General features: G+C 45.3%; 1 protein-coding gene across 1 annotated transcript; it reads right to left on the bottom strand.

The window, feature by feature from the left end:
* Positions 1 to 82,734: 82,734 nt before the first annotated feature.
* SFXN1 (sideroflexin 1) lies at positions 82,735 to 138,480 on the bottom strand. The gene is made up of 11 exons (XM_068966639.1): positions 138,416 to 138,480; positions 120,460 to 120,632; positions 104,770 to 104,940; positions 103,751 to 103,849; positions 102,110 to 102,185; positions 101,446 to 101,531; positions 100,093 to 100,220; positions 96,663 to 96,712; positions 89,112 to 89,161; positions 88,653 to 88,700; positions 82,735 to 85,143 (listed from the first exon to the last, which is right to left on the bottom strand). Exons 2-11 carry the CDS (start codon positions 120,621 to 120,623, stop codon positions 85,047 to 85,049), a joined length of 969 nt encoding a protein of 322 aa, XP_068822740.1. The 5' UTR covers positions 120,624 to 120,632; positions 138,416 to 138,480; the 3' UTR covers positions 82,735 to 85,046.
* Positions 138,481 to 144,179: the final 5,699 nt, after the last annotated feature.

Genomic DNA, 144,179 nt, shown 5'->3' with positions numbered 1-144,179 from the left:
CTCCTTTAGGATGGACTGGTTGGATCTCCTTGCAGTCCAAGGGACTCTCAAGAGTCTTCTCCAACACCACAGTTCAAAAGCATCAGTTCTTCGGTGCTCAGCTTTCTTTCTAGTCCAACTCTCACATCCATACATGACTACTGGAAAAACCATAGCCTTAACTAGATGGACCTTTGTTGGCAAAGTAATGTCTCTGCTTTTTAATATGCTGTCTAGGTTGGTCTTAACTTTCCTTCCAAGGAGTAAGCATCTTTTAATTTCATGACTGCAATCACCATCTGCAGTGATTTTGGAGCCTCCCGAAATAAAGTCTGACACTGTTTCCCCTGTTTCCCCATCTATTTGCCATGAAGTGATGGGACCAGGTGCCATGATCTTAGCTTTTTGAATGTTGAGCTTTAAGCCAACTTTTCCCACTCTCTTCTTTTACTTTCTTCAAGAGGTTCTTTAGTTCTTCACTTCTGCCCTAAGGGTGGTGTCATCTGTATATCTGAGGTTATTGATATTTCTCCCAGCAATCTTGATTCCAGCTTGTGCTTCCTCCAGCCCAGCATTTCTCATGATGTACTCTGCATATAAGTTAAATAAGCAGGGTGACAGTATACAGCCTTGATGTACTCCTTTTCCTATTTGGAACCAGTCTGTTGTTCCATGTCCAGTTCTAACTGTTGCTTCCTGACCTGCATAGAGGTTTCTCAAGAGGCAGGTCAGGTGGTCTGGTATTCCCATCTCTTTCAGAATTTTCCACAGTTTCTTGTGATCCACACAGTCAAGGGCTTTGGTATAGTCAATAAAGCAGAAATAGATGTTTTTCTGCAACTCTCTTGCTTTTTCGATAATACAGCAGATGTTGGCAACTTAATCTCTGGCTCCTCTGCCTTTTCTAAATCCAGCTTCAACATCTGGAAGTTCACATTCATGTATTGCTGAAGCCTGGCTTGGTGAATTTTGAGCATTACTTTACTAGCGTGAGGGATGAGTGCAATTCTGTGGTAGTTTGAGCATTCTTTGGCATTGCCTTTCTTTGGGATTGGAATGAAAACTGACTTTTTCCAGTCCTGTGGCCACTGCTGAGTTTTCCAAATTTGCTGGCATATTGAGTGTAGCACTTTCACAGCATCATCTTTGAGGATTTGAAATAGCTCAACTGGAATTCCATCACCTCCACTAGCTTTGTTTGTAGTGATGCTTCCTAAGGCCCATTTGACTTCACATTTCAGGATGTCTGGCTCTAGGTGAGTGATCACATCATCCTGATTATCTGGGTCATGAAGATCTTTTTGGTACAGTTCTTCTCTATATTCTTGCCACCTCTTCTTAATATCTTCTGCTTCTGTTAGGTCCATACCATTTCTGTCCTATATTGAGCCCATCTTTGCAAAAATGTTCCCTTGGTATCTTTAATTTTCTTGAAGAGATATCTAGGTTTTCCCATTCTTTGTTTTCCCCTGTTTCTTTGCACTGATCACTGAGGAAGGTTTTCTTACCTCTCCTTGCTATTCTTTGGAACTCTGCATTCAAATGTGTATATCTTTCCTTTTCTCCTTTGTTTTTCACTTCTCTTCTTTTCATAGCTATTTGTAAGGCCTCCTCAGACAGCCATTTTACTTTCTTGCATTTCCTTTTCTTGGGGATGATCTTGATCCCTGTCTCCTGTGCAATGTCACAAACTTCCGTCCATAGTTCATCAGGCACTCTGTCTATCAGATCTAGTCCCTTAAATCTATTTCTCACTTCCACTGTATAATCATAAGGGATTTGATTTAGGTCATACCTGAATAGTCTAGTGGTTTTTCCCTACTTTCTTCAATTTAAGTCTGAATTTGGCAATAAAGGAGTTCATGATCTGAGCCACAGTCCACTCCCAGTCTTGTTTTTGCTGACTGTATAGAGCTTCTCCATCTTTGGCTGCAAAGAATATAACCAATCTGATTTCAGTGTTGACCATCTGGTGATGTCCATGTGTACAGTCTTCTCTTGTGTTGTTGGAAGAGGGTGTTTGCTATGACCAGTGCATTCTCTTGGCAAAACTCTATTAGACTTTGCCCTGCTTCATTCCGCATTCCAAGGACAAATTTGCCTGTTACTCCAGGGGTTTCTTGACTTCCTACTTTTGCATTCCAGTCCCCTATAATGAAAAGGACACCTTTCTTGTGTGTTAGTTCTAAAAGGTCTTGTAGGTCTTCACAGAACTGTTCAACTTCAGCTTCTTTGTCAGAATGATCTCTGTTCGTTTCCAAGGCAAACCATTCAATATCACGGTAAACCTATCGTTCAGTTCAGTTCAGTTTAGTTCAGTCGCTCAGTTGTGTCCAACTCTTTGCGACCGAGGTTGGAACTTCGGGCCAGCCTGACTTCAAAGGAGGGGAGGGGTTGCAGATTGAGTTCAATTATGTGGCCAATGATTCACTCAGTCATGCCTACCTAATGAAACCCAATAGAAACTCTGACACCATGGCATGGTGGAGCTTCCTGATTGGTGAATATATTGGCGTGCTGGGAGGGCGATGTGTTTCTGTTCCACAGAGGATGAAAAAGCTCTGCATCCTTCTCTTCAGACCTCATCCTATGTGTCTCTTCACTTGGCTGGTGCTGGTCTGTATCCTTTAAAATAAAACCGTAATCATAAGTATAGCACTTTCAGTGCATTCTGTGAGTCATTCTAGAGAATTACCAAGCCTCTGGGAGCCATGGGAACCTGGAAATTTATAGTCAGCCAGTGAGAAGTGTGGGTGGCTCCCGAGACTGGTGGCTGGCATCTCAAGTGGAGGCAGTCTTACAGAAGAGATCTTAGACCTGTAGGCATGACACTAGCTGCGAAACATCCAGCTGATCTCAGAGAATTGGTGTCAGGGTGTAAATGGGGCCACAAGTATTAGTTCAACTGGATGAAGAGTTTGAACAGAAAGGTTGTGTGCAAGGAGCCCAGAGAAAGGGATTCAGTGCGTCTGAGTCCCCACCCAGGAATGCTAGGATCCGGTCTTCCTTGCATTGGTGATGGCAAGGATTTATGCTCAGCTGAAAATTCCCAGCCACTGCGGCCATCCAATCACTCTGTTCTGTTTTTTTTTTTTTAATAAGATGAGCCTTATCAACATCATCACCACTATGTTCATATGCATCCATTCACCTTCACTACAAACAGCATCACCACCATCGCAGGGCATGGAGTAACTCAACTGACGGATGTAAAGTGGGAGGTGGCCATTTTTTTTCTGCAAAGGACCAGGTAATAAGTTTCTCAGCTTTGTGAGCCATACAGTCCCGGTTACAGCTTCTCAACAGCTTCTGTAGTACACAAGTCATCATAGACAATACATATTTACAAAAACAGGGAGAAGGCTGACTTGGCCTGTGGACCATGGTTTGCTGACCTCCAATACACAGCACCTAGTCAGGACCAGGCACACACGTGACTTCTGCGGGCCCTAGGAACTTGCGCCTTTATGGGTCTCTTCCTGGTGGCTCAGACAGTAATGAATAGGCTTGCAATGCAGGAGACCTGAGCTTGATCCCTGGGTTGGGAAGATCCCCTGGAGAAGAGAACAGCTACCCACTCCACTATTCTGACCTGGAAAATCCCCATGGACAGAGGAGCCTGGCGGGCTACAGTCCATGGGGTCCAAAAGACTCGGACATGACTGAGTGATTTTCGTTTCACTTTCTAACATAGTAGAATACTGCAGACCCTAGAAATGTTCTTTTCTCAATATGAAATTTGTGTGTTTGTGTGTGTATGTGTGTGTGTTATGATTTTAAAGTAAATTAAACTATTGTCATGGGACACTGAAAGTATTGTGGGCCCCATGTGCTGTGCCTGATGAATGGGTCAGCACTTGGCTCACTGTCACTAACATTGATTGTGTGCTTACCAAGTGTGAGTCTCTGTTGAATGCTTGCTACATATCCCACAATGGCCCAATGACATAGAAATTATCCCCATTTTGTAGAAGAAGAACTTGGGGACAGAAAAAGTAAAATGATTTCTCTGATAAATGCCAGGGAGGGTCCACCAGGATCTAACACCCAGTTGACCTTACTGCAAAGCCTGAGCTCATAAAAGCTGTCCTTCCCTCTTGTCCAATTTCAGGCTGTTAAGGACTAAACATTTGTCTCCCCACTCCCATTTGTATGTTGAAACTCTAACCAAGAGTGTGGGTGTATTTGAAGATTCAGCCACTAAGGAACTAATTAAGGTTAAACCAGGTAATCAGGGTGGGGCCCTGATCTGATAAGGTTAGTTTCCTTATAAGGAGAGACATCAGAGAGCTCCTTCTCTCTCTCTCCCCAGCCCTTCTCCTTCATACTAAAAAAAGGTCATGTGAGCACACAGTGAGACGGTGGCTGTCTGTAGCCAGGAAGAAAAGCCTCACTGACATCTTACCATGCTGACTCCTTGATCTCGCATGTCTAGCCTCCAGAACCAGGAGAAAATAAATTTGTGTGATTTAAGCCACCCAGTCTCTGACATTTTCTTGTGCACTTCTAGACAACAAAGATACAGTCCCAATCAGCAAAGAAAAGAGGGTGGGAGGGGAGGTCCCAGTTGCTAAGTGCTTGCTGCCTGCCAACTGCTGACTCATCCATTAGGCACATAAGCACAATGCCTAGGGCCCACAGTAATAATTTTGGTATCCTATCCTATGAAAATAGTTTATTTTAAAGTCATAAGGAAAAAAAATTCACATTAAAAAGAAAATTTCCAGTCCTCACAAAATTTTATTATGGTGGAAGAGATCCAGAAAGGCACAAGTTCCTGGGGCCCATGAAAGCCATACCCAGCTCCGTGTGAGCCCCGTCTTGGCTGGGCGCTTCGTATCAGGAGACCATGGCCTGCGGGCCAATCAGCCTGCTGCCTGTCTTTGTGAGTAGGTGCTGTTCATGACTTCTTTTGCACCACCAAAGCAATGAAGAAGCTGTGACAGAGACTCTATGGCCCACAAAGCTGAGAACATTTATTACCGGGCCCTTTGCAGAAAAAAGTGGCCACATCCTACTCTATGCCCATCAGTTGAGTTAGTCCATGCTCTGTGAGGCTGTGAATTGTATCCTAATTTTTCTAGATAAGGAAACGGATGCTGAGTGTGTCTAAACGACTTGCTGAAGATCCCACAGATGAGCAGTCTGTGACTTCTCAGAAAGCCCATGCGCTTTCTACTACGACCACTAACTGGGCTTGTTCCATCTGCCTCCTTCCTGAGATGTCTTTCTCTTGCCCCTGTATGTACTGAATGAATCTGCAACAGTTAGGCAAAATTTGTTCAACCGGTATTTTCGGTGCCATCAATATAAAAAGGCATATGACAGCCCCTTTGGAGGACAGTGACCGGCAGTGACTGCAGCGTGAGAGTGAGTGAGCTGGGGTGGCTGTGGGCAAGGGGTTTCCCCGCTCTGAGCCTTCATTTGGTAGTGCAGTTGGTAAGCCTGGGGCCCTGCTCCTATACTGTTGGTGGGAATGTAAATTGGCACAGCCACTATGGAGAACAGTATGGAGAGTCCTCACAAAACTAAAGATAGAGCTACTATATGATCCAGCAATCCCACTCCTGAGTAATTTTCTGGAAAAAAGGAAAACTCAAATTTGGAAAGATACATGCATCCCAATGTTCATAGCAGTGCTGTTTACGATAGCTAAGATATGGAAGCAACCTAAGCGCCCATCGGTAGATGAATAGATAAAGAAGATGCGATATACACACAAACATACAGACACACCGTGTGATAGAACATTAGCCACAAAGAAGAAGAAATTCTGCAGTCTGCAGCAGCATGGATGGAGCTGGAGATTGTCATACTGAGTGGAGTCAGACAGAGACAACTACCATGTGATATCAATGACATGCGGAGTCTTAAAGAATAATACAAATGAGTCTATATACAACATAGAAATAGACTCATAGACATAGAAAACAAACGATGGTTATCAAAGGGAAAGGAGCGGGGAGGGATACATTAGGAGCTTGGGATTAACAGATATAATAGATAAACAATGAGGACCTATTGCATAGCACAGGGAATTAACATTCAATATCTTAAAATACTCTATAGTGGAAAAGAATCTGAAAAAGAACATATATATATAATATATATTGATAATTGAATCACTTTGGTGTATACTGGAAACTAACAGAACTTTATAAATCAACTATACTTCTGCAAAAAGAAAGACTGGGGTTCTGGAGGCAACAGGTGTGAGTCTGAAGCCGACCCAGCGGCTAAATCTCTTTGTCTCTGTCCATTGTGTATCTAGTAGCTCCTGCCTCGTAGTGTTGCTGCGAAAAGCATAAAAGTTGAACATGTAAATGCCTTCAGCCAGTGTCTGGCTGAGAGCTTAATGATTATCACCAATAGCTATACTGCAGTCATTATTGTCATTATTATTATTGCTATGCACCAGGACCATCAGATTACCGGGTGTGGTGGAAGAACGTTCTGCAGGAGTTAACTTGCTGTACAACCTGAATCTAATTCAGTTGCTTTTTCTCTCCAGGCCGAGGTTTCCCCAGACACTCTCCAGGTTCTACTTAGCAATGGATTTCCCCCTTTTCTGGAGCCTCCTCACTGATCTCTGACTTTTAGCCTTTTCGGCCCAGAGTAGCGCTCAGCCCTGGCTGCACTGCTCAGACGGTGACGGTCACCCTTGCCTGCCCACTAGAGGCCCAGACAGGGAGCTCCTGGGAAAGGTGAACATCGGGGCTGGGAAACGCAAACAGGGAAGGAAATGAGAGGAGCGGCCATCGCTGCTTAGCTCCGAGGTGTGTCCGTTTGTCCAGAGAATCAGGACAGACCTGAAGGGAGAAAAAGAGCCCCTGGGAGACGGACCCTTCCCGTGGCACAGAAGGGGACCCGGAAGAGTGAGGGTGTCCCAGCTCACAAGGGCACAGCCCTCTGGAGTCCACAGCGCACACCAGGGCCAGGCTGCTCTTCTCTTCTTGTCGCTGCCTCAAGACACTCCTTCTCACCGGAACGGAATCCGAACCCTGCTCCCTGGCTTCCCGCCCTCGCACCTGCCTCCTGCCTCCCGCCCCACCCGTCTCCCACCCGCCCGCCTCTTGCTCACCACCCTCCAGCCATGCTGGCCTCCTCGCCGTTTTCCTGAGAAAGGGCACGTTTATTCCCACCACTTTTGCACTATTTAGGCCTGGAGTGTTCTCTGCTGCTCTTTAACGGCTGGCTCCTTTTGAGTTTCTAATTTTCAACTGGAATGCCACTTTTTTCTAGGAGGCCTGTTTGCTCTGCTGTTATTGTTTTGCTGTAGCCGTGCCTTCCGGGAAACAAACTCACTCAGAAGGACAATGCAGATAGTGGCGTGCAGCTTATTACACCGGCCGGCCCAAGGCAGAGTCTCCTCTTAGCCAAGGACCCCGACCAGTTTTTCTGAAAACCTTATATACCCTAAGTGTACTTGCTCAAACCCACCTCCCCAAATTCCTTGAAACTAGTCTGGACAACGTAAAAGAGAGATCCGATCAAAGTTAGCCCATGATTCATGTGTCACAGGACTAGATGAACAGTGGCTATTTGTCAATAGGCCTGTGGTCATATTCCGATCAACGTAATGGAATTTACGGCTTTGTTCTGTTACGGAGATAATTAGCATATTCTTTTAGGCAACGGAGAGTCCAAGTGCTGAGGCTCTTTTATCTGGGGGTCTGGTTTTCCATTGGTATGCCATTTCTATAGACACTGGGCACAAAGTTCAGAGTCCACTGGGAGGGTAACCATGCGGGTAGCCTAATGTTCGCAGCCTGGCCTAAGACGGAATCCAGCGCTGTCTGTTTCCTCCTTCAGTTTATTCTCAGGCAAGGATACTGGAGTGGGTAGCCATTTCCGTCTTCAGGGGATCTTCCAGACCCAGGGATGGAACCCGGGTCTCCTTCATTGCAGGCAGATTTTTACCAGCCAGTGGAGGCTTCCCGCTGAGCCGCTAGGGGCTTCCCTGGTGGCTCAGGTGGTAAAGAATCTGCCTGCAATGCAGGAGACCCAGGTTCCATCCCACTCCAGTACTCTTGCCTGGAAAATCCCATGGACAGAGGAGTCTGGTGGGCTGCAGTCCATGGGGTCGCGAAGAGTGGGACACGACTGAGCGACTTCACGTTCACTTTTCACTTTCACGCATTGGAGAAGGAAACGGTAACCCACTCCAGTGTTCTTGCCTGGAGAATCCCAGGGACGGGGGAGCCTGGTGGGCTGCTGTCTATGGGGTTGCACAGAGTTGGACACGACTGAAGCGACTTAGCAGTAGCAGTAGCAGCAGGTTCCATCCCTGGGTTGGGAAGATCCCCTGGAGAAAGTGAAAGTGAAAGTGAAATTTGCTCAGTCATGTCCTCCTCTTTGCCACCCCTTGGGTTATACAGTCCACAGAATTCTCCAGGCCAGGATACTGGAGTGGGTAGTCTATCCCTTCTCTAGCAGATCTTCCAGACCCAGGAATCGAACCGGGATCTCCCACATTGCAGGCGAATTCTTTACCAACTGAGCTGTGAGGGAAGCCCTCCCCTGGAGAAGGAAATGGCAACTCACTCCAGTATTCTGGCCTGGAGAATCCCATGGACAGAGGAGCCTGGTAAGGCTATAGGCCATGGGGTCACACACACACACACACATGAGGGAAGCCGCCCTGCTTTCTCCCGCTGCCCTTAAATGCAGTCTTCCCCAGATACCCTTGGCCTTGTCTTTTGGGGCACTTGTACTCTAGGGGTCTTGCATTTGTTTACATGCTTTACCCTTGGCCTTGTCTTTTGGGTCTCGCATTTGTTTAGATGCTTGTCTGTGAGCTGCATGAAGCCAGGAGCCTGATCCACCTGATTCCTGCTGCATCCTCAGGGCCAGGGAAGTCCCCAGAGTGCAGAATGCTGTCACTGCTACCTGCTGAAGGACTGAATGAGTGACATGCACAGACATTTTAACCCTGGAACTTTCATTTTCTGTAAGAGAAGGATGAAGGCCTGGGAGGAGAAATTATATTGAGAGCTTTTTTGAGAGAGCTGGTAGCATCACTCAGGCTCTGGGGCACGTTGCTGAGAGGTTGAGGAAAGAGCACAGGCTTGGAAAAGGAGTGTGGGCTTGAGGACTTACTCTACGGCTTACTAGCTGTGTGGCCTTGAACAAGCCTCTTTACTTATCTGTTAAACTGTCACCTAAGCAGCATTTTGCAAAGTGAATCTGATGAGTGAGTGTGAGTGCTTTGTGTGCTAATGGAGGTGTGAGGACCCTCCTATTGTCCCTAGCCCTGTGCCGCCTTCCCAGGCCTGGGCCAAAGGGTGTTAGGTATAGCAGACTCTGTACCTGCCTAAGAACAATGTGCGGTGTGCTTAGTCATGTCTGACTCTTTGTGATCCCATGGATTGTAGCCCGCCAGCCTCCTCTGTCCATGGGATTCTCCAGGCAAGAATACGGGAGTGGGTTGCCGTACCCTCTTCCATGGGATCTTCCCAACCCAGGGATCGAGCATCGCAGGTGGATTCTTTACCGTCTGAGCCACCAGGGAAGCCCAAGAATACTGGAGTGGGTAGCCTTTCCCTTTTCCAGGAGAACTTCCCGACCCAGGAATCGAACCAGGGTCTCCCGCATTGCAGGTGGATTCTTTACCAACTGAGCTATCAGGGAAGCCTGATTTCATAAAAGATCTAGCATATTAACCATGTTTCAAGCTGACATTTGGGGGTTTCCCTGATAGCTCAGTTGGTTGGTTCCTGGGTCTGGAAGATCCGCTGGAGAAGGGATAGTCTACCCACTCCAGTATTCTTGGGCTTCCCTGGTGGCTCAGCTGGTAAAGAATCCGCCTGTAATATGGGAGACCCAGGTTCAGTCCCTGGGTTGATGAGATTGCTGTAGAAGGGAAAGGCTACCCACTGCAGTATTCTGGCCTGGAGAATTCCATGGGCTGTATAGTCCTTGGGGTAGCAAAGAGTCGGACATGATTGAGTGACTTTCACTTCACTACCCCAAAAACCAACTTACCAGCCTAAAACTTTTCCTGCCTAAAAACAACTTTCCCTCCACCAGGGGACGGGAGGGACTCCTTCTCCCCAGCTGGGAACCCATTTGGGTCTTCTTGGAGTTTGCAGGACTGTGGCCTTCGGGAAATTTGGAAGACTCTGGGCTCTTTTCACTCATTCGTTTATTCGTTCACGCACTTCTGCTTTTAATTGTGGTTAAAATACACATAGCATGAAACTGAACATCTTACCGTTTTAAAGTGTACAGTTCGGCAGGATTAAGCACATTCACACGGTTGTGAAAAACAAACTTTGTACCCGTCAACAGCTCCCCACTTCTCCCTTCTCCAGCCCCTGGAAACCATCATTCTATTTTCTGTCTTAGGACTCTGACTACTCTTCTTCATGTAAGCGGAATCAGGCAGTATTTGTCTGTTTGTAACTGACTTATTTCAATTAGTGGAATGTTTTCAGGGCTCATCTGTGTTGTAGCAGGTGTCAGAATTTCCTTCCCTGGTGGCTCAGAGGGTAAAGCGTCGCCTGCAGTGCGGGAGACCTGGGTTCAATCCCTATGTCGGGAAGATCCCCTGGAGAAGGAAATGGCAACCCACCCCAGTACTCTTGCCTGGAAAATTCCATGGACAGAGGAGCCTGGTAGGATATAGTCCATGGGGTCGCGAAGAGTCAGACATGACTGAGCGACGTCACTTTCACGTTCTCTCCCTTTCTAAGGCTTGAACTCCCTGTATGTGTACACCACATTTTCCTTGTCTATCTATCCATCAGTAAACATCTGGGTGTCTCCCACCTTTTGGCTACTGTCAATATTGCTGCTATGATCTTGGCTGTATTAATATCTGTTTGAGGTCCTGCTCTCAGTTCCTGTGGGTACACACTCAAAAGTGAAATTGCTAGATCATATGGTAATTCTATTTTTAGTGCTCTAAGGCACCCCCCCCACCACTGCTTGCCACAGCCATTGTACCATTTTACATCCCTACCAACAGTGCACAAAGGTTCCAGTTCCTCCACATCTTTGCTAATACCTATTTGCTTATTTTTGATAGTAGTCATCACAATGGATGTGACGTGTTATCGTGGTTTCGATTTGCATTTTAGTGATGTTGAGCATCTTTTCATATGCTTGCTGGCCATTTGTATATCTCCTTTTAAAAAGTTATTCTTTTACCTTTTCTTTGCTCGGAATCCTACTTTTGTATTAATACAACACATCCCCGTGACTTTTTAATGTTATAACGGGAGGAAGCTTATGCCTACTGGCCCTCTGCCTCTCCCCATATCACCCCTGCCCCCGGCGACTGTCATTCTGTTTTCCGTATCTAGGAGTTTTGTTTTCCTCTGTTCTTTTGTTTCGTCTTTTAGAGAAACAATATAATATTTGTCTTTGGCTTGTTTCATGTAGAACAATATTCTCAAGGTGCATTCATACTGTAGCAGATGGCAAGATATCATTCTAAATTGTATCCTTTGGAGGAATACCTGTTCAAATCCTTTGCCCATTTTTTAAACTGGGCTGAGTTTGTTGTTGTTGTGGAGTTCTATTAGCTCTCCATGCATTCTGATATTAAGCCCTTATCCAATACAGGACGTGTAACAGTTTTCTCCTTCTATGTTGTCCTTTCACTCTGTGCAGTTTTAAATTTTGATCTAGTCCCATGTAACTATTTTTACATTTGTTGTGGGTTCCTTTCGTGTCATAACCCAAGAAATCATTCCAAACCCAACGCCGCTGAACTTTCTCCTGTTTTATTTTAAGAGTTTTATAGTCCTGGGCTGTTTAAAAATACCAATAAAAGCCCAGTAAAGACATTAGCATATAAAATGTCTCAGTGTGGTTTGGAATCCTGGCCCAGAGGTCCAGAGCCCAGAGTCCGGGGCCTAGGAGGTTTTGTAGATGAGTCTGCTTGAGCATCATCTGGGGACTCTGGAGATGCTGCCTGCTGCAGTCAGAGTACTACGAAGTAGGCAAGCAGGGAGCATCCTTTCTAGGAATTCCTTGCATCCTCACTTAGGGAGTCTCTGTTTTCCCATCAGCAAGATATCCCAAGCCCATCATAGGTTTGCTACGAGGACTGAATGAGAAAGGATGGAAAATAATGGCCTTTAGTATCCATGTGGGCTGATAGGGTTAACATTGATTTCTAGAAACGAAAGTGGCATGTGAAAAAGTCCAGATTGATAATTAAAAAAAAATTCTCCACATGACAGGGATGCATCCTGAAAGCATTAATATAAGGAAATGAACCAGTCATAAAAGGCAGGATTCATTTCTGTGAATAGGCAAACCCACAGAGACACAAAGTAGCCTAGTAGTAGCCAGGAGATCCAGGTGGATTGGTCTTGATGGCTAAGGAGGGAAGGGTTGCTTTTTGATGTAATGTTTTGATGAAGATGTTCTAAAATTGATTGTGGTGATGGATATGAAGCTCTCTGAATACCCTTGAAGCCACTGAATGGTATACCTTAAGGGCAAATTCTATGGTATGTGAATTATATGTCAATAAAGTTGTTAAAAAAAAATCCTTTCACATCCCAAAGATGCAAGATGGAAGGTGAATGTGTTGACCCACGGTTGCACACCAGTGAGAGACAAGGGTGGGATCCAAGACTGGTCTGCATGGCCCCAAAGGCTCTTTCATGCTTTTGCCTCTGCTTCCTTCCTCAGGACGGGGTGAGGAAGGTGAGAGGTAGCACTTGTCTCATGGAAAGTTGAACATCTCTGCAGAAGAGTGTTCAGTTCAGTTCAGTCCCACAGTCGTGTCAGGCTCTTTGTGATCCCATGGACTGCAGCACTCCAGGCCTCCCTGTCCATCACCAACTCCTGGAGTTTAATCAGACTCATCTTCTTTAAGTCAGTGATGCCATTCAACCATCTCATCCTCTGTCGTCCACTTCTCCTCCCGCCTTCAATCTTTCCCAGCCTCAGGGTCTTTTCAAATGAGTCAGTTCTTCACATCAGGTGGCCAAAGTGTTGGAGTTTCAGCTTCAGCATCAGTCCTTCCAATGAATATTCAGGACTGATTTCCTTTAGAATGGAATGGTTGCAGTCCAAGGGACTCTCAAGAGTCTTCTCCAACACCCCAGTTCATAAGCATCAATTCTTTGGTGCTCAGCTTTCTTTACAGTCCAACTCTCACATCCATATTTGACTACTATAAACACCACAGCTTTGACTATATGGACCTTTGTTGGCAAAGTAATGTCTCTGCTTTTTTAATATGCTGCCTAGGTTGGTCATAACTTTTCTTCTTAATTTCATGGCTGCAATCACCATCTGCAGTGATTTCGGAGCCCCCAAAAATAAAGTCTCATGCTGTTTCCACTGTTTCCCCATCTATTTGCCATGAAGTGATGGGACCAGATGCCATGATCTTCGTTTTCTGAATGTTGAGTTTTAAGCCAACTTTTTCACTCTCTTCTTTCACTTTCATCAAGAGTCTCTTTAGTTCCTCTTCACTTTCTGCCATATGGGTGGTGTCATCTGCATATCTGAGGTTATTGATATTTCTCCCGGCAATCTTGATTCCAGCTTGTGCTTCATCCAGCCCAGCATTTCACATGATGTACTCTGCATATACGTTAAAAAGCAGGGTGACAATATACGGCCTTGACCTACTCCTTTACCGATTTGGAACCAGTCTGTTGTTCCATGTCCATTTCTAACTGTTGCTTCTTGACCTGCATACAGATTTCTCAGGAGGCAGGTGAGGTGGTCTGGTGTTGACATTTCTTGAAGTATTTTCCACAATTTGTTGTGATCCACACAGTCAAAGGCTTTGGCATAGTCAATAAAGCAGAAATAGATGTTTTTCTGGAACTCTCTTGCTTTTTCCATGATCCAGCAGATGTTGGCAATCTGAACTCTTGTTCCTTTGCCTTTTCTAAATCCAGCTTGAACATCTGGAAGTTCACATATTGTTGAAGCCTGGCTTGGAGAATTTTGAGCATTGCTTTGCTAGCGTGTGAGAGGAGTGCAATTGTGTGGTAGTTTGAGCATTCTTTGGCATTGCCTTTCTTTGATATCAAAATGAAAACTGACCTTTTCCAGTCCTGTGGCCACTGCTGAGTTTCCAAATTTGCTGACATATTGAGTGCAGCACTTTCACAATATCATCTTTGAAGATTTGACATAACTCAACTGGAATTCCATCACCTCCACTAGCTTTGTTCATTGTGATGCTTCTTAAGGCCCACTTGACCTCACATTCCAGGATGTCTGGCTCTAGGTGAGTGATCACACCATCATGATTATCTGGGTCATGAAGATCTTTGCTGTATAGTTCCGTGTATTCTTGCCACCTCTTCTTAATATCTTCTGCTTCTGTTAGGTCCCTACATTTCTGTCCTTTATTGTGCCCATCTTTGCATGAGATGTTCCTTTGGGATCTCTAATTTTCTTGAAGAGATCTCTAGTCTTTCCCATTCTATTGTTATGCTTTATTTCTTTGGACCGATCACTGAGGAAAGCTTTCTCATCTCTCCTTGCTATTCTTTGGAACTCTGCATTCAGATGCTTGTATCTTTCCTTTTCTCCTTTGCTTTTGCTTCTCTTCTTTCTCAGCTATTTGTAAGGCCTCCTCAGACAACCATTTTGCCTTTTTGCATTTTTTTTTCTTGGGGAAGGTCTTGATCACTGCCTCCTGTACAATGTCATGAACCTCCATCCATAGTTCTTCAGGCAATCTGTCTATCAGATCTAATCCCTTGAATCTATTTCTCACTTCCACAGTATAATCACAAGGGATTTGATTTAGGTCATACTTGAATGGTCTAGTGGTTTTCCCTGCTTTCTTCAATTTAAGTCCGAATTTGGCAATAAGGAGTTCATGATCTGAGCCACAGTCAGCTCCCGGTCTTGTTTTTGCTGACTGTATAGAACTTCTCCATCTTTGGCTGCAAAGAATATAATCAATCTGACTTCAGTGTTGGCCATTTGGCAATGTCCACGTGTAGAGTCTTCTCTTGTGTTGTTGGAAGAGGGTGTTTGCTATGACCAGTGCATTTTCTTGGCAAAACTCTATTAGCCTTTGCCCTGCTTCATTCTATATTCCAAGGCCAAATTTTCCTGTTACTCTAGGTATTTCTTGACTTCCTACTTTTGCATTCCAGTCCCCTATAATGAAAAAGACATCTTTTTTGGCTATTGGTTCTAGAAGGTTTTGTAGGTCTTCATAGAACCATTCAACTTCAGCTTCTTCAGCATTACTGGTCGGGGCATATGCTTGGATTACTGTGATAATGAATGGTTTGCCTTGGAAATGAACAGAGATCATTCTGTCGTTTTGAGATTGCATCCAAGTATTGCATTTTTGACTCTGTTGTTGAGCATGATGGCTACTCCATTTCTTCTAAGGGATTCCTGCCCACAGTAGTAGATATAACAGTCATCTGAGTTAAATTCACCCATTCCAGTTCATCTTAGTTCGCTGATTCCTAGAATGTTGATGTTCACTCTTGCCATATCCTGTTTGACCACTTCCAATTTGCCTTGATTCATGGACCTAACATTCCAGGTTCCTATGCAATATTGCTCTTTACAGCATTGGACTTTACTTCCATCACCAATCACATCCACAACTGGGTATTGTTTTGCTTTGGTTCCATCTCTTCATTCTTTCTGGAGTTATTTATCCAGTGATCTCCAGTAGCATATTGGGCAACTACTGACCTGACTGAGTGCTTTTTATGCACTGCGCTAAGTGTGTATGGTGCATATTACTGCTTTTATAAGGTAGAGGCAAGTATTGTCCTCATTACACAGATGAGATCATTGAGGTTCCAAGAATGAAGTGGTGTGTTCAAGATGACACAGCAGGTCTGGGATTTGCCCCTGGGTCTGTCCAGCTTGAGTCTGCTTCTAACCAGGTAGCTCCCAGGAAGGAATTGTCTCAGTTCAGTTCAGTTCAGTCGCTCAGTCATGTCTGACTCTTTGCGACCCCATGAATCGAAGCACGCCAGGCCTCCCTGTCCATCACCATCTCCCGGAGTTCGCTCAGACTCAAGTCCATCAAGTCCGTGATGCCATCAAGCCATCTCATCCTGGGTCGTCCCCTTCTCCTCCTGTCCCCAATCCCTCCCAGCATCGAAGTCTTTTCCAATGAGTCAACTCTTCACATGAGGTGGCCAAACTACTGGAGCTTCAGCTTTAGCATCATTCCTTCCAAAGAAATCCCTGGGTTCATCTCCTTCAGAATGGACTGGTTGGATCTCCTTGCAGTCCAAAGGACTCTCAAGAGTCTTCTCCAACACCACAGTTCAAAAGCATCAATTCTTCGGTGCTCAGCCTTCTTCACAGTCCAACTCTCACATCCATACATGACCACTGGAAAAACCATAGCCTTGACTAGATGGACCTTAGTTGGCAAAGTAATGTCTGTGCTTTTGAATATGCTTTCTAGGTTGGTCATAACTTTTCTTCCAAGGAGTAAGCGTCTTTTGATTTCATGGCTGCAGTCACTATCTGCAGTGATTTTGGAGCCCCCCAAAATAAAGTCTGACACTGTTTCCACTGTTTCCCCATCTATTTCCCATGAAGTGATGGGACCAGATGCCATGATCTTCGTTTTCTGAATGTTGAGCTTTTAGCCAACTTTTTCGCTCTCCTCTTTCACTTTCATCAAGACGCTTTTTAGCTCCTCTTCACTTTCTGCCATAAGGGTGGTATCATCTGCATATCTGGGGTTATTGATATTTCTCCCAACAATCTTGATTCCAGCTTGTGTTTCTTCTAGTCCAGCATTTCTCATGATGTACTAGAGCCAGACATCTTGGAATGTGAAGTCAAGTGGGCCTTAGAAAGCATCACTATGAACAAAGCTAGTGGAGGAATTCCAGTTGAGCTATTTCAAATCCTGAAAGATGATGCTGTGAAAGTGCTGCACTCAATATGCCAGCAAATTTGGAAAACTCAGCAGTGGCCACAGGACTGGAAAAGGTCAGTTTTCATTCCAATCCCAAAGAAACATAATGCCAAAGAATGCTCAAACTACCGCACAATTGCACTCATCTCACATGCTAGTAAAGTAATGCTCAAAATTCACCAAGCCAGGCTTCAGCAATACGTGAACCGTGAACTCCCTGATGCTCAAGCTGGCTTTAGAAAAGGCAGACGAACCAGAGATCAAATTGCCAACATCCACTGGATCATGGAAAAAGCAAGAGAGTTCCAGAAAAACATCTATTTCTGTTTTATTGACTATGCCAAAGCCTTTGACTGTGTGGATCACAATAAACTGTGGAAAATTCTGAAAGAGATGGGAATACCAGACCATCTAACCTGCCTTTGAGAAATCTATATGCAGGTCAGGAAGCAACAGTTAGAAACGGACATGGAACAACAGACTGGTTCCAAACAGGAAAAGGAGTACGTCAAGGCTGTATATTGACACACTGCTTATTTAACTTATATGCAGAGTACATCATGAGAAATGCTGGACTGGAAGAAACACAAGCTGGAATCAAGATTGCTGGGAGAAATATCAATAACCTCAGGAACTGTCTAGACCAATAGAAACGAGGGCCTGGCCAACTGGCTACCGTGCAGTGGTCAGTTCCAGTCTCTGCATTTGTGGAAGACAGCTGGCAAGGCAAGCAGATAGGGAGGGGAAGGTACAGGGGACCTTGTTGTGCAGGAACAGTGGGAGGTCTAAGGAGGTGGGGGGTGGGGCTGCAACACCATACTGCTTCTGGCTCTGCCACACAGTCTCTGCTGTACCGGGGTGGTCTTGCTTTGTGAGGCCAGGAAGGAAGAACAGAAGGAGCTAGGACTAACAGGTGAACTCAAGTGGTGGAGGTGGGTTGGGATCTGACTATCGAGAGATGGGTTTAAGCAGCCTTGTAAGGTAGTGAGCTCCCCACCACTGGAGGTACGTAAACAGGCTTGTTTTCCAAGTGGTAGAACTAGGCATTGGGGCAGAGGTTGAACTAGATGTCCATGTTAGTTAGTGAGTACTGGGAACAAACAACCTCCCCCAAACTCAGTGGCTTGCAGTCAATAAATGGTTATGTTTCACTCCACGATCTTTAGGTCAGCTGTGACTCAGCTGGGTTTGGATTCAAATCTGCTCCATGTGTTTCCAATTCTTGATCTTCCCAGAATGAGTTCTTCTCATAGCCAGCACTGAAAGCGTGAGAGCAAGAACACAAACAGGCAACACATCGTAAATCCTCGGCTTAGGACAGCCACGCTGTCCACTCCACTCAGGTTCCATTGGTCAAAGCAAGTCACATGGCCAAGTCCAAGTCCAATTCCATGGGTTAAGGATGTATATTCTGTTCATGCGGTGCAGGACAGGGTTGAATACAGTTGACCACAATGACCATTTAGATGATCTGATCCATACCAGAGAGACAGGTGCTTTTTCACATGACTGGACCCTTCCAGAAATGTGTGGTTATCAGTAAATTCACAGCCAACTCCAACTCCAAAGTGTTCCCTTGCTCCCTCCTGCCCTTCTCTTGATTTGTGTGCTGTGTCATCATCCATCCATTCATTTCTTCTCTTTTTCATCATCCACCCTGGGTTCTGGGAAAATGAGACTGGTGAGATGAACCGGAAAGAAAAATAGCAATATACAAGCCCTGAGATTTCCTTTATTCCTAGATGAGGCCCCTGACCTGGAATTTGGTCCCAGGGAGAGGAACGGTTCATTCTCTCCTTGCAGCTCAAGGACGGTGCCCAGGCACGGAAGGCCCTTGGATGGCCTGTGAGTGTTCCTTGAGCCTCTAGTAGATTAGGGAGTAGAGAGCTGAAGTCTCCTAGTTGAGGGGAGATTTAAAATGGAAAATGAGGGCCTGAGGGGCTGCCTTGGAAGGCAAAGACCTGGAAAATATTAAGAAGCAAGCACCTAGTACCAAAGGGTCCAAGTGGCCAGTGAAAGACTCCTCTTGGTGGGGTTTTAGGATGATATTCAAGTTAAAGCTGTGACCTGCACTGAGTGACGTGCAATAACCAACCTTCCCGCCTCCTAAACTTTGAGTGGAAATCGGTTACACACAGAACCTTGTGCTTGTGGTAATTTGGGGGAAGTGAAGCGATCAGGCCTGAGTCCAGCGTGGGGTGGTGCAGGGAGGCAAAGACAGCGTGGAGGGTGAGAACGCAGAGGAAACCAGAGATAAGAGCAAAGGCTGCCTAGGAGAAATGTAGCTGTCTAAGATGCGAGGTATGGGCTATTTTTATTTAAATATCCACGAGTAGGCCCAGCTCAGATCCCCGGAGGCCCAGGGATCTCCAGGGATCTGCCATCTGAATTTTATTAGGGGCATATTCGGGATAACTGGGGACTCTGCGGCAGGCCCTTTGCAGCTAACCACTGGCCTGGTGTTGAGACAGAACTGTGTCCTTGGTGCTTTGGTAGAGAGCAGCTTTGAGCCTGACAGACTCTCAGAGCACGCCACAAAGTCAGAAGGAAGTTGTGCAAACAGGTCTGAAGTCATCCTGACAGCTTTTGGGGTGTGGGGTTCCTCTGTTTGAAGCTGGGGTTTGCAGACAGAGCACCGAGGCACCTGCAGCTCTAAGAGAACTTTCTAGGGCTTTTCAGTCCAGCCAGTCCCCTGAGGTGCATGGACTTGAGGCAGCCTCAGGTGGTGAAGACAGGGAGTAGGGTGTGAGGAGGCTATCACAGTCCAGGGAGGTGTGAGGAGAAAAGCCATCAGCTCTGCCCTGGAGGCCCCACCAAAGCTCTACCACAGACAGGACCTTTCAGCTGGGCCTTGAGGATAAAGAGGAGTCTGTTACAGGGCGATTGTTGAGAATGGGCTCCTTAGGCAGAAGGAGGAAAGTAAGGTAGAATCTCAAGAGGGCTGACACAGAGCTTCACTAGTTAACATGAGCTTTTTAATCTCTTTCCTCATGTATTTCTATTTCCTGTTAGAAATGAGAAATGTATTCAGATTTATGCTAATTGCATACCCTGCGCTCAGAATAGAAAAAGTCGTAGGCAGCGGCTGCAGGGCCGTCACTGCTCTGGGAACTTCTTGCTGTGAGAGATAAGAGTCTGTGGCTTCTGAGGAAGAAATCTGGACCCCGGAGCCTTCCGTTCCTCCCGGGGGAGCCCCAGGCTGTGGACACGTCACTGACCACGCAGTCACGTGGACGGGGGTTCAGCACCTGACTCAGGTACTTGGGGCCTACGTGACCTTGGTCAAGTCATTTTTGCCTCTCTCAGCTTTAGCTTTCGAAGCCTGAAATAGGGATGCAGGCCTGCCCCCTGTCGCTCTGTCTCCCCCGGGCTGATCGCTTGGTCTGTCTCCCTGGCTGTTTGCCAGCTGGACTCCCGAGGCACATTCTAACTTGGTCTGGAAGCGGCCTGGCTGCATGCCCCAAAGCACAAGGTCGCTTTGATCCCTCTTTTACTCAGCTGCCAACACGTCCCTTAAATAAGCAAGAACAGGCAGGCACACCCATCTTCCCTCCTTGTCGCTCAAGTTTCCCAGTGACTTCTCCCCAAGGGTCCACAGGCCCTGCTCCGTCAGTGGGACTGGATTCTCACGACCCTGGTTTCAGGGCAATGCACAGACCGGACCTGTCTCCTTTTCACCCCACGCCAAGCAGGGTAAAGCCCTCCCTTCTTTGGATCCAGAAGACTTGGCCATGTCCAGGGCTTGGATTGGCATCCTGGCTTGGCTGTGATGCTTTGGGCCAGTTTACTAACCTCTCTGAGCCTCTGTTTCCTAATCATCGGTAGGAGATGGTGGTATCCACCTCCCAGAATTATAATGAGGAAGACATTAAATGGGATGGTATATAAGTGGCCGATTGTGACAACTGTATATTTGCACTTTGTCCCTGGTTCCCACCGCAGAGCTCCTAAAACCCTTGGAACATTTGGGAGTGGCAAGAATGTTTTTAATAATACAAATGAATCGATATACAAAAACAGAGAAAATAAACTTATGGTGACCAAAGGGGACAGTGAAGTGGGAGAGAGACAAATCAGGAGTATGGCATTATCAGATACAAACCACTATACATTGTGGGAGACAGGAAGAATAGAAGAAAAGCAGACGCCGGCAAGGGCCGCGAAAGAAGTTTGTAATTATTGATACACTGGATGCTATAAGGCATGAGACTCTTGGGACAAGTCCAGAGGGAACAGTTCATAATCTTGAAAACAAGATATGATCCTGGGGTCGGAAGACCGACCCCAGACTGTTCCTCAACTGGCGTCTCAGAGTCACATGTTTTAAGTATCTGGTGGAAAATCTATAGATAAGCATGTTAGTCTTAGTTACCGATTTGTTATTGATTACCGTTTCCTAATTACTCAATGGTTAATGATCATTTTGTTCTTTGGCCCTGAAGGCCACGTGAGTTACAGTTTAACTCCCCGCATATTCTTTCATTTGTGGCTGAAAGTATAATAAAGCTGGCTGGGATACAGTCTCGGCACCTTCACCTTGGAGTGGTGTTGGTTCCCTGATCCTTGCTTTTCTCTGAATTCTTGTGTCTCGTTTCTCATTCTTTCATCTTATTGCCCTTTCGGAAACCCTGCTTGTTGAGCTGGTCTCTACAATACATAAAAAAGATAAACAACAGGGATTTACTGTATGGCACAGGGAATTATACCCGTGCTCTACAGTTCAGTTCAGTTCAGTTCAGTCGCTCAGTCGTGTCCGACTCTTTACGACCCCATGGACTGCAGCACGCCAGGCCTCCCAGTCCATCACCAACTCCCGGAGTTTACCTTGTAATAATCTGTAACAGAATATAATGTGTAAAAAAAAAGCCAAACCCTAGTCATCATTCTGCACATCTGAAACTAGCACAATGTTGTAAATCAACTCTATTTCATTAAAAAGATTGTCTTTTGTATGTAATGACTGCTGTCTGGGGGTGCCTAAATAGCTTCCAGAAGAGGATGGTTGCTGAAAGACCAGAGCACGATTTAAAGGGTCTGAACATTCAGCTTCTCCCTTAACCTCTGGGGAAGGCTGACTGGCGGAAGACTGAGTTAACTACTAATGGCCAATAATTTAGTGCCTGTGGAATGAGACCTCCATAAAATTCCCTGAACAGCAGAGTTCTGAGTGGGTGAGCACATTGAGGAGCCTGGTGGGTAGAGTGTCCAGACAGACCGCAGAAGCCCCCGGCCCCTCCCTCAGCCCTTCTTCCATGGACCTCGTCCATCTGTCTGATCCTGAGGTATATCTTTTTATAGTGAGCTGAGGGTCAGACATGACTGAGCGACTTCACTTTCACTTTTCACTTTCATGCATTGGAGAAGGAAATGGCAACCCACTCCAGTGTTCTTGCCTGGAGAATCCCAGGGATGGGGGAGCCTGGTGGGCTGCCGTCTATGGGGTCACACAGAGTCGGACACGACTGAAGTGACTTAGCAGCGGCAGCAGCAACTAGTCAGTAAAGCACTTTCCTGAAGTCTAGGAGCCTCCCAGGTGGTGCTAGTGATAAAGAACCCGCCTGCCAAGATGTGAGGTGCAAGAGATGAGGGTTCGATTCCTGGGCCGGGAAGATTCCCCAGAGGAGGAAATGGCAACCCACTCCAGTATTCTTGCCCGGGAAATCCCGTGGACAGAGTCTGGCAGGCTATCGTGCATGGGGTCACAAAGAGTCAGACATGACTGAGCACATGGGTGCATGAGTTGTTCTGACAAATTCTTAAACTTGAGGAGGAGGTGTGGGAGTCCCTCGAGCGTAGAGCGCAGTGCTCAGTAAGCAGGAGATATGCCCCTTCAGACTATGCTAGAGCCTTCCGGAAAGTTGTGCCTTTCAGAAGCACAGCTGAGAATGCTACTGCCTGGCTTATAAAGAACTTTCACTTGAGGTACCAAATTGGACAACAGATTTTGGGCTTTCCCCCATTCTGTTACTTCAGGGGGCAGCCCCGAGGGTCCCTGCTGGACTCAAGCAAGCATGTCCTGGAGGGGCTGAGCAACAGGCTGACCAGGCAGGCGATAAGGGGTACGTTGTCTGAGAACTGGACAATGACTTTATTATCACCTTATGGCTGACATTCTAAATAATGTTAGTGGCAAAATATTATTCCCTAAAAATACATCTGTTGGTGCAAGTTCTAGGTACTTGGCTTTGTCCTTGTTGAGAGTTTTAATAATACATGTTGGCTTCCTATTAGCACCTTTTTAGTATATATTCTTTAAAAGTATATCATTCTACATGCAAATTAATTCTGAGAACTCCGCATACACGCAGGCTCAGCTTTAAGCTCTCGTTTGGAAAACGAGTTCATAATGACTTGGAACTGGTCAAGTTCACTCTGGGAGGGGTTAATGTTGCTGTGTATTCCCATGTTTGGGCATTAGATTTGAAATAAGTAAAAGCACAGCAACCCCAAAGACTTAGAAACTGAACTTGAGTTTCTTCAATTCCTTCATTCCAAGTGGCTACTTAGAGCTTGTCTTTATGTTTAAAATTTAAAGCAGTAGAATGAAATACCAACTGTGAGGTGTAATATTTTCTTTTGATAGTGCAAATTTCAGTTTATACATGAAATATGTCAATTCTGTTGAGGCAGTCCAAGCTCAAGATGGAAAAGAATTTCCAGACACGGAGTATTTTAGAAGAGAAAGAATTTATTGAGAACTAAAGGTCGTGAGGGAGGGGGCACGGCCGAGGCAGCAGGCCGACTTCCTGACAGCCCAGGGAGGGCTCACCTCTTTCAAGGGCTTGAGGCCAGTTTTTATAGTCTCGAGACAAAGAAAACTCCTGTGGGGAAGGGTGGTGTTAAGTCATTGGTCAGAGCTCTCTTGGTGCCCACCTTTCCTTATGCGGGGATGGGAGCTGGCTGGTTAGGGACAGGATGGTTCGTGGCAGACAAAATGCCTCCTGACCACGGATGCTATGGAGCTTGGCTCATTCTGAAATATTGCCCTACGACCTCAGAATAGGGCTTCACAGATTTCACTTTACAATATTATTTTATTTCAGATTATTATAATGGAATACCTCCCTCATAGAGAGGGAAAAAAAGGCAAAAACGGACCCACTCTGGGTGTCAAATATGGTAGGTGCACTCGTGCCAGGGAACCAGTTAGGCTGGGTCAGGTCCTCGCGGGAGCTAGGTTGACCCCCGCCTTCCCACCCCAGAGCAGGACTGCCCAAGGGTCTGGGAGACTGAGCCGGTGTGTTGTGTGACCTGAAAGAGGCAGCAGCTGGTATGACAAACGAGAGCACAGCCTTTGGAATCAAAGGAGAAGTTTTACACAGCTGTGTGTCCTTGAGTGAGTTGCTGAACCTCTCTGAGCCTTTGTCATCATCTGTAAAATAAAGATGACCTAGCACCTACCTCCTGCTTTGATTGAGACCAAATTTAGATTGGCTAAATTCTGCCTGGCCTGCCTTTGGTGAACAGGGGTCAGTGGCCATTGCTCCTGATATGATTTCCATACACTGAGGGCAGGCAGGGAAGGGAAAGATGGGAAGGGAAAAGACTGTGAGCATGGGTATTTCCAGTATGATCTGGGGTGGCTTTTCCAGAAGAACAGAGGCTCTGTTTAAGGGCTCAGGTCCAAATGCCAGAGTCTGGTTTCTCAAAAGAAGCTGGAAACAGGAAGTGAAATCCCTTATTTGAAACTGTTGGCTCAAATAATTTTAAAACACTGCCAGAGTCAAATAAAACATACTATGGGCTGAGTTTGATCCATGGCCCACTAGTTAGCAGGTCCCCAAACACAACAGGAAAGTTCTACTGCTCTGAGAAACACCAATGAAACTCTCCTCCGTTATCTCGGATGCTGATCTCTGTCTTCGTCTCTCCTATTCTCAGTTTTATCTGTCACTCTGTCAGCTGTTGCCTCTGAAAGATGAGGACTCTAAAAATGTAACCACAATACCACTATCACTTAATACTTAATATCAGTTAATACTTCATCAGACACTCACTACATTGTCACTATTTCCAGTTGCCACACAGAGCTGTACTTCACAGTAAGTGTGTTTCCAAACCTTTTTTTTTTTTTTATCATGGCCCCCTTGTTTAAGACCTCCCTCCACCAATCAAAACGCTTCCCATCCCGCTCCATGAAATTTGAATACCACAGATGACTGTATATTCCTTTATATACTGCAGGCTTTTAGAGACCACATATCACTGTAATAGCTAAGATTTTTCAACTCCCTAAAGAAATGAGTGTTGCTGTCTTCGTGAGTGACTGCCTCCCTCTTCCTTCATTAAAAACACGTCCTATGGGAATTCCCTGGAGGTTCAGTGGCTAAGACTTGGGCTTTCACCGTCGTGGGCTCGGTTTTGATCCCTGCTTTGGGATCTAAGATCCCACAAGCCACATGGTGTGGCAAAACAAGCAAGCAACCAAACACAACAGGAAAGCAGAAGCCAGACACGCTCCAATGGGCCGAGTATGGCATGGATCACACTGTAACCATCGGTCAATGCATTATCCTAGAACCCGTCTAAGGCTTTCCTGCTCCCTCTCTCTGTTTTTAAAAGCAACTTTTTGTTTTTGAGGAAACATGCTCATTTGTCACGTTGCATCTCCTCACTCCGCCCCCCACCCCCCTCACCCCTGTCTCCCTCTCCGTTTGTGGACTGCAGCCTGCTGGCATGGTTTAACATGGTTCTCATTTCCCATTCCTTGCTGTCTGGATCCAGTTGAGGCTGGGTCAGTATGACAATGGATCCTTTTTCCTTTCTTTTGCAAGACGACTTCTCTTTTTAAATGAGCAGACACTGACGAGGAAGGCCTGGATCCATTAATTCACTGGGAATTTTTTTCCCTTTTAAGTAAACATTTCTAAGAGTTAATGCCTCAAAGGGCTGGAAATTTTAGCATTTCTTAAGGGTTTATCCATTGCACTCTCTGCAAAGATATTTTAAACTCGTTTAAAGCACAAAATCTCTAGTTAAAAGTTCAGTTCTGCTGGCTTTTGCAAAGTAGTAAGAGAATATATACTTGAAATTCATGCATTTCATAGCCTACTACAAACACAATGGGAAAGGCTGACCAGACAGAAAAAGGTGGTCTTTCTGTTTTCTTTTCCTTCTTTGCTCTGTAAACAAGTACTTTCTAAGCAGCTATTACAGGTACTGGATCTGATCTGAGGTACTTGGGATCTAGCACTTGGGAAGGACTGAGCTGGGAAGATCCTGTTTGCAGAATGGACCCACCCCTTCCCTGCAGCTCAGTCACAAATTGTGTTTTCTCTTGCCCTGAATTTTTCTGTGGCGTGAACAACAACAACAAAAGCACAGCCTTGGCTGGGCCAGGGATGCTGGGGCACGCATTAGGGAGAGTCCAGGCTGGGATTCTGGAGGAAAACATGCCTCCTCTGATGACTCAGGAGACCTCACCCTGCCTCTGCCCCTGCTGCTGCAGGCGCTGCTCTGGACATGGCTCACCATCCCCTCTCCGGCCCTCTCCCACCACGTGGCTGAATTCAGCAGCATCAGGGACAGTGGTTTGTTGTGAGAAGGACTGGCAGTCCCTGGCTCCTGTCCACCTATGTCCCTCCCATGCAAATGTTCTCCAAAAGTTAGCCAAGTGGCTGCTGGAGACTGTGTTTTGTCCTTATTTCCACCATTTCTAACTTCCCATCCCTTCCCCATCTCAGATGCTGGAAGTCACATCTGGCGGGCAGGTGGACTCCATCTCAGCTCCAGACAAGAGCAGCTTTGACTCTGATCCTGCCCTCTCTAGCTCCTGCCCTCTGTTTACCAGTCACTTCTCCTTAAAATAGGATGTGAGGTGGCTCCCACCTGCCTCCCCAAGGGGAGGAGGCTGGAAAGGGTTCTGCTGAGAAAACCCTCTAAAGAGGAGCTTTCAGAGCATCTTCAAGGTATTTCCAGGTGGGGAGATGAAAAGTTCCTTGAAGAGCCAATGTAAGCTTGAAGGGAAGTATTCCAGCAAAGCTGGTTGCAGTGAAATTTTCACCCAAGCCCAGATTGTGCAGGGCTGGGCTTAGCCAAAGACCTGCTTGCAATGCTAATCAAGCAGAATCCTTGAAGACTGGAAGGAGGAAATGTGAGAGACTCTGAGAGGGGCTAAGAACTGTGATCCGGCTTCCTGCCTGAGCTGGTGTCTCTGGATATCTGGTGGGGGCTCAAAACCAACTCTTTGAACGCTTGGAATTATCAGAAGACCAATCGAGATCACGTATATGGAAGTGCTTTCGTCATCTATAAAATGCTGCAGTCAAGGGCAGGCTCTTTTTCATTAAGGTGAATTTTTATCTTGACCTTGAAGGGTGAGAGTGGAGTAAAGAAGGCAGGAAGGGATGAAAGTATTATATGCCAAGTGCTTTCAAAATGTGGATCTTGTTTAATTTCTACAGTCTTTAATAGGAATTCTTATTCCATGATTTATCAGACTCAGGAAGTTCATTTTTTAGTTTACACATTCCAGAAAGATCCTGGATTGGGTGCTAGAATGAAGAAAACTGCCCAGACAGATCTCCCAGGCTGTTCTTTGTACTCTTGTTCCATAAATACTTACTGAGTGTTTGCTTCCCAGTTATCTGACAAATGAGGACAGCGGTGTATCACAGCCAAGTTCTCACCAGATGGGTGACCTTGGCCACGTCCCTTTATCCCCCTGCACTTTCATTTCTTTATGTGTAAAAATGGGGATAATAAAATGGTCTTCCAAGTCTGCTGTGAGGAGTCCCTGAGAACCAGGCACAAAGTAGGGACTTAATAAAGCCAGAGATGAGAAGCTTCCCTTTACGGTATAGATCTGGGATTCTTCCCTGATTGATAACACCCGCTAGGGGGGCATTTTGGAAATGGAGAGCAGCGATTTTTATTGTCCCAAGAACCGTGCATGCCACTGGCGTGTCGGGGAGGGGGCCAGAATGCCTGAGCCCTGTTCCGGGTGGGGCGGTCCTGCAGAGCAAGGCACAAGGAAGAACTGTCTGCCTCTCTCCAGGCTTTAAAACATCTCCCCGGGCTAAAGAACACAAATGCAATCAAGAATGCTTCAATAGTTTAAAGGACAAGTTTTTTACAAGACATTGTATGAAATCCCAGTAATTTAGGGAAAAAAAAAAAAGGGTTTTTACAGTGAGAGAGGCTTAAATAGAAGAAACATTCTGTCTTGAGATTATTGACCAATTCTCCCACTCAAACACTAACCAGGCCCGCTCCAGCTTAGCTTCTGAGATCTGGTGCCTTAGGGTGGTATGACTATAACCAATTTCTCTCTTCAGTTCAGTTCAGTTCAGTTCAGTCGCTCAGTCGTGTCCGACTCTGTGATCTCATGAATCACAGCATGCCAGGCCTCCCTGTCCATCACCATCTCCCAGAGTTCACTCAGACTCACGTCCATCGAGTCGGTGATGCCATCCAGCCATCTCATCCTCTGTCGTCTCCTTCTCCTCCTGCCCCCAATCCCTTGCAGCATCAGAGTCTTTTCCAATGAGTCAACTCTTCACATGAGGTGGCCAAAGTACTGGAGTTTCAGCTTTAGCATCAGTCCTTCCAAAGAAATCCCAGGGCTGATCTCCTTCAGAATGGACTGGTTGGATCTCCTTGCAGTCCAAGGGACTCTCAAGAGTCTTCTCCAACACCACAGTTCAAAAGCATCAATTCTTCAGCACTCAGCTTTCTTCACAGTCCAACTCTCGCATCCATACATGACCACTGGAAAAACCATAGCCTTGACTAGATGGACCTTAGTCGGCAAAGTAATGTCTCTGCTTTTCAATATTTCTCTTTTATATGCATCCAACTCATCTTCTACCATCGAGTTTACAACTCCATATTTACTAGTTGAAAAGGGCTTACAACAGTCTGTAAAAGCAATCACTTCTTGCATCTTTCTTGAACAAACCTTGCATCTTTTAGAACAAAGCTGTATTAAATCAGTGGTGCTATGTGACACGCAGAACTCTCGCTAAATTTCATAACTAAAAATTTCCAAAATATCCCAAATTCTGGCTATTCAAAATAATTTAATATTTTCTTTTGTCCTAATGATAAGAGATTCGTGTTCTGAAAGTTACACATTAGATGTATTTATTTGGGGGTTGCTTATTGTTTTCCATTTTTATGATGATAGAGTTTTCGGTTGACCACATGGACTTTCTAAAGCCTCTAGCGTTGTTGCTATCAGTTTTCTCCATCTAGATGCTACGTCCTGTCTTTCCTCCAAGGACCCAGTCCTCGAGCCTGGCTGTGTGCCTCAGGAGGTACTGAACTTTCAGGGCAAGAGATATGTTTTCTGGGGTACTCTGGGCTGCCCTGTCGTAGGTCACACTGCAGGAATTATCTGGATGCCACTCTTGTAGAGAAGGCCCAACTTCTCTGTGAGGCTGTTCTCTATTTGCCTTGACATAGTCAGCACACTTCAGTTCAGGTTACTTCCCTTTCTCTCATCACTTGTGAAAAAGCTAGATCTATTTATACTAACCCTGATGCTGGTTTTTAATGTAGGGTCCACTCAGCCTCTGGCTCTTCATTCTCCTGGGCTTCTTATGCATTTTTGCATCAGGTATTGTGCCTTGTTCTTCTTTAAGACAAATTAATACATTATATGAATAAATAGGAGCCAGTGTCTCACTGTCTGTCCCTTCACTACCTCATCTAATGTTGTCAGGCCAGAGCACCGACATACTGAAATCTGTGCTATTGAATTATGAATTATTTTCCTTTACGCTAAGGGTGGGATCTTTCATATATACGTGCATATATACTAAAATCATGTATGTTGGTATGTTTTACTACCTAAAAACTCCAAGATAGTAAAGGGAACACTTTTTTAAAAAGACTTAAGCAAATTTAGCTTAAAAGAGAACTCTCCATAGCAACATGGATATGCCAGTTACACAAATTTCGGATTCACTTTAAATATTTATTATAAAAAGGGAAGTCTCTTGTGTATGAGGGCTGGGAGCCTAGGACCTGGAAGATTCCAAATCACATCCAGTCTGTGGGACTGAATACTCCTATCATGGCCTGAAGTCTCCCTAGGTCAGGTCTCTACCCTGCTCTGCCTGCTGTCCTCTCCTGCTTCACTCCACCTCCCACCCCCACCCCCCAGGGACAGGCTCCTCTCTGCTCACCCACAGAAAGGAGGGGCTTTCGAGACAGATCACAGGCCCTTCACATTTGGAACAAACAGATGCAGTCTGCCTCTGTCCTCTCACGAGGCTTGGTGAGTGATTGGCAGGGTTACAGTCAGCTCTACATCATGCGTCCTGTATCACTGCTTCGGTACACTTTGAAGTCCAATCCCAAAGAAAGGCAACGCCAAAGAATGCTCAAACTACCGCACAATTGCACTCATCTCACACGCTAGGAAGTAATGCTCAAAATTCTCCAAGCCAGGCTTCAACAGTACGTGAACTGTGAACTTCCAGAGGTTCAAGCTGGATTTAGAAAAGGCAGAGGAACCAGAGATCAAATTGTCAACATCCACTGGATCATTGAAAGAGCGAGAGAGTTCCAGAAAAACATCTACTTCCTTCCGCTTTACTGACTATGCCAAAGCCTTTGACTGTGTGGATCACAACAAACTGTGGAAAATTCTGAAAGAGATGGGAATCCCAGACCACCTCACCTGCCTCCTGGAAAATCTGTATGCAGGTCAAGAAGCAACAGTTAGAACTGGACATGGAACAACAGACTGGTTCCAAATCCAGAAAGGAGTACGTCAAGGCTGTATACTGTCACCCTGCTTATTTAACTTATATGCAGAGTGCATCATGTGAAATGCTGGGTTGGATGAAGCACAAGCTGGAATCAAGATTGCTGGGAGAAATATCAATAACCTCAGATATGCAGATGACACCACCCTTATGGCAGAAAGTGAAGAAGAATTAAAGAGCCTCTTGATGAAACTGAAAGAGGAGAGTGAAAAAGTTGGCTTAAAAAAATCAACATTCAGAAAACTAAGATTATGGCATCTGGTCCCATCACTTCATGGCAAATACATGGGGAAACAGTGGAAACAGTGACAGACTTTATTTTAGGGGGCTCCAAAATCACTGCAGATGGTGATTGCAGCCATGAAATTAAAAGATGCTTGCTCCTTGGAAGAAAAGTTATGAACAACCTAGACAGCATACTAAAAAGCAGAGACATTACTTTGCCTACAAAGGTCCGTCTAGTCAAAGCTACGGTGTTTCTAGTAGTCATGTATGGATGCAAGAATTGGACTATAAGAAGGCCGAGTGCCAAAGAATTGATGCTTTTGAACTGTGGTCTTGGAGAAGACCCTTGAGAGTCCCTTGAACAGCAAGGAGCTCCTACCAGTCCATCCTAAAGGAAATCAGTCCTGAATATTCATTGGAAGGACTGATGCTGAAGATGAAACTCAAATACTTTGGCCACCTGATGTGAAGAACTGACTCATTTGAAAAGGCTCTGATGCTGGAAAGATTGAAGGCGGGAGGAGAAGGGGACAACAGAGGATGAGATGGTTGGATGGCATCACCGACTCAATGGACATGAGTTTGAGTAAGCTCCAGGAGTTGATGATGGACAGGAAATCCTGGCGTGCTACAGTCCATGGGGTTGCAAAGAGTTGAACATGACTGAGTGACTGAACTGAACTGAAGTCGTACAATGGCTGAGGCAGGAAGGATGACTGCTGGGTGCTTCCTAACCATCAGTGTTCGGATGAACATTGTCCAGAGAACAGCATCACATCCTGCCTATGTCACCAAGAGGCTGTTATGAGCACAGAATCTAGATCTCAGCTCCCCTCTACTCCCTACTAGGCAGACTAATCACTCTGTACCTCTGTTTTCTCCATCTGTAAAATAGATATAATCATGGCACCTACCTTGTAGGATTATTATAAAACTTTGATGAATTCATCCATGAATAGTGAGTAAGCATTATAGAATTGCTGGATACCCATGGCTTAATTGGAGAAGGAAATGGCAACCCACTCCAGTATTCTTGCCTAGAGAATCCCAGGGATGGGGGAGCCTGGTGGGCTGCCATCTATGGGGTCGCACAGAGTTGGACACGACTGAAGCGACTTAGCAGCAGCAACAGTAGCAGCAGCATGGCTTAATTAACAGTTTCATGAGATCAATTCTCTTAAAAAAAAAAAAAACAAACAACTTGTGTAGCTCCAGTGTAAGAAGTAGTTCTCCATAACAGCACAGATTGAATGTGCTAGTTATACATTTTTCACTTCTGAATAGCCACACAACTATTAGTGAAGTCGCCAGTACGCACTTCACACCCTGGGATGGCAGATAGATCTGGTCCCTCCGATGCCCGCAGGGAAGGCCCGTTTCAAGTCCTCAGCCCCCAGGGCCCAGGCGGGGCAGACACTCCTGAGCAGTTCTTGGGTAACTTATCTGACACGCGAGGCGGCGCAGTCCCGGGGCGGTTACAGGGCCCCTGCCTGCCTCTCCCTCCACTGCCTCTGGGTTCATCGCCACTCTGCTGCCAAGGCGCTGCCAGGGAGACTGTGATTCTTTTTTTGCTGAAATCATGTGTTTTGGAGTTATTTGGCTTGTCTCACACCCGCCTCTAGTGGGGGTGGCTGTGGCAATCACGCTCTGGCAGATAATTGAAATTTCAAGTGAGCGAGGAGCCAGGAGGCTGCCTCTTCTTCTTAGGAGATGTAGTCATCAGCTGGAGGAGGGGGCCTAAGGGGGCTTGGGGCTTCAGCCTGGCCACCCTCCGCTCCACTTCTGCCTGCAGCTTGGTCTTGCCCCTGGCAAGGGGTGCTCCCTTCCCATCCAGCCTGCCCACGGCCCTTTCCACCTCTCCTGATGAAAGCCCCTCTGTGGTTCTCAGGGCCTAACCAGCAGTTCTTGGGTTGAGGTCCCCAGAGCAGCTGCAGCATCACCCAGGAACAGGTTAAAAAAGTGCATTCTTTTTTAAAAAAAATATTCATTTATTTATTTGGCTCCACTGGGTCTTAGTTGTGGCACACGAGATCTTCAGTTGTGGCATGCAGGATCTAGTTCCCTGACCAGGAATCGAACCTGGGCTCCATGCACTGAAGTGAGGAGTCTTAGGCACTGGACCACCAGGGTCGTCCCCAGAAAGCATCTTCTTGACTCCATTCCAGTTCTACTGACTCAGAGACTCGGGGATGGTACTCAAAACTCTGTGTTTATCAGCCTCCCCAGATGATTCTGATGCTTGTGAAAGGGGGAGAACGCCTGGCCTAGACAACATCCAGCCTCATCAGCTGGGCATGCAGCGCCCTTCCAGTCTTGCACTGGGCTCTCTGCCTGCAGCGTGGCAGCGTCTCTGCCCTGGACTCCAACCAGACTCGGGGCAGCTTCTGGGCTGGCATTTACTCCTGTCCTTGGGCAAGTCCCTCCAGCGTCCTGGCGCCCCGCCTCTCTGCCTCAGCGGTCCCTAGCAGGAGTGATTAGCCTTGAAACTGGATCGCAGTGGAATGTAGCTGGCTCGCGGCCTGACGCGGAGCGATTCGGTAACGACTATTCATTGAATGACTGCTCCGTGCCAGGCGCTGTTTGAGTCACTGGGGTAAATCAATGAACAAAGCAAAGATCCCTGCCCTCATGGAGCCTATGTTCTACCCTGGGGAAATAAAGACCACAAGCAGAAAAATCCACCGTAAATCAGGGAGGTCAGGGACGCAGACGCTTGAGCGGGGACTTGAAGGAGGAAGGGCATCGCTTGTGGATATCCGGGGAGGACGGCCCTGAGACGCAGACGCCAAGGGAGAGCAGGGGCCCTCGGAAGGGGCAGCGGCACAGCTGGCTGCTGCAGCAAGGGTGCGAGGAGAGGGCGCCTGGCACAGAGGGCGTCAGAAAGGGCACAGATTTCATGGGCCTGCATGCTCAGATGCTCCGTCTTCTTTGTGACTTAGCGACCCCATGGACTGCTGCCCGCCAGGCTCCTTTGTCCATGGGGTTCTTCAGGCAAGAACACTGGAGGGTTGCCATTTCCTGCTCCAGGGATCTTCCCGACCCCCAGCGATGGAATCCACAGAGCCCAGTGCAGATGGGTTGTTGACCACTAGCGCCACCTGGGGAGCCCTTCGTGGGCCTGGTAGCGCTACAATTAGACTAAGAGTTTTCTCTGAGTGCAAGGGGAGCTCTTCGGAATTTAGTTTTAAGCCGAAAAACGACATCAATCAGACTTATACAGGCAGACCTCCTTTTACTGCATTTTGCTTTTTTGTGTGCTTCCCAGATGCTATGTGTTTTACAAGTTGAAGGTTTGTGGCAAACGTGCAGTGAGCAAGTCTCTTGACGCCATTTTTCTGACAGCGTTTGCTTACTTCCTGACCCCGTGTCACATTTTGGTAATTCTCGAAATATTTCAGACTTTTTCATTGTTATTACATTTATTATGGTGACCTGTGATCTTTGATTTCACATTGCAAAAAGATTAGGACTCACTGGAGACTCAGATGATGATTAGTATTTTTTTAGTAATAAGGTACTTTTCATTAAGGTATGCACTTTGCTTTTTTTAGACATATGCACACTTAATAGACTTCAGACAAGAATACTGGAGTGGGCTGGCATTTCCCTCTCCAGGGAATCTTCCCCATCAGGGATTGAACCCAGATCTCCTGCACTGCAGGTGGAGTCTCTACCGTCTGAGCCACCAAGCGCAATAGACTTCAAGATAGTGCAAACATAACTTTTATATGTACCAGAAAACCTTTTAAAAAGCTCATGTGACTCACTTTATTGACATACTTGCTTTGTTGTGCCATCTGGAACCCAGCTGGAGACATTTCTGAGGCCTGGCTGTGTTTGAAAAGACTCACCGTGGTCACCGTGTTGAATGAGTGCTGTGTAGGTTCCAAGGCAATGGCAGGCAGGCGCCTTAGACACTGCTGAAGATTCAAGTCAAAGATTGTGGCCCTAGGGCAAGAAGTTGTGGAACCCTGCGTCGATTTCGATCGAAGCACTAGGATTCTCTGACAGCTGGATCCGAGGAACGTGACCAGCAGTAGGAAGTCAGGGATGGCTCCAAGGTCGTGGTTGAGCTGATGGAAGATGAGGGTGAGTGCAAAGGGAGGCAGGGAAGGCTGTGAATGGGGTTTTGAGGGAAGATCCGAGCTACGGTTAGACAGATTGAGTTTGTCTTCTAGGTAGTCAGGTGGAGCTGTTGAGTGGACGTTTAGAAAAAGAGGTCAGAGTTCAGCAAAGTGTTTGGAAGATGTGAACTTGGGAGTTGAAAGACACTGAGACATTTAAAGCCTTCAGGCTGACAGATCCACAGGAAAGAATGTTGGTAGAAAAGAAGCTGAGCCCTGGGCACCAGGGATGTTCAGAAGAGGGAAGGGAGAGCAAAGGAGGCTGAGAGGAGAGACCGGAGATAAGGGGATGGGGAGAGCAGAGCATCGCGGAGGTGGGGGATACACAACGCCCGTCTGTCAAGGGGCGGATGGAGGAGGAGGAGTGTGGATCTGGCCGTGTGGACGGTGTTGACCGTGGCAGAACAGCTGGCAGAGGGCTGGGGCAAAAGCCCGACCACAGTGGCTTTAAGGTGAAGAGGAGGACGGAAACCACAAACGTAGATAGCAGGTCCCTCGTGACCCTCACAGCAAAGAGGAAACAGAGAAGAGAGGCAGTGGAGGTGGCGAGACAGGGTGCAGGCGGTGAGATCTGGGTAAAAAGTGGAAGTGAAAGTGAACGTCACTCAGTCGTGTCCAGCTCTTTGCCACCCCCAGGACTATACAGTCTGTGGAATTCTCGAGGCCAGAAGACAGGAGTGGGTAGCCTTTCCCTTCTCCTGGGGATCTTCCCAACCCAGTGATCAAACCCAGGTCTCCCACATTGCAGGTGGATTCTTTACCAGCTGAGACACAAAGGAAGCCCACAAATCCTGGAGAGGGTAGCGTTTCCCTTCTCCTGGGGATCTTCCCAACCCAGGTATTGAACCAGGGTCTCCTGCCTTGCAGGCGGATTCTCTACCAACTGCTCTCAGGGAAACCATGAGATCTATGTACCGTGTGGGTATTTGCAAACCAGACATTCAGAGTTAGTGGTGATGGCACCCAGGGGAGGCAAGCGCTGTGGCGGGTGTGTGTGTGTGGCCAGGGGCAGCGAGGAGGAGGCTCACTCTCACATCTCCATCAGCAGCTAACCGTCTCCTCACCTCATACGCCCTGCACAGTCCCAGTAAAAACACTGGGCCAGTTCTGTAAACACAACAAATTCAGGAAATTTAGGGCAGAAGCTGGTCATCGCCACTTTTAACTGCTCCTCAGGCGATGGCTCAGAGGATAAAGAATCCTGCAGTGCAGGTTTCTTCCCTGGGTTAGGGAGATCCCCTGGAGGAGGAAATGGCAACCCACTCCAGTGTTCTTGCATGGAGAACTCCACGGACAGAGGAACCTGGCAGGCTCTAGTCCATGGGGTTGCAAACTGCTGGACATGACTGAGCACAATTGTCTTGGCTCAGGTGATTCTATGAGTACCCCCATTAATCTAGAACCTTCTCTGCCTGCTAAACTCCTGCTTCTCCTTCAAAGTCCAGTTCAGCTGAGAAACTTCTGTAGGTATTTTTGAGGCAGGAAAGTCAAGGGCACAGAGGAAGGGGTTAGGGGAGGGTGACCCTGGGAAGACACATGGCATTCTCTATTCTTCAGTAGCCAGGGACGCTTGGAAAATGACTGTTGTTAGGTTTAAAAACTGTGTCTGGGAGACCTTTTGGGGCTTTCTGATTCTGTAGGGTCTGTGCCCTTCATGGTCTTTGATTGAGTTATTTTATATCTCTGTAAGCTGTAGAAAACAGACAGTAAAGCAAATGATTCCTGTCCACATGGATGCAAGTGGATTTTGCTGTGGAGATGCAATTGATTTCTGTCACAGAGAAGGCGGGTTTGCACCCACCAACAAACTCATGACAGCGCTCCTGATTGCCAATTCAAGTCTGCTCCTTGGATTCTCCTTGAACCTGTTTTGATATCTTCCTCGTTCCCTCATGATTAATCAACTAAATCATATCTTTGACACAAATTCATTTTGCATTTGTATGAAAGTCATGATTTTGCCTGTTAAGAAGTGATCCTTTAACACTTGCTTAATTTGAAAATGATGGCTAGTGGTGGTAAGTAAGGAATGGGGATTGGAATAGAGACACAGCAAAGAAAGTATGTTTGGTTTCCAATAGATAAAATCCTATCCAAACTAGTCCAACTAAGGGGAGTTTAACTAGAAAGATCTAGGGTCCTCTTATGAAACCCGGGGGTAAGCAGAATGGCCAGGACTCATCTAAATTAGGAAGAGGGTAGGGGATTAAGTTTGGCTGCATATAACTGAGATAAAATACATAAGAAATAGAAGTATAAAATTCAGAAGCTCAGATCTAGCATGACAGCTTCTCAATGTCATAAAAAACTCAGATTGCTATTTTTCTGCTCTGTCATCCTTCAGTTCAGTTCAGTTCAGTCGCTCAGTCGTGTCTGACTCTTTGCGACCCCATGAATCGCAGCACGCCAGGCCTCCCTGTCCATCACCTACTCCCGGAGTTCACTCAGACTCATGTTCATCGAGTTGGTAATGCCATCCAGCCATCTCATCCTCTGTCGTCCCCTTCTCCTCCTGCCCCCAATCCCTCCCAGCATCAGAGTCTTTTCCAATGAGTCAACTCTTCACATGAGGTGGCCCAAGTACTGGAGTTTCAGCTTTAACATCATTCCTTCCAAAGAACATTGAGGGCTGATCTCCTTCAGAATGGACGGGTTGGATCTTGCATTCCAAGGGACTCTCAAGAGTCTTCTCCAACACCACAGTTAAAAAGCATCAATTCTTCGGTGCTCAGTTTTCTTCACAGTCCAACTCTCGCATCCATATATGACCACAGGAAAAACCATAGCCTTGACTAGACGGACCTTTGTTGGCAAAGTAATGTCTCTGCTTTTGAACATGCTATCTAGGTTGCTCATAACTTTTCTTCTAAGGAGTAAGCGTCTGTTAATTTCATGGCTGCAGTCACCATCTGTCATCCTTAGCATGCTTCCAACTGCAAAGTCATCTCAGTGTCTAATATGATTGCTGAAGCTCCAGCCAGTATTTCTGTATTCCAAGCACCTGGAGTGAGGAAGAGAAGGATTCCTTTTAAAGAAAAACTTCCAGCAAGACCCACATAACACTTCTATTGACCACACAAGATTTCAGTTGGCCAGAAGTGAGTCAATGACCACATCTAAATTAGATACTCACACTGTGGTTTGTAGATGTAGTTTGGCTACTCTTGACAATTTGGAATGTTTAAAAAACATGAGCAGATATTTTAATACTATAAAGATTTGACATTTCTGAACTCTCTTAAAAAAAGACAAACTCAGAAAGTCTGACAACCCCCTTTTTTTAAAGCCCAGTTTGCTCCACCCATTTGGGTTACTTGCAGGCTGTGTGACTTTGAACTCCAGCTTTTCTGAGGGAGGAGTTGATGGGCCCAGATCTCCTGGAATAGTGTCCACTCCTGGCCCAGCCCTGCCGGCCCCTGGGAGAAGGGCTTGGCAGCCATGGTCGTCGGGCGGTTCTCCAGGTCAGGTTTGGTGCAGTCGGTCTGTTGCATATGAGACTTCATCTTCATTGGCGCCCTGGGGAGTGTTGTCAGACAGCCTTAAGCTGCCAGAGCCTTAAGCTACCCTTTTCTGAGTATCTACTGAATGCCACAGCTATTGCACTCCAAACCCCATTTTACCAGTGTTTCTCTCAAAGGGTGGCACAGAGACTTCCTGGGGAATGTGTTTAAACTGTCCACTCCTAGCCCGGGTTCCAGAACGGCAGAATCAAGCTCTGTAGGTGGGACCAAGGACTCTGCATTTCAGCAGTCTCTCCAGGGCCTTCTGAACACTTCAGTTTGGGAGTGAGGGCATTACACAAGCCGCGCAGTTAGGAGTGGGAGCCTGAGTCTGCTCCCCGGGGCTGTCCAGGGGAGGCAGAGAGTGAGCAGAAGCTCTTTCATCAGGAGGCTGCTGGCCCTTACAGGGCTCTCTATCAAAGGCAGCTGGGGGCCACTGGGCATCTCCTGCCACAGGGTCAACCCTGGGCTGCACAGAGGGGTCTTCCCTTAACTGTCTATTTCACTTAGCAGCGGGGAAGGGGAGGGGCAGACAGCGAGCCTGGGGAAGAGAGTGCTCATGCCAGCTTCCCCTCCTCCCTTCCAACCAGGGCCGAGCTCACTCTTGGAGGCTGTTTCCTCCCCTTTACATGGGCAGCTACTATTGTAATGGGTGATCCCGGTTTCATGCTGTCTAAATGCTATCAGTTTTCATGGTGTCTATCCCTCCTGCTTCTGCTTCTGCTTCTGCTTCCTTTGCTGGGTGTGATTTCCACAGGCGCAGTGCTCCAGGGTGGCCCAACGAGAGCCTGTATTGAGGACTTGATTGGAAACCATGGGGGAAAGAGGACATTCTTCTCCCTGGCTGGGAGCTGTGGGGATGTTGCCTGGGCCAACTTGTCCCTTCAAAGGGCAGTTCTGCCTGGGAAGGGCGCCAGCGTTGGGGAAAGCAGGCCTGAGAGAAAAGAGGCTGAGGAAGCGTCAGATGACATCCTGTAAGCCCCCGCCTCAAAGCCAGGCCCACTCCAGCATGAGCGTGCCAACGGATTCCTGTCTCCTGCTAAACTTAACCTGAGCTGATTTCCTCTTGTGGAGGGAGTGACAGAGGGCCCTATACAAGCAGCAGCCGTCAAGTCAAACCTGCATTTGCTGCTGAGTGTGGCGTGGCTGCCACACACTCAGTGCTTGGGCACTGCTTTGGATCTCCTTCGGCTTTTTATGATTTGTCGTCGATATTAGCTCTTTTTCTCTTTATTATTTCACTCCTTAACTGCTCGACCGATGGTAACAGCTGGCAGAGTTAAATGTGTATGCAGGAAAAAGCTTTCATGTAAGTGATGATGCTTTCCTAATCGGCTGCCTAGAGCGCCGGGTTGGGAATCAGTGGGAAGCAGAGCAGGGTTTGATTAGCAATGTCTGCCACGGAGGCTGCGCTCCACTGCGGGTGTGCATGCTGCATTCTCACCGTGTGTGAATTAGTCCGTTTTTTGGTGTCAGATGTTGCAAATCAATAAAAGGGAATTTTAGTGGTTGTGTGCCCCGTGATTTCTCAAGTTGGGGCCACTTCTCAGCCCAGTTCAGAAACTGGAGCCTGGGAAGATTTATGGCCAGAGGTGACCAAGGGAATTTGCAAAGGACTTGGGGGCAGTGGCCAGAAGTCACACTTAGTGTCTGCCACTTGCTGGGTGATTCTGTGCAATCACTTTCCCTCCCCCAGCAGCAGTGACTGAACCTGCTGTGAGAGGGATTTGAACCAGGAGGACTGGAGAGGTCTCGTGACTTGTGGGCAAGAGGCATGGCCGGTGCTGTCTTGCCTCCGGTCTTGATGCTCTGGTGACACTGACCTAGACGTCACTCTCCAAACACGTTGCTTTGCCTCTGTCCCTTTGAGGGCATTTGTCTCTCTGCTACCCTGATGCATTCCTCATCATCCCTTGGCACCCTGCTCAAACGTCCCTTCCTCCTGCTCGTTGTCCTCGGACAGAGGGGCTTGAAGCCTCTACTTGGCGTGCTGTGCTGTGAGTGGCCTGAAGGCAGGCCCAGGTCTGCTTCAGCTCACATTCTAGAGCATGGCCTGTGACCCAGCACAGAGCTAGTGTTCAGACAAGGTTTGTTGAATGAATTAGCAAATGACCTCTTTTCAGCGGCATGAAGTGCTGTGAAATTAAGGGAAAGGCAAGAATCCCCAGGAATCATATACTTGCTATAATTTTTCTCCCACCTTCTCCTCCCTTCTTTAGAATGTTCCTTTAGAATCTCCCTTAGCATTTCCAAGAAGGAAGGGCCTGTGACATCATTGTCGTCACCTTTGGAGGAGAAACTCTTGACTCACGGGATTGGCCTGGGCTGGCCAGGGCTTGTGTGGGAAGCCTCTGTCCTCACCTCCAAAGGCTGTGCAGCCAGGACTCTCCAAAGACTCCATCAGAGTCACTGTTTACATGCTAAAGCCTGTTTTTCTCTGAACTTCCTGCAAATTGAACTGGATGTGCTAAATACATAATGAATCTGCTAAACTCTTTAATGAACTTGCAGTACTTATTGATTTCCTCGTTGATTACACATAATTTGCTGAACTGATTTGGCTATGTGACTTGAAAGGCATTTGGGAGAGATCTCTGCAATTTGTCACTCCACGTGCCCTGGACTTTAAAATGAAAACGGAATGATACATTAAAAGAAATCCCAAGGTTGTGATCCCAATTATCTTCAGTGGATGGTAACACATTCAGGGCAGCAATTTTTAAAACTGAGTTCTGATTATACACCAGGCCCTGTGTGAGCTGCTGGGGTTTCCCTGATGAATAGGAGTGCGTTTCTGATCTTGGTGTGCTTATGGTCTATGGAGTGGGGGTGGAGGGTAGACTGATGGGCCTTCAAGTGCTTACAATTTAGAGAGTGGGAACACAGAGGAGGGGCATGTAAATCCACTTATGAAGGTCAAGGGCAACTTCAGAGAGAATTTGATCTTTGAGCTGGCTCTTAAAAATTGTGCAGGAGTTTCCAGACATGCCAGGTAGAGTAGACGTCTGCTGCTTTTGCCTGCTCAGCTTCCCTCCTGCCTTCTTTGATCATAGCATCCAGGTATTCTTTGAGAACTCACCTCCTGCATGCCACCTCCCATGAAGTCCTAGAGGAACCAGGTGTATGGCCCACCCCCAGCCCACAGCCAAGATGTGGGTCCTTCAGACCTTACTCCTGGAACTCCATTTCCCAAAGTATCTTACAAGGACAGAAGGCAGCTGGAACCAAGTCATCCCAAGATGGCCCTTGAAATTCTGCTCCTGAGATTCAGCCCTACCTGGATGGTCTCCTTCTCGAATCTCAGTCTCTGAGCTGCTCAATAGCCAGGCTTGGTTTCTGTAGTTCATAATCAAAAGGCCCTAAGGGACAAACTCGGCGTCAAGGGCCCTTGCCTCCACTCACTTTGGGGAAGAATTTCTCCTTCCTTCCTGGCAAGACCACAAGCCCACAGCTATGCCTCTTGTTAGGGCCATGTGCCCATGACATATTTTCATCTCCAGCTCTGAGTGGTCCACTGAGCTGGGAACTTGAATATCCAACCGCTCCACTAACACGGCCACTCGGATAGCTAGCACACAAAGCACCGACCCCTCAATCTCCACTGCCCTGCCCCCTAAACAGCCACTTCCTCCCCATCTAAGAAGATGCCACCACATCCACCTCTGCGTTCAACCCGTTGTCATCTGTCTCCTTGGCGCACTCTCTACCTGCCCAGCCCCATCCACCTGCTAGTCGTCTTGGACCTACACTCCTTCCCTCACAAGTTCCATTTGAACCCATCCTTTTCTTTCTGTATTGATTCCTTTCTATATCAAGACATTCTCTCTCCTGGATCCTGTAATAGCTTCTTAAATTCAGTCTTAGACTCCTCAGTCCTATACACCCTTCTGCTTAACTACCTTCCAAGGCATCTTGTTGCGGTTGAGATACAATTCAAATCTCCCACTGTGGCCTTTTGGCACATCCTGCTCCAATTAAGCCCCTTCCCACAGCCCTGTCCTCACCTCCTCCTCCTCCTCCTCCTCCCTCATATCCAGCCCGCAGCTGACTGGCCTTCCTGTTCCTGGTACCCACGGAGCATCTCTGGGGCTTTGTGCTGGTGGGCCTCTCTGTCTGGGTGTGTTTATCCCCCATTTTTACCTGGCGGCAGCTCCTCGTCACTCTGGCTCAGGGTCTCCGCTCAAAGGTCCTCTCCTTAGTGAAGTCCGCGCTGGCCACCCCAGCATCTCTCCCCGCGCCCCGCCACCGGCCACTCCAAGCAGATCTGCACACTTTCGTTTTTCATCTTGCACTTTTTGCTGTGAGGTATTGCCTGGTTCCTTTGTTCACTTGTGTGATATCCATCTTCCCTACTGGAATAGGGGGCCCCCGCAGAGCAATCTCTTGACTCTTTGGCCACTTCTGCATCGTTGTAACTCTGCACATAGTGTGTGCTTAAATATTTGTGCCACGCAAGCACAGGAGCGAGTGAGTGAACAGAAGAATGGAGTGCACGTGTCTCAGTGCCATCTTTGCACTCGCTGTCTCTCCTGCTAGTCCTCGAGGACAAGGACTGGGTCTGTTTTGACTCTCAGTATCCCCAGCCCCCCAAAGATTGCTGGCACACAGTAGGTATTCAATGAATGTGTGTTGAAAAGATGCAGAAGTAAATGGCATTTGTAGCAGAGAGAACAAGAGAGGGAAAAATGTGGAGGGTTACTTAATTTATGGCAAGCGGATTTACACACTCTCTTCTTGGATAAAGCACTGAGCACAGCTGTTTATGGAGCAGGAATGTGTGCACGCACACACATGCACTGCTTCAGGGAAAGGGTGAGGAATGGAGCTTCATCTGATAAAACCTTTACAATGAACTCTCCCTTCCCATCTAAAGCAATGCAATGGAAATTATTTCCAAGGATCAGAGTTCACAGGGGGAAAAAAAAAATGGGAAAAAAATGGTAGGAGGGGATGTTGAAATTTTGATAAACATCCAGACTTTGTATGATCATGGGTTAAAAGGGGCTTGAGGTTCACCTAGGCCAGAAGTTCTCAAATGTTAGCAAACATTAGAATGGGGATCTTATTTTTTTTGGTAATAACTAAATTTCCCTCTTTTTCTTTCTTTCATTGAAGCGTAGTTGATTTACAATGTTGTGTTCATTTGAAGTGTACAGAAAAGTGCTTCGGTTACACACACATACACACACACAACACATATTAGATTCTTTTCCATTGTAGGTTATTACAAGATATTGAATATAGTTCCCTGTGCTATACAGCGGGTCCTTGTCACTTATCTACTTTATGTATAGTGGTATGTATCTGGTAATCCCAAACTCCTAGTTTATCCTTCCTCCACTTTTGTAAAGAATCCCCCTACAAAGGCAGGAGACTTAAAAGATGTGGGTTCAATCCCTGGGTTGGGAAGATCCCCTGGAGGAGGGCATGGAAACCCACTCCAGTATTCTTGCCTGGAGGATCCCCATGGACAGAGGGGCCTGGTGGGCTACAGTCCACAGGGTCACAGAGTCAGACACAACTGAAGCAACATAACCCTCAAACACACACCTCTTTGGTAAGCATGTGTGTTTTCTATGTCTGTAAGTCTATTTCTGTTTTTAAAATAAGTACATTTGTATCATTCTTTTAGGTTCCACAAGTGATTGATGTCATATAATGCCATTTGCAGCAACGTGGTTGTACATATATATATATCTATCTGTATATATATACATACAGTGGACTGTTACAACCACATATATACATGTATGTGTATATATATATATATTCACATATAGAAACATATGTTATATCCTCTTTATCCATAGAATGGAGGTTTTACATAAGGGGAAGATTCCTGGGGCCCATACCCAGAGATTCCTGTTCTGTAGATCTGGGCTAAAGTTTCAGTCTGGGAATCTGTATTTTGGCATTCACCCTCTGGTGATTTTTATGTAGGTAGTCATCAGCCCCCAGGCCAGAGAAACCCTGAGCTAAACCAAACCCTATTTGATGTCTTGAAATCTCTCTGTAGCATCCCCTCTGGATGCCCTTCTTTCTATCTGTGATACCCTGGATGGAAACTCACTGTCTTTGGACGTCTAAGACTGTAAGGAAGTTTTATTTCATGTGCGTAGAGTGCCATTTGAAGCAGAAGGCACAGCAGACACAGAAGCTTGTAAGAAGAAGGGAAGTTGCTAAAGGGTGGCGTAAAGTAGATGCAGCATTGGATGACAGGGAGATGTGCAAAGCCTGAAAGCTAAAATTGCAGGTTGAAGCCAGATCAGCAAGGCCTTGAATGCCAAAATGGTGGAGTTTGGGCATTATTACCAGACACTGGGGACCTGTTGAAGAGTTTTTATCAGAGAACACCAGCGCTGGTAAGGCATGATTGCTATTTGGCATGGCTCAATCCAATATCCAGTTTCTTTCTCTCCCCTTCTCTTGGCTATGCTTTATTATCAGATCTCATGTCACAAGATGGTTACAGCAGTTCCAGCCCTTCCACCTTCTCTCTAATCCTTCTCTAGGCAGGAGGAGGCACAGCATATTTTTAAAATTCACAGAAATAGACTAAAGGCATTTCATGGGCTCTAAGCAGGTCAGGGACCAGATGCCATGATCTTCATTTTCTGAATATTGAGCTTTAAGCCAACTTTGTCACCCTCCTCTTTCACTTTCATCAGGAGGTTTTTTAGCTCCTCTTCACTTTCTGCCATAAGGGTGGTGTCATCTGCATATCTGAGGTTATTGACATTTCTCCTGGCAATCTTGATTCTAGCTTGTGCTTCCTCCAGCCCAGCATTTCTCATGATGTACTCTGCATAGAAGTTAAATAAGCAGGGTGACAATATATAGCCTTGACGTACTCCTTTTCCTATTTGGAACCAGTCTGTTGTTCCATGTCCAGTTCTAACTGTTGCTTCCTGACCTGCATATAGGTTTCTCAAGAGGCAGATCAGGTGGTCTGGTATTCCCATCTCTTTCAGAATTTTCCACAGTTTATTGTGATCCACACAGTCAAAGGCTTTGGCATAGTCAATAAAGCAGAAATAGATGTTTTTCTGGAACTCTCTTGCTTTTTCCATAATCTAGTGGATGTTGGCAATCTGATCTCTGGTTCCTCTGCCTTTTCTAAAACTAGCTTGGACATCTGGAAGTTCAAGGTTCACGTTTTGCTGAAGCCTGGCTTGGTGAATTTTGAGCAGTACTTTACTAGCATGTGAGATGAGTGCAATTGTGCGGTACTTTGAGCATTCTTTGGCATTGCCTTTCTTTGGGATTGGAATGAAAACTGGCCTTTTCCAGTCCTGTGGCCACTGCTGAGTTTTCCAAATATGCTGGCATATTGAGTGTAGCACTTTCACAGCATCATCTTTCAGGATTTGAAATAGCTCAACTGGAATTCCATCACCTCCACTAGCTTTGTTCGTAGCAATGCTTTCTAAGGCCCACTTGACTTCACATTCCAGGATGTCTGGCTCTAGGTGAGTGATCACACCATCGTGTTTATCTTGGTCGTGAAGATCTTTTCTGTATAGTTCTTCTGTGTATTCTTGCCACCTCTTCTTACTTTGCCAACAAAGGTCTGTCTAGTCAAGGCTATGGTTTTTCCAGTGATCATGTATGGATGTGAGAGTTGGACTGTGAAGAAAACTGAGCACCGAAGAATTGATGCTTTTGAACTGTGGTGTTGGAGAAGACTCTTGAGAGTTCCTTGGACTGCAAGGAGATCCAACCAGTCCATTCTGAAGGAGATCAGCCCTAGGATTTCTTTGGAAGGAATGATGCTAAAGCTGAAGCTCCAGTACTTTGGCCACCTAATGCGAAGAGTTGACTCACTGGAAAAGACTCTGATGCTGGGAGGGATTGGGGGCAGGAGGAAAAGGGGACGACAGAGGATGAGATGGCTAGATGGCATCACCGACTTGATGGATGTGAGTCTGAGTGAACTCCGGGAGTTGGTGATGGACAGGGAGGCCTGGAGTGCTGCGATTCATGGGGTCGCAAAGAGTTGAACATGACTGAGCGACTGAACTGACTGAGACAGGTCAGGTGCCCATCTCTAACCCAGTCACCATATTAAGCAATATAGCATTGTGATTGGCCAGGCTCAAGTCACGTGTCTATGGAAGGGATAGAGTCAACTCTACTGGAAACACAAGGATTGCCTATGGAGGATGGGTGGTCCCCCAGAAGGAGATCTGATGAGTCAATTTAGAATGATTTATTCAATGTCTGCAGAGAACTGCCCTACTCTTTAGTGGTGTGTTGGGTGAGGTGGAAGTCCCTCTGTGCCTCAGGGAACCAGGGCCCTGGGGTAGGAGGGTGTAAGGTGGAGAAGGCAGAGAGAGTGGCAGAGGATGGAAGTTTTGAAGAGACAAACTTGAATGCATGATGCTGTGTGGGTCAAGTCCTGGCTCAGCCATTTACTCTGTGAGGGGCCGTGGGAATGTTATTCATTTCCCTGAACCTCATTCTTCATTGCTCAAGTGGTACATGAGATGTTTTCTTTAGAGAGCCGCTGTAGGGAGTTGACGAATTTATATAGAGTCCCTCGTACAAAGTAAATACTCGATAACAATCAGCAATTACAATATTTCCTTGGCTCTATGAAAGCAGTGATTATAGATGAATCATTGATTTAATAGGCTTTTGGAGAGAGGAAAAAAATAGATGAATCATTGATTTAGTAGCTTTTGGGGGAGGGGAAAAATTGCCATATTAATGGCATGAAATTTCAGAAATGTTAAATTTGACAAAAAAAAGTTGCCTTTGGATTGAGGAAATGGACAGCGATGATCATGGTGGTGGCTGGTGATGGCAGTGATGATGACTGGGGGTAGGTGATCAGTGGCTGAGAAAACAGATTCGGAACACACAAACCCTGGTTTGGGCACTGACTAGCTGCCTGCTGTTGAGATATATAAACCAGCAAAAGGACTCAACAAGTGGTAACTTCTTCTCCTTGCCCACTCGGTGCCTCAGTTTCCCTTTTCACTCTCTGTCCCATGACACATGATTTTTTATCTTCCTTACACATAGCTGTACTCACTTACTTTTCTACAATTTTTGAAAAATAATCAAGTTGCTTTGATAATTTAGGAAAATCTCTTCCAGAAAATTATAAAAAATAAAGTCATCTAATTTCATGCCTGCCCCTGGAGATGACTCTTCACTGTTTTATTGGACTTCCTTCTATGGTATTTTTCTGTGTATAAGGCTTTGTTGTTGTTGAAGACATAATCATCCGGTAATTTCAATTTTGTAGCCGATTCCCCTCTTGGTTATTACCGACTCTCCTTAAATAGAATTTTAATGACCGTAATATTTTTCATCATGTGTCTGGAATTGGTTGACTTAATTATTTCTATTTTTGAACACTGAGTAGTTTCCAAGTTTTCACTGGTGTTAATAACATAGGGATGAAAAAGTTCTGCAGAAACTTATTTTATATTTCTGATAATATCGTAAGGAAACAATCTTGGATGTAGAAATATCGGGGGGAAAAGTTGGGACATGTTTTCAGTTCTTAGGAGCCAATGTGTTTTTCAAAATAATTTTATCACTGTAGCTATCTTGTAGCTCTCTTGTATCTTGTAGCTATCTGTTTTAAATGTTTGACTTGTTCACAAATGTGAGTGCATGCAAAAACATACATGTGCACGCATGTTTAGCATTTGTCATGAGTGTCCCTGTTGACTACGGTCAATGGGTCTGTGCAACTGGGAAACAACCCTTCAAAACTCTGCCACCCCCAGCTCAGTGTTGAAAGGAGCCAAAGAAGCTGACATAGGATCTGATTGGCAGGGCCATTGCTGTCTCCAATTCTGGCTCAGACACTAGGTTTCAGCTCCAACTCTGGGGCTTCCCCCTAAAATGAGATGTGGCTGCCAAGGCCAAAACCTTCTTTTCCCTCTCCAGGGTAAATTCCTTAGGGCTTAAGTGACTACTATCCTTCTGTGCCCTCATGTCTGGGAAACTCTCTGCTGGGCCCTAGGCAGCTACCCTCACCAGGGAGATTTGCTCCTGGAACATCCCTCTCAGGATGCAGGAAAATACACTGGGGTGTGAGAATAAATATTAGAAGTTCTTATATTTTAAAAAACTTTTTTTTTGGTGAAAATAATGCATGTTTATAAAGGTATATGCAATACAAATCTACAGTTTAATGGAATGTTCTAAAATGAACACCCATGCTGAGAATTAAAAACTGCTCAGTGCCCCAGAAGCCTACCCCTTTCAATGACACCCCTCTCCATCCTGCCAAGGTAACCCTTGTCCTAACTTTTATGATAATTGGTACATTAACATTCTTCATACTTCTACTATCTAGCTATGCATTCCTAAACACTTCAGTTTAATTTTGCCTGCTTTGGAGTTTTCTATAAATAGTATGCAAATTATGTTTCCTCTTAAGTCTGCCTTCTTTCGCTCAAAAATACTCTTTTAAGATTCATCCATGTTGTTCTGTAACATTTTGAGCTGAATGAATATACCATGATTAATATAATCATTCCACCTGGGGTCTGCAAACTACAGCCCATGGATCCAAATCCAACTGAAGGCCTGTTGTTTATAGATAAAGTTTTATTAGCACACAGCCCAGCCCATTCATTTACTCATTGTCTGTGGCTGCGTTCACTGTAAGGAGACTTGTGGCAGAGAGTATATGGCCCATGCTGTATGCTTGCATGCTAAGTTGCTTCAGTCATGTCTGACTCTTTGTGATCCTATGGACTGTAGCCCTCTGGTTCCTCTATCCATGGGGATTCTCCAGGCAAGAATACTGGAGTGGGTTGCAATGCCCTTCTGCAGGGGATCTTCCCAACCCAGGGATTGAACCCACTTCTGTTAAGTCTCCTACATTGGCAGTCAGGTTCTTTACCACTAGTGCCACCTGGGAAGCCCGTATATGGCCCACAAAGCCTAAATATTTACTATATAGCCTTTTGAAAAAAAAAAAAAAACGTTTGCTCACCCCTCCCTTCTACAGTTGATGCACAGTTGTTCTCTGGGTTAGGGATATCACAATTTATGCACATTTTTCCTGGTATGTAGGTGCCCAAGATTTTCTGGGGTATATACTTAAGAGCAGAATTGTTGGTTCACACAGTATACATAAGCTCAAATTTTCTAGATAACACTGCACTGTTTCAAAGTGGTTGTATTAATTTATACCCCTCACTTGTGTATAAGAGCTCTGGTTGTTTCACATCTCTGGACACTTGTATGGGTGGACTTTTTTTTTTAATGCAATGAGCAGTTGTTAGTTATTATTACTGCTGCTCTTAAGGACCTTGCAGTCTAATGGGGATGAGCCATTGAGCAGTTATCGCTCGGCGTGCAGAAAATGTGTGTCATCTTTCCTGTCACAGTGACTCCTATCTAATTTTTTTATTCATTTGGGAAATTGCAAACACAGCTTATGTTGGTCAGATCTAGTGCCTCTAGGATTTAGATGGTGAGGGGAAAAGTGCTCTGAGACAACTCAAGGTAAGTTCCTCCTGAGAACATAAGATTGCCTCCTGCTTTTAGATAAAGATGCAATTAGCTAATTGCGCACTCTGGATTCAAATTCCTTCCTTGGTTGCTTCCCATTTATCGAGCAAGAACACCTCTGGATTTTGCTTCTGTTTTGCCTGGAAATAGTAGAGGAAGAGTCATTATTTAGCTTTTTTTTTTGTCACTACCTGTGATTAGAGGTCTTTCAAAATAAATCAATGGGTCAGATATGCCTTTACAGTCTTATGGTTGATAGCCTCATTGTTTTTACTCCACCTTTATTATGCTGGACATAATTTTTGCCAGTCTGATAGGTATGGTTTAGTACTTTATATCTTAGTATTTGGGGCTTCCCAGCTGGCGCTAGTGGTAAAGAACCCTCCTGTTAATGCAGGAGATATAAGAGACATGGGTTCTATCCCTGGGTTAGGGAGATCCCCTGGAGGAGGGCATGGCAATCCACTCCAGTATTCTTGCCTGGAGAATCCCATGGACAGAGCCACATTTTCTCTCCTGTGAATTTCTTAGTCATTTTGTCCATTTTTCATTCAGTTATTTGCTTTTTCCTTCTTGATTTATTGGAATTCTTTATCATATTCTGCTTAATCAATCTTTTGTTGGTTATGTATTGCAAATAGATTTTCCTTGCCTTTGACGAATCAAAGTTTCACTTTCTTGTTGGTCATTTTCACTCAGCAATTTTAAATTTTAGTCAAACCAACTCCTTTCCTTTGTGGCTTGTGCTTTTTGTATATTAACCAAAAAATGTTTCCTACTCCAATGTGGAAGACAATTCTCCTGTATTAGCCTCTAAATTTATGTCTGCAGCAGTTACATACAGCATCTTAGTCCTTTAGACAGTTCTGTGGAGTGGACCTTTGTGTTCCCAGTTCAGGTGAGAAAGCGGTTCAGAGTCACTGACTTGTCCAAGGTGGCCCAGCTAATAAGACCATAGGGGAGTGCAATCTAGACCTGCCTGCCGCTCCTCAGGACATGACCTCTGGAGTCCTTCCAAGGATTCAAATAAATCCTTCCTCCTCCACAGACCGGAGAAGGGCACTCTGTTCAATTGCATGCCCTAGGAAGAGGGAGTTGAAGCCCCAGAAAGGAAAGTGTGTTCAGGTACCCTGCCCAGCGCCTGACCGGGGAAGAGCACTCTACTTTTATGGGGTGGGTGGCCTCCAGGATACAAACCACAGAAATGCCCCTGTGGCCCGCTTCCTGCGGGTCTCAGAGCAGCTGGCCTGCATGCCAGCTTGGGCCTGCTTCCCACCCCGCAGGGCTGTTTTCAGGCCTCGGTCAGAAGCAGCCTGGCCTTGGGGGTCCCTGGGGCCCAGCTGTGGACAGCACACCCATTGTTTTTCCACGGCGGGCCTTTGAAAGTGGATGACTTCCAAAAAGTCCGCTGCTTTTTTCCAGAAGTGGGAGTCCTGCCTCTAGCCTGCCTGTTTTAGGCAAGAAAGCTCACAGCAAGGTGTTCACCACACTCCCAGCACCCACTTCACAGGCACTGCCCTGGGAGGATCCATTCTGTGTCACCCGCTGGGGTCATGACTCCGAGGGTGCAGACTCTGGGCCTGCCTCTCAGTGGTTCCCCCAGGACACAGAGGTGAAGTCAGACATGTTTCCCACCCTGGACCCCTCTCTCCATGGCTTGTGAGTTGTAATGCAACCCCAGTCCAGAAGCGGCCAGGCCCCTTCATGGGGTTGCCTTTGACAATGGGGATCTAAAGGCAAAATTTACTCTGGGGCCCAGTATTCAAGGGAAGGAAAGTGTAAGTTGCTCAGTCGTGTCTGACTCTTTGCGACCCCATGGACTGTAACCCTCCAGGCTCCTCTGCCCATGGATTCTCCAGGCAAGAATACAGGAGTGGGTTGCCATGCCCTCCTCCAGGGGATCTTCCCGACCCAGGGATTGAACCTGGTTCTCCTGCATGGCAGGTGGATTCTTTATCATCTGAGCCACCAGCGAAGCCTGGCAATATTCAAATATTCCCCTCAGATCACAAAAGATGTCCCTCCTACGTGGGTATTTTACCCCTGAAGTAAAGAAGCCATTGTTTGGGCTTTATGTGCAGCATCTCACCAAGTTCCTACAACTGGCCCAATGGGGCCCCATTCTACAGATTAGAAAACAGGGGTGCAAAGCAATTAGGCGCCTTGACAACAAGGGCACACCGCTATAAACGGCAGATGCATGATGGTTCATTTATTTGTCTGACACAGACTGTTGAGATCACACTATGTGCCAGGTGCTGTGATAGATCCATGCAGACATCTGTGGAAATGGGCATCTTGGTAGAGAGAACAGCCAGAAAAAGCCCCCCAAAGTAGGAAAAAGCCTGAAGCTTGAGGAACACAGAGAAGGCCAGTGTGTCTGGAGTAGACTGATGAGGGGCAGTGGAGTGAGGGTGAGGGCAAGGCATGCAGGGGACAAATCTCACAGGGCCCTAGAGGCCACAGGCATAGGAGATTTTATTTCAGGGCAGTGAGCACTCTATATGGAGAAGGCAATGGCAACCCGCTCCAGTTCTCTTGCTTGGAAAACCCCATGGATGGAGGAGCCTGGTGGGCTGCAGTCCATGGGGTCGCGAAGAGTCGGACACGACTGAGTGACTTCACTTTCACTTTTCACTTTCATGCATTGGAGAAGGAAATGGCAACCCACTCCAGCGTTCTTGCCTGGAGAATCCCGGGGATGGGGGGAGCCTGGTGGGCTGCCATCTATGGGGTCGCACAGAGTCGGACATGACTGAAGCGACTTAGCAGCAGCAGCAGAGCACTCTATCTAGGGGAGGGGTAGGATGTGATCTGCATTTTACAAGTAGCACTCTGGGTGCTCACTGGGGCTCGAGAAGGAGTGTCAGGCCAGGCCCAGGGGTGTGACTTCAGTTCAGGGTGAAGCTGGCTTTACAGGGCGGGAAGAGCAAGTGTAGATGGGTGAGGCAGAGACAGAACCCCTGTGTCTCCTAGGGCCTTTTTTAAAAAACAGTTGAGATATAATCTATACCCCATAAAATTTATCCTTTCTAAATTCACAATCAAGTGACTTTTAGTATAAGCCAAAGATTGTGCAGCCATCGTCACTGTCTAATTCTGAAAACTTCCATCATCCCCAGAAGATGCCCCATACCCGCTATTAGTCAGTCCCTCCTCCCCCTACCTCCACTGCGTGGACATCACTAATCTCTAGGGACCAGTCTTGTTTGGACATTTCATGTGAATGAAATGACTCAGTAACTGGTCTTCTGTTGTTTCTGGCTTCTTTCACTTTCACAGTGGTTTTAGTTCATCTTTGTGGTAGCATGAATCAGAACTTCATTTCCTCTAACTGACAAATAATGTCCCATTCTAGGACATACCACATCTTGTTTATCCATCAGTTGATGAACATTTGGATTATTTCCACTTAGCTACTATGCATAAGTTCTGAAGAACATCTATGTTCAAGTTTTTGTGTGGACATTAGGTTTTCATATGTATCCGGTGGCAAAAGTAAAGTCCAATGCTGTAAAAAAACATATCACACATGAAAGTGCAGTGTTACGTCCGTGAATCAAGGTAAATTGGATGTGGTCAGGCAGGCAATGGCAAGAATGAACATCGACATCTTAAGACTCAGTGAACTAAAATGTATGGGAATGGGCAAATTTAATTCAGATGACAATTATGTCTTCTACTTGGGACAAGAACCCCTTAGAAGAAATGCAGTAGCCCTCCTAGTCAACAAAACAGTCTGAAATGCAGTACTTGGGTGCAATCTCAAAAATGAAAGCATGATCTCAGTTATTTCCAAGGCAAACTATTCAACGTCACAATCATCCAAGTCTATGCCCCGACCAATGATGCCAAAGAAGCTGAAGCTGATGGTTCTGTGAAGATCTAAACACCTTCTAGAACTATCACCGGAAAAGATGTCTTATTGTTCATAGAGGATTGGAATGCAGAAGTAGAAAGTCAAGAGATACTTGGAACAACAGGCAAGTTTGGCCTTGGAGTACCAAATGAAGCAGGGCAAAGGCTAACAGAGTTTAGTGAAGAGCACCCACTGATCATGGGAAACGCCCTTCTCTAACAACCCAAGAGAGAACTCTACACATGGGCATCATGAGAAGGTTGATACTGAAATCAGATTGATTATATTCTTTGTAGCCAAAGATGGAGAACCTCTATATAGACAGCAAAAACAAGACCTGGAGCTGACTGTGGGTCAGATCATGAGCTCCTCATTGCAAACTTTAGGCTTAATTGAAGAAAGTAGGGAAAACCACTATGCCTTTCAGATATTACCTAAATCCAATCCCTTATGATTTTACAGTGGAGATGATGAATAGATTCAAGGGCTTAGATCTAGTAGGCAGAGTGTCTGAAGAACTATGGCCAGAGGCTCATAACAATGAACAGCAGGCAGTGACCAAAACCATCCAAAGAAAAAGAAATGCAAAGTCGTTGTCTGAGAAGGCTTTACAAACAGCTGAAGAAAGAAGAGAAGTGAAAGGCAAGAGAGAAAGGGAAAGATATACCCAACTGAATGCAGAGTTCCAGAGAATAGCAAAGAGAGATAAGAAGCCCTTCTTTTATGAACAGTGCAAAGAAAAAGAGGGAAAAAATAGAAAGGGAAAGACTAGAGATACTTTAAGAAAATTGGAGATATCAAGGGAAGGTTTCATGCAAAGATGGGCCCAATAAAGGACAGAAATGGTAAGGACCTAACAGAAGCAGAAGATATTAAGAAGAGGTGGCAAGAATACACAGAAGAACTGTACAAGAAAGGTCTTAATGACCCGGATAACCATGATGATGTGGTCATTCACCTAGAACCAGACATTCTGGAATGTGAAGTCAAGTGGGCCTTAAGAAGCATTACTAGGATCCAAGCTAGTGGAGGTGATGGAATTCCAGCTGAGCTCTTTCAAATCCTAAAAGATGATGCTATGAAAGTGCTGCACTCAATATGTCAGCAAATTTGGAAAGCTCAGCAGTGGCCACAGGACTGGAAAAGTCAGTTTTCATTCCAATCCCAAAGAAGAGCAATGCCAAAGAATGTTCAAACTATGGCACAATTGTGCTCATTTCACATGCTAACAAAGTTATATTCAAAGTCCTTCAAGTTAGGCTTCACCAGTATGTGGACGGAGAATTTCCAGATGTCCAAGCTGGGTTTAGAAAAGGCAGAAGAGCCAGAGATTGAACTGCCAACATTTCTTGGATCATAGAAAAAGCAAGGGAATTCCAGAAAAACATCTACTTCTGCTTCATTGACTACGCTAAAGCCTTTGACTGTATGGATCACAACAAACTGGGAAGATGGGAAGACCAGAACACCTGACCTGTCTCCTGAGAAATCTGTATGCAGATCAAGAAACAACAGTTACAACCTGACAGGGAACAACTGACTGGTTCAAAATTGGGAAAGAAGTACAAAACGTCTGTATATTGTCACCCTGCTTATTTAACTTCTATGCAGAGTACATCATGAGAAACACTGGGCTGGAAGAAGCACAAGCTGGAATCAAGATTGCTGGGAGAAATATCAATAACCTCAGATATGCAGATGACACCACCCTTATGGCAGAAAGTGAAGAAGAACTAGAAAGCTTCTTGATGAAAGTGAAAGAGGAGAGTGAAAAACCTGGCTTAAAACTCAACATTCAGAAAGCTAAGACCATGGCATCTGGTCCCATCACTTCATGACAAATAGATGGGGAAAAAAGTAGAAGCAGTGCCTATTTTATTTTCTTGGGCTCTAAAATCACCATGAACAGTGATTGCAGCCATGAAATTAAAAGATGCTTGCCCCTTGGAAAGAAAACTACGACAAACTTAGTGTATTAAAAAGCAGAGGCATCACTGTACTGACAAAGGTCCATGTAGTCAAAGCTATGGTCTTTCCAGTAGTCATGTACAGATGTGAGAGTTGGATCATATAAAAGGCTGAGCACCAAAGAACTGCGTTGGAACTGTGGTGCTGGAGAAGACTCTTGAGAGTCCCTTGGACTGACTGCAAAGCCATCAAACCAGTCAGCCCTAAAAGAAATCAACCCTGAACATTCACTGGAAGGACTGATGCTGAAGCTGAAGCTACAATACTTTGGCCACCTGATGGGAAGAGCCAGTTCATTGGAAAAGACCCTGATGCTGGGAAAGATTGAAGGCAAAAGGAGAAGGGGGCAACAGAAGATGAGATGGTTAGACAGCATTGCCAACTCAATGGACAAGAATTTGAGCGAACTCTGGGAGATAGTGGAGGACAGAGGAGCCTGGCGTGTACAGTTCATTAGGCTGCAAAGAATCAGACACAACTTAGAGATTAAAGGGCAGCAACAGCCCCATTTTTAAATTGGCTTGTTTATACTTCTATTATTGTGTTGTAAGGACTCCTTTTATATTCTAAATACAAGTTTCTTATGAGATAGAAGACCTGCAAATATTTTATCCTATTTGGGAGGTTGTCTCTTCACATTCTTGATAGTGTTTTTTAAAGCCTAAAAGTTTAGAATTTTAATGAAGACCAATTTACCTCTTTTTTTGTTTTTATCCTTGTCTGTGCCCTCGGTGTTACGCCTAGGAAATCACTGCCTAGTCCAGTGTCAAAAATACTTTTCGTTGTGTTATCCTCTAAGACCTTTATACCTTTATCACTTATATTCCGTTCTTTGCTCCACTTTGATTTAATTTTTGTATGTGGTGTGAAGTAGGGGTACAGCTTCCTTCCTTTCTAGATGAATATCGAGTTGTCCCAGCACAGTTTGTTGAAACGACCATTCTTTCCCCACAGCCCAGGGTCTTCAAGAGCACCTGATGAGAAACAGTAGGGGAAAATGCTGCATGGGTGAAGGCTTCCGCAGGATAACCCATCTCATAGAGCTCCATCTAGTCCTGGGCCCTCCAGGGCTTCCTCAGTTCCTGGGAAGACAGCACAGTTGTCTAGAGAAATCAGCTCAGAATTCAGTGAGCAATTCCTTGATGCTTTACAGACTCAGAATATGTCTTCAGAGATTGGGACAGGAAGACCCACTGAGTCCAGCAACCTCCCTTTGCTGAGGAAATACCCAAGTGTCAGAGAGGTGACTAGCCCAAGGTTGCAACCAGTTAGCTGTAGCTGGGCCCAGAGCAGCCTCACCACCCTCAGGATGAATCTCTGTGGGCACAGAAAAGGCCCTGCCTCCCCTGCAGACCTGGAGAGTCCCCGGGGCACAGGGATACCTTTGAAGACTCTGAGGAAATGAGCTGCTTCTTTGGCATAAACTCAGCGGGAAATAAAATATTGATCACTAATTCCAACATGAAACAATAACGATGGCTTTTGAAAAGGCCAAGGTTGAAGTCCCCCCTCTCTCAAAGAACTCTGTGCTGCTGGTGCTACTGGGCTCCCTCACAAACAATCCTCTAGGTGGGGAGGTGCCAGGGGGTGGTGGAATCAGAGGTTTCCTAGGGAACAGGGCTTGGGAGGGGGGTCCTCAAGGACGAGGCTGTCGTTGCCAGGAGGATATAGGGGCCGGGCAAAGGAGGCATGTTGGTGGATTGAACAGAAACAGCGAAGGCAGGCGCTTCTTTAGTGACGTCATTAGTCAGACTCAGTTTGCTCTTCTGTTAAGTGTGATGTGTCCACTGAGATGCTATTGGCTATGTGAGCAACATACCAAACAAAAGGGGCCTAAACATGGGGGTTTTAAAGTCCTCATTTGACAGGAAGTCTGCAGGTTGACAGTTCCAAGCTGGATGACCCAGCTCTGCTTGTCGGAAGTTCCGGGCAGCCTCTCTGAGTCTTTCTTCTCAGGCTTGCAAGATGGCAGTCCTGGTTCTCTAGTCTAGTAGGAGAAAGAAAAGGAAAGGGAAAGTGAAATCGCTCTGCTGTGTCTAACTATTTGTGACCCCATGGACTGTAGCCCGCCAGGCTCCTCTGTCATGGGATTTTCCAGGCAAGAATACTGGAGTGGGTTGCTGTTTCCTTCTCCAGGGAATCTTCCCAACCCAGGGATCGAACCCAGGTCTCCCGCATTGCAGGCAGACTCTTTACTGTCTGAGACACCAGGGAAGCCCCTAGTAGGGGAAGACAGGTGGTAATCTAAAATGCACACATGTGTGTGAACGTCACATGTGAAAAGTGCTATGAAAATGGACAGAGCAGAGTGGCAGAGAGTAACAGAGGGGCGCTGATTACACAGAGTGTCAGAGAAGAGGCCTCTGAAGGGCTTATACTTAGGCAAAGACCCAAAGGAAGAGAAGGAGCCAGACGCTGGAATGATTCAGGGAAGAGAGATCCTGGCAGGGCTGGAATCCAGGCGGAACCCAGCTTCTCACCTCCGTAGCTTGTGCATCATGGACAGCACACAGCCAGGAACCCTGAATTTTAGTGCAGGCAGCCAGTTCTAAACAGCTCATCCAGGGCCTTCAGAATTCAGAATGCAACAAACAGTCCAGGTGAGCAAGGAATCTCTGAGAACAGGGTCTCATGGAAATGCTGGTCCACCAGTCTCCTTGCTTCTCCTCTTGTCCTCCCACAGTTTAGTCTCCCCCCAGAAACCAGACAGTTGTGACACAAATGTCCATGAAATACGGTCATCCCTTTGCCCAAGGCCCTCCAATGGCCTCTCACTGCTCTAGAAGTAAACCCAGCGCCCATCCCATGACTGGGAAGATTCTGCACCATCCAGCTTCTTGCGACTTCTTTGGCCCCTTCTCTTACCACCCTCTTCTCATTCGCTCAACTCCAGCCTTCCTGGTCTGCTTGCTGTTTCTGGAATCTGCCAAGACGCTGTTGCCTCAGGGCCTTTTCACATGCTGTTCCTCTGCCTGGAACCTTCTTCCTCAAATGTCTACACAGCTTACTCCTCACTTCACCCAGGGCTCTGCTCCAAAGGCCCTGCTCAGAGTCTCTATCACCTTGCCCTGCTTTGTATCATGGGGCTGTCTTTCTATCATCAGCTTCATCAGAGCAAAGCCATTGTGTCTGACTTCCCCAGTGTCTAGACAGTGCCTGGCACATGGTGGGCATTTGATAAGTGTTTGTTAAATGAATGAATGAATGAACGCAGACCCACATGTGAGATCATACAGATATTTGATATCCCAAGTTACGGATTCTGAGCAGAGTGGCCCTGTTCACAGCGACATCAAGAGAGGGGAGTGACAGGGAAAGAAAGATTGTGCACCTGGCTGGAACACTGTCCAGCTGAGTCATCACTGAGGCACCTTGGAAAATCATCAGGAGGGCAGGCTGGGCTGAAGAGGGGGGACTTAGGAGTCATGGGTGTGACGAGGGTGACACAAATCACAGGTGCCTGCCCACGGAAGTGTGCAAGACAAAATGGGGGCCCAGCCTTGTGTGGACTGGAGGGTGGAAGAGGGGTGAAGAAAGAGCGGGCAGACAGGTCAGTAAAAGGGGAGGAGAAGGATAAAAGAAATAATCACAAGGGATGCAACTGAGAAGGGGCCATCATTTTCTATTTGTACTTTCCAAAATATATAAATAACTCACATAGCTCAATATTAAAAAAAAAAAAAAAGATGAGTAAAAGACTTAAATAGACACTTCTCCAAAGAAGGCACACAGTTGGCCAACGGGCATGTGAAAAGATAATCAACATCACTAATTATTAGAGAAATGCAAATCAAACTTCAGTGAGGTGTTACCTCAACAGTTGGAGTGGCCATCACAAAATATCTGCAGATAATGAAAGCTGAAAAGAATGTGAAAAAATGGGAACCCTCTTACACTGTTGGCAGGAACGTAAATTGGTGCAGTCACTACGGAGAATAGTATGGAGGTTCCCCTAAAACACTAAAAACAGAGTTAATATATGATCCAGCAATCCCATTCCAGGGCATATATCTGGAAATATACTTGTACCCCAATATTCAGAGCAGCATGATATATAATAGCCAAGCAACCTAAGTGTCCATCAAAAGATGAATGGAAAAGAAGATGTGATATATATATATATATAATCACGTCTTTATCTATCTATGTGGAATATTAGGCAGCCATGAAAAAGAATATCATACGGCCATTTGCAGCAACATGGGTACACCTAGAGGTTACTATACTAAGTGAAGTAAGTCAGACAGAGAAAAAACAAGTATCGGGTAATATCACTTATATATGCAGTCTAAAAAACCATGCAGATGAAACTGTTTATAAAACAAATAGACTTACAGACATAGCAAACAAACCTAAGGTTCCCAAAAAGGAAAGTGATTGGGGGGAGGGATGAATTAGGAGTTTGCGATTAACAGATACATATTTCAGTTTACAAAACAGGTAAACAGGAACCTACTATATATCACAGAAAACTATATTCAATATCTTGTAATAACCTCTAATGGAAAAAAAATATGAAAAAATATGTATAACTGAATCACTTTGCTGTACACCTGAAACTGAGAGAGTCATTTCCTAGGCAGGTTGATAAGAAGTCTAGGGGTCCCCAAGGAGAGAGGGGTCTGGAATTCTCAAGGAGGAAGAAAGCACAAACTTTTTTCCTTCTCTACATTCCTTAGGGTTATATAACAATAATGTATTCTGCCTGGGGACAGTCTCTGGATTAAACCTTCTGGCTAATTCTGTAAATTATTGGAGTACACCTGCTCTTTACAAGGATTATATAACAATAATGTATTCTGCCTGAGGACAGTCTCTGGATTAAACCTTCTGGCTAATTCTGTTATCTTAAAATGTAAATTATGGGAGAAGGTCTGGTGAGGTCTTTACAACCTCCAGACATTCTTCGGATTCACTGGAGAGTATATAACTCCATTGCCAACACTAGCAAGCAGGTACTCTTTCTACCCCCTTCTCTTGCCTATGTCAGAAGCTTTCTCTATCTCCTTTATACTTTAATAAAACTTTATTACACAAAAGCTCTGAGCGATCAAGCCTCATCTCTGGCTGCGGATTGAATTCTTCTCCTCCGGGGGCCAAGAATCCCGGCGTCGTGATTCAACAACAACCTTTCAAAACTAACTCAATATTGTAAATTAATTACACTTCTTTTTTTTTTTTTTTAAGTGTTTTGTGGGGACATGCAGGAGCGAGGACTGAGCAGCAGTACTGCTTTCAGGCAGAGCAGGAAGATGAGGCCTGGAAGTGCATTTCTAAAGTCAATCGTTTCAGCTGGCCTTGGGAAAATAAACCAACGTTTCAAAAATAACCATGCTTTTCAAAACTAAAAGCAGACGAGTTATTCCCAATGTGGACTACTTCCAATCAGAGCAATGGAGTTTGGCTTTTTTCCCCAAGTCCTACATGAGGGCCTCACAAGTTATACTGGATCCACAATGGGGCCGAATGCAGAACTTGCTCTGTTCAGTTCAGCTCAGTTCAGTCGCTCGGTCGTGTCCGACTCTTTGCGACCCCATGGACCGCAGTGCACCAGGCCTCCCTCCCTGTCCATCACCAACTCCTGGAGATTACTCAAACTCATGTCCATCGAGTTGGTGATGCCATCCAACCATCTCATCTTCTGTCGTCCCATTCTCCTCTCTCCTTCAATCTTTCCCAGCATCAGTGTCTTTTCAAATGAATCAGTTATTTGCATCAGGTGGCCAAAGTATTGGAGTTTCAGCTTCAGCATCAGTCCTTCCAATGAATATTCAGGACTGACCTCCTTTAGCATAGACTGTTTGGATCTCCTTGCAGTCCAAGGGACTCTCAAGAGTCTCCAACACCACAGTTCAAAAGCATCAGTTATTTGGCACTCAGCCTTCTTTATAGTCCAACTCTCACATCCAGAACTTGCTGCTAACACTTAAAAACTTGGAGAGTTTCCCTAAAAACCCAATTTCTAGGTTCTTTAAAAACCAAGAGTACCTGAGAACACTGGCCTCTAATCCCCAGAAAGCATCAGTTGGCTGCTCTCTCATATTTACTCTGAATACTTTGGTTAAGCGAATAACAATTCTTTTAAAGAAAACCCTTTTATAGTGAAAACTTCCTACATACTAAGAAGTAGAGATGAGGCTAATGTGAGGTACTTTGCCATGTTATCACAAAATTTGACAGTTGTTAAGATCTGCCTTTCTTGTTTTCTCAATTTCTATCCCAACCTTTTCTTTTTTTCTTTTTTCCTAGGGGAGGGAAAGGTTGTACTATTTTAAATTAAATTCAAGACATCATGTGACTCCACCCATTAATACAACAATTTGACTTTCTAAGAGGTGAAGACCTTTAAAAATCATAACCACAATGCCATTATCACACTCAACAAAATTGGTAACAATTCCTTAATATCTTCTAATATCCAAATTATGTTCCGTAAGACCCACAGACTGCATTTGGTTGACATGTCTACTAAATGTCTTTTAATCTATAGTTCTTTTTCCCTCTTCTTCTTTTTTTTCCTTTTACACTTTTTTTTCCATTTGTTGAAGAAACTGGGTCATTTCTCTTGTAAAACTTAGCATATTCTAGGTTTAACTGTTTCCTCCTGCTGTATTTAACATCCTTGTCTATCTTTGTTATTTCCTCTAGACCAGTTATAGTTAGAGGCTTGGTTAGAGTCAGATTTATTCTTTCCTTTTTTTGCAAGTGCTACTCATTGGTTTGTTGCTGCTGTTCCGTTACTAAGTCATGTCAGATTCTTTGCGATCCCGTGGACTGCAGCACCCCAGGCTTCCCTCTCCTGCACTGCTTCTGGTGTTTCACGTCCATTGTGTCGGTGATGCCATCCAACCGTCTCATCTTCTGCCACCTCCTTCTCCTCTTGCCCTCAATCTTTCCCAGCATCAGAGTCTTTTCCAAAGAGTCAGCTCTTCACATCAGGTGGCCAGAGTATTAGAGCTTCAGCTTCAGCATCAGTCCTTCCAATGAATATTCAGGGTTGATTTCCTTTAGGATTGACTGATTTGATCTCCTTGCAGTCCAAGGAAGAGATTCTCAAGAATCTCCCCGCCCCCCTCCCTCCCCCCCCACCACCCCCCCCCCCCCGGCCCCAGCACCACAATTCTAAAGCATCAATTCTTTGGTGCTTAGCCTGTTTTATATCTTACATCCACACATGACTTCTGGAAAAATTATAGCTTTGACTATATGGACATTTGTCGGCAATGAAGTCTCTGCTTTTTAGTATGTGGTCTAGGTTTATCATGGCTTTCCTTCCAAGGAGCAAGTGTCTTTTAATACGGCTGCAGTCATCATCCACAGTGATTTTGGAGCCCAAGAAAATAAAATGTATCATTGCTTCCACTTTTTTCCCTTCTGTTTGCCATGAAGTGATGGGATCAGACGCCATGATCTTAGATTTTTGAATGTTGAGTTTCGAGCCAGCTGTTTCACTCTCCTCTTTTGCCACTCATCAGCAGCGCTCTTTATTTCCTGTTGCTTTCTGTCGAGGTGCCCAGAACATCTGTTTCCCACATTTTAAAGAACGATGAGCAAGTTCAGATGCGTCCGTGGATCTCAGCATGGTCAAGTTCACCACCATACCACTGATGACCACTGTCTAGATCATGCATTCTTACTGGGCTGACAATGTCTCCGAGGAGGCAAAAAATTGTTCTTGGATGGGGGATTTAAAAAAAAATCTTTTATTTTCTCCTGTGTATAAAGCATAGAAGTACATATAGTACACAGTAGTATACAATACGTTTGTAGTATTAAAATTTCATGGGAGAAGAGTTGATGATTGGGGAAAAAAGTCTCAAAAGACTCCTTGAGGAGGGTGATAATGAAAAGGAGGTTGGGAGACACTGGCATAGACGTATTATTTCATTAGGGATTGCAAATTGGTGATTATCTAATGCTCTCATTTCTTGGCTATGATTCTCCTATATGGAAAAAACTTTTGCTTGCTATTTGGTTTCCCTGAAATGTAATCCATGTAACAAGGCAAGCAAATGCTTCAGTCTTATTCTTGATTCATCAATTTTCGGCATAAAGAGTTGATACTTAGCAGTTTCTAAAGGAAACCATGAGATTTTTAAAATATCATTTTGAATTTAGAGATGTCATATATTTTGTGTGATTTTGTTGCTTGGCTATTTATAACAGCTTGTGCTGTGACCTTCTCGCTTGATCCATTTGACTGAATATAAAATCCTTGGCTCTCGTTTCTTTCTTGAAACTCCTTGAATACGTTACTCTTTAGAATTCTGACATAAAGTGGTTCTGATGATAATTTGTCTTCGAATTCTTTCCCTCTTATTAATTTGTTCATTTTGGCGGGACACCTAATTCAGTTTTCCTTTTAAAGTCCAAATATTAAACTGGAGTGTGGCTTGGCATTGACCATTTAGCTTTGACCAGTTGCTTTTCCCAGATTATATAACTCAAGTATCTTTTGTTCCCCCAGAAAAGCTTCTGAGATCACAGTGTTTGCTATTTGTTTTCTTGTGTTGCGCCCCTGCCCCCATTCAGCACTATTATACATGTGTTGAAGGTGAACATTCTATTCTATTTTCTATATCTATCACTTTATCTCAAATCTTTTTAAACTCCTCATTTCTGTTTCCTTTTTTTTTTTTCTCTTTTAACCTTATATTTCTCTAACAGCAATTTTCTGTGGTGCCTATCAATTTTATCTCTAATTCATTCCTGGCCTTTTCTAATTCTGTTTTATATTGGTCTTTCTTAATGGCTCTTTTTTTCCCCAGTTTTCTAGCTCATTTTGAAATTTTAGGTTATAGTTTTCCTCTCTCTGGAACTAAATGTTTCTAGTGTGTTGTTGCTTTTCATAGATATATTACTTTGCTAATTATTCTGTCTTTCTTATTCTTTAACCCCAGTCTTCCTCCACTTACTCATATTTAAATGGGATGGGTTTTCCCATACATTTTGGAGGAATTTCTGTTGTTAAAAGATGATTTTCCAAAACAGGTAAAATAATGACTCTAATACACATACATTTAAATATGAACATATCTTAAAATTTTTAGTTCATTTCAACAAAGGAACAAGGAGGATGTTTTAACCCATTCAAAGGAAGAGTCAGAAAAGCACAAATATATGTGGGTAAAGGAGTGTTGAAATGAGTTACCAATGAAGGCAAATTTTCTGCAAATCTGTGGAGGGCAATGAGACAGGACAGACTCCAGGTGTCTACATGTAACAAACTACTTACAGGACTCCCACAGAATCAGCGTCTGATAAGGTATATAGGATGTGCTATAGAATATGTATAATTTTCCAGTAAAATGTGAGATTATTTTCTACCCTGTGCAGAAGATGGGGTGGCCAGCTCTCCTGGCTACTCTGAACCATAGACTTCCCCTTAGTACAAAGAGTTTGCCTGCATGATGCTGAGAAGCTTGGCCAAATATGAGCCTGGCTTCCAGTTGCACTAGCTCATACCTCAACAGGTAACCCCGGGCCCCTGTGCTAAGTCTGTGTTCATGTCGAATGGGGAAAAAAAAAAAGCACAACATGAGAGTTCTGAGTTAAGTTTTCTTTGTGCAAAATGAGGACTATAGCCCAGGAGACAGCATTTCAGATAGCTCTGAGAAACTGCTCCGAAGAGGTGGGCGGGGAGGTCAGAATATACGTGATTTTAGAGAAGGGGGAGACCATGCAATCCAGCACATGATTTTTGCAGAAGGTTGCTGTTAGTCACAAGGAGCAGACGTCACCATGAAGGACTTTAGTGCTTTTCTAGATACAAGGAGAAACAAGAATTGGCTCATAAAATCTCTTCCTGAAAATATCTAATTATCTAAAGACCCATTCTGCCAACTGTTTCCAGAGCACAGAGTGCCTCCTTTCTGCTCTCCACCCCGAACTCCTTTCAGGAGGTGTTGAAGATCAGCAACTTCAGCTGAACATAATTTAATCCTTGCAGAGGTAGATGGTAAGTGCCCATGTAGTTGGCACTCAAAAATAAAAATAAAAATAAACCAAACCACAAAATGTACCTGTTCTAACCCACATTGTCAAACTACTTTCAGTAATTCTTCATTTAACTCCCTTCTGTGAGTTTCCATTTCCTCATGTCTCCTTTCTCCTCTTTCTTTAAAAGCTTCAGTCACCTTTTTCCCAGTTAAAGTTGAGCTCACTTTGTTTGTACCCGAGTTTCTGCCCTACTTCCCTGGTCTGGAAAAAAATCTGCCTTACTGCCTTTAACATGTGTCTGATGCTGGTTTTCTTTGACACACCACACTTTTCTCTCTCTTCTGCTGCTTCCACAAGTCATTTAAAAATAGCAATACATCAAGCCCCTCCCTTTTTATTTTCAGAGATCTGTATCCTCTGGCCACTTCCCCTACAAATATTTAGACTTTTTTTTTTTTAACTTTTACTCACACACATTCTACCTTGACTGTATTGCACACTGTTTCTCTGCAGTTTCCCTCCTGGGTAACTCTGTCTCTTTCCTGGCATTTTGGAGAGCCTCAAGTTTCCAGGTCATCCCAGACCCCCTCTATCCCTGTGTAGTGCAGAGTCTTGTAGGCCCATCCAAGTTCTCTGTCCTTGAGACAGACTGTTACTGGTGAAAGGTTCTTATAATAGATGGAATTCAGAAATGAGAAAGGGAGATCAAGTGAGGATTTACTTAAGCAGGAATATGCTCTCAAAAAACAGTGAGCAGACAGATGTGTAGCTGCCCTGGGCTCCTTTGGCAAGCCAGTTATGAGGAGTATGCATGAAGAACCAGTGGCAAGAATACACAGAAGAACTATACAAAAAAGGTCTTAATATCCCAGATAACCAAGATGGTATGGTCACTCACCTAGATTCAGGCATGCTGGAGTGTGAAGTGAAGTGGGCCTTAGGAAGCACTGCTATGAACAAAGCTACTAGAGGTGATGGATTCCAGCTGAGCTATTTCAAATCCTAAGAGATGATGCTGTTAAAGTGTTGCACTCAATATGTCAGCAAATTTGGAAAATTCATCTGTGGCCACAGGACTGGGAAAGGTCAGTTTTCACTACAATCCCAAAGGAGGGCAATGCCAAAGAATGTTCAAACTACTGCACAGTTGCACTCATTTCACATGCTAGTATGGTAATGCTCAAAATTCTTCATGCTAGGCCTCCATAGTATGTGAACCGAGAACTTCCAGATGCACAAACTGGATTGAGAAAAAGCAGAGGAATCAGAGATCAAATTGCCAACATTCATTGGATCATAGAGAAAGCAAGGTAATTTCAGAAAAACGTCTGCTTCATTGACTACACTAAAGCCTTTGACTGTGTGGATAACAGCAAACTGGAAAATTCTTAAAGAGATGGGAGGATAAGACCACCTTACCTGTCTCCTGAGAAACCTGTATGCAGGTCAAGACGCAACAGTTAGAACAGGACAGGAAACAACAGACTGGTTCAAAATTGGGAAAGGCGTATGACAAGGCTGTCTATTGTCACCCTGTTTACTTAGCTTCTGTGCAGAGTACATCATGAGAAATGCCAGGCTGGATGAATCACAAGCTGGAATCAAGATTGCCTGGAGAAATACAACAACCTCAGATATGCATATACCACTTCAGTGGCAGAAAGTGAAGAGGAACTAAAGAGCCTTTTGATGAGGGTGAAAGAGGAGAGTGAAAAAACTGACTTGAAATTCAACATTCAAACAACTAAGATCATGATATCCAGTCCCACACTGCAAGGCAGACAGAAGGTGAAAAAGTGGAAACAGTGACAGATTTTATTTTCCTGGGCTCCAAAATCACGTGGATGGCGAATGCAGCTATGAAATTAAAAGACTCTTGCTCTTTGGTAGGAAAGCTATGACCAGCCTAAACAGTGTATTAAAAAGCACTACTTTTAAATCACTTTGCTGGAAAATGTCCATATAGTCAAGGCTATGGTTCTTCCAGTAGTCATGTATGGATGTGAGAGTTGGACCATAAAGAAGAATGAGCACCAACGAACTGATGCTTTTGAACTGTGGTGCTGGAGAAGACACTTGAGAATACCTTTAACAGCAAGGAAAGGAAATCAACCCTGAATATTCATTGGAAGGACTGATGCTGAAGTTGAGACTCCAATACTTTGGGGCACCTGATTTGAAGAGCTGACTCATTGGAAAAGACCCTGATGGTGGGAAAGATCGAAGGAGAGAGAAGGGGGCGACAGAGGATGAGATGGTTGGATGGCATCATCAACTCAAGGGACATGAGTTTGAGCAAGCTCAGGGAGATGGTGAAGGAGAGGGAAGCCTGGCGTGCTGCAGTCCCTGGGGTCACAGAGTAGGATACAGCTGAGTGGCTGAACAACAGCAACAATACAGCATCCTAACCAACCACCTCATGCCACCATTCCAGTAGGAATTTTCTCTCTCTTGAGGCTATGGAAAGTGGCTGCTGCCGCTGCTGCTAAGTCACTTCAGTCGTGTCCGACTCTGTGCGACCCCATAGGCAGCAGCCCACCAGGCTCCCCGGTCCCTGGGATTCTCCAGACAAGAACACTGGAGTGGGTGCCATTTCCTTCTCCGATGCATGAAAGTGAAACGGGAAAGGAGTCGCTCAGTGGTGTCCGACTCTTCGCGACCCCGTGGACTGCAGCCTGCCAGGCTCTGCCATCCGTGGGATTCTCCAGGCGAGAGTGCTGGAGGGGGGCGCCACTGTTGCTAGCCTGCAAAAGGGTGCAGGTCTCCTTTGAGCCAGCCCGCTAACAGTGTCTCCCACGCTAAGAAACCTTGTTCTCCTCTCATTCATTCTCATGCCTGGAAATTCTTTTCCAATGGGAACATGGACCACGACAGGAAGTCATTCCTCTCTCTCTTTCTCTTTTCAGGTGTTATTTTGGGAGGGGTGGGGGTGGGAAGGAGGAATCTGTTTTTGTCTTTCTCTATATTGCCAACAGAGGATGAGATGGTTGGATAGCATCACCGAAGCGATGGACATGAGTTTGAGTAGGCTCCGGGAGTTGGTGATGGACAGGGAAGCCTGGCGTGCTGCAGTCCATGGGGTCACGAAGAGTCGGCCGTGACTGAGTGACTGAACTGAACTGATACTGCTTTCACTGCAGAAAAAAGAATGAGAGCCAATCCCTTCCTCAAGCACTTTACTGAGACTTTCTTGAACCATCTAAACCTCCATTTCCTCATCTGTAAAATGGAAATTATATAAACACATCAAAAGACTTTGAGAAGATTAAGGATATGGTCTGCCCTTAAGCAGTGCTTTTCAGTCTTTCCAGCTGGTCCTAAAAGTGAAACTTTAGTACATTTTCCAGGGTTTTGTTTGTATTTATGGAATAGTTTTACTTCTTCTTTTTTTAAAAAGAAAAACAAAACAGATGTGTATTCAAAATGTTTTAAAATTCCACTTTGAAGAAATACCCCTCCTCCACCCCAACCCTTGCTGGGTAGGGTGGAGAAGAAGAAAAGGAAAAAGAAGCCAGGAAATCAGTTGCTTTTCCTTCTGCTGCTGGTCCCTTCTGGGTCAGGGACCCTCACAGGAAAAAAAGAGAGAGAGAAAGAAAGAAAAGGCTTTCTATCCACGATTCAAATTAACCCCTTTTATGACCATATTTTCTTTCCTTCTGAATTGATATCTCCCCCTGCCACATGCTTTAGCCTTTGAAAAAACTGCCAGAAATGATTAGAACAGAGAACAAAAGGACTGCAGCCTCTGAAAGGTAGAGACTGCACACGTTTAAATTCAATCACCTCTTTTATTATGCAAATACCCTCCCCCTTGGATTCCGCCTTCCCTGTGTGATTAAATGGAGACTCTTAGGGTAAATGGAGCACAGATGCAGAAATAAAGGGCCCACATTTCTCAAGTCCCATTTGCTCAGAAGCCAAATAACTCTCCTCTCCACAGTCCCTCTTGTTTTCTTTGGAAAGTGGTCCATATTCCCCAGGGGAAAGATAAATTTTGACTCACTGTTCCCAGGCACGCGCTAAAACCAAAAACAAAACCCCAATTTTCTGGCTTCCTAGAGACTCTATCATCCAGGTTCAGATCTGGGTGATGTTTCCTACCTGATAGAGAAAAGAATGGTTCACATTTTTTTTTCTGAGTACTTCCTGTGTGCCCGGCACAGTGCCAAGCCTACTCTCTGACCATTATCTCTTTTCATCCTCCCGACAGCTATATGAGGTAGGCAGTTGCTTGGATTATGTAATTCTGCAGATAGACTCTCCCAGGTGAAGTCACTCAGCTTGTTAGCCCCCAAAACCAGGATTGAAACCCACAGGCAGGGTCACAGAGTTGACACCGTGTGCCGTGCACAGAATCGCGTGGGCTTTGGGGTGAGGTGCAAGCCTGGGTTTTGTGTCCTGGACTCTAAGCTTCTGGGAAGCAGAGTCAGACATGAGGACTGGCTTCCTGTGCTCATAAGAAAAAGAATGGATGGATGGATGGATGGATTCCAATCTAAGAGCAATGCAGGATGGCAGAGCAAAAAGGACATGGGTTTGGGGTTGGGCATCTGGGATCCAGTCTCTGCCATACTGGGGACTTGCTGTGTGGCCTCATGCAAATTATCTTGCCTCTCTGGGTCTCTCCTCAAATTCATTAATTAAGTGGCGTCAGAAACAGCTCCCTCTCAAGATCATTCAGTTCACTTCAGTTCAGTTGCTCGGTCGTGTCCAACTCTTTGTGACCCCATGGACTGAAGCATGCCAGGCCTCCCTGACCATCACCAACTCCCGGAGCTTACTCAAACTCATGTCCATCGAGTTGGTGATGCCATCCAACCATCTCATCCTCTGTCGTCCCCTTCTCCTCCCTCCTTCAATCTTTCCCAGCATCAGGGTTTTTTCCAATGAGTCAGTTCTTCCTGTCAGGTGGTCAAAGTACTGGAGTTTCAGTTTCAGCATCAGTCCTTCCAATGAATACTCAGGACTCTTTTCCTTTAGTATGGATTGGTTGCAGTCCAAGGGACTGTCAAGAGTCTTCTCCAACACCGCAGTTCATAAGCATCAATTCTTCAGTGCTCAGCTTTCTTTATAGCCCAACTCTCAAGATTGTGGGGAGCATTAATTAAAATAAACCATAGGAAGCTCTTTAAACTTAATATCATTTGTGTGTGTGTGTGTCTGTGTGCTGAGTCACTTCAGTTGTATCCAACTCTTTGCGACCCCATGGACTGTAGCCCACCAGGCTCCTCTGTCCATGGGATTCTTCAGGCAAGGATACTCGAGTAGGTAGCCATTCCCTTCTCCAAGTGATTTTCCCAACCCAGGGATGGAACCTGGTCTCCCACACTGCAGGCAGATTCTTTACCATCTGAGCCACAATTCTGTAGAGGGAGACAGCTCAATGTCCAAACCAAGATGACTGAGAACAGAAGAGGGTGCTGTTATCAATGATGCCCAGTCAACTGGAATGCAGGACCATTCTCCATCTCAGTGTTCAATTTATCAGCTGGCTTTCCTGAGAGCAGACGAGAAACCCTTCAGGAAGAGGACCTGTGGGAAGTGATTTAAGGTCATTAACTCAGCCCTCCAGGCATCTGACTTTGAGTACTTTGCTCTGTCCTCCCCACTCACCAGATCTCTGGACTCCTTCAAAGAGTAGAGCCCTTTTCATCCCATTCTAGCAGCAGTTGGGATGACTGGCGCCGGGATTTTAAATTTCATTGGATCTCTTCCCCGCTGTGCGATCCGGGATAAGATGCGTTACCTCTCCAGGCCTCAGTTTTGTTCCCTACAAAACAGTCCGATGAACTCCCAAGGGCCTGAGCTGTATGAGGATTGGGTGCTTAGTGCGGCTGCCGGCACACAGAAGGCCTCCATAAGCGGCCATTTCCCTGCTTACCTTTCCTGGAACCAGGGAGACTGTTTGAGTATTTACTGAAATCCAAGCGCCACATGCATACGGGCTAAGTCACTCCAGTCGTGTGTGACTCATTGTGACCCTATGGCCCATAGCCCTCCAGGCTTCTCTGTTGCTGGAATTCTCAGGCTATAACACTGAAGTCAGTTGCTATGCCCTCCTCCAGGGGATCTTCCTGACTCAGGGACTGAGCCTGCATCTCCTTCATTGGTAGGCGGGTTCTTTACCACGAGCGTCACCTGGGAAGCCATCAAGCATCGCAGAGAACAATAAAAATTAGATCAAGTTGGTCATGTGCATGTGTGCTGAGGTGGTCAAAGCACTCTGTTACATTTAAGTGGTTAGTGAACAGAAAAACACCTCTCTATGCATACTTATTGTTACTGGTGATAATGGTAAGCGGAGCAGGATCTATGAAGGCCCCCCTGCAATGCTCCTGAGCCTCCAGGGTGGGCCTGAAGCTGAGCACCACCCTCCTCCAGCTTCTGCATCCTTCTTCTCTGCCCTTGTCTCTTCATGCAGCTGTGCCCAGACGTTCAGTGGGGCTGGCCACCACCTCCCAGGGCAACGCTTACATCTTGGGGCTCAGAGTCTGCCCCCACTTCCCTCCCGTTGTGCGGGGTGATGACACGGATGTGATTCCACACTTCCTTAGTGGCCTGAGCCCCCAGGTGCCTACACAGGAGCCCGCTCAAACCACAGCCAGTGCTGGCTCGCTCCTGTCACTCCCCGCTGTCCCCCCGTTGCTTTCCCTGGGGTCACCTCATTAAAAACATATGATCTCAAGTCCTACTGTCTGAGGACCGGGCGCCCCAGGTGAGATGCTAACTGCTGCAGGCTGAACATTTGTGTCCCCAACCCCTGAAAGTCACATTTGAGACTAATCCCCAACACGATGCTGTTAGGGAGGTGGGGCTTGTGCAGGGGTGATTAGGCCACGTGAGCAGAACCCTCAGCACTGGGATAAGGTCCCTTTCCAAAGAGAGAGCCAGCCCTCCCTTTCAACCTGGGAGGTTGTGAGGTTATAGTGAGGAGATGGCCCTCAGTGAGGAAGTGAGGCCCCACTAAGAGAGAGACAGCCCCCCCTTTCAACCTGGGAGGTTGTGAGGTTATAGTGAGGAGATGGCCCTCAGTGAGGAAGTGAGTCCCCGCTAGACACGGAGCCGCCAGGGCCATGATTTCCACTGCCCAGCCTCCAGAAGGCTGAGAACTGAATTTCCATCGTTTATGAGGCACCCGGTTGGTCTGTAATATTTCTGTTAGAGCAGCCCCAGGGACTGAGACAGGACCCACGCTTAGGTGCTGGCGTGTCTGCCCAAGGCTGTGCTGCTGCCCCCTCCCCGAGCATCCCCGCGAGCTCCTTGTACAAACCCCGTCAGGCAGCTCCTATTACTGCCTCACTGTACAAACAAGAAAGCCAGAGCTCAGAGGCACACAGCAACTGAGTCATCGTCCAAGGCAGAGTCCCTGGGACTCTGGACGCCCCGGGGCGTGTGCCCTGACTGATTCTGTTCTGGGTCTGTTTCATTGATTTGATGTGAAGAGCCTCATTCAGCAGGGATTTCAAAGACCCCCCCACCCCGAGGGGGTGGGGCTGAAGGTGGCTCTAGAGATCTATGGGTCATGAAAGATTGATGAACGTGGGGGTCGGAGCCAGAGAAGAGCTCAGTCACGCCCTGGGGAAAGGTCGTCCGTGCTTTCATTATTGCTAGAGGCATGAAGAGGGGGTTCTCTGGTGGCTCAGGTGGTAAAGAATCTGCCTGCCGGGCAGGAGACCCAGGTTCAATCCCTGGCTGGGGAACATCCCCTGGAGAAGGGGATGGCTACCCACTCCCGTGTTCTTGCCTGGAGCCTCCCATGGACAGAGGCGCCTGGTGGGCTACAGAGTCGGACGTGACTGAAGACTACTTTCAGAATCATAACGGAGTCAGTTCTCTCAGCCGTCCTCTGTCTGCTTGTCTCCTGGGGGGCCTCCTAGGACAAGCGGGGCAGGTAAAGAGTCATGGCTACGGTGGGGCAGCCACCATGCATGGAAACACCCGTGTCGTTCTTCGAGGCCATTCTTTCTTTCCTTCCTTCTCTTTCTCTCTCTTTTTCGTTCTAGTCTTCTTCACTTCTAAAAATTTTTACTAGTTGTATTTTTTAGATTCCCTATATAAGTGAGATCTTACAGTATTTATCTTTCTCTGTCTTATTCACTTCGCATAATACCCTCCAAATCCATCCACACTGTTGCAAATGGCAAAATTTCATTCTCTTTTATGGCTGAGTAGTATTTCCTTGTATATGTACACCACATCTTTATCCATTCATCTGTTGATGGACACTTAGTTGCTTCCATATCTTGGCAACTGTAAATAATGCTGCTATGAACATTGCGAAGCATGTATGTATTCAAATTAGAGTTGTTTTTTTTTTCCTGATATATGCCTAGGAGTGAAAGTGCTGGATCATATGATGACTCTATTTTTAGTTTTTTGAGAAACCTCCATGCTGTTTTCACATTGGCTGTACCAATTTACATTCCCACCAACAGTGTAGGGTGGGAGGTGCATTTCTCATGCACGGGGTCAGCCAACTTGGCTCTTTCTCTAAACTGTAGCATCTCCAGAACTGGGGTCTCTGGTCTTTGACAGCTGCAGATCTTGGGGAGACCTAGGCAGTCCCCCGGCTCTATGCACATGGGGCACTCTCCTTTCCACCGTCTGACTCGCATCTCCAAGATGGGACTTCTGGTGGGACTTCACCGAGGACAAGCCTTTCATTGCAGCTTTTGCTAAGGAATTTAGGACCAGATTACCAGGAAGCATCGTTTCCCAACTGGACAAATTCCAAGATGGAAAGTGTGTTTTTAAAACTCAGGAGGTAATGAGATCCTGGAAGCATTCAGGAGAGAGGACGGAGAAGTGCGAATGATGGCAAGCTGCTCTGCGCCCTGTCTGTGGGAGGGGTGCAGACACCTCCTCCGAGTCCGAGCCTGGCTCCTCCGAGTCCGAGCCTGGCTCCTGCTCCTGTGGACCTTGGCCCCCAGGGGAGTCACATGACCTTTCTGCTCCTCAGTTTCCTCCTCTATGAAAGGAGGATGATTGGTTCCTATTGCACAGGTTTGATGTGGGGGCTGAACAGCAGTGTACCCAGAGCATTGGCGCCTCAGGGCTGTGTAGACAGCAGCAGAGCAAAGGGACTGGATGGCATCAGGCCATGAAAGGTCGGGGGGAGGAGGCAGGGATGGGAACAAGGCAAAGGTTTTTAAAAGTTACCTTTAGATTTTTAGTTCTTAAAAAGACAATTATATTCTGTGTTGGGGAAGGTGTAGACCCTTACTGCTAGAGTGAAATACCCTTTCGGAGGACAAGCCATAAGGTCTTTGTGGGATTTGGGGCAAGGGGTCAGCCATTCTAGGTCTCAATTTATTGTGTGAAAAATGAGGCTAATAATAGAATTTATCTTATAGAGTTGATAAGAGGCTAAAATGGGATAATGAATAAACTGTGCTTATCATGTACATCAAAATAAATGCTAAATACAGCTGGCCCTGGTGGCTCAGACGGTAAAGCGTCTGTCTACAATGAGGGAGACCTGGGTTCGATCCCTGGGTCGGGGAGATCTGCTGCAGAAGGAAATGGCACTCCACTCCAGTACTATTGCCTGGAAAATCCCATGGACAGAGGAGCCTGGTAGGCTACAGTCCATGGGGTCGCAAAGAGTTGGACATGACTGAGTGACTTCACTTTCCTTTCCTTTTGATCATCACCACCAAACATTTAAATACTCCTAGGACCTAACTCATCTCACTTATAGGAACCTCTATCAGAGAAACAACGGCATAACAATATAAATCTTTGCACAAGGGTATTCAGGACAGAATTTTTTATTTTTTCGGTAGTAGCAAAAATGTGGAAATAACAGATATGTCTATCAACAGAGGAATGATTAATAAATTATAGGAATTGCTGCTTCAGACTTCCATGAACAGCTCTTAGCAAGAATGAGGAAGAGCTATAAATATTACCTAAAAAATGAGAAAATTTTAAGGGGAAAAATGAAGTTGTAGGAGAATATGTGTATTTCTTTTGTACAAAGTCAAACCAAATATACTTATGTGCTAAATCACTTCACTTATGTGTCGGTCTTTGCAACCCTATGGCCCATAGCCCACCAGACTCCTCTGTCCATGGGGTTCTCCAGGCAAGCACACTGGAGTGGGTTGCCATGCCCACCTCGAGGGGATCTTTCCAACCCAGGGATCGAATCTGCATCTCTTAAGTCTCCTGCATTGGCAGGTGGGTTCCACACTAGTGCCAACTGGGGAGGCTGAGAACACTTACAGTTAATGGCATACTATGCAAGGTCCAGACGAAAGTGAAGGCCACTCACTGGTGTCCAGCTCTTTGCGACCCCATGGACTATACAGTCCATGGAATTCTCTAGGCCAGAATACTGGAGTGGGTAGCCTTTCCCTTCTCCAGCGGATCTGCTGCAATCTTCCAGCAGATTCTTTACCAGCTGAGCCATAGGAGGGAAGCCCAAGAATACTGGAGTGGGAGCCTATCCCTTCTCCAGCGGATCTTCCCCGCTCAGGAACCGAAGGGCGGTCTCCTGCACCGCAGGCTGCTTCGGCACCAACTAATATCAGGGAAGCCCCCACGAGTACAGATCAATACAAGGCAGTTACCTCCCATCCCCCACCCCCGAAGAAAGCAGGGCTGGGGCTGGGATTAGAAAGAAGGCAGCGATCACTGTACACCCTTCTGCGTCATCTTAGTTTGTCCTTATGAACAAGTACTATTTTGGTAGTGAAAAGAAAGAGTTTCTTAGGTCAGAGAGGCTGAGGCAGAAAACACGGCTGAAGGAGAAGGCGTGCCGGGGGAACCTGCCGGAGCGGGGATGCGGGTGGGAAAGGCTGGAGGAGGCAGCTGCGTGCCCGGAATAGAGCTCCCTGCGGGGCTCCAGGAGCCTCATCACGCCACTCACGCTGCAAGCTCTGCAGACCCACGTTCTCCCGAACTCCCGCGCTGCAGCGCTCCTCCGGACATCTGCTGCGGGCGTCCAGCGACGGTCCGGTCCCCTCGTACCGGGGTCAGAAGGCGCGCTCGTCCCCTCGCCGCGAAGGCAGGCGGCTGAGCGGAGGGTCTGCGGCGGGGAGCGCCCTGCCTCCCTTCGCCCCGCCGGTCCCGGGTCCCCGGCAAGTGCCTGAAAGGCTGCCGTTTCACCCGTGAGGGGTGGCCCCGGAGTCACAGTTCCCTGACAGGGTGCTGTGAGAGTAAGCGAGGTGGCGATAGGGGGAAACGGCTGCTCAGCGACTGAGCCCCCCATCTGTCACAGCGGCTCCTGGGGGGTCGAGTGCATGTAAACGATGACACGCCCTCACGCCCAGCTCCCTGCCGAACCGCATGTCACTGCCGGGCATCGACCACGTCCCCGTCCCCTCGCTCCCCTCCTCCAACTCCCGCACCTCCAAAGCCATGAAAACACTTCCGTGTACTCCTCAATCCTGAGAACAACCGTTCTCAGTCCGGGCTGCACTCAGAACCCAAGGTCTGGGGAGCCTAAAATGCCGATTCCCAGGCCCCCTCTGCACGCTGGGATGTGATCGGCTTGGATGGGGCCTGAGCAGTGGGACTTGGGAAAGGCTCTTCAGATGATGCTGCGGTGAAGGCAAGGGGCGAGACCCTGTCCTCCCCCCAGGCTGGGGTGCCCTCTTAATGCGCAGTTTCAAGGACGGGAGCTCCGCATGTGCTGCCTTTTGGCACCCTCTCCCCCCAAACCCGCACCGCAACCCCCCAACCCCCCCCCCCCGCCCCCGCCCCTGCTTTCAGCTCTCAGACTGGAAAGCTACTGCCCACAGCTGGTCCAGGCAGCTTTCTGTCCAAGCTTCCCCTCTTCCTCCCTCCATTTTTATTGTCAGGCTCTACTTAGCCTGGGGTTTCTTTCTTTTGTTTTCCCCGTTGTCCGGATTTTGCCTTGCAAAGGAGCTCCGGGAAGCTGGAGCAAAATTGCATCTCAGCTTCTTTTTCAGTAACAGCACCCTCTTCCTCCTCCTCAGGTCACCATCGCTGGATTTACAGATGTGAGTCACCCTGCTGGTGAGAAGGCTGCTGGAAGAAAACTTTTTATTTCTTTTCCATTTCAGCCATCTGCACCCACGCCGCCCAGCCGGAAAGCTGCACAGCCCCTTCTCTTGCTGCACCTGAAATGGTTCCATGGGGGGGAAAGGGTTCCCAGCAGCGCCCCCTCCTACCTTCTGGACCGAAATTATTATTCAGAGTTTGGCATCCTTTGGAATTTCAATAGAATCTCCATCTTCATCTCTATTTTTAGCTTTTTCTTATCAAAAGCACTGTTCTCTCCTGCTACCATCTTTCTTGGAGACTGCACATGATTAAAATACATTTTCATTATAAACGGGAATAAGACGAAAGAACTTGTTCTTGATTGCAATCACACAGGATGAAATGATTTCCTGGTCCCTAGAAACTAGCTGGGACGACTCCCCTGGACTAGCCATGCTCGCTGAACTGCCACGGGACACACTGTAAATTAGCGCCTGCTGGTCTCTCTTCTATTTGCTTTCCTGCAGAGAGATAAAAGGAGAGGGGAAGGAAAGTCAGGACTTCAGGCTCTCCATTTATCCATTTTAAGCTTCACAGCAAGACCATAATGTAGGTTTTATTGTCTCCATTTTACAGATGAGAGTACTGAGCCTCAGAGAGGGGATCTGGCTGATGCCACACAGACAAAAGCAGTGAGTGACCGAGTGAGAGTGTGGCTGCTGTTCCTCCCCTGGACAAACACTGCAGAGGGCCTGCCTGCTCTCAGGATGAAGCCGGCGCTCCGTCACTGGGTACTGGAGGGCCCTCACAATCCTGAGATACTGGCGGCATTTCCCCCAAAGTTCCCTCCCTTGCACACACCACTCAGCCTCACTTTCCCGAGCTTCCAGGTCTTTTCATGGTAAGGTGAAGCCTTTCCTGCAGGAGAAGCCCCGTTTTCTCCCCACCCCTTTTCTCCTCCCAGTGAAAAATCTGTACTCCTCTTCCCAGTATCAGCTGAGAGACCATTCCTTAAAGCCCTCCCGCCTCCCAGCTCCCCTCTTCAAGCTGGCTTCAGGGCTCCTCGTCCAGGGCCAGGGGCGACGGCCCGAGGGCAGGGACAGACTCCGGCCCCCAGTGGTTCTGGGCTCAGCTCTGACTCCTCCCGTCGGGAATCAGGCGCTCGGCACAATAAGCCCCAGGGGATGACTCCATTCCTGCTTGTCTCCGCATCTTCCCAGCTTCCTGTTGCCTGAGAGAACACGTCCTTCTCGTAGTTTCCTGCATTATCCTCCCGACCTGGCCTCGGAAATCCAGAGATGCGCGTTTCCAGGCCGCAGTTTGTGGCCTCGCGTCCTCTGCCGGCCGTTCTGGGGATCGGCGGGTTCCAACCGCGCGATCTTGCAGGCTATGCTGCCCCCTGGCGGCGTCTCTCGGCGCTGCGGCTCTCTCTGGTCTGGAGCGCTGAAACCACAGGTTCAGGTTGGGCTCAGAAGGCAGATTTCGTTTCCTTCATTTCTAGCCGGGAGCTGGAATCCAGGGGAGGGTCGATGACTGGCTCTGTAATCCCAGGGGTTGGGAGTGGAGAGGCACCCTCTTTTGAGTCCGTGCTGAGGCCACTGAACGGCCCGAACTTGACATCTTTCTGATTTTATCAATAGAACCAATGTAGGAGCATTCCAGAAAATCGGAGAAACAGAAAATTGGAAAGAAAATAATTACCCTGTCAATCCATAGACACCAACTTTTAACCACTGTGGTATATATCTTTCTAATATATCTTTTTATACATATCAATGCATTTTTTATTACAAAACTGGGTCTATAACCTATAGTTTCCGTTCTTGTTTTTTAAAGTATTGAACATGTCTTGAGTTTAGAAGCAGAAGAAAAAACGGAAAATTAGAAAATTTTACATTACTTAAATTTACGTTACTTAAAATTGCACTATCCAGAGAAAGCATTTCTTTCCAAATTACTTTATATTTGTGAAACTCAATTATTATTTCTCTTGCAAAAATCCAATTCAGAAGGAAAATTTATACTTTGGATTACCCGATAATGACATACACTTTTTTTTCCTACCTGGCAGTTTCTGTAAACATTCTCCAACCTCCCCCTCCCTTCACCTTCCTCGACCACTGCATTCATAAGGCTCCCAGGAGTAGCCAGGCCTCCTGTGAATCTGAGTGTATTCACCTGGGGGATTAATTCTTAGAAGTGAAATTGCATTAAGGAGGGTGTGTGTTTTTATAAGCTTTGATAAACACTGCCAAGCTATCTTACAGGAAAATTTGGCTGCCCACCAGTGGTCCTGAGAGTGTTTGTTTCCCAGCAGGATCACCAACAATGCTTTGACTTCTGGCCCTGGGGACCATATAAATTCAGCTACACTGTGCTGAGTGTGCACTGTGCCAGACACCAGGCACAGTGCTGTCCATTTATTTTATTTTTTATCTTCTGTCTGTGTTGCAAGGCATGTAGGATCTTAGTCCCCTGGCTAGGGATCAAACCCACACCCTTGCATTGGAAGCACAGTCCTAACCAGAGAGGTCCCGGGGCTGTCTGTTTGTTAATTCTCATTGAATCCTCCCAATATGTCAACGAGGGAAGCAACTTCACTTTGCAGATGAGGAAACAGGGTCAGAGCGCTTAGGCTTCCTTGGTTCCTAGAGCAGAGCTGAGTCTCTAGCGTTCATCCCAACATCCTCCTGATGGTGCTCAAGTTTGAATGGGCTGTGTCATAGCACTCAGAGGGCTCAGTGGCAGTCCCCTTAGTGTCTGACTCAGCACAATAGAAAGGGCCCGAGAACACGCAGGTCTGGCGACGCTGAGGCTGCTGGCCCAGGCACCATCCCTTGAGAATCACTGGTTGCCTTACTCTAATTAGGAATTCCATCTGGAAATGACCTGTGGACCTGCCTTTCACTTTGGCTCGGAGCTTATTTGAATTTGCATGCTCTACAAACCTTGTGGGGGTGTATGTGGGAACGCGAGTACATCTTTTACAGTCCTTTACATTCACCACGTTTGGTTTGTGGTAAGTGATTTCACCTCTTCAAGACAGTCTCCCTACCTTTTAAAGGAGATGGCGCTTACAGGAATCTCTTGGGGGGTATTACAAGGAGTAATGTATGCAGGAAAAAAAAAAAACATGCTGAAGATTGTGATTTACTGTACCAAAGCTAGTTCTCATTATGCCTGTTGATGGAAAAGCTGGGAAGCACAGTGGCAGACACTCGGGTTTGACAGGCCTGGACTGAGGGGGCAGTTTGGCCCCCATGTGATGTTAGACGAATCAGCCCTCTTCTCTGAACCTCATTCCTTCTCTTGAAGACTGGGCATATCACGGGCTCCCCAAGGGTTCAAAGAGCCCTCTGTGGATTGTCTTGAGTGCTCCTTCGGCGCCAAAACCTCCAGGGGCAGTGGGGTCCTCAGTGACAGCTGGGTTGGCTCAGGAACAATGGCTACAACCTGGATGGTCCCAGCCATCTTGCCTTTTGATTCCCAGGGGTAACGTTCACTTCCAGCTCTGTTCCTAGAAACCTTCAGATTTCTTGTTCTTTCCACATCCTGGGGATGACACGTGAGGATCCTTCTTCAGATTCCTGGAAAGAACCCGAATTCCAGGATGAACCAGATAATCACGGGTTGCTTGGGGCCACGGGTTTCAGGTGATGGAGCTGTGGCCGTGGACAAAGCAGAAATCGCAAGCGTGTTGATCGTGTCCCTAAGACTGTCAGCACTGAGGCTGCAAGCTTCCTTGGAGTCTGGTGAGGGGTGGGTGCACACATTCAGAGTATCTGAAGTCGACCTGAAACTGACCGAGGGAAACTTGGGTCTCTGGGAGCAGCAGGCATGTGGCACAGCAGACCTTCTCCAGCTGTGATGTGTGTAGGAATCTTGGGGCTCCTGTTCCTGCAGATGCTGAGGCCCAAGCACTTGTGTTTCTAACAAACCTGGATGTTGCTGGGCTATCTGGGCCACACTTTGAATCTCTAGAGTTTAAGCGATCCTTGTATCACTGCTACCAAATATAACCTTTTCTTTGGCTTTCAGTGAAATTCTGAATGCATGAGAACACACAAATTCTGAAAAACTAATTTCATTAGAGCATTCCAGCTGTAGCTTTGGGTGTCAGACCCTGGCTGCCACTGTAGTTTTCAAGCGACTGGGAACAGTCTTGAGCTCGTACTATCGAAGCCCCAGCTTTCTCATCTATGTGCAGAAACTCTCCCTACCTCTGTCTCATTTAGGCAAACCCTTGTTAGGGACTTCAAAAGCATGGATTCAAGTGTCTCCCTGTGACCATTTTAATCTGCTATTTTTAGTGAGGTTGTGGGTTGTCTCTGGGGAAGTTGCTGGGATTCTGAAATCTTACCAGTATATTGATACACTGGCATTTTGAATGCACATCCAGTGTCTTTAAACAAATCTATGATGAACAATCATCCACTGAGTGTGCCTGGCGATATGTGAAGCGCTGTACTGGAGTTATCTTGTTTACAACAGCTCTATGAGGCAGATCCAATTAGTCTGTCCAATCGATCCAAACCAATAAAACTGAAGGTCACAAAGAATGTCAGCAGCCTGAATACATGTATTTTACCAGTAGGTACAATCAAGATTGTACTGGCTGTGTCTCACCCCTAGAATATATCTCGAGCATATCTCCATGGTTTAAGTGAGGAACAGAGCTCCAGCAGTCAAACAGGTGCAGAGACGTGACCAAGGAGAGCAGAATGCTCAGCTCTCTGTCGTGTCTGTTAAAAGGCCCTCCCCAGATCCTGGGTTAGACGGACATTTTCTCTGTGAACTATGGAAATCGCGAGTTCCATGTTAGATTCTGACGAACAATATAAAAGTGAATTGACCTCAGCATTTAGTCACCAAGGCCAAAGGCAGAATCTCATTCCCCCTGTGGCAGAATGAATGTTCCTGGAATTTACACTGTGGGGCTCGTGGTGGGTGCTGGGTGCCTCTATGCTGTTCAAAAATGTGGAAATTGGTAGCCAAAACTAGAAATGTATTACCTGATTAATATAGGAGTTACCTAGATATTAAGACGGTACCTAGATATTAAGTTTGAATGAAAGGTACCATTGACTTTAACATAAAAACTGCTTTGCCCTTTACATACAAATAAAAGAGAGGATTTATTTTCATTCTGAGTTTATTTAACATTTCATCCAGTTAAAATGAAATAATACATGGACTCCAACACTGGCTAGACACTGTGCTAATACTGAAATAAAAGCTGCCAGTCATTCATACTTATAATTCATTATGTTACCCAAAATATTAATAACTATTTTCCTTTATAAGCTTATTGCACTTCATGTCAACTTTTCTCCAGAAAAGGTATTCCTAAGAGATCAGCAAAGACTGCCAACCTTGGTTCATTTTGTTCCTTTTGATAAACCATGATTCAACTTTACAGTTTATATTTCTCTATAGAAGCATCAAAAATCAGAAGCTTCAGCAGATAACGTTTAAAAAGACACATCTCCAGCCTCGTTCCCTTTTGTCATGAGGCTCTGGTTATCTCATCCTGGTACGTATTAAACGTTTGGTCAGTTTGTCAATCTTTCAACCAGCCATTCATTTTTCAATGAAGGTTAAGACTAACATGGAAATGCCAATGATCCGGGGCTAAGAATTCTGAGGTTAGCTGGAGGCAGGGGTGGGGGGGTGGAGGCTTCAAGGCCTTGAGTGTGAAAGTGTTAGTGACTCAGTCGTGTCCGGCTTTTTGGGACCCCATGCACTGCAGCCCGCCAGGCTTCTCCGTCCATGGGATTCTCCAGGCAAGAGTACTGGAGCGGGTTGCCATTGCCTTCTCCAGGGGATCTTCCTGACCCAGGGATCGATCCCAGGTCTCCCGCATTGCAGACTCTTTGCCATCTGAGTCGCTGGGGAAACCCTTCAAGTTGCCTTAGTTTCTTGTTAAAAGTGCCCTTTTAAGCACCTCGTGGAGCTCTGCCTCAAATTTCTAGCTTTTACCAATTTTTAAAGAGAAGGAAAGATGGCAACAAAAGACGTCCAAGGTCAGAATGTCACGGGGAAGCTCTTTTGCTTCAAATGGCTTAAGATAGAAAGCCTGCCTGAGAAAGCTCTGGCAGCAAAAGGAGGGCCCAGAGAGGCCCAGCTTCGGGCCCACTCACTGTTTCAGAGAAAAGAGAGGCACAGACACGAGGCATGCCATCCTGCCTTGATGAGGAAATTCAGTCTGCTCACACCGTCAGCAAAAATCCGCCCAAACTGGTTTCTACATTTGTTTCCACTTACAGGTCTCTGAATTACACATCGTATTGAGTGGTCTACACTTACTGAAATAACCACCTCACATATGCCTTTGAACCTCTATAGAATTACAGCATAATCTCTGTTACATTGAATACATTACTTATGAAACTAGGACAAGTGATGTAAACAGTGGTCCATGGGCTGGTTATTTTCAAACACAGTGGAATGTAATACACAACATTCAAGTAAAATCCACTGAGTCACTGATTCACATACACATCATTTCTGTAGCTTTCTGAAAGCCAAAGAGATCTTATAGGACGACAAGAAAAGAGATGTAGGTAGATGAGACCTCTTGATTCTTAAAAAAAAAAAAAAAGCCAGATTCAACCCAGTCATGTAGTGCTGGTTTTGAATAGACTCCCAAAATTTGACATTTGTGCATTTCAGTTACTTAATTAGTTGATTTAAATGACTGAATATAAAGTCAACGAGTGCAACGTAAGATTAATATCTTCATAAGAATATAAAACAGAATAAATTTAAAATTCAATCAAAGAAAGCGACCAGCAATAGGAACGCTTACAGATGTTGACAGCAGCCTCTATGTATCACACTTGTCTATTACTTTGACTTTCAGGAGGTATATGAAGGAGCTTTCATCCTACTAATGCAAAACATTCATCTTCTACTTCAGGTTGCCTCCTGCCCAACCTGGGCAGAAAAGCAAACTGTCCTTAATATTTACGAGTCTTTTTTTTTTTTTTTTTTTTACAGTTTAGCCTCAGGGCTTTTGTGTTTTCTCAACTCACTACTCAGCTCTCCTTGATTTGAAACAAGAATGGGAAAAAATTTCAGTATTTTCAACAGATTTCCTTTTCACTGACTGACAATCAGTAGACTGAACATCTAATTCTATGCCTAGCGGTGCTCTGGGAAACTCTGGGTGTGAGTCAGGACATTGTCTTTGAAAAAACAGTGACTATAAAAGCTACAGGAAGGGTGTCTGTAAATCATATCACGATTCAAATGTAAGGGGCGGGGGCTGGCAGGCGAGGCCCCTAGACCACCCCCAGGGGCTGTGCCGTAAGTAGCAGCTGGACTCTAAAGGCTTCTATGGGTCTTTAAAAGGTTTCTGTCACCGCGAGAACCCGGCCGCCCAGGTTATTCCTCTCCAACTTGGCTACACCAGGCTCACGGCAGGCAGGCTCCTCTGAAGATGCTTCTTAACCTGCTTTATAACCCCTTGTTAAAGTACACACGCCGTAACTCAGGGTAGGTCTCTCGGATCCTGGCTTGCAGCTCAGCTTCCAAGCTTGTCACAGACATGGAACTGGGAGGAGGGAGAAAACGACAGGGTCATCCCATGGAGGGTGGAAATTCGAACCCGAGGAGAGGAAAAGTGAGGACCCCCGTTCACCCCCACGACTGGTGCGAGAGCCCTGTTTGAAAAACGCTTCGCGTCCCAGGAAACTATCACTAAATAGGAAAGAAAGGCACCATCAGACCCCTTTTTGTTTCTCATCTTACTAAAAGCCTGAAAAACCACTTATGGCTGGCAAGGAGGTATGGTGATCACACTCTCAGACCCTGATGTATCGGAAAGTAATCTTGGTCCAGACACTTTCTAAGAAAAATAACATAAATGTTCACAATTCATAAGAAAAAGACACATGCATTCAGTGGAATTTTTAGCAGTAAAAATTCACTTGCATTAATGTGCTTCTGTCCACTTTATAGTGATATATATTCTGAAACTTTTAGAAAATATGAAAATATATGAGAAAAAAACATCTCTTCTAGTCACACTACCGAGAAGGACCACTGTAAGTCTTTGCTTTGTGCATGTAAAAAATGTACCTGAATGTTTTATACGTGCATATGTATTAAAGCTTATTTTTTCATTATGAATGCATACTTAATATGTAAGAGGATGAAGAAAAACTGGCCAGCAAAACTGTTGAGTTTCTGTTATGGAAAGCTCATTTGCCCCTTTCCTATTTGCCCGTTTCTGTTCCCCTCTAATCTTAAAAGAAACTAGTTATAGGAATGGGATCACCAGGCAATTTAACCTAACTCCTGACTTATGCTGTCCTGAATAACCTGTTCTTTTCCCAGATAGAAAGAAGAATGAAGAATTAAGCAGTTAAAAAAAAAAAATGATGAGGTCTCTATCCCCAGCACCCACCCCTTACTCTGTCCTCTGCCAAGCAATCTGCAGGCAGATCATTCGGGCAAGACAACATCTGAAGACAGAGTAGGTGGTTCACTGAGATTCCTTCCCCTCCTCTTTTTTTCCTTTAAAAACTGTCGTGATTGACAGAGAAGAAGAAATATCATATGACATCCTTTATATGTGGAATCTAACAAGAAATGATACAAATGAATTTGCTTAAAAAACAGGAGCAGACTCACAGACTTAGAGAACAAACCTACAGTTGCTGGGCGGGGGGAAGGATGAGGAGAAGGGATAGTTAGGGAGTTTGGGATGGACACGTACATCTATAGTGTCCCTATACTAAGGACACTCTGCTATATTTAAAATGGATAACCAACAAGGTCTTACTGTATAGCATAGGGAACCCTGATCAACGTTATGTGGCAGCCTGGATGGGAGGGGAGTTTGGGAGAGAATGGATATGTGTGTGTGTGGCTGAGTCCCTTTGTTCTTCAAAGGAAACTGTCACAACTTTGTTAACTGGCTGCTGCTGCTGATGCTGCTAAGTCGCTTCAGTTGTGTCCGACTCTGTGCGACTCCAGAGACGGCAGCCCACCAGGCTCTCCCGTCCCTGGGATTCTCCAGGCAAGAACACTGGAGTGGGTTGCCATTTCCTTCTCCAATGCATTAAAGTGAAAAGTGAAAATGAAGTCGCTCAGTCGTGTCCGACTCTTCTCGACCCCATGGACTGCAGCCTACCAGGCTCCTCTGTCCATGGGACTTTCCAGGCAAGAGTACTGGAGTGGGGTGCCATTAACAGGCTACACTCCAATACAAAAATTAAAAGTTTTTTTTTTTTTTTTTTTAATAAAAGGTATTACATGAAAAAAAAAACTGTCACAACTGAGCAAAATCTTTGGAGTTGGTCTCTGGACACGTGTTCACCTTCTCCCTGACTAAAGCATCTTTCCTTTCTACTGACACCTGTGTCTTGAATTACTGGCTTCTGAGCTGCAAGCAGCTGAACCTGGGCTTGGTAACACTAGTAATTAGTTGCTTAAGAATTGTTCTTTACTTGAGCGGGCTTCCCTGGTGGCTCAGTCAGTAAAGAATCCATCTGCAGTGGAGATCCCTGGGTCAGGAAGATCCCCTGGAGAAGGAAACGGCAACCCACTCCAGTGTTCTTGCCTGGAGAATCCCATGGACAGAGGAGCCTGGCAGACTACAGTCCATGGGGTCGCAAGATTCAAACAGGACCTAGTGACTAAACCACCACCACCATAGTTGAGATGTGGTTAACTAAGAGCTAAAAAGACAGGATATAGATTAACAGACATAATGCAAAAAAAGAAAAATTATGAATATAGAAAAAAACACAGTGGCTGTTTTTTTCTTCTCTATACAGAGACCTTGGGTAATTTTAAAATAATGTTGCTAATGGCAATGATAATGGCTGTGACTTAGTGCTCAATTTTTGGGTCAGACATTATGCATTTTTAACCCTTATAAAACCTTGGAAAGTCAAGTATTATCTTAATTTTACAGATAAGGAAACTAGAGGTACAGCTGAGATTGGAAGTCAGATCCTTCTCGACCCAAATGCCACGCTCCTAAGTCACTGAGCGCAAGGTCAAGTGCTGAACCACTGATATTCCAGTACCGCAGACTAAGGAAACAAACCTTTCTTACCTGAAGCCCTGAGATTCTGGGGTTCGCCCAATTAAACAGTGCTCTTCTTCAGGAAATTCATCTGTATCGGGCTTCACAACAGGTTCTGAAGCTCCTGCCCTCTCCAAGGGGGGCTTAACTATGGGCATCAAGGTGATAAAGGTTCCCTCTCCTTGAAATTTAAGTCCCCAGCTAACAACAGTGGGGGTCAAAGACAAGTGTAGGACCAGATAAAAGACGGATGTCTCCATCAGATAGGGGGGCATGATGAAGTCCGTTCCAGAAGAGACTATCGTGTCCCAAAGCCACTGGAAAGCCTCGAGCGTTAAAGGCCATCTGTGCGGGGCCTGTCTGTCCATGAAGGACATGACAAAGGCCGGACTGGAAGCAGAAATCACAGCAACACAGCAGAGTGCTGCCCCTCTGCACCTGGACATTAGACGAGAAAAGGGCTGAAGCCTCAGATTTATGCGATGCTGATTTAATGCCAGTTAATCCTGTTCTTACATCAAAGGCAGGATTCAAGGGCAACTTGTGATGAAAGATATATGCACAATAAAGCTTTTAAGGCAAAAAGGAAAAAAAAAAAAACTCAAGTAGGAAGAAGGAAAGCCAATATACCAACCGCCAAAGTTAAGTGCATACAGCTGCTCCCCCTAGGGGTGGAACTTAAATTCTAATATTTCTGCCTTATAGGTGCCTTTGCCAATGGACTGGACACCAGTGAATCATATTTAAATTTTTATAAGAGCAAATTTGCACCAGAGTTAACCTGGGTCTTACACAAGACTAAAGCATTTTCAAATGTAATCATAGCAGGTAGCAAAGAGCTGGGCAAAGAGAGTTTTGATATTAAATAGATGTGCATTTAATTTCTGCCCCTCTCTCTTCCTTTTAGAGACTCAGCTTCATTATTTTTTGAGACTCAACTTTCCTCCTAGTTAAATGAACCTGTGTCTTCAACTAGTTTTTACGGTTAAAACGCAGGATCATTCTGAAGAGTAACAAATACATACCTTTTCTGTGGAAACAGAGCACAGCACAGAGGTGTAGCAAATACCAAGCTTTAAGAGAAATGAAAAAGACACATCAGAGCACTCTTGAAATGGTCTACTTTTCAGATTTTTTCTATTCTACTTTGATAACAATCCCCTTTCTTTCTTTTGAGTATTATACTGCCAACACAAAAATATGTACTGTTTGTGTAATTTTACTACTAAGGGCTGCCAAAATAATTTTAAAAAGGGAAAAAATTTTAAAAAGAGATAAAAGGAGTTAAAAAAAAAGAATCACACAAATAGCCCCAAATGTTGCAGTCTCCTCTAAAGACAGTTTCTTTCTAGCTAGTAACTGGGACCAGATGTTCTGAGATGGTCTCATTTTTCAAAATGCATGTCCCATATTAGCCCTCATTTTCATATGCTGCATATTAATCTTAAAAAAGGAAAGAATGACATTGAAGTAATTCTACTCACCAAAAGCCAACTATTCCAACTTGAACAGGTGCGCTCATCCATGGGAACCTCTGGGTAAAGAAATAAACTATTTTGAATACTGTTTATACCAGCTCTCAGAGACAGTTTTCTCTGCTGGTTAATTGGAAGGAGCGTGGCCACATTACAAGATCCAGCTGGGATGCGATTAGCGAGGTGTGGGGGCACCACTGCAACGGCACGTTAGTCCCGACTTCCTGCAGCCCTCGCCATCCAGCCATGATGCGCATGCAAGGGTCAGGTGGCTTCTCCTATTCCTCCCTTGCGCTTAGAGTCAGAGAGATGCCTGCTTGTAAATGGGAGCTGGAGAAAATGTTATCGCTTGGCTATAATTTGTCTCCTGGCTGGGGAGGAGTGTGGTTCCAAAGCCGGAAGACTTAACAAACCTGTATTCAAATCTCTGTCCTTCCAGTTCACCCCCACTGTGGGGAAAGGGAGGCAGAGGCCACCTAGCCCAAGCTCTGGTTCCTTCTCTGCAGAATGAAGATCCCAACAGCTTCCTAAAAGCATGTGCACGAAGATACTCCAGATAACATTTATCAAGCACCTAGCACTGTGCCTGGAATGTTCAAAAACCAAAGGCATTGCTGCCCTGCTCCCGCCCCCAACCCTGCACCTCTCCTCTCTTGGTTTTAGTAGCTGTCAGTATGGTTAAAATAATTGCTAGCATAACAAATTCTTGGCTGCCACTTTTTCGTTAATAGAAATGAATGAGTTGGTTGGTCTTTTGGAGAGTATGTGTTATTAGATTTTTAGCTTTCAAAAGGGAATTTTTATAAAAGCATAATATGCAATATAAAGAGCAACGAGATATATAGATTATATAAGTAAGGCCACTGAAAGAGCTGCCACCAAGTTGCCAACTAGTTGTAATGAAATCAGCCAGAGTCAACACAAGTAGTTAATTAAAAGATCAGGATCCCAAGGGGGCTTGTGTGAGAGGCGTACCCTGCTCTCCGAGAAGGCTCCTCTGGCGAAAAGGTACATCCCGCGGGTTAAGGGAGAGAAAGGGAGAGATGTCAGCAAGCAGAGACAGGCCCACAGAGCGCACACAGATGGGCCCCGCCCCTCAAGGCATGGCAGGAGAAGGAAAAACTGCATCTGGGGCAGCCGGGTCCAACTGATGCCGCACGCCTTTCATAAGGAGATGGGGAATCGTCTTCCTAGCATTCCTTCTTTCCCAGTCGTGTATCCTCAAACTGGGAGCACAGACGTGGTGACGGGAAGGCAAGCTAAGAACTGAATAAGATCTTGCTGGAAGACAGACCCATGAGAGCCCACGAGAGCAGCCTCTTCTTCTCAAGTGGACTCTTGAATAGCCGTGTGTAATCTCAACAACGGGTGTGCACAAACCAAACAGTGACGGAGGCTCGTGCAGAGGGTTTTGTTGGAAGGGTTCTCAGTAACCGCAAGGATTCCGGACAATTCCGATCTCTCCCATGAAGCTCAACCTGGATGTCATCCCTGCTCCCAACTCCTTTCCAGCACCCCCTCCCGCCTCATTCTCCCCTACTTCCAACAGAACGTGGTCTGAGATTTTAAAAGTGAGCTGAGGAGGTTTGGGTTTTCCCCTAAATAATCCCAGAACCTGAGGGAGGGACAGAGCACAGAATTGTGCAAACAGGATATTTTAAATGAATCAAAGACAGTAATCACAAGTTTAAAAAGATACATATTCAATGAAGTAAAAGCTCAAAAAGTTAGTATGAGTACATTCTTTCTCTTTCCAATGATCTCTACTCTTTACTTCACACTGTAAATGAAAGACAGGAAACTGCACATACTGACCATGCTGAAGTTTTGACATATGTATTCAGCTGTGAGGCCATCGCCACAATCAAGGCAATTAAATATCTGTAGCTGTCATCTTGTTTTGTTTCTTGTGCCGCTGGCCATTCCACCATCTTTCCTAAACCCTGCTATACCCACTCCCTGGCCACCTCCGATCTACTTTCTGTCATTATATACTAGTTTATGATTTCTAGGATTTTATATACAGGATCTACTCTTTTGCATAATTATTTCGAGATTTACTCATGCTGTTGTATATACGCATGGTTCAGGGCTTTTTATTGCTGGGTTAGGCATTCCATTGTGTGAATGGAATTTGATAATCCATTTTCCTGTTTATGAATACTAGTTTATGATTTCTAGGATTTTATATACAGGATCTACTCTTTTGCATAATTATTTCGAGATTTACTCATGCTGTTGTATATACACATGGTTCAGGGCTTTTTATTGCTGGGTTAGGTATTCCATTGTGTGAATGGAATTTGATAATCCGTTTTCCTGTTTATGAACATTCGGACTGTTTCTGGTTTGGGGCTATCGCAAACAAAGCTGCTTTAAATACTTGCCTTTTATGGACATACATTTTCATTTCTTCTAGGTAAATACTTAGGAGTGAAATGGCTGGATTGCAGGGTAAGCATATGTTTAACTTAAGAAACTGCCAAACTATTCTCCAAAGACTCTTCAGAGTCCCTTGGATTGCAAGGAGATCAAACCAGTCAATCTTATCAGAAATCAACCTTGAATATTCATTGGACTGACGCTGAAGCTGAAGTTCCAGTAATTTGGCTACCTGATGAGAAGAGCCGACTCACTAGAAAAGACCCTGATGCTGGGAAAGATTGAGGGCAGGAGGAGAAGAGGGTGGCAGAAGATGAGATGGTTGGATGGCATCACTGACTCAATGGACACGAGTTTGAGCAAGCTCCAGGAGGTAGTGAAGGACAGGGAAGCTTGGTGTGCTGCAATCCCTGGGGTTGCAAAGGGTTGGACATGACTTAGAGAATGAACAATAAGAACAGCAAAGTGGTTGCATCCTTTTACATTCCCACCAGTAGGGAATAAGAGTTTCAGGTCCTTTAGCTACATCCTTGCCAACACTTATTATGATCAGTCTTTTTAATTTTAGCCATTTCAACAGGTGCTTAGAGGTAGCTAATGTGGTTTTTAACCTGAATTTCCCCAATGACTAAAGATACTGAGCATCTTTACATGTGATATTATTTGATATCTATGTATATTTGGTGAAATATCTGTTCAAACCTTTTGCCCTTAAAAAAAAAACAGAGTTGTTTTCCTAAATAAGTGTATCTTTTGGATACAAATTTTTTATCAGACACATACTTTGCATAAATTTTCTCCAGTCTGTTCCCTGTCCTTTCATTCTCTTTATAGTGTTCAAAAAACAGAATTTTAACATTTTGATGAAGCCCAATTTGTCCATTTTTTCTTTTATGGACTGCGCTTTTGGTGTGAAGTCTAAGAAATCTTTGCTTAACTCCAGATCTCAAAGATGATCTATTTTCTCCTAGAAGTGTGACATTTGTAGACCTTTACACTTAGACCCCATGGGAGTTGGTAAGTATATGTGCGTATGCCATCAATTCCCTACACCTGGCCCACATCCCAGGCAACCTGACCATACACAGGCCTCCCACCTCTGTGCCCTTTCTGCGCTTCTGCACCACCTGTGCCCCCGGCCAGCCATCTTCAGGGGTCTCCGCTCACCTGCGGCAGCTCCCGCCATGCCCCACACTCTTACTCACCACGCGTTGGAACCATGTGCCCTGTGCCCTCCCCGCCACCACACCATATGGTTCTGAAGCCCTATTTCTATGATAATGGCACCCAGCACACTGCTTGGCGTGCAACAGGCATTGACCAAAGGGCTGCTTCATCAAACGAATGAACAAATAGATGCGACAGTCACACTCCACTAGCAGACAACCCTGAAAATCTACTGAGTAGACAGAGCCGTCCACCTTTATTAAAGAAGATATAAACGAACAAGAACTTCAGGAATGAGGAGCTCTTATCCGACCCAATTCATATCAACTTTGTTCTCAATGAAAAGTGCCAGCAAGGTAAAGAGACCACAGGAGCTATTCTTCAAGAAAACTGTTGGGTGAAGCACCAGCTTTTAAGCAGTGAACTTTTGGTTTACTGCAAAGATTTCAGTGAGTCACCTGCCCACAGCTGATGCTTTTTGCTAGCACTCTGTTTGGAAAAAGACAGGGCGTGGGGGAAAGGAGGAGTCATGCCGAATGCTCCCCAAGCTCACCAGCTAAAAAAGCCAAGAACATTCAATTCCTTTCATGTTTGCAGAGTTTGGTCACATCCAAGGTGAAAGTCCCGAGAAGCACATCCTTGCAGGGAGGCACTTCTGGCTGCTGGAGCTGTGGGAACAGAGGGCTGACCGACCCAGGCAGACATGGCTGCCCACACGGACATGGTGCACAGCTAAAGAAATGATCTCTGAGCCTTTGTAAAAGGGGCTCAGAAGAGCCTCCCTTTCAAAATAGTGTGTGAGAGTGCTTTGCAGATGGAAATGTATGGATACAAATATAAGCTGCCTCCACCTCTGCTTTCACAACGGCCGTACATCAATGAAGTCCTACAGTCCTTGCTACGCGGGCAAAAATGCAATATTCTGATGTAACAACCACCCTGAACGTAGGAGGGGGATGTATGTCTGAGGAGCTCAACATTTAGCCAAAGCTCTTTCAAAACATCATCCTCCAAGGAGGTCTGAATCAGTTTAGCAGCAGCCAGACCCTTGACAGCTAGTGAGGCCCTTGGACGGATCCATGAGGTGCTCTGACCGCCTCCCCGCCCGGCCACATGGCTTCTGATGCCAGCAGCCTCCTCCGGCCCTGTGTGAGGCCCTTCAAGGGGGAAGTGGGGCAGGCAGAGGGGAAGCACACCAGGGAGGAAGGACAAGGGAGGGAAACACAACAGTGATTTATTTTTCGTGTGGAAAACCCTAGGGCCCTGTGGGAATAGTGGCTAGTTGCTTGTGTCATTTGCTGGTTGCTTCCTGGAAGAAAACGCCAGGCTGTATCTGTAGCAGTTTCTGTCTGTCCCAGCAGGAAAATGATGCAATATGCCCAGCCCTGTCTCCTGGCCACTGTCTGCTGCCGAGATATTAGAGTAACGGCAGCAACTTTCCCAACGACACCGAGACCCCGGGAGTTCAAGGCCGTGACGGCTGGGAGAAGAAAGGGCCAAGTTCACATCACGGTTTTCTCTGGTGACCGAACTTCAGCATGAGCATACATCTGCATGCAGACTCTCTCAGAGAATTTCTGGAACCCCAAGCCCACATTAGCACCCATGTGCGCTCAATACCCACAGCCAGGAGTGAGACGCCCAGGCAGTAATGTCCCAGCAGCAGCGGCAAACGGCCAGATTCGGAGCCTCACTGTGGAGTCGGGCTGCTGACACCCCTCTGTTAACAGGGTGCTGGGTGGTGTTGGGGAGGCCGAGAGAGAGGACTGCGAAGGCTTTGATGGTGGGGGTACCGCCACTGAAGGTGGTCTCCCTGCTGCGTTCACAGGTGCTGATTCGCGACAGCCATGTATTACTGGTGGAATGACTCACACTTGGTATTCCTCTCCTGCAAAAGTTTACTTTTATGCCAGGCAACAGGATGAGGTGACTGTCTCCAAGCCTTGTATCCATGTGGAAATCTGATCTTGCTTTAAAAGTCTGATTTTGCTTAAAGTCTGCAGGAGGGGGAGGTTGGATTTACTAGATTTTTTTTTTTTTTTTTGATTCTCTGTTGCCCCTGAAGTTGGCATGCCAATACCTTACGAAATTAACAATCAGGAAAATCCAAAGGTTGCCTGGGTCAACATATGCCCTTGCAGAAGGACTGTAATCCTAATGTCTTATCAGATCAAGAGCTAGCAGTGAAGAACAGTGTATCAATTCTGTATCTGTAAAGTTAACAAGCCACTGGATGTTCCACTTCCCACCAGCATCCTGGAGGATAAGGCTGATGGCCCCTCTCTAAGTTCATTTGACAGGTTTTCCCCTTCAAAGCCTAAACCACTTCCCATAAGGAAAGCAGGGACAGATAGAGAAAGGAGCACCACCTTTTTTTTTTTTTACATTATCTGAAAATCAATGAGACATCAAAGTTGGTGAGTTTTAGATGTTTACATAACTTCGTAGTCTCCAGACCTAGTCACCATTCTAGTACATCTCCTAATTCCTTGGCAGCTTTAAAGAGTTTCTCTGTTTACATAATATGGTAGCTTCAAGATCTAGTCTCTGTTCCAGCACACACACTAATCCCTGAGCAGCTTTAAAGAAGTCATCGTTTCTAAATTCTGCAGCAGAAAGAGACTTCAGCAAAGCCTTTTCATGAATCCTCAAGTAAGAGCTTATCAAAGTAGGTAAGATGTCAAATGAGGTTACCTTTACATTTTGGTCTTCACTAATAGCTCTACTGGTTAAATCAGCGAAACTGTTGTATATTTTGTTTAATCTTACACTTAAGACTGTAGAAATCCACCAGGAGATGGATGGAGACTCAGCAGGCAGAGAATGCTGCTTCCTGGGGGTGGTCCAGGGGTCTGTGGATCACCTGGGATGCTCGGAGGAGAACAGCTCGCTCGCTACAGAGACACTGCAACACCCCATCACAGCACTCACCTCGACGTGTGAGACTGCTAGAGGAAGAAGCTCTGAGAATATAATTTGCTCATGTACTCGAAGCTCCCAGGAGAGAATGAGCGGGCTGCTGAGGAGAGGGCCCTCTTTCTTGCTCTCACACCGGGTTGGTACATCCGACATGCCAGTCAAATGAGGCACTCAATACTATTGTTTTTTCAAAGCATACTTTTCTTGGCTTATCGTCTGAGAATGTAATTGCATTGAAAAATATTTGGTGTCGGTCTTAATTTTCCCCTCCAGAGCCCATAGCGTGAATACACAGAAATCATTCAGAAAGCGTCAGGTCCATGAACCATGTCCTTCTTTCAAAGTCTGGTAGTGCTCCCTCATTGTGACGTTTCGCCCTGAGAAAGCGGCAGTGTTTACAACACGCCTGCTCCCCCAGCCAGGAGCAGGAGCCCTTCCTCCCGCAGGAGCAACGGGGTCAGATTCCACGCACAGCAGGAGCCAGAGGAGCTGCAACCTCCGCCTCCTCCCTACCTGTTACAGGAAACTGGAAAGCTAAGGTGAGGCGTAAATACAACTGCATCTGAATCCTGGAAACCATAAGAATGCAGACAGTCCACAGAGGTTTCTCAGTTACAGTTTCATCCTGGAATGTTTTCAGACCCTGAGGGGAGGCGGCTGATAGATTAATGGATTATTAGAGATGATTGCCACAGAAAAATACATCTAGGCACTAATTCAGTATTCTGGGAAGCTGCTACTCCCAATTATTCTTTCCTTTCAGATCCGATGTATAGGGACTTACAAATGAATCATTCCAAATTCATACCCTCTCTTCATTATTACTTAGCTAGGGATCTGACTGATAACTAAGATAAGCGTGTACTTGGGTTATGGCTGCCCAAGAGGAGTGGGCAGCATTCAACAAACAAAAGATTTATGAGAACTTTTTCAAATATTTCTTATTAGAAATAAAATATTTCATCAAGTGTCCAATTGCCACTGGCCTTTAAATTCTTTACTCCCTATCCACGTGGGAAATAGTGTGTATAGTCTGAAGTCTGAAGACAAATTGTACGGATTGAGACAAGGATAAACAGAACTGGGGCTTACCTTGAGAAAGGCTTTCTTTTCCAGAGTATTCATGATAAATGGAGGGATGGCTGGAAGTAAAGATAGACCCGCTTAAATCTTGGATAATGTCTATTTTCAGCTCACATTTTTTTTTCCTCAACAATTTCACGAAAGGCTTATATTACTTGCAGACTAGTTTCACACTGGCAGAGTAAAAGCAATCGCAATATTCTTTAAAATATCTTAGCATTAAAAAAAACCCCCACTGTTTCCATTTGTTAAAGTTTTGAAAAATAACACAATGCTCTATGCCAGCTAGAAAATTTTATGATCTTGATGAGAACTTTATCTTTAACATTAAATATGCAACAATGCAAACATCAGAAACTTTCCCCTTCTGTACCAATGATACAAATGCAGGCTTTCCCAGGTGTCCGTCCCTGTGGAGTACAGTATAAAAATTCCTGCCTTGAGTCACACAGACCACTTGTTAGCTGGGGTGATTCAGAAAAAGTTACCTCACTGCTCTGAGCTTTGGTTTTCTGTTTTCCTCATCTATATAATGGGATAACTGTATCAAACTAGCCAGGACGATAAGCTGCAATGATCCATGTAAAACATCAGATAGCTTAGTTCATTTACTCGTGATTCAGTGGCAACCCACTCCAGTACTCCTGCCTGGCAAATCCCATGGATGGAGGAGCCTGGTGGGCTGCAGTTCATGGGGTTGTGAAGAGTCGGAAATGACTGAGCGACTTCACTTTCACTTTTCACTTTCATGCACTGGAGAAGGAAATGGCAACCCACTCCAGTGTTCTTGCCTGGAGAATCCCAGGGACGGGGGAGCCTGGTGGGCTGCCGTCTCTGGGGTCACACAGAGTCGGACACGACTGAAGCGACTTAGCAGACTCGACTATCCATTAGGCTAAACTGTCACAGCAATTACCTTTAGAGATGTTGCTGGGATAGGAAGACTGTCTCTTCTCCCGGGACTAAATAATGTTTCAGATAACCAAGCCACTGGAAACAAATCTGTTGGGATGACTGAACTCCAAAGAGGAGCCTTGTATTTCAAACTGGGAAAGAGCAAAACCAAAAGCCTACCCAGGGTAGCAGCTGGACTGGCCAGCTTGGTCTCATAAAATCTGGAGACCTGGGCTCAGCAGGTATACCAGGGCAGCCTCCCCAACTCCTTGCAGGTCAGTGACAACATGCTGGTCCCTGACTCAGGGGACTCTTGGCCTACATTTCATGACTGTGGTTTCCTCAGTTCACCCACCCTACAGTGCACACCGCTGTCACACGAGGATGTCTTTGTTAAATCACTTAACGGTGGTTAATCAGTTCAGTTCAGTCTTTCAGTTGTGTCCGACTCTAGGACCCCATGGACTGCAGCACGCCAGGCTTCCCTGTACTTCACTCTATCCCGGAGCTTGCTCAAACTCATGTCCATCAAGTCGGTGATGCCATCCAACCATCTCATCCTCTGTCATCCCCTTCTCCTCCTGCCCTCAATCTTTCCCAGCATCAGGGTCTTTTCCAATGAGTCAGCTCTTCACATCAGATGACCAAAGTACTGGAGTTTCAGCTTCAGCATCAGTTCTTCCAATGAATATTCGGGACTGATTTCCTTTAGGATGGACTGGTTGGATCTCCTTGCAGTTCAAGGGACTCTCAAGAGTCTTCTTCACACCACAGTTCAAAAGCATCAATTCTTTGGTGCTCAGCTTTCTTTATGGTCCAAATCTCACATTGATAAATGACTACTGGAAAAACCATAGTTTTGACTAGATGGACCTTTGCTGGCAAAGTAATGTCTCTGCTTTTTAATCAGATAACCAATTAGCTGGAGTGCCAGTAGTCGGAAAGGAAGAAAGTTTTCTTTCTTTAGAAACTTTTGTTTGCTCACTCCTACTTGTGAGGAATGCTGATGAACATTCTCAATGACAAAAGGAATTCAAAGACAACAACCAAAAACACATCCCTGGGAAAATCTAACAGCGCTCAAGTAAGCATGCCTCCTTTGAGAGCTTAGTAAATAGCCAAGGGCTGTGTGCCCTCAATGTAGACAAGGAAATTGAAGATATTCATTTCTGTTTCCTTTTTTCTTTAAAGAGTAACGTCCTCTTGGGCCCTCTGGTTTCTGAGAACCTTCTTGAGAGTCCTGGTCTGAGTGTAGCTGAAGAAGCTTTAGGACTAGATCAGAGATTCTCAGAGGACCTAAGTCACAGCAGAGATTTTCTGCATTTCATCATGCTGAGTCCAAGTCTCATGGACAAAACTGAGTCCATCCTGGCAGCCATTTTATTCAGAGCTGTTGGAATTAACCCAACTTGGTTTGTGTTCCAATGGTTTCCAATTGATACAAATAAATCCTCAGTATCAATTATTCTTATTCAAGAACTGTTAGAAGTTTCTTGTCAAGATTGACTAAGACCCAATTCTTTCTCTTCAAATTCTCATCACCCGTACTGCCAACTGCCCTGGTCCAACCGCCATCCTGACCAGTCTCCAGTCACCAGTCTTGGTTCCTCTTCAGCTGACTCTCAGCATGGCGCCCAGGGTCGTGCAGTTAAAGCCCGAGTTGAGTTATTATTGCTACTCCCCTGCTGAAAACCCTGCATGGCCTTCCACCCCTGGGACTAAAGCCAGGACTCCAAACGCCTGCAGAGCCATCCACGCTCTGCCCACGTGAGCCCGGCTGCCCTGTCTACTGTCCCTGCCCCCTTCTCTCCCCCCACATGGCCCTGTGATGCTTCCAGCCACCAGGCATGCCTCAGCCATCTCTTGCTGTTCCATGTGCCCCAGAAGATGCATCCCTGGAACCACCCTCCCCCTTGTCTGCCCAATCTACTCCTGCCACCAAGCAGGACCGCTGGGGTCTTCCTGGGACAGACCCCGTCCCCCATATCCTCTGCTGCAGCTCCTCTCCGAAGCCCCCAGATAACAGCATCTCAGGACGATCATGAGCACGCAGCCCCCAGACTGTCCGGCGCCCAAGGACTGATGCTGTTAACCCTCTGTTACCTTACCATCAACCAATCAGAGAACTATGCACAAGCCAGTCACATACCCTGCGGCAGCCCCTCCCCATTGTGCGGCCTTTAAAAATGCTGTGTCTGTGAATGCTTTGGGGTTTTTGGGGGGCATGAGCCACACTGCCCTTGCACAGCCCTGCAAGAGACCCTCCTCTTCTCCAAACTCTGTCGTCTGGTGGTGTTCGGCCTCACTGTACACACGGACTTGGGTTTGATAAAACTTCCACTCCAAGACCCCCACCCTCTGTATCCCCTGAGCCCTTGTAACCATCTCACAGATTACATATCTGACTTATTTGGTCAATTCTCTGCCTCCCTGACCAGAGGCCATCTCAGGGAGGGATCCTTCACGGTTGGTGCTCACTGGCACACCAACGCTTGTTCAAGCGAGACGTGCCAAGTACGCAAACAGATGCCAAGGTTCTCCTCACCCATGCCAGGGGCTGCCATCAGGATCCTGGAGACAACTACTTGCGTGATGGCTTGTTTGGCAGCGTTTGCCGACTCGCCCAGGCGGTTCCCGTTCTCATCTGTGACAGGAATGCCAACTTTGAGTTCCCTGGAGAGCAAGACACGTGCAAAGTTCATACACAGGCGGCATGGAACAGCTGGAAACAGTACTTAGGCTGTGAAAGATCAAGTCCCTACTTAATCCAAAAATGCACTCCAGGGTCATTTTTGGCCCTAATAAGCCTGATTTTTAAATGCCACGAACAGGCTTAATCCTTCTGGGACAGACACAAAAAGGAAACAACACTAGCAAATTTTGTTAAAAAAAAAAAAAAGGTAGCATTTTGAATAACAACAGAACTCAAAGGATGACTAGGTAACTTGAAGAATTTCAGGCAAGGCTTAACTAGGGCTCCTGCTGCAGCAGTGGGGAGCGAAAACAAGTAACAGCTTCCTTTTCTAGCTTGCTGGCTCCCTGGGGGCTTGCCAGCTCCCTTGGTTGGGGGCCAGCTTGTTCCTTATATGCGGTGAGAGTAGGGGTGTGTCCAGGGGTCCAGCAGGACGGCGGCTTAGGCATTTTGCCCAGTCCTTAGGTTGTCGTGTGCAGGGGCCTACCCCAGCCCCCTGCTTTTGCTCCAGGCTCTTCAAAAGTGGGAGCTGGCTGTTCTGGTCTCTTTGTATCTTTTCTGCAGAATATTGCCTAACAATGAAGCCTTGCCTGAATTTCTGAAGAAAAGAAAAGGAGAGAGATACAATTCACAGCATCATTAAGTGAGCTAACTATACTGATAGAGCAGCCACAAGTACAGGCACTACTGGACATTTAACTGTGGTCACTAAAGCTGTAATTTTTGCTCCTCTGTTACCCTGGTTTTCGTTATCCATTCCAAAATGCTTTTTTTTCATTCTTCCTTCTCCTTTAATTTTTGCCAGTACTAAAAAATACTTCCAAAGACATAGATTAATCTTATCTTAAACCCTAAAAGAAAATCTAGGTGGGGGAAGAACCTATTTTATAGAATAAGCTTTCTGGGCACAGACATAAGCCTGAGGTCTATTTTTTTAAAACCTTGTATCATACAGAAATAGAAAGACTAGTCCAAATCCCATATGCTCATCAGTCCACTTTAATAATCAGCAACTCAGAGCTGACCCTGTTTCATCAATGGGCCCATCCTCACCCCATTACCAGATGACATGGAGGCAAATCTCATATACTTTCATCTGCAAATACTAAAATAAAACAAATGGTTTTAAAGTTTAACAAAGCAATTTATTAGAAGAGATCCTACTGTCAAGCAAAAGTCCTCTCTAGGAGGGCACATCAACCTTACCTCTGCCTCATTAATGGAATATTGATGCAATTAGCCGCAGCCACGGCAGCGAAGGGAACAAACCGTCCTACGAGCGGAGAGACACGCTGCAGAAAAGACAATTCCGAAAGCAAGATCTTAGTTTTCTACCGTACTGAATGCAAATACTTATTTCTTCTCAAAACACCACTACCAAGGCAGAGTCCTACTTGTATAGCAACGCAGGCCAAAAGTGTGCTCAACACTTCTTTCCTAGAGGTTATTTTTCTATTGCCAGCCTGGGCATCCTGGGACCAGGTAGACATCCATGATGTTTTGATGGCTGCATGTGGATGACGGAGCAGGGGTTTTGAAGTCCCAAAGTCTGGGGTTTAGATGCTGACTCCTCCACCCTTCAGAGGTGTGCCTCGAGGCACCCTGCCCAGCACCCAGCCATGGTGGGCTCTGTGGGTGGTAGGGAAGCATTTAGCGCTTAAGACACAGTGTCAGGTACAAACAAGTGTCTTGGCAAATGTTATTAGTGAGGATATAATTTTTTTTAAAAAAGCAAAAAACAGTTGAAGATGATGACTATAATAAGAAAGTCATCAGACTTGAACTATTTTGAGAAATAACAGAGAGACTTCGAGCCAGGTAGGTGAGAACAAATCAAGACGCTTTACTACGGAGACAAAAATCTGAATACCTTGGTTAATGCGTTGAGTCCCAGCGCTGTTGCTACAGCACCTGTTGTTGCAGAAACGTAAGCTGTTCCCAGTTCACTGAAAAGAAGGAAAATGGTACATAAACCATGAGTGTATGTCAGAAAACTCAAGTCCAACATTTTGGGAAGAAATGAAGAAGACTAAGAATAGAGATTCCATAAAGCACGACACAAATGAGCTTATTGGAGGGACAGGAACACGCTCACGAGAAGAGCCTCGTGGCTGCCAAGCCGGAAGAGAGGAGGGAGCGACGGACTGCGGGTTTGGGTTTAGCGGATGCAAACCGCTGTATATAGAAGGGATGAACAGCAGCGTTCTCCTGCCCAGCACGGCGAACTACAGGCGACATCCTGCGGCAGACTACAACGGAAGCGACTATGAAAAAGAATGTACGTTTTAACCGAATCCCTTTGCTGCACAGTAGAAACTAACAGCATTGTAAATCAACCATACTTCAGTAAAATAAATTTTAAAAAAGATTCATCAAGGATACATTCAGCTCTGCCAGTAGAGCTATTCATACAAAAAGGAAGCAGACCCATACAAAAATGGCATTCTTCACAAAACCTAACTACCACGCCGAACAAGTAGACGTGAGGAATATGTGTGGGGGAGGGGAAGAAAGGAAGCTGTGACTGGGCTGCTGCTGCTGCTAAGTCGCTTCAGTCGTGTCCAACTCTGTGCGACCCCATAGACGGCAGCCCACCGGGCTCCCCCATCCCTGGGATTCTCTAGGCAAGAACACTGGGCAGGAAGCTACAAATGTGGGGAAATGCATATTAGCTTAAATGTGTGTAGCCTATGGACTTACTTAAATAAAAAGTACCTCTCAAAATATTGCTATACCTACTGAAAGTAAAAATGCAGTGTAGCCATTCTTAAAATGACATCTTACTGTATAAAAATACTAAAAGTCTTATCCTCAAAATACAAGTAAGCCCAAGCAGTTCTCTATTATTTTTAAATAAATTTTAATTCAAGAACTGGATGAAATGAAGGTGTGATCAGCACTGCTGGGTTGCAGATTTCAATATTCTTTGTCCCCTTGGATGATAATAGAAGAATACAGATGATCAAACTCAATTTAAGAGTTAAAGCAAAACCAAAAATTCTTTGAAGTGTTATATAAGTTAGGCTCAAAGTTTTGGTTAACTAATCACTTTAGCTTGCCTGAACATTTTCTCACAGGAGGCAAAATTTTAAATCCATTCACTTTCTTTCAGGCTCCAGAGACGTCCTATTTTAAAGACAAATCAGATATAAGATCCCCTGGATTTCTGCAGAGACGCCCCCACTGCTGATGCTGCTATCTGGGTAACCCACAGGGCCTGCCCCGAGCTGTCTGCTGTGTGTTCCGTGGGGGTGAAGGGGATGTGCCCTTGGGTGCGGGAGCCCTGCCTTCCTACCAGCGCCACTAACAGCGCGGATGATGTCTGAGAAGGCAGGCTGTCTGTTATCTAGGCAGAAAGGGAGGAAAAGACGCACTACGGAGATACAGGCTCCCTAAGATTCCGAACCACATAAACGATTTGTACAAATACACTTTTTCACCAGGAGGGCATCACCACCGGATCAAATGAACACCAGAGGAATGCAGAGGCTGGTTAAACCTCCAGTCTTACTTGACAGTGAGGGGGGCATCTCCACTTCTGTTGGTGTAATTGACCACGGCATTGAAGGACTGGTTGATCCATTGCCAGAAGAGCACGGCTGGTGTGGTCCTGAAACAGAGGGGCCCGTCACACACCCACCGCCGCTGGGGGTCGAGCCGGCACGCAGAGCAGACGCCGCGAACGCAGGGACCCGGACAGCAGCCAGACTGGGGCCGGGAGCGCGCTGGGCCCAGGGCTGGATGCTCTGCGTCAGAGGCTGAGGACCAGTGGGGCTGGGCAGGTTTTCATCCTCTCTGAGTCTCAGTCTCCTCACTCAGGAGCTGAGGATAGCAACGGACTGAAGCGGGCTAGGGCAGCGGTCCTGAACCTTTATGGCACCAGGGACGGTTTCACGGAAGACAAGTTTTCTACGGACTGGAGTGGGGGATGGTTTCGGGATGATTCAGGCTCACTACATTTATTGCACACTTCATTTCTGTTATTACTACATTAGTCCCACCTCAGATCATCAGGCATTAGATCCTGGAGGATGGGATCGCTGGGTTAAGGTGAGGATGGAGTTAAATCTTGTCTTAAACTTGTAAGGGAGCCCAGCAAAGAGCAGGCACTCAATTGCTGTGATCAACATCAGGTCCCTTCTCTTCCAGAAAGAAGCTATCTGTAGGCTAAGTATTTCTCATCCCCCCTCATTCCACGTATAAGCCTAGGTGTGTACACCTACATACATACTTATACCTGTATTATATGAATTGATCACAAAGAGACTCTGCTTAGAGGCTTTCTAAACGTTCTTTCTCATTTTCTTTCGGGTCTAAGATTTAAGGAGAAATTCAGCCTCCTTTTGGGCAACAAGGAGAGTTCTATTCAACCCAAGGAAAAGGTAAAACAACCTCCGAGGATTGTAACTTCTATACAAAATGAAACTCCACATGAAATGACATTTATTTCAATACAACCATTCAAGTACAAAAATGTGCTTTAAGCTCCTGGAATATAAAACAAACTGTTGTTACATTGCCAGAACTTACCTGTAAAATGTCATCATACAACCTGTGATGGTCATGTTCATTGGAACTTGAGCTGACATTCTTCCTATTAAAATCATCTTTTCTCCAGTGTCAGGATGAAAAGCTGAATCATAGATGTACTTTGCTCTCCATAATTCATTTTCTGTGAGACCTGAAGGAACAATTCCTTGCCTAGGAAAACAGCAACAAACAACACAGCAATTGTTTATTCCAAGTACCTCATCAGTGCTACCTAGAACATCTGTGTCTGGATAGGGTGAAACATCGAACTATTGCATAGAGCCAGGGAAATTCCAATAACACAAAGGACAATATACACTTAAAATGAGCATTTTAAACCCACAAATCTCAAGTTATCTATAACGAGGAAAAACAAAAATGTGTTGTAAAATAGGGAACTATTCAACTTTGAAATATTCTTTGTTTTAAATGACATTTTAAAATGTGCTTTGAACTCTGTAAACTCTAAGATATTTTTACCTCATTAGACAAAAGCTGTGGCAATCAAGAACATGAAATCATTCTTAAACCTGTATTTTGAAAACCTAGACTAGAAAGGTTCATTATATTTCCTTATCAAAGAAACACATATTCCTTGCAAGAAATTTAGAAAAGACACAAATTCGTTAGCATAACTAAAGCCATTCGAGCTTTCCCTGATTCACAGCCACTGGTAATGCTTACTGAGTACCCTTTCAGGTTTTCCTAGATCGATAGACATGATCATTTATCACCTTTTTTATCAATACTATTTTGTAAACCTTTCTCTATATCTTCATATATTCTATATCATCTATACTGGGTTGAATACTTTCCACCCAAAAAATTCACATTCACATGGAACTTCAGAATATGACCTTATTTGTAAACAGGGCTGTTAATTATGTAGCTAAGGTGAGGTCATGCTGGATTGTGGGGAAGGGGGGTCAAGTTCAACGCCTGATGCCTTTGTAAGACCAAGCGCAGCCACATAAAGAAGAGTATGTGATGAGGGTGACAGAGATTTGAGAGGCAATGGCTACAAGCCTAGGGCTTCCAGACACTGGAAGAGATAAAGAAGGATCTGCCCTGGGGCTGTCAGAGGTAGCCCTGCAAACACCTTGATTTCAGACCATACATTTCCTTTATTTTAAGCCACTCAGCTTGTGGTAATCTGTTAAGGCAGCCATAGAAATCACACTAATCCCCGTTGCAGGACATTGTAACTGCACTTAACCTTTTCCACTGGTAAAGGATGAGGAAGTAAACACCCTTATATGTAAAACTTTTCCCACATCCAAGATTACTTAGAAAGAAATGAGTATATTCTCTGAGACAAAAACTATGTAAAATATTAAAACTAAATATTTTATCCTTTTTCTCGACTTGAGTACGTCCCTTTGCTTACCCTCAGCAGCGGCACCATCATCATCATCTGGGTAGCCTGTTGCACTCTTCATACAATGTGGATAATTTGGTTCAGTTAGGTTATCTGCTGTCATGCAAAATTTTATTATTATGCATTCAGGTCATGGGGTTGCAAAGAGTTGGACACAACCAAGCACAGCACAGCACGGGAACAAAAGAAGGCTCTGCCCAGAAAGGTGTGACCCATTTTAGGGTTCTAGGCATGTTCACAGACACTTCTGGCATTTTCCTACTAGTCTTTTTGTTTGTTTTGTCACTTAAAGTTTTTAATCGATTTGGAATTTACCTTAAGATACAAATATGAGAAACGGCTTAACTTCTGTTACCAGTTGGCTGGTCTTCCGTTCCAATATGAAGATTTCAATGTTATCTTTATCATCAGTTGAGCTTTTATGAACATTAGGCTTGCTTTCTGGACATTCCACAGTAATCCCCTCATCTTGTGGTGTCAAAGCCATTATTGTAATTGATGGGTTTTTTTTAAATTAATTTTTTATTGGAATATAGTTCATTTATGATGTGTTAGTTGCCATTGTATGACTTAGTATCTCGTAGACACTGGTCCTTCACTCCTTTCCTCTTCCGCGTTTTCAAAAGTGCCTTAGCTATTATTGTGTTAATTTTATAGGTGATCACAATTGTATTTTGACCAAAACTGTATTAATCTGGAGAGAACTGAAACCTCTGCAACATATCCAGGCCTACCACAGATTTCTCTGGTTATTCAAAGGACTTCTTTTAATGATGACGCCCAGTGGCCTTGCGCTTGCCTCACATTTATCAACCCTCTTTTTAGCCATTCTTGTGGGCATAAAGTGGTATTTGTCATTTTTGTTTTTTACTTTAGACTTTCCAGTATATACCCCCTTCTTTTCTTCCAGTTTTGTTGAGATATAGTTAACATACAGCACTATATAAGTTTAAGATGTTCAAAATAATGACTTGACTTTCATACATCATGAAATGATCAGCATGATAGTTTAGTGAACATTCATATCATACAGATACAAAATTAAAGAAATAGAAAAAGATATTGTTCCTTGTGATGAGAACTCAGAATGTACTCTCTCAGCAATTTTCATATATAATGGATAGAAGTGTTAATTTTATTTATCACATTGTATATCATATCTCAAGTACTTATCTTGTAACTGGAAGTTTGTATCTTTTGACTGCTTTTATCCACTTCCTCTCCTTTACCCCCTGCCTCTGGTAACCACAAATCTGAGCTCTTTTTCCATGAGTTTGTTTTTGCAGGATAGCTGACCTACAACACCGCGTGAGCTCCTGGTACACAGCATAGTAATTCAGTACTTCTATGCATTTCAAAATTATAAGTCTAGCTGCCATTTGCCACCTTACAAAGATATTCAAATTATAATTCTTGACATATCCCCACAATGTACATTTAATACCTGTGACTCATTTCTTTTGAAATCAGAAAAGACCCTGATGCTGTGAAAGATTGAGGGCAGGAGGAAGAGGAGGCAAGAGAGGATGAGACGGTTGGATGGCCTCCCCAGCTCGATGGACATGAGTTTGAGCAAGCTCTGGGAGACAGTGAAGGACAGGGAAGACCAGCGTGCTGCAGTCCTTGGGGTCACAGAGTTGGACGCGACTAAGCGAGTGAACAAGGACGACAATTCAGTAACTGGGAGTTTGCACCAGCTGGGAGTTAATCCCCTTCACCTCTCTCTCCTCTCCACAGCCTCCTCTCCTCTGACGACCACCTGTCTGCTCTCTGTCTGTGAGTCGGCCTTCGTTTTGTTCTGTCTGTTCATTTGTTTCATTTTTTAGATTCCAAAAAATTGTTGTTTCGAAGCGTCATCTTCTCTTATTCTACACAAGTAAAATCACATAGTATTTGTCCTTCTCTGTCTGACTTGTTTCATTTAGCATAACACACCCAAGTCCAGCTGTGTTCTCAGAAATGACAAGATTGATTTCATTCTTTTTTTTAATGGCTGAGTAATATATTTTTTACATATCTATATTTATCACAACTTCTTATCCACTCATCTATTGATTGGTACTTAGATTGCTTCCATATCTTGGCTAGTGTAAGCAATGCTGCAATAAACATAGGTGTACATATATCTTTTTTTGGATACCCAGGAGTGGAACTGATGGACTGTATGTATTGGGTTGGTGCGAAAGTAATTATGGTTTTGCATTGCTGAATTTTGCCATTTGATACTGGAATACATTCTTAAATAAATGTGGTTATGTTATACATCATTTTAATGTGCATTCCTTGCTTTATCATTTTTTGCTATGACTTACTTAGTTCAATTTGGTAGCTCAGTCGTGTCTGACTCTTTGTGACCCCATGGACTGCAGCACGCCAGGCTTTCCTGTCCATCACCAACTCCTGCAGCTTACTCACACTCATGTCCATCGAGTCAGTGATGCCATCCAACCAACTCACCCTCCCGCCTTCAATCTTTCCCAGCATCAGGGTCTTTTCAAATAAGTCAGTTCTTCGCATCAGGTGGCCAAAGTATTGAAGCTTCAGCATCAGTCCTTCCAATGAATATTCAGGACTGATTTCCTTTAGGATTGACTAGTTGGATCTCCTTGTAGTCCAAGTGACTCTCAAGAGTCTTCTCCAACACCACAGTTCAAAAGCATCAATTCTTCACTGCTCAGCTTTCTTTATGGTCCAACTCTCACATCCACACATGACTATTAGAAAAATCATAGCTTTGACTAGGCAGACCTTGTTGGCAAAGTAATGTCTGCTTTTTAATATGCTGTCTAGGTTGGTCGTAACTTTTCTTCCAAGGAGCGAGTGTCTTTTAATTTCATGGCTGCAGTCACCATCTGCAGTGATTTTGGAGCCCAAGAAAATAAAGTCTCTCACAATTTCCATTGTTTCCCCATCCATTTGCCATGAGGTGATGGGACCAGATGCCATGATCTTAGTTTTCTGTATGTTAAGTTTTAAGCCAACTTTTTCACTCTCCTCTTTCACTTTCATCAAGAAGCTCTTTAGTTCTTCTTTGCTTTCTGCCATAAGGGTGGTGTCATCTGCATATCTGAGGTTATTGATATTTTTCCCAGCAATCCTGATTCCAGCTTGTGCTTCATCCAGCCTGGCATTTCACATGATGTATTCTGCATATACGTTAAATAAGCAGAGTGACAATATACAGCTTTGACGTCCTCCTTTCCGGATCTGGAACTAGTCTGTTGTTCCATGTCCAGTTCTAACTGTTGCTTCCCGACCTGCATACAGATTTCTCAGGAGGCAGGTCAGGTGGTCTGGTATTTCCATCTCTTTAAGAATTTTCCACAGTTTGTTGTGAAATGCCTTATCACTTGCTATATATTTCATATTTTTTTAGACTGTGGAAATGACATTAAACAAAAGGCAAATTTGAGTGATTTTCAAGTTCAAAATGGGTTGTAAAGCAGCAGAGGCAATTTGCAACATCAAGAACTCATTTGGCCCAGGAATTGCTAATAAACATACAGTGCAGAGGTGCTTCAAGAAATTTTGCAAAGGAGACGAGATCCTTGAAGATGAGGAGCCCAGAGGCTGGCCATCGGAAGTTGACAAGGACCATTGAGGGCAACCATCGAAACTGATCGTCTTACAACTACATGAAAAGCTGCTAAAGAACTCCGCATTGTCCCTTCTATGGTCGTTTGGCATTTGAAACAAACTGGAAAGGTGAGAAAGCTCGGTAAGTGGGTGCCTCACACACTGACCGCAGATCAAAAAACTGTTGTTTTGAAACATCGTCTTCTCTTATTCTACACAACAACGCACCATTTCTCAACCAGATTGTGATGTGTGACAAGAGGATTTTATATGACAACCAGCAACGACCCGCTCAGTGGCTGGACTGAGAAGAGGCTCCGAAGCACTTCTCAAAGCCCAACTTGCACCCAATAAAAAGGCCATGGTCTCTGTTTGGTGGTCTGCTGCTGGCCTGATCCACCACAGCTTTCTGAACCCCGGTGAAACCACTACATCTGAGAAGTGTGCTCAGCAAATTGATGAGATGCACGGAAAACTGTGACACCTGCAGCCCGCACTGGTCAGCAGGATGGCCCCCGATCTTCTCTATGACCACACTTTGCACACCAAACACATCAAAAGTTGAACGAGTTGGGCTACAAAGTTTTGCCTCATCCACCACATTCACCTGACCTCTCACCAACCGACTACCACTTCTTCAAGCATCTTGACCCCTTTTTGCAGGGAAAATGCTTCCACAACCAGCAGGAGGCTTGGAAAACGCTTTCCCAGAGTTCATCGAATCCCCACGCATGGATTTTTATGCTATGGGAATAAACAAAATTATTTCTCGTTGGCAAAAATGTGTTGACTGTAATGGTTCCTATTTTGATTAATAAACATGTGTTTGAGCCTAGTTATAATGATTTAAAATTCATGATCAGAAACTGCAATTATGCACCACCTAATAGTTTTAATTTTTAAAGGAATCTCCATTCTATACACTCCCACCAACAGGACATGAGGGTTCCCTTTCCTCTATATCCTCACGGAAAGTTGTTGTCTGTTGTCTTTTTGATTCTGACAGGTGTAAAATGATACTTCATTGTTGTTTTAATTCGCATCTCCCCTGTGATGCTCTGTATCTTTCTATATGCTTGCTTGGTATTTCTATATTTTCTTTGGTTGAGTGTCAGCCGTCTACTCAAATCTTTGGACCATTTAAAAACATTGGGTTTAAAAGAATTCTTTTCTCTTCTTGATATAAGTCTCTTACGAGCTGTAAGTTTTGCAAATATTTTCTTCCAGTTTGTGAACTGCATTGTCGTTCTCTAAACAGTGTCTTCTGCTGTGTAGAGATGTAACTTTTCCCTTTTTCTTCATGCTTACAGCCTAAGGAATCTTTGCCTATCCCAAAGTCATACAGATTTTATCTTGCTTTCTTCTAGAAGCTTTATAGTTTTAGCTTGTATATTTAGGGTTATCATTCATTTCAAGTTATGTTTATGGTTTTAAGGATTAAACTTTTTTTAATATGAAAATCCATTTTTCCAGACTCACTCATCAAACAGAATATTCTTTCCCTATTGAATTATCTTGAGAATTCTATTTTGGGATCCCCTATTCTGTTCCACTGGCCTATATACCTATCTTTATGCTATACTGTTTTGATTACTTGAGCTTGATAGTAAATCTTGAAATCAGGCATTTAATATTTTTGTTGCTACTGAAAATACTACATGTAAAATTTCAATTTCCAGTTATTAGTTGTTACTAAATAGAAACTCTCGGAGAAGACAATGGCACCCCACTCCAGTACTCTTGCCTGGAAAATCCCATGAATGGAGAAGCCTGGTAGGCTGCAGTCCATGGGGTCGCACAGAGTCAGACATGACTGAGCGACTTCACTTTCACTTTTCACTTTCATGCACTGGAGAAGGAAACGGCAACTCACTCCAGTGTTCTTGCCTGGATGGCGGAACCTGGTGGGCTGCCTTCTGTGGGGTCGCACAGAGTCGGACACGACTGAAGCGACTTAGGAGCAGCAGCAGCAGCAAATAGAAACTCAACTGATTTCTGTATATTGATCTTATATCTCGTGATTGAGCGAAACACGCTCTATTTGCGGTTTTGGTAGATTTTTCCTACACCGATGATCATGCTTTCTGTGAATGGTGACAGTTTTAGTTCCTTTCCTGTCTATACATCTTTTATGTTGCTATTTTTTCCTACTGGACTCCTAGCTACTCAGCAGAATGCTAAATGAAAGTAGTGACTCGTGAACTCTTGGCTTTGTTCTTGATCTCACGGGAAAAGTCTTCATTCTTTCATCATTAAATTTGGTGTCTGTTGTAGGGTTTTCTTAGATGTACTTTATTCCTTCTATTCCTAGTTTGCTTAGAGTTTTATCATGAATTGATGTTGGATTCTTCTGTCTGCTTTTTCTGCATCTATTGAGATGACCATATGTTTTTCTGTCACAGTCTACTAATACAGTAATTTCCAAACGTTAAAATGAAATTGCATTGTTGTAATAAACCACATTTGGGTTCTGCTCATTTTGGGTATTATCCTTTTTATATATGGCTAGATTTAAGCTGTTAATTTTGTTGAGGATTTTCGTGTCTATGGTAATGAGGGACATTGGGCTGTAATTTTTTTCTTGCAATCCCTTTGGCTTTGCTGTCAACAGTGTCATAAAATAGATGAGGAAGACTTTCCCCCTCTTCTAGTTTCTGGGAGAGTTTGTGACGGAATTGGTATTGTTTCTTCCTATGAAGAAATGGTTTCTTTCACCTGTGATGCTAACTGGTCTGAGAGATTTTAGCGGGAAAGTTTTATATTTATTTATTTATTCCATCTTTCTCTTTATTTTTTATTCATCTCATTTCTTCCTCATTCCTTTTTTCTCTTGCCTTCTTTTGCATTGAGTCAATTTTGGTAATTTGTATGTTCATAGAGGGTTAGATATTTTACCAAGATTTCTGAAATTTTTAGCAAAGAGCAAATAGTAGGGTTTATTTTTGTATTTCTGTTTCCCATAGGAAACTTCCTTATCCTCTTGCCATATAGTTTGAATTTTATGCATTTATTTCGTATTGATTAGATGTACTAGAGGCTTATCTTTCTCTAGGTTTATCAAAGAACTAGTTTTTACATTTATTTTTCTATTAATTTCTGACTTTAAACAAATACAAACTTCCTTCTGTTTTCCTTGAAAAGCAGTCTATGGAGCAGTTAACAAAATGTACTCTGGAGCCAGACTGTCTGGGTTCCTGTGCTGGCTCTGTCACCTAACAGTGGCAGGACTCGGAGCCAGCTAACCTTTCCTGCCTTAGTTCTTTCATCTGAAAAATGGGCACATGAATAGCATTTACTTTTGCTGTGATGCTTACATGAGAGCATGTAAAGTGCTTCAGGCAGTCTCAGCCCACAGCACGTGCTATGTGGTATTGCTATTTTCTTTTTATTAGCTTGCGTTGCTCTTTAATTTCTTAAGCTGAAGTCTCAGTTCATTTGCTATCAGCCTTTAATGTTTAATCAGAGGGACACGTAAAACTATAAACTTCCCTTCACAGTACAATTCTGGCACAATCCCCTAAATTTTGATATTAATTTTCTCATTATTTTTACTTTGTGATTTTACTCCTGGTTTTTCTTTTCATACAGTTAAAGGGAAGTACTGAACAATTCTGATGTGATTAGATGACTGTGTTTAATCAAGTTCTATCTGTATTTCTAACGGTCTTTTCTTTGTGTATTTGATGCAACATTAACTGTTCCATGAATACTGACCATGTTCATTTTCTCAATATCAATTTTTTTCTGATCTATTTGCCCTGAATTGAATTTTGTCTGGTTTTCATACAACTTCCTTTTTATTTGCAGTTACCTCTGTCCTGCTTTGTAATGTTAGCCATTTTTATTACCTTCTGTTGGGTTTACATTAAAGTGGCATTGTTGGAATCTCACGAAAACTACAGATTATTGGTATTCACACTTCCTGAAGCTATACTATACATGATTCTTCTTTGACACCAACCAAAATGGCACCCCACTCCAGTACTCTTGCCTGGTAAATCCCATGGACGGAGGAGCCTGGTAGGCTGCAGTCCATGGTGTCGCTAAGAGCTGGACATGACTGGGCGACTTCACTTTCACTTTTCACTTTCATGCATTGGGGAAGGAAATGGCAACCCACTCCAGTGTTCTTGCCTGGAGAATCCTAGGGACGGGGGACCCTGGTGGGCTGCCGTCTATGGGGTAGCACAGAGTTGGACACGACTGAAGCGACTTAGCAGCAGCAGCAGCAACCCTTTGCCATATCCTCCCCAGAAAGGTCACAGATAATTTGTCTCTTGGTGGAAGAAGGAGAACTCTGGGGTATGTCTTAGCCATTAATTCAACAATTGGTTTTACAAATGAATACATATGTCTTATATATAATATTACATATAATACATATAAAAGCAGACGTGATTAAAGCAGCATTACCCCTAATCCCCAGTGGAGCAGGCCCAGCCACTTTATGACACAGATAATTTAAGGGCTTGTATGAAAAGAGAAAATGAAGTGTTGAGAGATTCTTGGAGGAAGGCACCATATTTCCCCCTTTGCAACAACCTCATACAGAGGTGAGTCATGCAGCTAGAAACCCTCATGCATTCCTACTGGGATGCCACATCACTGCTGAGCTTTTTAAGTAGTTTTTACTCTATTTTAAAGCCTCTGATTTTAGTAGAGGATTTTGATCCTTTTTTACATGCATTGTTATCACTGGGCTATCTGGTCTCTTTTATCTTATTTAAAGTTATTTTTAACACTTTCATGTCAGGTTTTTGGTTTTATCTTTGGTCACACTTATCACACAGTCGGTTTTTATGACTTCGGGATTTTAGACCTGCTGTGCTGTGCTTAGTCGCTCAGTGCTGCCTGACTCTCTGCAACCTCATGGACTGCAGCCCGCCAGGCTCTTCTGTCCGTGGGGATTCTCCAGGAAAGAATACTAGAGTGGGTTGCCAGGCCCTCCTCCAGGGGATCTTTTGAACCCAGGGATTGAACCCAGGTCTCCCGTACTGCAGGTGGATGCTTTACTGTCTGACCACCAGGGAAGCCCAAGGCATACTACGATTTAACTTGACCACGGTCACCGTTAAGATTCTCAAAACCATTCTACAATACAGGGCATTTCTCTAATATGGTGAAGAGCCAAACCACAGGCTGAGACCACCTCCTAGTTAAAATGGGCTTCCCAGGAGGCTTGGTGGTAAAGAATCTGCCTGCCAATGCAGGAGATCTGAGTTTAATTCCATGGGATTGCAAAGAGTCGGACATGGCTGAGCAACTAAGCACATAACTATTTACAATAAATAGTTGGTATACTTTTAATTCCTCCTCTTCTTTTTTTTTTTTTTTTGTTGATACTACAATCTAGGGCTTTACATTCAGATAGATACTACTTTTTTTTTTTTTTACAAAACATTTAAAATTTCTCTTTGTCTTTACAATGCTTTATAACTAGAAAGTGAAAGTCGCTCAGTCGTGTCCAACTCTTTGTGACCCAATGGACTATACGGTCCATGTAATTCTCCAGGCCAGAATACTGGAGTGGGTAGCCTTTCCCTTCTCCAGGGGATCTTCCCAACCCAGGGATCAAACCCAGGTCTCCTGCATTGCAGGTGGATTCTTTACCAGCTGAGCCACAAGGGAAGCCCTTATAACTAGAAACACAACAACCATTTCTATTCTAACTATTTCAGCATTTATCACTAGTCTATATTACAGCTTCCTTATTTTTTAAAATGTAATAAAATATACATAACATAAAATTTACCACCTTAACCATGTTTAAGGGTATAGTTTTAGCGTATTAAGCATATTCATGTTATCGTCCAACTCTTGCCACCATCAGTGTTCAGAACTTTTTCACTGTCCCCAACTGAGACTGTATTCTTCAAACAGTAACTCCTGATCCTCCCCATCCCTAGACCCTGGCCATCCCCATTCTCTTTTCTGTTTCTATGTATTTGCTACTTTAGGCACCTCGCGTAAGTGGAACTATGCAATAATTTGTCCTTTTATCTCATTGAGCAGTGCCTTCGAGGTTTATCTGTGTTGAAGTATGTGTTACATTTGGAAAACTCAGCAGTGGCCACAGGACTGGAAAAGGTCAGCGTTCATTCCAATCCCAAAGAAAGGCAATGCCAAAGAATGCTCAAACTACCACACAATTGCACTCATCTCACACACTAGCAAAGTAATGCTCAAAATTCTCCAAGCCAGGCTTCAACAGTACATGAACCATGAACTTCCAAATGTTCAAGCTGGATTTAGAAAAGGCAGAGGAATCAGAGATAATTGCCAACAATCATTAGATCATCAAAAAAGCAAGAAAGTTCCAGAAAAACATCTATTTCTGCTTTATTGACCATGCCAAAGCCTTTGACTGTGTGGAACACAACAAACTGGAAAATTCTGAAAGAGATGGGAATACCAGACCACCTGACCTGGCTCTTGAGAAACCTATATGCAGCTCAGGAAGCAACAGTTAGAACTGGACATGGAACAACAGAGTGGTTCCAAATAGGGAAAGGAGTATGTCAAGGCTGTATATTGTCACCCTGCTTATTTAACTTATATGCAGAGTACATCATGCGAAACACTAGGCTGGATGAAGCACAAGCTGGAATCAAGATTGCCGGGAGAAATATCAATAACCTCAGATATGCAGATGGCACCACTCTTATGGCAGAAAGCAAAGAAGAACTAAAGAACTTGTTGATGAAAGTGAAAGGGGAAAGTGAAAAAGTTGGCTTAAAACTCAACATTCAGAAAACGAAGATCATGGCATCTGGTCCCATCACTTCATGGGAAATAGACGGGGAAACAGTGGAAACAGTGTCAGACTTTATTTTTTGGGCTCCAAAAGTAAATAAATAAATCAGATGGTGACTGCAGATGGTGACTGCAGCCATGAAATTAAAAGACACTTGCTCCTTGGAAGAAAAATTATGACTAACCTAGACAGCATATTAAAAAGCAGAGACATTACATTGCCAACAAAGGTCTGTCTAGTCAAAGCAATGGTTTTTCCAGTAGTCATGTACGGATGTGAGAGTTGGACTATAAAGAAAGCTGAGAGACAAAGAACTGATGCTTTTGAACTGTGGTGTTGGAGAAGACTCTTGAGAGTCCCTTGGACTGCAAGGAGGTCCAACCAGTCCATTCTAAAGGAAATCAGTCCTAAATATTCATTGGAAGGACTGATACTGAAGCTGAAGCTCAAACACTTTGGCCTCCTGATGAGAAAAGCTGACTTATTTGAAAAGACCCTGATGCTGGGGAAGATTGAAGGCAGGAGGAGAAGGGGACGACAGAAGATGAGGTGGTTGGATGGCATCACCAACTCAATGGACATGAGTCTGGGTAAACTCTGGGAGTTGGTGATGGACAGGGAGCCCTGGCGTGCTGCGGTTCATGGGGTCACAAAGACTGGGACACGACTGAGCGACTTAACTGAACTGAGCAAGTGTCAGGATTCCCTTAGTTCTGAAGGCCGAGTAGTACTCTACTGTGTGAATAGACCATGTTTTATTTTTTCATTCATCCTTCCGTGGACAATTGCATTGCTTCTACCTTTGGCTGCTGTGGGTAATGCTACTATAAACACCAGTATGCAAATATCTGTTTAAGACCCTGCTGCCTCTTCTTTTGGATATGTGCCCAGAAGCAGAATGGCTGGATATATGGTAATTCCATTTTGAATTGTTTGCAGAATCACTACATACTATAGATTTCTTATTTTTGAACTCAATTTTGCTTTATTTCTTGACCTCATAAAAAGGATTGATGAAGAATCTATTTTTTACATTTTTTAAGACTTTTTTTTTTTATGTGAACCATTTTTTAAAGTGTTTATCAAATTTGTTACAATATTGATTCGGTTTTATCTTCTGGCTTTTTGGCTGTGAGTTCCCAGACCAGGGATCGAACAGGCCCCTCTTGCATTGGAAGATGAAGTCTTTATCACTGAAGGGCCAGGGAAGTCCCCAGGAGTTTATTTTTGATGTATATTTTTCTGTTGCCTCTCTAAACAGACGCTCTGGTGTAAAATTCCTCAGTTGCGTGCTTTCTCCAGGAAACGCAGCACATTTTTTGCTGCCCTCACGTGCTCAGTGCATAGATGAAAAGGTTGACTTCCGTGTCATTTGTTCTTTTTTTAAATAACTTTTTTCCTGTTTTGGCTGCTTATAACATTTTAAAAAGTTTCTTTGCAGAAAAAGAAAAGGAAAAAAATTTCCATTTTGCGGGGATCTCTGCCTACAACAGGGTGAGTTTAATTTCCAGATATTTCACTACAGGAAAATTCTTCATTTACTTAATATTACTTTGTTCGCATTTTTCTAATTTCTCCTTGAGAAGCATCAATGAATTATGTCTTCATGCGCCATCCTCTATTCTGTTGAAATACAATCTTTTTCACACTCTCACTTTTTCACCTGGGTCAGAAGTTGACAAGTCACGTCCTATTTTTAAATGGCTGGGAGGCTAACAATGGTTTTTCCATTTATAAAGGGTGGCAAACACACAAAAGAATGACTGTAGGGCTCGCAAAGCGAAAATATTTACATCTGGCCCTTCGCATAGGAAGTATGCGACCTTGGATTCTCACCCTTGGAGAGTGACTCCGGTTTACCCCCGGCATCTCTGTGTCTGCTTTTTCTTGGTACCACTGCGGTCCTGAGTTCTCCACCACTGGCTCCAGTGAAGGTTTTAATTTTGCTATTACCGGTTTAGGGGCTTTGCGATCTCCTTCATGGCTTCGTTTCAACTCCTCTAGCTGTCTTTCCTCTCTACCTCTCTTCTTTTCTTGGCTTTGGTTCCAGAATCACAGAACATTTCACTTGTCGGAATTCCCGAAATAACATTTCTGCTCTCTTCCGCTGCCTCTTTTCTCAGGACTTGCTCACAGGGCTCCAAGACGTTCTCTGCCTAGGAAGGCCTCCTTCTGCATGGCTGCACATGCCAGGACCTGGCCAGTTCAGTGCTCGGCAACAGTTTGCAGACTGCCCTTGGCTTCCCTGACTACCCACGTGACAGCCAGGTATGCACCCTGCATGCATTATCTATGGCACGCTGAGGCTTCTCATTCACACTAGTCCAATTCTCAGCTTCTGACTTTCCCTGAGAGCAGGAGTCAGAAAAGTACTGTCTGTGGCCTATATGGCTAGCTAGCTAAGAGTGTTTTTCCTATTGTTTTTTAAAGGATTGTAAAACAACCAACCAACCAAAAAGCAAACAGCCAAGAAATCAGCAAGAACAGACAGAACATGCAGAATAAGATGGAAACCTTCTGTGGTCCACGAAGCTTCCAACATTAATATTTCTTAATGGTCATTTATCTATCAGGAAAGCTGCACGTCCATCAACAGATGACTGGATAAAGAAGATGTGATATATATGTGTGCGTATATATGTATATATATATATATATATATATATATATATATATATATATAGTTGACTCATTGGAAAAGACCGATGATGGGAGGGACTGGGGGCAGGAGGAGAAGGGGACAACAGAGGATGAGATGGTTGGATGGCATCAACGACTCGAGGGACATGAGTTTGAGTAAACTCTGGAAGTTGGTGATGTACAGGGAAGCCTGGCGTGCTGTGATTCATGGGGTCGCAAAGAGTCGGACACAACTGAGCGACTGAACTGAGCTGAACTGATATATATATATATATATATATATATGTGGAATGCTACTTATCATAAAAAAGAATGAAATTTTGCCGTTTGCAGTAGCATGGATGGAATTGGAGGGCATTATGCTAACTAAGTGAAATATGGCAGACAGAGAAAAATGAATACCGTAATTATCGCTTATCCGTGGAATTTAAAAAATACAACAAACCAGTAAATATAACAAAAAAGAATCGGGCACACAGATACAGAGAACAAACTAGTGGTTATAAGTTGGAGGGGGGCAATATATGGGTGGAAGACTGGGAGGTATAAACCACTGGGTGTAAGACAGGCTCAAGGACGTATTTCAAAACATAGCATACAGCTATTTTGTTAATAACTGTAAATTGAGTATAGCCTTTAAAAATTGCATTAGAATTTTTTTAAATGAATGAAAGTTGTGACTATTGCCCTAGAGCTCATGCCTCTTCTCTACCTCACGCCTGGCTCTTTGAACTGACAAAATCCATCCCAAACCTACAAACCATGCCACCAGCATCCTTCCCATCTGAGCTACTACATGTGGGGTTTATTCATTGAGGCTTTATCTAAGACGAAGTGACCAACGTACCCTAATTCCTGACAACTTGGTTTTGTAAGAGGCGGCTTCCACCTGGAGACAGAAGGATGTGGGTTCAGGGGGTAGCGGTATCAGAGAGTGGGAGGCAGGGCACCTCACAGGTGGGCACTGATGAGCTGGATGATGGTTGTCTCATATTCAGGTTATTATGAACCTTGGATATTTCTGTTAAGGGTCAGCAATGGGGTACAAAACCTGTCTACTTATTTCTCTCTTTTTTTTTTCTTTTGATAAAAAGGACTCAATTGCAAAAACATGTTGAAAACTCTCTAAGGGAAGGGTTAAGACAAGAGGCCACCAGGACGGTCTATTAACACATTACATCAAAAAGCACTAGTGTTATGGGGAGGGAGGTGGGAGGGGGGTTCATGTTTGGGAACGCAGGTACACCCGTGGTGGATTCATGTCAATGTATGGCAAAACCAATACAGTATTGTAAAGTAAAATAAAGTAAAAATAATAATAAAAAAAAAGCACCAGTGTTACCTGTAATCATGGACTACCTTCCTCGCCGCCTCCAGTTGCTCGTTGGTCAACAGAATGTTCCTGGGATCAGTTACAGTGAAGAAATGTTTGGCGCGTCCAATGAAAGTGCTTTGATCCCATCGAGGTTCCTTGATGTTAATGTTTGGTGGAAGTTCTCCAGACATCTTCCTGGACTGGAGAGGATCAGAAAGACAAGCTGATTTAAGATTTATAATGTTACCATACATTTGGAAACTTTGTAATTACACTAAAGAGTTACGGACACTTCAGTTTACGAAAATGACTTTGTAATAAATGGCAGAGAGACAATTTAAGTCCAAACCTAAATTTGTTTGCAAAAATTCAGTTCAATTCAGTTCAGTCGCTCAGTTGTGTCCAACTCTTTGCGACCCCACGAATTGCAGCACGCCAGGCCTCCCTGTCCATCACCAAATTCCGGAGTTCACTCAGACTCACATCCATTGAGTCAGTGAAACCATCCAGCCATCTCATCCTCTGTCGTCCCCTTCTCCTCCTGCCCCCAATCCCTCCCAGCATCAGGGTCTTTCCCAATGAGTCAACTCTTCGCATGAGGTGGCCAAAGTACTGGAGTTTCACCTTTAGCATCATTCCTTCCAAAGAAATCCCAGGGCTAATCTCCTTCAGAATGGACTGGTTGGATCTCCTTGCAGTCCAAGGGACTCTCAAGAGTCTTCTCCAACACCACAGCTCAAATGCATCAATTCTTCGGCACTCAGCCTTCTTCACAGTCCAACTCTCACATCCATACATGACTACTGGAAAAACCATAGCCTTGACTAGATGGACCTTAGTTGGCAAAGCAATGTCTCTGCTTTTGAATATGCCATCTAGGTTGGTCATAAGTTTTCTTCCAAGGAGTAAGTGTTTTTTAATTTCATTGCAAATCTTAGTTGATCCTAAACAAATTTCAATAATTTCCCACACAGTTGTTTTTAAAAGGACATACTATTTCATCATCCCTTACTTTTGAAAACCTATCCTTTAGAAAAAAATTAAAATATGGAAAGTCAGAAATAACATCAACAGTAATAGGCACTGAAGCTTGAAATTCTTTTTCTGGGTGAAAGAACCAATGTCAAACTACTGCTGCATTCTGGTTTACTAAATCTGTTACTCCTACAAGCAGAAGTGACTAATGCAAAAAAAGGGTCACATGCTAACAATTCTACAATTAAAAAAAGATTCAGATTCATTCAGCCTTATTCAGCATAAAAACCACCAGTCAAAAATGAAAAATTATGCTCTTCAATCTAACAGGGTCATAATGGGAAAAACACATTTTGCCAACCCTATGAATAGTCATAACATGGGAGCATGTAATTTTTCTCATAAAGTACTTATTTTCTGGCTAAGAACCCTTACTTTTTTCTCAAGTAACTAATTTCTTTCTCTGAGTAATATATGTTTATTGTTAGAACTGCTCTGTATTGTTGTAATACATGCTTACTGTACTATTTTGAATAATATAAGCTTATGGTAGAAAATGAATAAAGAAAATCTACTATAATTTAGCTATTCGGAAATAACTATTGTTGCTCTTTTTGTATATTTCTTTGCAGATATTTTCTATACAGGTTATCATCTAATTAAAACAAATAACAAAGTTGATCTCATACTTGGTATTTTAATATCCTTACTATTTCTTGCACTTATTTCATAAGCACTCAAAAGTTATGACCAACCTAGATAGCATATTCAAAAGCAGAGACATTACTTTGCCAACAAAGGTCCATCTAGTCAAGGCTATGGTTTTTCCTGTGGTCATGTATGGATGTGAGAGTTGGACTGTGAAGAAAGCTGAGCGCTGAAGAATTGATGCTTTTGAACTGTGGTGTTGGAGGAGACTTTTGAGAGTCCCTTGGAATGCAAGATCCAACCCGTCCATTCTGAAGGAGATCAGCCCTCAATGTTCTTTGGAAGGAATGATGCTAAAGCTGAAACTCCAGTACTTGGGCCACCTCATGCGAAGAGTTGACTCATTGGAAAAGACTCTGATGCCGGGAGGGATTGGGGGCAGGAGGAGAAGGGGACGACAGAGGATGAGATGGCTGGATGGTGTCACTGACTCAATGGACGTGAGTCTGAGTGAGCTCTGGGAGTTGGTGATGGACAGGGAGGCCTGGCGTGCTGCGATTCATGGGGTCGCAAAGAGTCGGACACGAGTGAGTGACTGAACTGAGCCGAACTGATGGCACTAAATATTCATTTGGGGGTATTTAGCAACACCTTCAAAGTTTATGTTATTTTCAGTTTTTCACTATGAAAAGTAATGCTGTATCACTGTCTACTAATGTTTTCCCTCGTAGCTAGTGACTTCCTTAAACTGTATCTCTCTATATGATATTAGAAGGTCAAAGGATTTGATCACCATTATGGCTTAAACCACTGCTTTCTCATACTGGTTTCCTCTTCTTACATTTCTAATATTGGTTCTTCTAGTAGCTTTCTTTTCCAGGTCATTTTTTCATTAAGTTTTTTTCAGTGCTTCACTAGATTGTAGGTGTTTTAAGATGTCAGTGCCTGTCATTTAAACTTTATTAGAATCTCAAATTAACATGTATCATGGCCCACTGGATCCAAACCAAGCATGTTAGGCCCGCAGATACAAGCAATGTAGTGTGTGTGAAATAGCTGGTCAGGGAGAGTGAGAAAGTAAAAAATTAGCCCTGTTATTCTTAAAGCAGGCTGAGATGACAAACAGATAAAGTCAGCTGTGAAGTTAACGGGAGACCATATTTCTCCCAGGGGCTTCCCTGGTGGCTCAGACAGTAAAGTATCTGCCTGCAATGTGGGAGACTCAGGTTTGACCCCTGGGTGGGGAAGGTCCCCTGGAATATGGGAATGTCAACCCACTCCAGTACTCTTGCCTGGAATTTCAGCAACAGAGGAGCCTGGTGGGCTACAGTCCATGGGGTCACAAAGAGTCAGACATGACTGAGCAACTAACACTTCCTTTCATATTTCTCTGAAACTCATAATGCAGCTAAAAGGTGTCATAACAACCCCATTTTTGGGGTGACCCTGCTTTCTTATCTCACTTGTGGATAAGAAACCTTGTTCTCCATAATCGCAGACTGTCAGAGACTTTGTTGTTTGAAAAAACAATATTCCAAGTCTTTCTTAACTTTGCTGTTTCCACAGAAACAAGGTCATGGGGCTACTTCATAGTCCAGAGCTTCACAGCCAGCCCTGATCTGCTGCTGCTGCTAAGTCACTTCAGTCGTGTCCGAATCTGTGTGACCCCATAGACGGCAGCCCACCAGTCTCCCCTGTCCCTGAGATTCTCCAGGCAAGAACACTGGAGTGGGTTGCCATTTCCTTCTCCAAGGCATGAAAGTGAAAAGTGAAAGTGAAGTCGCTCAGTCATGTCCAACTCAGCGACCCCATGGACTGCAGCCCACCAGGCTCCTCTGTCCATGGGATTCTCCAGGCAAGAGTACTGGAGTGGGGTGCCATTGCCTTCTCCAAGCCCTGCTCTGAGTCAGTCATAATATTGCTTCATTAAGCTTCCCTAAATTCCACTGTTCTCCAAGATGCTCTGAAAGACCTCTCTCTTCCTTAGTTGTTGAGACAGCCCCCGTTCCCCCACTGTTATTTCTCTCACTGAAATACAAGTGACTCTATTTAACTAAGGTTTGTCCCTGCTAGTTTTTAGCCAGTTCTGAAGAGGTGGCAAGAATACACAGAAGAACTGTACAAAAAAGATCTTCACGACCCAGATAATCATGATGGTGTGATCACTCATCTAGAGCCAGACATCCTGGAATGTGAAGTCAAGTGGGCCTTGGAAAGCATCGCTACAAACAAAGCTAATGGAGGTGATGGAATTCCAGTTGAGTTGTTTCAAATCCTGAAAGATGATGCTGTGAAAGTGCTGCACTCAATATGCCAGCACATTTGGAAAACTCAGCAATGGCCATAGGACTGGAAAACGTCAGTTTTCATTCCAATTCCAAAGAAAGGCAATGCCAAAGAATGCTCAAACTAACGCACAATTGCACTCATCTCACACACTAGTAAAGTAATGCTCAAAATTCTCCAAGCCAGGCTTCAGCAATACGTGAACTGTGAACTTCCTGATGTTCAAGCTGGTTTTAGAAAAGGCAGAGGAACCAGAGATCAAATTGCCAACATCCGCTGGATCATGGAAAAAGCAAGAGAGTTCCAGAAAAACATCTATTTCTGCTTTATTGACTATTGCAAAGCCTTTGACTGTGTGGATCACAAGAAACTGTGGAAAATTCTGAAAGAGATGGGAATACCAGACCACCTGACCTGCCTCTTGAGAAATCTGTATGCAGGTCAGGAAGCAACAGTTAGAACTGGACATGGAACAACAGACTGGTTCCAAATAGGAAAAGGAGTACGTCAAGGCTGTATATTGTCACCCTGCTTATTTAGCTTATATGCAGAGTACATCATGAGAAACACTGGACTGGAAGAAACACAAGCTGGAATCGCGATTGCCGGGAGAAATATCAATAACCTCAGATATGCAGATGACACCACCCTTATGGCAGAAAGTAAAGAAGAACTAAAAAGTCTCTTGATGAAAATGAAAGAGGAGAGTGAAAAAGTTGGCCTAAAGTTCAACATCCAGAAAACGAAGCTCATTACATCCGGTCCCATCACTTCATGGGAAATAGATGGGGAAACAGTGGAAACAGTGTCAGACTTTATTTTTTTGGGCTCCAAAATCACTGCAGATGGTGACTGCAGCCATGAAATTAAAAGACGCTTACTCCTTGGAAGAAAAGTTATGAGCAACCTAGATAGTATATTCAAAAGCAGAGACATTACTTTGCCGACTAAGGTCTGTCTAGTCAAGGCTATGGTTTTTCCTGTGGTCATGTATGGATGTGAGAGTTGGACTGTGAAGAAAGCTGAGCACCGAAGAATGGATGCTTTTGAGCTGTGGTGTTGGAGAAGACTCTTGAGAGTCCCTTGGACTGCAAGGGGATCCAACCAGTCCATTCTGAAGGAGATTAGCCCTGGGATTTCTTTGGAAGGAATGATGCTGAAGCTGAAACTCCAGTACTTTGGCCACCTCATGCAAAGAGTTGACTCATTGGAAAAGACTCTGATGCTGGGAGGGATTGGGGGCAGAAGGAGAAGGGGACGACAGAGGATGAGATGGCTGGATGGCATCACGGACTCGATGGACTTGAGTCTGAGTGAACTCCGGGAGTTGGTGACGGACAGGCAGGCCTGGAGTGCTGCGATTCATGGGGTCGCAAAGAGTCGGACGTGACTGAACTGAACTGCTACGATAAAAGAAGTGTCTAAATTTCAAATTAGGGCACCTTTAAGTCATGCATGTCAAGTCCGGAGATACAAGGAAACACTTCAAAGAGCTGGGTCATTGTATGAAGAAATATCTAAATTTCAAATGAGACTATATAAGATATATTATCTATAAAACATATAATAGTAAAATAGAAACACCAATTCATGCCCAGGAAAATAGGTATGAGACTTGTGTGCAGGGACTTAGGGCTCTGCTGAGGGACTTTAGTGACCTCTAGGGGAGTGGAGTGCTGCACTCAATATGCCGGCAAGTTTGGAAAACTCTGCAGTGGCCACAGGGTGGGAAAAGGTCAGTTTTCATCCCAATCCCAAAGAAAGGCAATGCCAAAGAATTTTCAAACTACTGCACAATTGCACTCATCTCACACGCTAGCAAAGTAATGTTCAAAATTCTCCAAGCCAGGCTTCAGCAGTATGTGAACCGTGAACTTCCTGATGTTCAAGCTGGATTTTAAAAAGGCAAAGGAACCAGAGACCAAATTGCCAACATCCGTTAGATAATCAAAAAAGCAAGAGAGTTCCAGAAAAACATCTATTTCTGCTTTATTGACTATGCCAAAGCCTTTGACTGTGTGGATCACAACAAACTGTGGAAAAGTCTTCAAGAGACGGAAATACTAGACCATGTTACCTGGCTCCTGGAAAATCTGTATGCAGGTCAAGAAGCAACAGTTAGAACTGGACATGGAAAAAACAGAGTGGTTCCAAATAGGGAAAGGAGTATGTCAAGGCTGTATACTGTCACCCTGCTTATTTAACTTATATGCAGAATACATCATGCAAAATGCTGGGCTGCATGAAGCACAAGCTGGAATCCAGATTGCTGCGAGAAATATCAATAACCTCAGATATGCATATGATACCATCCTTACGGCAGAAAGCAAAGAAGAACTAAAGAGCTTCTTGATGAAAGTGAAAGAGGAGAGTGAAAAAGCTGGGTTAAAACTCAACATTCAGAAAACTAAGATCACGGCATCCGGTCCCATCATTTCATGACAAATAGTTGGGGAAACAATGGAAACATTGATAGGCTTTATTTTCTTTGGCTCCCAAATCACTGCAGATGGTGACTGCAGCCATGAAATTAAAAGACACTTGATCCTTGGAAGAAAAGCTATTATCAACTGAGAGAGCAGATTAAAAAGCAGAGACATTACGTTGCCAACAAAGGTCTGTCTAGTCAAAGCTACGGTTTTTCCAGTAGTCATGTATGGATGTGAGAGTTGGACTATAAAGAAAGCTGAGCACCGAAGCATTGATGCTTTTAAACTGTGGTGTTGGAGAAGACTCTTGAAAGTCCCTTGGGCTGCAAGAGGATCCAACCAGTCCAACCTAAAGGAAATCAGTCCTGAATATTCATTGGAAGGACTGATGCTGAAGCTGAAACTCCAATACTTTGGTCACCTGATACAAAGAACTGACTCATTGGAAAAGACCCTGTTGCTGGGAAAGACTGAGGGCAGGAGGAGAAGGGGAAGACAGAGAATGAGATGGTTGGATGGCATCACCGACTCAATGGACATGGGTTTGAGTAGGCTCCGGGAGTTGGTGATGGACAGGGAGGCCTGGCGTGCTGCGGTCCATGGGGTCACAAAGAGTGGGACACGCTGAGCGACTGAGCTGAACAGAGGGGAGTGGAGGGGATCCATGCTCAACCACAGCAGGCGTGCTCTCATCTGCCTTCTGCACCTGTGTTTTATGGTGACGATCTTTTACAGAGAGGGTTCTATTGCTAGGGGGGGAGAAAAGCAAAAAAGAAAAAAGTTGAAAATCACTACAGGAGACAATAAAATGAAAATCTCTGAGATAACTAATAAAGGTACAGAAGGTCTCAAGCTGTTTTTTACTCCAAGTTCCTAAGGTAGCCCTGGAGTCCATCTGATTAGTGCTTCTTAAACTATGGGTGATGAAAGACCTGCTTCGTTTAGTCTCATTTCCAATCCCTGTCATGAACCAATACTTTCGTAAACTAGATTAAAAATAAATTTTGAAAAAGGTTGGACACAAAAAAAGTCCCAATTTTTTTTATTATTGATCAGCAGATATTAATATAATAGAACTCTAACATGTTTTTATGAAAGTTTCTCAGCACTTCCAATTTCTTTTACTTTTTCCAGTATGGATCTATAACATACAGTTCACACTGGCCTTGTCTCAGGATCAGAATTTGAATTTCTACTTAGGCATACAGGCCACAGTTTGTTTGTATACTTATACTTTCTATGCTGTAATAATTAAACCAGATAACCTGGTCAAACTCACTCCTATTTCTGAATGGACCATTATAAGGTATAGGTCCTATACTCTACGCTGCAGTAGGTCACAGATTAAATACAGAAGAAATTCTTGCCAAGACAAGACTTACAGGTTTCTTCTTTCTTTAAAGTCTAGAAAATGCTGCTGCCTTTAGTGTTCACTGACTGGGCATCCACCACGTGACAGATTCTTGGGCTAAATCAGTGAACAAAGACAAAAATTCCTGCCTTGGTGGAGCTGGTGTTGGATGGTGGGAATAGAAGGGGAGCCAGACAATAAAAGCACAAAAGGTAAACCAAGTATCAAATATCTAAGAAGGTAATAGGTGGTTTGGGGAAAAGTCAGAATAGGAACCATCATGAGGAGTGTGTTTTTAACCGGGGCACTCAGGGCAGGCTCATTGAGAAAATAACAAGGGAGCAAGACGGGAGAGAAGAGATGAACTGAAGCATGCGGGCAATGGGGGAACGGCATTCCGGGGAGAAGGAACAGACACGCCAAAGGCCCTGAGGCAGATGTCTTCAAAGAACAGCAAGAAGGTGTGCAGCTGGGCTGGACAGAGGAAGAGGGAGACAGGAGATGAGGGGTCTGACAGGCATGGGGAGGGGGTTAGGTGGGAATAGGACTGTTTTTTGCCTTGTGGCCCCTGTTGAGGCCTCTGCATTTTGCCCTGAGGGAAATGGGAGTCCCTGGTGGGTTCCAGAGTACTACAATGATCTGACTTATAATTTAAAAGGACCTCTCTAGCTGCTGTGTGCAGAATGCAGTGGGGTGATGAGAGCAGATGTAGGAAGCGCCACTGTGAGGCTCCTGCAGGCATCCAGAAGAGGGCCGATGGTGGAGCAGGTGGCAGCAGGGAGCTGTCAGGAAGCGCTGATGTTCTGGGTATGATGTTGATGGAGCCAACGGGATTTCCTGATAACTTGGACAGGGGTTGGGGCAGAATAAAAAGCCACGACTCCTAAGGCAATCTGGATGGAAGAGGAGCAGATGTTAGGGAGAAAGCAGCAAGTTCAGCTTTGGGTGAATGAAGTTTGTAATGCCCAGGGGCCTTCTAAGTGGAGATGTCCAGGAGGCAGCTGAAAATGAGTGTGGAGTTCAGAGAGGTTTTGTCTACAGATATTCATCTGGCAGCTATAAGCACAGAGACTATGGAAACTCACGCAATGGAAGGAGATCAACAGTGATGGGAATGCAAAAAGAGAAGGAATCCAAGGCCTCAGATGTTATTGCTAAGTCGCTTCAGTCATGTCCGACTCTGTGTGACCCCAAAGATGGAAGCCCACCAGGCTCCCCTACCCCTGGGATTCTCCAGGCAAGAACACTGGAGTGGGTTGCCATTTCCTTCTCCAGTGCATGAAAGTGAAAAGTCAAAGTGAAGTCGCTCAGTCGTGTCCGACTCTTCGCGGACCTCATGGACTCCAGCTACCAGGCTCCTCCGTCCATGGGATTTTCCAGGCGAGAGTACTGGAGTGCGGTGCCATTGCCTCAGATGTTAAGAGGTCGGGAAAGACTAAGTTTCAGCAAAAGAGGCTGCTACAGAGTGACAGCGGGTAGGAACTCGGCAGCGTGCTGTCCTGGAGGACAGGGGAAGTGGCCAAAAGGAAGATCCCCCTGGTTGCTTCCACCTTGGGCCAGTGAGGAGGTGGAGACAAGTCCCAAAGGGTCATCAGGGGAGTGAGAACACTGCAAGACGGTTATCTTGACAAATTCTAAAAATGATAAGCAATGGTGGTGGCAAGCAGGGAGTGAAAACTCAGCACATTAAAGGCCCCCTCCCCGGGGCACTATTATTCCTGCAAAGCCACCAGTACAGACTGGTGGTTCCTAACCAACAGAACACACTGACCTCACCTGAAGAGCTTCTGAAAAACACTATCGGCCTTCTAGAGCCTCGGATCCAGGAGGTCTAGCACGAGGCCCGGCACGTGCTTCTGCAGGCGCTCTGGGCCTGGGCCTCCGGCTCTCCAGGCACCAGGCTGCGACTCTGCGTGAGGCTGGGAGCTGTGTGCCCCACGTCCTTCTCTGCTCCGCCATGTCTTCTCACAGCCCTGAGCAGGCTGCCGTGCTCCCCCATGGGTATCTGACACTGATGTCTTCTCATAAAACTGGGTGCCAAGTCATCCTTCTTCCCTGTAAAGTCTAATTCTCACTGTCACTGTTTCCCCTCTACACTTAATACATATAACAGCAACAACAACAAAAAGTTAATATAGCTTTCAGAGAATTCTCGTTCTTAATGACCAACCAACCTCTAATTTGTTAAACGTGGGGCAAACTTAAGGTCACGTTATTGAAAACATGATCTGGTTTTATAACATGGTACTTCATAAAAGATGTTCTAATTGGATAAGAGCTAGAGAGGATCTTAAAAATGATGCCCTCCATGTGCCCATCATACAGGAAACACAGGCACAGAGGGGGAAATGACTGCCCAGGGTGTGCCCCTGGTGCTGGCGGCAGAAGGAAGTGGGCAAAGACCCAAAGCTGGACTGGATTCTCAGGTGCTGGTCAGCCATCCATTCTTTCTTCTCTGTTACTCTTTCAGCTATCCCCCCGCCCCTCAAATCACAGCACTTAATGTTTGCACAGAACTGGGGTCTGTAAGGCCCTTCTTTTCCCCCTTAAATAAAAACAGGCCTACTCCTACCATGAAGCTCCGAGCTATGCTAACCCTATGGTGCCTCCACAGTACACATGAGAAGACTGCTGTGCAGGCCTCACAAAGTCTCTTTTTTTTAAAGTTGAAGTATAGTTGATTTACAATGTTGCCTTAGTTCCTGGTGTAGGGCAAAGTGACTCAGATATGTATCAACATACGTATGTATCTGTATGCATATTATTTCTCAGATTCTTTCCCATATAGATTCTTATAAGATACTGAATACAGTTCCCTGCACTGTATAGTAAGATCTTATTGTTTAGTTTATATATAGTAGTGTATACAAAGTCCCTTCTTTACAGCAAAGGAAAAACAGACTGATAGGGAAAGGAACTCCAACAGTTTTGGAGTTTCTATTACAAGCAAGGGACAGGGCTGTGTGCTTGCCTAAGAGTTCAAGCCCCTACTGTGTGCCAGTGGAAGAATATTCTAAGTCAGTTTCCACAACACTGTGCTTTAGGCATATTATGCACACCTCGCAGAGGAGGAAAGTAAGATTCTCAGAAGTCACTCATAGCTATCCAGCAAGGGAGGAAGCAGGCTTATCATCAGACGCCAGGCCTAGCCTGCCAAAAGCCCAACACTGAAAGCTCATACCACCCACTCTGTACAGACTGTGGCAGGCAGCACCACGGCCCCCCAGAGATGCCCACCCCCCAACCTCCAGACTCTGACTGTATTACTTTATGCGGCGAAGGGACTTTGCTGGTATAATCCAGTGAAAGCTCTTGAGACTGGGAAACTCCCTTGGATGATTCAGGTGGGCCTGATCACAACAAGGGTCCTTGTGAGAGAAAGAGGGAGGTAGGAGAGGAGAGTCAGAGAAGCGGATGTGACATGGGACGAGCAGAGCTTGGTGTGAGGCAGGGTCAGGAGCCCAGCGAGCAGCATGGCCTCTGGACGCTGCCAAGAGCAGGGACAGAGAGTCTCCCTTGGAGCCTCCAGAGACAACACAGAACCAGTCCGGGCTTCTGACCTCCAGAAAGATAAGCTCATACATGGTTGTTTTAGGGTAAGATTTAGTTGTGTTAATGGTAACCCACTCCAGTATTCTTGCCTGGAGAATCCCATGGACGGAGATGCCTGGTAGGCTACAGTCCACGGGGTCGCAAAGAGTCAGACACGATAGAGAGACTTCACTTCACTCACTTACTTACTACATTTGTAGCAATATGCTAAGTAGCATTAGGCTACTAATACAGCACTCTTTTTACTACTTAAAAGGATGTGATTTTGTAAATAAGTTTATTTAGAAAATAACTTATGGTCACTAAAGGGGAAAGGTGGGGGTGGGGGGGAGGGATAAATTAGGAATTTGTGAGTAATGTCTACACATTATATAAAATGCATCCCAGTGTCTCAGCAGTAAAGAATCTGCCTGCAATGCAGGAGATCAGGACACTTGGGTTCGATCCCTGGGTTGGAAAGACCTCCTGGAGGAGGGCATGCCAACCCGCTCCAGTATTCTTGCCTGGAGAATCCCACGGGCAGAGGAGCCTGGCGGGCTGCAGTCCACAGTGTCACAAAGAGGTGGACACGACTGAAGCATCTGAGCACACACACACACACACATATAAAACAGCCACACGACAAGGACCTATTGTGTATATATGTATGTATATGCATACTGTATGTGTATATATAGGTATATGCATGTGTGTGTATATATATGCATGTGTGTGTATATATGCATGTGTGTATATATGTATATGCATGTGTGTATATGTATATGCATGTGTGTACATATATGTATATGCATATCTGTGTATGTATGTGTGTGTGTGTATATATGCATATGTGTGTGTATACATATACTTGAATAGTTTTGCTGTATACCTGAAACTAACACAACACTGTACATCAACTAAACTTCAGGAACAGCAAATAAATAAAACTATTTGAAAAGGATTTTAATACAACTCTGTACTGGTGTAAGACATACCAACTAAACTTGAGAGCCTGTCCCTGCCCCCACCAATTTCAAAACCATAAAGGCTACTCAGAAATGCCATATGAACATTCTTACAAAGAAAGCTGATCTCAAACCAGATAAAATTTTAATTATTAACTAGGATTCCCATGATCTAACTGGATAAGCATTTTCTTGCACCAACCTTCAAGCGCAGGAACAGTTTATACTTTTTCCCCACTCTAAATAAAATAACCAGTTTCTATAAATAAGAGTCCAGTTTGAAAACAAAAATGAAACTTATTTCCTGTTTTACACTAAAATTGTGGGACAGTGGACAAGGTGCCGCTGCCCTGGCTCACCTGTCTCCCCAGCTGTAGACCCAGGAGAAGCTCTGAGCCTTTGCCCGAAGTGCAGGGGGCCAAGGCGGGGGCTCCTGCCCCAGGAACTGCCTTGGGGGGCAAAGCACCCTCTGGCCTTGACTGCTATGGGGGGGTCCCTGGGCACAGCACCTTTCCACCTGCCTCCTTGCTGAAGCTTGGCAGGCCTGGACACCTGGTCCTGCAGCATCACAGGCACCCACTGACTGCTGGGGTCTGTGCTTAGGAGTTATCCAGCCCACACACTTGGTGCCAGCTTGTAGGCTGGGCCATGGGGCTGCCCGCCCAGGGCACCGTCGTGGAAAGGAAGCGAAGCCCCCAGTGGTAGGGGAAGGTTTATGGTTGATGGTGCACTTTAAGCATAAAGTCTGGTTTATGCATGAAAAGCGCAGCCATAACCCTGCTTGCAGTCCCTGAACTTTGCTCCCTCGCTCCCCCTCGAGGCTGACTTTGGTCAAAGAGCAGACACTTTTCCAGAGCGTTCTTGAGCGCAGCTGCCGATGTGGCTCTCAGGGTATTTCATGACAATGGATGGTGCCAACAGCAGAGCAAGTGCTTTTCGGGCAGGGGTTCACTCAGAGGAGTCAGGAGGCATTTCGCTGCACGGCCCTGTGACGGCACTAGGCGCCACAAGGATGAGGGGGAAGCTGTGTGTGCACGCCGAGTCACTTCAGTCATGGCGGACTCCGCGCCACCCACGGGCTGCAGTCCACCAGGCCCCTCCGTCCCTGGGATTCTCCGGGCAAGAACGCTGGAGTGGGTTGCCATGCCCTCCTCCAGATCTTCCCAACTCAGGGATCGAACCAGGGTCTCCTGCACTGCAGGCAGATTCTTTACTGACTAAGCTATGAGGGAAGCCCAGAACAAAATTAATTTGTAAATTCAGAATGGACTCCCTGGAGAAGGAAATGGCAACCCCCTCCAGCATTCTTGCCCGGAAAACCTCATGGTCAGAGAAGCCTGATAGGTTAGTCCATGGGGTTGCAGAGTTGGACACGACTGAGCGACTTAACTGTCACTGTCACCGTCTGTCAGCATGGGCTGGAGTCCTCTCCTGCACCCAGCGCTGGCTTGGCCTTGTGTTTGGGAAGACCTGATACACAGTGAATAGCCTGAAAAGCAAGCACATTCTAATGACTATAGCCTAAATTTCCCCAAACGTACATGTAGACACTTTCCCATTTAGAGCTTATTACGGGTGGACATCACCCATCTCCGCTGGAGTCTTCAACTAACTTATCAACCTTACTGATGACTTCGATATGAATGACTCATAGGAGATGCAGGTTCGATCCCTGGGTTGGGAAGATCCCCTGGCGAGGGAAATGGCAACCCATTCCAGTATTCTTTCCTGGGAAATCTCATGGACAGAGGAGTCTGGTGGGCCACAGTCCATGGGGTTGCCAAGAGTCAGACATAACCTAGTGACTAAACCACCGTCATCCTATGACTAGCTAAGTCTCGGAGACACTATGTGGTAAAGAATATAAAACTTATGAGTAAACATTAATAACCAAATGCTCTTCCAATCAAGGGAAGATTTTTTTACCCTCTTTCTGGGGAAGTATAAATATTTAGATGACTCCCTGACCATCCACACTAGTTGCTGGCTGGGTCCTGTGAGGAAGAACCCTTGCTCAGCGTTCTGGTTCCCTGAGTGTCTATCCTGGCAACCAACCCGCAGAATGAGAACTGGACCTGAACCACTGCAGTCTGGATTAGAGGCTCGATTCTGTCACTTCCTTTCTAAGCATGTCTCTGGGTGACTCCCTTTGCCTCTCTGAGCCTCAATTTTCCCATCCTGAAGATGGAGATGAGGGTTGGCTAACTAGAGTTGAAAGGATTATAAAACTGAGGTGTACAGGAGGGCTTTATAGAGCTTTAGTAAATGTGAAGGGACAGACAAATGTCGGACCGCCACTAACACGCGGTTCTCCTTGCACGGACCCTCCTGTCCTCACATGCTGAAGTCTTGTCCGTAAACACAGTGGCCGCCGGTGTGGTGGGACCAGAGGGGAACAAGAGTGCTTGGCTGCCTGAACTTCCTGAGGGATGGCCAGAAACACCTGAGGAAAACACTTTTCTCCTAAGATTAGCTTCATTTCAAAATCCAAGTTACATGCCAAGAAAATGCTCAACTACTGCGGAAAAAAAAAAAAAAGAATTTACTTCACAGAAAACAAATTATCAGGGAATGTGCTCTCCCAGGGACTTGGGAAAAGAACTTTAACCCTGTCTAAAGATTAACAATGATAATTATTAAACTGGAAGCTTCTTGTTAGTTAAGATAACTGCATTTGAAAAAGTTGGGAAGGAATCTGGTTGCCCTTGGTTTACTTAGTTAGGGCCAGAGAGCGCGATATACCCTATCCCAGTCCCCGGAGGGGGACGTGGCTGAGAGCCCACTGTGTGCCAGACACCGGGCTTTCCACGTGTTACGAGACGGCTAAATTCTCACTTCAGCTCTCTAAGAAATTTCCCCCTATTTTGTAAAACTACTCAGCGAAACCAAGTGTCCTGCCCAAGATGGCATTTCTACCTGATTTATACCCTGCTTGGTTTCCCTGGTGGCTTAGATGGTAAAGAATCTGCCAGCAATGCAGGAGACCCGGGCTGGATCCTTGGGCTGGGAAGATCCCTGGAGGAAGAAGACATGGCAGCCCGCTCCAGTGTTCCTGCCTGGAGAGTTCCATGGACAGAGGAGCCTGGCGGGCTGCAGTCCAGGGGGCTGCAAACAGTCGGACACGACTGAGCGACTAACACTTTCTTTCACTCCGGACCCTTGTGAGGCCAAAAGTGATGTGTCTGGCAACAGCAATAACATTTATTCAAGAAGGACATTTCCTAATTTGGCTTTGAGATGGTTATTAGCACACAGCATTCCTTTCTTATGGGTGTGGCCGCCCCAGAGATCAGTTTAGAGAACAGAAAGTTGAATCCTGTGCTGAGAAGCAGATTCTTTCAAATCTCAGCAATGACCTTCAGTTGCATACCTTCCTCTGTTTCAGGGACACGCCTGCATGAAGACATAGGGCCCGCGTAGAATCAAGAAGCCACGGGGGAATGACTGCCGTCTCTCTGTCTCCCTGCCAGCACTCCCGCCCCCCTACCTCCCAGTTCACAGGGAAGATCCCATTCTTCGCTGAACTTTAAAACACATATGTGACAATATAATCTCTGTTCATACTCGATGGTCCTCAAGATCACCTTTGAGTTTCTTAATCAATTTCTTATGAGTGAAGTTCTTATCCATTAAAAAAAAAAAATTCTACTGGTTTATACTTGAGATAGTGGTATCAGCCTGTGAAAATAATAAAATACTCCCAAACCCTAGTACTTTCGACATACCAAGTCGCACATTTTACCACCTACTTTAAAGAATCAAGTCACAGATTATATATACTGTCTATTTCACAAAGTAATAGTTAACCAAAAACTTAATAATTTTGAACTTTGTATGATTAAGTTAACTGAGTGTAGGTTTGATTTCTATTCTGACAATAAGTTCTCATGTTGAAGCCATCGTCAGCCTTTAAAAAACGACTGCCTACGGATTGCTCACCTTTAACCTCAAAGAAAAGGTTCGTTCCATTCCCTATCATACTCCAATCGAACACATCTAAGCACTGCTTGCTTAGTAGGTTAGAGGCTATTCTTCATTCCAAGGCATCAGAGAACAGAGGAGCTATATGATGGATCCGTTTCAAGGGTCACGGCTGCTCCAGCTGCCCTCTTGGCTTCCTTCTATATCCATCCACATGGGATTTCATAAAACTTCTACAGACTATTAAAAGCGTTCTAAATATTTTCCTGATTCTGAATTATAGCTACAGCTTTTTCTCTGACAACCGCAACTCGGGTATCAACACTTTTCTGAAAGTTCATGGGACTCAGTTGAACCCTTGAATACAGACTTAGAACAACTCTATATTAGAGCTGGAGAGAAACTGATACACCCACCTCTCCAAACACCATCATTTTCTACAAACCAGACACCCACAGTCTTCAGGGGAGAAAGGAGCTGCTTGAGGTCCCAGAACCTCCTGGTGGAGCCTCATTGTCCCAGATTCCCTCTCATCTTATCTGGCTCTTATATGGCAAGTCAGTCTTACATGGCAAGTCCAAGTTCAGCAACACAAGCGTGGCAAAGCTTCCTTACTCACTTGCATATCCATCTCGCACCGATTACAAGGCCTGAAACATAGAAGCAGCTCAACAAACTGGGGATGGGCACAGGAAGAGAAAAGCTAGAGGCATGCAAGGAAAAATCTAGACGATGAGACATAAGAGAGATTACAACTTTGAGATAAGTACAAACAAAATGCCGTGGGGGTTCAGAAGGCAGTGGCTCATGGAGTGATTCAGTGTCCAAGCTCTGAAGTCACCTATGCTAAGCTTTTTCATTCAGGCACTCAACAAATATTCAGTGAGGGTCTACCTGGTGCAGGGAACAGATAGATGAGCAAGACAAACAGAGGCCCTGACCACAAGCAGAGAATCAAAAAGGAAGTCAACAGTTCGTTTCAACTGGTGACAAATTCTCTTATGGAAAAACCAAAGCGGTAATGTAACAGAAGATAAGTGAGGGAGGAGACAATGTCAAACACCGCAGCCAAGTTTGGAAAGCGTCTTTAAGGAAGTAACATTTACGCCGAGACTACAGAGGACCCACTGTGTGACCTTAGGCAGGATACACAACCTCTCTGAGATCCAGTTTCCTTCCTCACCTGGATTAGGAGGGCAAGGCCAAGTACCCCATGGGGCTGCAGGAATGTGATGCAAAAATGCATGGACCGGGATCCCCTGCACACACTTAGCAGACATCGTGGCCACTGTCATTCTCAGAAGGCTAGAGACCCGCGAAAGCTCAGGAGGTCACCACCGAGATGCAAGCTCTGGGCAGGGCCATCACTGCGTCCATCACCTGCCTGGCGCTTCCCTACTGGAAGCCTCCTTCCAGGGCCGGAGCCCGCTCTGCGCCAGGAGCCGGGGGCGCGGGGGTCGGTGCCACCCGCCACCCGCGCTCGCCCGCACCCGGCCCCGCGGCAGCCATCTTGGTGCCCTCCCCGCGGCGGGCGCGGCACGCGGCCCCGAGGACGGCGTGGCAGGGCGCGAGCGGGCGTGGGCGCATGCACCCCCTTCCGTGCCGGGGGACCCGCTCCACCGCAGGGCTCCGGGCGCGGCTCGCGGGAGGTCAGGCTGCCGCATGTGGGGAGCTGCGGCGGCGGGACGGCAGGCGGGGTTTCCCAGGTGCAGGGACGCCCTGGCCCGGGGAGTCCGGGCAGGTTTTCGGTTTCCCAGCCGGGGTGCCCGGGGGTCGCCCGGCAGCCGCCCGCGGGCGCGCGCCCCAGCTCCAGCCCGCGCCCGCCCGCCCGGCTCCCTGCGCGCGTCCCACCCACTGCACCCAGGCCCCCGGCTCACCACTACCCAGGGGCTGCAGCCCGCGCGGCTCTCGGAACCTGCTCGGCGCCGCCGCCGCCGCCACCGGAAGAGCTTCTGCCGCCACGGCGGCCCCGCGCGCCGCCGCCGCCGCCGCCGCCCGGAGCGCGCCCTCGGAGCGCGTCCCCGTGCGCGGCCACGAGGCCGGGAGGCCCGGACGCACTCTCGCTGTCACTGCGCTCTGGGCGCAGCCTCCGCCCGATCGAGGGGCGGAACCGCGGTGCCCGCGCGTTGGCTTCTGAGTCCATCAGGAACTCCCAAGTCCATCCTCGCGGCGGTGCGGGGCTCTGCTCAGGCCAGTGCCTCCGTTTCCATTTTGGTTTCCAGGAGACCGCCTCCTTTGCTTGATCACTTCCCGGTTACCAGCATCTTCTTGCTCATCTTCTCACTCAGTTGGTAAAGAATCCGCCTGCAATGCAGGAGACCCCGGTTGGATTCCTGGATCCGGAAGATCCTCTGGAGAAGGGATACGCTACCCACTCCAGTATTCTTGGGCTTCCCTTGTGACTCAGCCCGTAAAGAACCCACCCGCAATGCGGGAGACCTGGGTTCAATCCCTGGGTTGGGAAGATCCCCTGGAGAAGGGAAAGGCTACCCACTCCGCCCCCTTTACTTGATCATTTCCCAGTTACCAGCATCGTCTCAGTCATTCATTTAAGCCACTGTTTCCCAAAGTGTGGAATCTGGCACGGAGGCAACAAAGCGATTTGCCGTGGTGCCAGGCCATGACCCGATTTATGTCTTCACAAAACTCACCCCGCTGCTGTGGAGGAGGTGACGTGGAGGCAGAGAGGCCGGTAGGCACGCGACTTTCGCTAATCAGGGGAGAGATGATCGTGGCTTGGACCAAGTTGGTTATGGTGAGAATTACTGGATTCTGGGTATATTTTGGAGGCAGATGAAATCTAATAAATGGTGAATTTACATTATTTAGCGGATAGGAAGATTCCATTTTTAAAGTCGTAAATTCTCCCCTAAATCAGCCTAAAAATTGAATGCACTTCCAAACAAAATTCTGACAACTCTAGTACGTATAAGGGTGTGGCGTATAACTTGACAAGGTGACTGTAAAAATGAATATGGAAAAATAAAGAGCCAGAAATAGCCAAAGCAAGTTTGAGGAAAAAGAGCAAGGTGGAGTGACTTGTCCTGTGAACACAGAAGGTTGTGTGTTTGCGCAGGCATCAACAAATAGTGCAGCCAAATAGAGGTACCAGACATGTGAGCCCTGCACATAGAGAAACCTGCTGCTGGCTGCATCCCAGGTGAGGCGAGCCAGTGTCCGGGCTTCCCAGGTGGTGCAGTTGGTAAAGAATCCGCCTGCAACACAGCAGATCCAGGTTCAGCTCCTGGGTGGGTAAGATCCTCTGGAGAAGGGATAGGCTACCCGCTCCAGTCTTCTGGCCTGGAGAATTCCATGGACTGTATAGTCCACGGGGTTGCAAAGAGTCGGACGCACTGAGTGATTTTCACTTTCAGGTGAAGGGGAATGTTAAATAGCCATTAAATGATGCTGAGGCAGTTGAATCCCTGCCTTAAACCATCTGTGAAAGTGAGCTCCACACAGTTTAAAGACCCAAATATGAAAAACAAAACTCCCAGAATTTTAGAAGACGATATAGGAGGGTACCTTTATGCCCCGGAAATAAAGGGGGCATGCTTAAATAAACACAAAATAGACTCAACTATTGGCTTCCCAGGTGGTGTAGTGGTAAAGAATCCACCTGCAACGCGGGAGACGCAGGTTCGATCCCTGGATCTGGAAGATCCCCTGGGGGAGGAAATGGCAAACCAACCCAGCATGCTTGCCTGGATAATCCCATGGACGGAGAAGCCTGGCGGGCTGCAGTTCATAGGGTCTCAAAGGGTCAGACACGACTGAGTGACTGAGCATACAGGCATGAATGGAATATAAAGGGAAGATTAAAAAGTTAAACCTCATTAAACAATTCATGTAGTCCATAATAAAAGGGAAAGAGTTTGTTTACAGGCTGTCAGGAAGTGTTTTCAATACATGGATCTGACCAAGAATACATATGGAAACAATATTTTTAAAAGATTTACAAATTAAGAGGAAGAAAGAGAAGCTATCCAATAGAAATACATACAGAAAACTACGAAACATGCCACTCATGGAGAAGGAAAAACAAATGACTCTGATATCCAAGGAAAGATATTCAACCTGGCTAGCAATTTGGTCACGCATAATTCCTAGGAACGTTTAACCAGTTTCTTTTCTTTACTACATATTGTGCCGAGTGTTGGGCTCAAAAAGATTTTTTTAAAAATTCCTCCCTAAAATAACTTAGTGTCAAGGAGATAAATATGTAAACAAGTAGTTACAATAAATGATTATAACTCAGTATAAACACTGTCACAGTATAATATGGGCTGTGAAAGTAAGTGCTATGAGCGCATGGGAGGGATGCTTACCTCTGCCTGCAGAATGGGGATAAAAGAGAGGTCTGGTGGATACAAAATTTATCTGTTATCTTTTGCCACCTTGATGTTGCAACAGAAACAAAAACCTCGAGCGTATACACTCATAAACATTTATTTTTGTTCCTGCATCTGTCGGTTGGCTGGCACTTCTGCCAATCGCAGCTGGGCTCTGCAAAACTTACTCAATCAGTGGCTCTGTGCGTGTTGGCAGGGCTTTCTCACTAGTAAAAGAGGACGGACTGGGCTCTGTTCCAAGTCTCATATTTCCAGCAAGTCAAGGTTGCTTTCACTTCTACTTTATCCTATTGGTCAAAGTGAGTCACACAACCAGCCCAGATTCTTTATCTCTTAATGGGAGAAGATGCATAGTGTCTGTAAATAGCTATGATAGATAGACAAGCGAAAATTGGGGGACATTATGTTTCAAAAATTCTTTCTTGCGTGTATTTTACCTTCTCAGCATCCCAATTTCTTTTGGGAGCTCCCAACACTTGCTTCATTTGATCCCAGTCAGATCATCAATCATGGAATTTATCTTCTCTTGCCTACCATTGTTATGGGTATGTAACGAAAGCTTGGTCAACCAGAATCTTGCCCTGAATTCATATGTAGACACTGGGGAAAAGAGCAGTCGCCTCCCGCCTCTGGCCCTCCTGGGGTTGCTAAACTGGAAGAATCTGGATTAGGGGCTGCCAGGACTGCTGTTTTTTGCCTGTTGGCAGAATGGAAACTAAGCTGAAAGATGCAAAAGAGACAGTTCAGATGACATCATTGCAGGCCCTGGGCTCACTCAGTAGTGAAGCTCAACCTTCTTCCTGAGCTTCTAGTTATAGGAGTCCATATATCAACCCACATGCACATTTATTTTATTTTTTAAGTCATAAGTTCTTTTGAGTTACAGTTCTGTCTCTGCTGACTGGCAGGTGCACAGAAGTGGTGACTTTGAGCCGAATGAAACCAAATTTGAAAAATCAAAGAAAAGAAGGCAGATGACAGAAGAAGAAATAAGCTAAGGTTTAAAGAATAAAAAGTAGGTGTCCATATGTGTTCCTACCATTGTTTTACATAAACATTTTTCAGGAACAGCATCCAGAGAAGTTAAACTAGTATTTTTCAGCTTTGATGACAAGGATGTTGACAAGGGCTTGGGGATTCTTGCTGGGCTTGCATTGGCGAAGATTGCAAAATCCTGATGTTTTAATATGGACTTTGAACTGTTCAGGGCATGGCGAAACAAAACAACGCTTAAGTCAGCAAAGATGGGGGGCATTTCTGAGCATAGTGTAAGTTCCATGAGCTGAGCAAAGATCCTGCAGAATATATCACAAGATGAGGGTTTCCTCATTGTAGAACAGGGAATTCAGTGAGACTTAATATTTAAGTGAAAACCTTAAGCTCCAGACCCTCTTAGCAAAGTTATTTGTGATGATGAGAGGAAATACGTAACCATGAGTTTGTAGAGGTATGCAAAATTTCGTGTACCTACTCCCTGCTGTTCCCCAGCACTCTCCCTGAGAGAGTTTTAGTGTGCTTTCTTCCAGAATTGTCTTTTCTTTTCTGACCTAATCAAACTCTTCATCCTGAGCCTCACAGAGGGAGGGACATAGGGTAAACAGTCATGAACTCTCCACTGTGAGCTGGGCCTATAGTAGTCACTTTCACCAACATCTCCTTTAGTCCTTAGCGAAACTCTGAGAGGTTAACTACTTGTGTTAGTCAGGGTTCACTGAGAGAATAGAGCCAATAGGATATGTTTCTATCTCTACAGTTAGATAGCTACCCATCCATCCATCCTCTATCCATCTATCTGTCTAGAGAGTTTTGGTAAGGAATTTTCTCAATGATTGTGGGGGCTTGCAAGCCTGAAATTTAGAGGACAGACCAGCAGGCTGAAAACTCCCATTGATGCTTCAGTCTTCAGTAGCTGAACTTCTCTGGGAAAATCATTCCTTGCTCTTAAGGCCATCAACTGCTTAGGTGAGGCCCCCCCCCCCCCCCCCCCCGCATTATGGAGGACAGTCTTCTTTATGCAAACTCAACTGAGTGCAGATGTTAACCATATCTACAAAATACCTTCACAACAGCACCCAAATTAGTGCTTAATTGAATAACTGGGTTTCTAGCCAAGCCTGGCTGATGCATAAAACTAACCATCACATTATCCTTCCCCTGACTTTATATCTCTCCTCACTGTTGCTTCTAATGATCCATCCCCTGATCTTTTGAAATGTGAGTAAGGTCAGTTCATCCTCTGCCTTAAAATCCTCAATGGCTACCAGCTACACTTACAACTAAATTGGAACATTCCATCATGACCTGTGGACTTGCATGATCTGTCCTGTCCCATTGCTGCAGTTTCATATTAATATCACCAAATTTCCTGACTTCTGAACAGGCCAACTTATTCCCACCTCAGGCCCTTTGTATCTGCTGTTCCAGCTGCCTGGAATGCTTTCAGGTCAAATATCACGTCCTCAAAGAAGCCTTCCTTGACCCTCCCACTCCCCCTGGAGTTCATCACTCTTTCATTTCTGTTACTGCACTGTTGCTATCCAAAATCCCTGTGTTTGCTGGTTGACCGGTTTCTTCTCTGTCTCTTCCACTAGAATGTTCCATCACAAGGGCAGGGATTCTGTCCACCCGCCACTGTATTCTCAGGTCCTCGAATGATGCCTGCTGCAGCCACCCCCCAACTCAAATCACAGCACAGCAGCACCGTGGTGAGGGCCCCGCAGCCACCACCCCTGGATGTCGGACACTACAGCTTGCACAAGAGTCACTCCTGCTCCCGGAATTGCTCATGCAGCCACTGCCGGAAACGATTCCCCGTGGTGCTGGGCATGTCAGTCTGATCGGCTGAGCTGAGGTCACGACCCAGTGCAGCATCAAGACCTCTCTGTAGAGGCATGGTCTCTGCCTCCACGCAAACAAAGACGATGCACCGAATCACCCAGAAAGCCCCCTCAGGCTATTTCTCAGTCAACATACTCCTTGATTTCTCCAGGGGTAACATCTTGGGACTTCCCAGACGGCTAAGTGATAAAGAATCTGCCTGCAATACAGGTGATGTGGGTTCAATTCCTGGATCGGGAAGATCCCCTGGAAGAGGAAATGGCAACCCAGTACAGTATGACTGCCAGGATGATCCCATGGACAGAGGGGCCTCGTAGTTTACAGTACATGGGGTCGCAGAGAGTCGGACACGACTGAGCGGCTACAGGAGCACGCACAAACACTATCTTGCCTTTTGTCAACTATCTTCGATGATGTCTAGCGCTAACTTCTAATTAGTTTTATCTGTTCG

This window comes from Capricornis sumatraensis, chromosome 2 (assembly GCF_032405125.1).
Source record: "Capricornis sumatraensis isolate serow.1 chromosome 2, serow.2, whole genome shotgun sequence".
Lineage (NCBI taxonomy): Eukaryota > Metazoa > Chordata > Mammalia > Artiodactyla > Bovidae > Capricornis > Capricornis sumatraensis.
This window is presented reverse-complemented; position numbering and strand designations above follow the sequence as displayed.

Bases quoted from the DNA above. Each gene is read 5' to 3' on its own strand.
- SFXN1 (XM_068966639.1), bottom strand. From the start codon at position 120,623: ATGTCTGGAGAACTTCCACCAAACATTAACATCAAGGAACCTCGATGG. The intron at 101,532-102,109 runs GTATTCAGATTT...TCTTTTCTGCAG, and splicing joins GACTCAACGCATTAACCAAG to CGTGTCTCTCCGCTCGTAGG. The intron at 88,701-89,111 runs GTGAGTAGAATT...TTTCTCTTAAAG, and splicing joins GTTGGAATAGTTGGCTTTTG to CTTGGTATTTGCTACACCTC.